The sequence below is a fragment of the Solea senegalensis genome, linkage group LG21, assembly GCF_019176455.1.
Source record: "Solea senegalensis isolate Sse05_10M linkage group LG21, IFAPA_SoseM_1, whole genome shotgun sequence".
In the NCBI taxonomy this organism is placed as follows: domain Eukaryota; kingdom Metazoa; phylum Chordata; class Actinopteri; order Pleuronectiformes; family Soleidae; genus Solea; species Solea senegalensis.
In genome coordinates, this window is record NC_058040.1 from 14,897,923 (window position 1) to 15,020,029 (window position 122,107).

Here is a 122,107-nt window from a genome sequence, read left to right on the forward strand (position 1 = left end):
CAACTCTTCTAATTATTCTATGGACTCCTCTGTCAGTAATCTTGCGAGGAGCACCTGGTCGCGGTCGGTTAATGGTGTAAAGATGTTCTTTCCACTTCCGAATAATAGCTTCAACAGTGCTCACTGGAACATTCAGAAGTTTAGATATACATCTGTAACCAATGCCATCCGTATGTTTGTCTACAATAAGCTTGTGAAGGTCTTGGGACAGCTTTTTGCTTTTACCCATCTTGAAATGATTCTTGAGTGTCACCTTAGTAAAGAGAAACCTTTATAGGCCACCAATTAGGACTTATCCACCTGATATTAATTTGCACTGATACGGGGCAGGATTGCTTCCTAAATACTGGCTTCCTGTGCCTTCTTACACCTTTTTTTTCTTCATGTGTTCAATACTTTTTCCCTGTGTCATTTCACTTACTTACACATAACTTTTGTCATGGACATTAATGTTCTTATTTCTTTGTATGTGTGGATAAATTGGGTTGTTACTGACATCTGATGAAAATTTCATCCCAATAGCCCCATCAGAAATATATTTACTGAGAAAAATGTTGACGCGTTCAATACTTATTTTCTCCGCTGTACAAACATACAACCCTTTTGCAGTGAAGCACCAGTGCTAACCACCACACCACCATGCTCCTCCTGCTCCTCCTCCTTCTCACTGTTCCCTGATTCTCGTCTGTCCTGTTTTCTTTCCGGATGTAAAAGAAAAATTCCCATTAAAGCGATCAATCACTTTTATTGATCTCTGAACGACGCCGCTTGTTAATGAACATCATCACTTCTGCTCTGCTCACTATTTTTAATGCTTATCTGTGTGTGACAGCATCTTTCAGCACACACACACACACACACACACGCACACACGCACACACACAAAAGGACGTGTAGATTCTGACAGTTGTGGATGAGAAGCAGACAACATAAATTAGATGTTTCTAAATGAAGCAGATTCTTTTAGAATTCCCTCGTCTCACCTTGGATTTCTTTCACACACACACACACAGATCGACAACAAAGAGCCTCACACACTCATTAAAACCTGAAACTGCGTCATGAAAACAAAAGGCTTAAAGGGACAGTTCAGAAAAGCATGAAAACATGGCCAAGAATGTGAATCTGTGTCGCTCTGTAAAGCACTCACTCTCCCACACCAAACTCCATAGAGAAAATCCACGTTTTAAGCTCACAGTGACACAGGAGCTGCTGGCCCGCTGCTGCCTCGTGTGGTCAGTTTGTGTCACTGCGGTAAATCTGAACAGAGGGTTTCAAACACAGAAGTGGCAAAATAACACTTCTTTAACTTACTGATGGAGGCAGCAGTGGATCAACGACTGCTGTGTGCTGTGGTGTAAAATCGCTAGTTTTCTCCATGGGATTTGGTGTGGGAGAGTGTTTGTTTTTACAAAGTTTGTCCAAGGGCAAAATAAAGCCGTTTAAGCTATTGTAGATGTAAGATAATGTAGATGTTGTTAGGTGAATAATCATTAGGTGTCTCTTTGCTGGTTCTCAGCACTAGGGGCCGCTCTCATCTCCGGTCAGTACCTCAAACAACCACACGTTTCAAAGACGTGAGACACACTTTAACTTTACTATTATGTTATTTTATTCAGGGAGCGAGGGACATGAAGACAAGGCCATGTTTGTGTGTTTAATGAGGCCTGTCCTCTGGGACTCACTGTTTCAGGCACTAATGACTTTATTGTTCAGAGATAGAGATGAATGGACGGATGGTGGAAGATATGTTTAATCTCACTGCTGCACATGACAACACACACACACACACACACACACACAGGGAGAGCTAGAGTAAACCTCTCTGTGGGAGGACGGTCACAGGGACAGAGGTCACACACTGAGGTCAAAGAACTCTCTTTGTTACTACCAAACAAAATCATTCAAAAATTGAATAGTTTTGTCTTTGACTTTGTTTCTACATCCATAATCATCCATAATGTGAGTCCACAAAGCGTTCGGACCTAAAGAGTTGTTTTTTTTAACGACTTGGAATTACAAACTTCGGGAGGCGCCACACTTGAGAATTCATGAAATCTGAATCTAGAAACTGGGAAAACAACGTCCTCTGAGGCCTTTATCTGAGAGAAGAAACGAGGTCTGAGCCGTTTCTCGGTTTTTAATGAGATCGTTTTCTCGTTGTGACGAGAAACCGCTCAGATTTCTGTTTTTTCCGGTGTCATTTTCTACACTTCCATCATTTCTGTCACTCACCCCTCACTCAGTAATGAGTCAATAAACGCGACTTTAATGTCGTTATAACTTAACGAGAGACTGTCTCGTTATAACGAGGAAACCCACTCGTTAAAAACCGACAACGTTCTCGTTATAGCATGAAAACTACGTCCTCTGTCCTCATCTGTGTCAGCTCTACACTTCTGACAGAAACAGAACTCATCATGTTCTTTCTCCTCCTCCTCCTCCTCCTCCTCCTCTTCAATAATCACAGCATCAGGCTTTCACTGACACTTTCCGTGCCTCAGCGCAGCGGTGATTAAAAGAGAAGATGCTGATTTAACCAGAAAGTTGGACACAACCTCCCACCATCGTGACAGTGCTAATTATCTCCCTGACAAACAAAGCTCTTCCTGTGTGACACACGTCAGCCTGACCTGTGCTGAGGAGAGCACATTTTCACTCGTTCACAAACTTTAAAGGGACAGTTACGGTGGCCTGGAAGTGGAAAACCGTCATTACAATCATGTGAAAGACTTTTTACAAAGCTCGAGACAAAAGGGAATGTACGTCATATTCTTTTATTTCCTCTTTTGACACGAAGACACATAACAATTATCTAACACAATATTTAACAAACAAGCCTGTGAAATGACATTAAAACCTTTATTTTATTTTATTTCATACAGTGAACAGTATGACAAACGTTTGATATAAGAAGCCGCAAAAAGAAGACAGTCAGTGGCTCTTATTTTGAAAAGCCATCTGTGCAGTGACACACACGTGTGTCCAACCTGAGGCTCGTGGGCCACATCCGGCCCGAGATACAATTATATCCGGGTCGTGAGATTATTTTATTTGTCTGTTATTAATGGTACGGAAAGTAGATTTGTGTCAATATGTGTGTGTGTACCTGGTATTCCTTATGTTGTGGGGACATGAATCTGTTCACACAGTCACATTATGGGGACTAGAGCTGTGATGTTCACGAACGAACCAAATCTATTGAACGGCTCTTGTTGAGTTTCTTTTTGAAATCGCTGTGGCGCACAGAGCATGCACACACAAGCTCCTCCTGCTACTCCACTGAGGAGGAGAGCACACGAGTGTCAGACTGTAGCTATGAACCAAAGGAAGCGCAAGTGTTTCTCTATTAATATATTTTTAGTTTACTATAGTTTTGCATGGAAGTTTATTGTAGCCTGCTTAGTTTTTTATTGTGCCACAAATAAAAAGTTGTTACCATGATAAACAATCAAAAGAGCTTTATTTACACTTTTGAAAGGAACGGCTCCTCAAGATCCGACATAACTCATAATCTCTAATGGGGACAAAAATCAAGCCGCCTTAAACATAAATGACTAGATTTTAAGGTGAAGTCATGTTTTGTCATGTCATGTTGTTTGGTTAAAGTTAAATTTAGGATTAGGATTAGGTCAGCAGTAGTTATGGTTAAGGTTAGACTTAGTCTCCAGGAAATGAATGCAAGTCAATGTAACGTCCTCTGAAGTAATGGAAACCAGTGTGTGTGTGTGTGAGCGGTGATTGACAGGCGTTTGGAGATGAGCAGTAAACACTTTATGGATTTTTTTCATGAATTTCTCACAGTGCGGTCGATGGTGAGGTAGTTAGAAAAAAAACAACATAACGATCATTTAACGTTTAGATTTTTAGATTTTATACATATATATAAATATACAGGAAACCTCTGAGACATGTGATTTATATGTTATATTATTTATATACTAATAATAATAAGAGATAAGGTGGGTGTTTTCAGTGTACCGGCTTTGACTGGTTTGTCGTTTTTTGCTAAAATAACATTTTTAACGTTTGATTTGGCAGATTGTGCACGTGAATATTGAGCTTCAAATGATCCTAGAGTCAAACTCACTGTAGCAATGATGTGACGGACACACATGAGTGAATACTGACATTTCACTCTGATCTATAGACTCTTATTGTACAGAGTAATTACGTTAAAGTGGTTCTTATTATGTGTGTGTGTGTGTGTGTGTGTGCGCGCGTCAAATCCTTCATATTTCATCAATAACTGATTGATCTCTCGTTGCCGGAGGCCGATCTGATCGTTATGAGTCTCTTTATGACTCGGTGCAGATTGGTTCATTGGTTTTTTTGCTTTGTCCCCGGAGCTGAATCCAGGGGTCAAAGTTCACCAGTCATCAGCAACATTAATGTCACAGAGACGGACAGATGGAGCGCAGAGGGAGAGAGTTTATGTTTTGGTTTTTTTTCTGCCACATTTTGCCGCACAGGGGAATTAAAATGATCACATATATGAAGATAGAGTGATGTTTTGTCTGGAGATAAATGTGTTTTATTGCTTTGATTTTAAGGGTTTTTGTTCGCTGACATTAGGTAACATTAGTCACCATCTTTTTCTCTATTTCTTTTGTGCAGAATGCTGCTATTTCATTTACTGTATAGGAATGTGTGTTTAGTGATGTAATCTGAACTGTTCCTTTAAACTGCCTTTAAGGTAAAGAGATAAGTGGAATGTGTCCCTGAATAAGAATAACACACTGTTACCGTGATTCTGGAACAATCCATTACAAGACAAGACATGTAACAAAGAAAACATCATTTCTTTCTACCTGAGGAAAACACAGTGTTACATAATCTCCATTATTGTCCACCATTACACCTCAGGCCTGTGATCAGCGCCACCATCAGGATGCCTCAGGTATGAGGCAAATTTGTTGTTGTTTTTGTGGGGTTTGTGGTTTCTGGAGTTTCCCAGAATACATTGCATCGCAGTTAAGTTATAGTCCTGTTAAATGTTCTGAACTCCATTGTTAATCTCTGTTTATTGTGTGTGTGGGCTTTACAATCTCTGTTATAATGGACGTATGTTGTCTACCATATTAGTGACTTGGATTTTTTTAGATTATTTTAACCATTCGAACACTATTATGTGAACATTACTATGTTAAAAACGTATATACAGAGGCTATAAGAAATATAGAGTGTCTAATATCCTTCTTTTTCAGCACAATCTTTAGGCAATCTGATTAAAGTATTGTATTTTTTTCATTTTCACCAACTCTATAAACACACCTGAGCAAAAGGTACTTCATTTCTTTTAAAAAAAACAAATTGAAGCTGTGACATTTGGAAAATACGTCACCGTTCAATGTTCACTTGGTTCGTTTTATGAACAAAAATGTGACTTTTTTGTGACTTTTACACAGTTATCGATACTAGCGGATTTTTTTCTTTAAAATATGTGATACAAAATCAATCACTTTAACTCAATAACACAGAAGACGATTTATTAATGCATTTTATAAAGCCTGATAAGATAAACACACACACACAGGATGTCGTGGAAACATGTTAGTTGCCTTTTCTCACTTCTTAAATCTCACATTTTCAAACAGGAAATGTACCAGTGCTTTATCTCACTGTCATCAAGTCTTTTTCAAACAGGAAATGTAAGTTTGTGTCACTTTTGTAAAACCGCTCACACTCCCACACCAAAGTCCATAGAGAAAATCAGCCATTTCACATCAGGGCACTTGGGAGTTGTTGACCCACCGTCAGTAAGTTTAAATGGTATTTTGTGGCTTTAGTGTGGAAATTGTGTCTTTTATATTTTACTTTAGTGACACATAATCACCAATAGAGGCAGCAATGGACCAGCGCCCCCTGTGTCCCCTTGAGCTAAAAACGCTGATTTTTTTCAATGGACTTTGGTGTGGGAGCGTGAGCGGGTCACAAAACAACAGGAACTTAAATTTCCTGTGGAAAAATGCTTAATAACAGTGAGATAAAGCAATACAGATGCTCTTAAAATATGGTAGATTATATTAGGTGAGGTTAACTCAGGGTCAAAGGTCAACAGAGGTCAGATTGTGGCTTTACATCCATACACATGTACTGGATTAGAGTTTCTTATTTAAAAAAAATACCTGACTCTTGCGCACATAAACAAACGTGTTGTGTATCATTTAACTGTCAAGCTTTAAGCTGATTATGTGCAGGTCTGAACTAGGTCACATCGGCGTGTGATGTTTCTCGCCACGAGGGAGCTACATTTATGTCTATTTCAGTTTAGTTTAGTTTATTTATTTTTAAGTGAACATTTGATGTGAACGAAACAAACCAACCCAGCGAGCACATGCGAGGCCACCCCTGCAGAGTTCAGAGACATCACGTCAGCTGACAGCGAGGTAAAAGGTTTGTGATGCAGCCGGGAGCCAGGCCCCGGCCGGACCTCAACTGTGACAAATGCAATTTTAAACTGCTGCTCAAAATAACCGGGGGAGCAGCGGCGCAAACACATCGGCGCTTAGATTGCCCCGATGCAGCTCGTTAATGTGAATATGAATAATGTGTCCTCTTGTTCTGGTTCAGGGTTTTAATTAGCCCGCGTTAGGACGAGTCAGTAGCTCCTCTAATGAACTGAGGCTGCTCTGTCCTGGTCGACTCACGGACCTTCAGGCTGCGCACGGCCATAAAACAACCCAATCAACCCAATGTACAGCAGGGGGGAGAAAAGGAGGATTCTGACAAATCTGAAGCCTCTGAGACTTTGTCCACCAGAGGGCGACTCCACTAGGAGATACTCATGAAGTCAACAGGCTGCTCACACACACACATGCCCACACTATTTCATTCATAATGAGTGGGTGACGAGATTTACATCTCAGAGACCTCGGCGGACTCTTATGAAACAGTTAATTGGCCGTTAAAACGTCCTTTTCCAACAGGAAACTCAAGTATGTGTCACATTGTAAACTCCCTCGCTCTCCCTGCACCAAAGCCCATAGAGAAAATCAACGATTTTTACGTCTCAGCACACAAGAGTTATTGATCCACTGCTGCCTCCGTCACTAACTTCAAACATGTTAGTTTGTGACTTCAGGGTTTGAAAACCTTTGTTCAGATTTACCTCAGTGACAAAAATGTACCGAAACCAGGCAGCAGTAGACCAGCAGTTATGTGTCCCCGCGAGCTAAAAACGCTGATTTTCTCAATGGACTTTGGTGTGGGAGAGTGAGAGGTTTTACCCGAGAGACACAAGGGTTGAAAAAGGGCTGATTAAGAGTGAGATAAAGCAGTGGACACACAGAGAGACAGAGACACGTGGACACAGAGAGACAAGTGGCTAAAATTGATTTGTGTGTCAAAAAAACTAAAAAACTATTCCTTTAATTTACCGTTAAAGTCAGATAACAGACATTTCTCTCTGTGTGTGTGTGTGTGTGTGTGTGTGTGTGTGTGTGTGTGTAAGGTCACCTATTGTTGTGCACTTGTCAGACGTGATCAAATCGTGACAGTGGTGGGGAAAATGGCAGAGAATGTTCTCGGGGCTGTAAACACCAGCAGCAGCTCTGAGTAATTTGTTTTGGCGAAGCAGAGCAGCGGCGACCATTTGTCGTTTGCTACCATTCTGTGCTGCTGCACACAGCCCGCAGCCCGGCACGCCGCTGTGACACGTTTCCCTGCGCCGCGTCACTTCCAGCCGAGCGGCGAGACGAGAGCGAGCCTGAGCGAGGAGGCAAAGGGGGCAAGGGGGCAAGGAGACAAGGAGACACGGAGGAAATCAGGACTGAGGTCAGAGGTTGGCGGAAACAGGACCTCATCAGGACACCAGGTCTGAGTTAAGAGACGAGGAGACAAGGAATTGAAGACTGAAGGCTTGAGTTATGAGACAAGTTCATGAGGAGATAAAACAATACGTCATCTGAGGAGGCAAGGAAGAAAAGGAGGGAAGGAGACTAGAAAATGAGGACTGATATTAAATGAAACAGGACCTCATCAGGACACCAGGTCTGAGTTAAGAGACGAGGAGACAAGGAATTGAAGACTGAAGTCTTGAGTTATGAGACAAGTTCATGAGGAGATAAAACAATACGTCATCTGAGGAGGCAAGGAAGAAAAGGAGGGAAGGAGACAAGAAAATGAGGACTGATATTAAATGAAACAGGACCTCATCAGGACACCAGGTCTGAGCTATGAGACAAGTTCATGAGGAGATAAGACAAGACGTCATCAGGACGCGATAGGTCTGAGTGACCGGGAGCTTTGGGGAGCTTAGAAACGATGGACCATTATCTGAGGAAATTAGGTGTGGAGAGGAGATGAGGATTGTGTTCAGAGGAAACAGGACATCATCAGGACTCTATAGGTCTGAGTGAGGAGATGAGATGAAGATGATGTCTGTCCAACAGAAACACAGCAGGACCAGTGACTGAGTCTGTGTCTGAAAACACAACAGTGGTAATAAAGTGGTCATCGTGATGTCATGAGCCACAGTAAGGAATGGGACAGCTCGTCCTCTCACGTCCTACAGGTCTTACTCAACAAGAGCAGCACTGGATTCTGGGAAGATTCCTGCTGAGTCATGATGGACACGCGCTGCAAACTCCCTGTTCCTCCATTTTGGGACCTTTTTATGTGTTTGACTCTCACAGGGTTAAAACCATTTCACGGTGGCTGCTGCTGCTGCTGCTGCTGCTGCTGCTGCTGCTGCTGCTGCTGCTGCTGCTGCTGCTGCTGCTGCTGCTGCTGCTGCTGCTGCTGCTGCTGTGGAGTGGAGACATTGTGGCCTGTGGACATGAAGCTCAGGGCACGTTTGCTGTGGACTGTCAGGTTTTATATTCCAGATTATATACAGATTAGTTCTGCTTCTGTTCTTTGCCTAAAAATATAATTAATTTGAGGCAGAAATGTCCTGACGTGAGTTCCTTCCCCTTTACCTCAGAATCAACAACAACTCACACACACAGGGGGACAGACAGAGACATGTGGACACAGGGGGACAGACGGAGACATGTGGACACAGAGAGAGAGAGAGAGACACATGGACACAGGAAGACAGAGAGAGACGCGTGGACACAAGAAGACAGAGACACATGGACAGACCTTGTATCTTTTGATGTCTGTTTATGTCTTTGTGTCTCTTTTCTGTCTCTCTTGTCCATCTGTCCTTAAGGTTAACAGTTTTCACAAAACAACTCACACATGGGCTGCGTGGACACAGGGAGACAGACAGAGACACATGGACAGAGAGAGAGAGACAGGCTGATGGAAACAAACCTGGTCTGTTTATGTCTTTGTGTCTCTCTTCTGTCTCTCTTGTCCACCTCTCCTGAAGGTAACATCTCTGTGGTAGCACATACACCGGTATGGACATGGATGCTTGTCTCTGACATCCCCACTGTCATGGCGACCTTGATGTTTCCCAAGAGACAATGAGTCGTGATGTCGTCGCCCGTAAGAATCTGAACTCCAGTTCTGAAGCCGCGTGACACGTGATTTGTCCAGCGTTCGCCTGTAACCGGGCTCCTGTTGGACGATACCAGCTGTCAATCACACTGGTGTCCACTCTTATGTCCCACACTTAGAAGATCTGAAACTAGTGATGGAGACATGATGTCCTCAGAAGCTGACGTTATAATAGTTGTTTTTTGTAACCAGTGGAGTCGCCCCCTGGTGGCTGTCCAATATATTCTAACTTCCTGATTAGCTTCACCAAGCAAACTGGAAGATTACGTCCACGTTTATATCCGACATATGCATTCCTGAGCGTCATCTGTTGACAGACGAGGACACAGGAGGACATTAAAGTTGGAGGACCTGTTTGGAGCAGATCATTTCCTCTTGTTAGCGTTGTCCTCATCGATCGTCCTCTTCTCCCTGTGGACTACAATCTCCTCCACCTGATAAGAGTCCACGGGGACCAGCTGTGTCGTCACCCCCCCCACACACACACACGCACACACACACACTCAGTCATCATTCTGTCTCATGTGTCCCTCTTTGCTTGTGCGTTGTGTCTCTGAGTCAAACACAATAATATTTGATATATGAAAAAGAATCTTCCTGGTTTTTCATCTGTCTCCAAGTGTCCTCCATCACTTACTTTTACTCTGTGTGTCCTCTCTCTGTCTCTCTCCGTGTCTCACTAGGGTTAAATGTGGACAAAAATGCTGACTTTCTTCTTCACATTCATCTCCTGAAGAGACTTTACTGTTGTCCTCTCCATCATTCTGAACCAGTCTGGTCGCTCTCCTCTAACCTCTGGCATTAACACGACATTTCCACTGCTGCTCGCTGGATATTTCCTCTGATATTATATTTTTTATTTTCTGTCTCTGTAAACACTTGAGTGAAAATCCCGACATAGCATTTCTGAAATACTCCAGTCCAGTAACAACACCTCACTCAAAGTCACCTTTCCTCCTCACTGTGGTGCTCAATTTGAATATCAAATCGGCCATCTTGTTCATGTTCACATGAGTTAACTGCCATGTGATTTTTACTGAGTAAATTGAACAAGTGTACCTAATAAAGTGGCAGTTTAATCATGTATATTTATATGAATGTGGTGTTTGCATTGTACTCCACAGCTCACTGATGCACCTGATCATTTACTGCCCCCTTGAGGACGACATGTGTCACCGTACTGCATACATGTGTTGTAGAAAGATATACATGTATATAAAGACACTGCAATGGATGTGAAGTGAAGGTAATGAAACCAAGAGTCTCTTTAAATGTTTCATTTCATTTCAGTCTGAATTAATTTACTTTACTTAAAAAATGTGAATAAAATGGAGCTGAAGATCTATTTAAAAACATATTGATATCGTTATCATCATCGTTACGTTTTCTGTTGGAGCAAAAAAGAAAAATAACATGAAAATGATTTTCCAGGTGTTTTTCATGTGAATTTAACTGAGGATGAATCTCTTTCATTCTCAAGTGTTTGCTGCCATCCAGTGGCTGTCAAGTGTATCTGTTATTTATAGAATAGAATAGATATTCTTTATTGATCCCAAACTGGGAATTAGAGTGTATCAGCAGCAAGACACACAATATGCATAGAATAAAAATAAATATAATACATAGAATAAAAACATGCTGTTAAAAACTGTAAACTGGATCACTGTATGCTTTTGGACAGAACCAGAACAACAGACGGGTTTGTATATGTGCATTATTTCATAATTAGACTACTTAATTCCTGGATTATAATAGTGAATTACTTCAGTAATGTACTGTTTTAGTCCTGATTAATGTACTGGATTATATCACCCATTATCATGGATGACTGTAGTTCTACCACACAGGAATAAATTACTTCAGTATTGGATGATTCAGTACTGTAATAGTCATGATGACAGGGTGTCACAATGCTGGATTAAATCAGTCCTGGATTACTACAATCCTAGATAACTGCTGCTCTGCATTATTTCAACCCTGGATTACAATTCTGAAAAGTTCAGTACTGTATTGTTTTAGTCCTGGATTACAGCACTGGATTGTAGTCCTAGATCACTTCAATCATGTCTGACAGAATTACTTCATTATAAGATTATTCAGGTCCCTCCATGTAAACATGATGCAAACTTGCTTTGGTGTGGAATGAATGGGCAGCTGTTCACGTGGCCTCCGCGGGGGGCGCTGTTGTCGCTGTCCATACCCATAAGCGGGGGAGTGAGAGGTGCATGAAATGGAGAAAAATGGCGGATCATGTGCAGGTAAGTGGAGGATTCATGTTTTTGTGACCGACAGTTTCTCCGGGAACGCGAGGAGGAGTGTGAGCGCGTATTCTGGCGCTGTGCTGCCGCCACGGGGGCCGTGTGCGGCAGTTGCGTGCGGGAGTCGGCCGTGTTGCTGCTGCTGTGCGGCGTTAAAAGAAAGGATGTGGCCGCCTGTGTGTGTTGACTTGTGGCCTGCTGTCATTGCTGAGGCTGCCTGTGGATGCTGGGGGTTAGCTCGTGGTAGCTGCGATCACAGAGAATGATTTGAGGCTGTGAAATTGGACGAGAAGCCACAAACGCGGTGCCTTAGAGTCTGCGCGGTTCCCGACGTTTGTGTTGGTTGGAGGCACGGAACCGGCGGGCTAACCGTGCGAGGGAGCGGCGTGTTTTATTGAAGTAAACAATAAAAGAGCATCGGTTGTCCGCGGACGGCTAGCTGTTGTCAGGCTAACTATGCCTGGTTACTGGGAGTTTGGCGCCAGTGAGCAGCGAAATGTAAACATTAATCAAATAAACCCACTTTGACTCGCCCCGTTTTCGCATTTAAACCATAACCGTGTTTGTGCACTTGTTGTCCCGCTGGGCTAAAGCTAGCTGACCACATAGCATGCTAGGCTAATGTTAGCTCCAGCCTCCAGACGTCAACTTCTCCCGCCCGAGCCCGTTTGAAAACATGGTTCGGTTTATCGGAGTGTTCATCTCCGGATCTGACCTCGTGTGTCCGCCGCTGCTGGGGTTATGGAGGGACACGGGTCTAGGTTTGACACCTCGGGGATTTTGTTTATGTGTATAACAGAGCAGTGCAGCTGTGTTGAGTTAGCCTGGCTGGAGATAGCCGCTCCACACCGACACATGTCTGGGAAGCAGAGGAGGAGCAGGAGAAGCAGAAGCAGGGCAAACCCCTGGATCTGCCCGTCACTTCTCCTCCATGATGATGGAGAGGAGGATGCTCGGCTGCCTCCTCATCCCAGAAGCCAGCAGAGTGGATGCTGGTGCGGACTGAGAGGCTGTGACAGCGGTTAGTGTGGACGCGCAGCTCCAAGAGGAGCCGCTTCCCTGGAAACAAGGGCTCAAGGGTTGCCAGATATGCGAGACTAAAACCACCTTTAAAAATAAAACTGCTCGATACCATTAGTCAAGATATACACACTGCTACACTATATGTCAAGTCGCACAGCATAGGTGTCACTTCCCAAGTTGTTGAAAAAGTTAAAATATCATATTCTCGTCACACTTGGCTGCAGGAAACTATGGAAATATTTGTCACATGTCATAACATTGTTGAATATTATAGTGAGATATGATTTGAATAAATAAACAAATACTTGGTGTTACAGTGTTACCGCCTTCTTCTCTTTGCATATCAGTGAAAGCAGTGAATGTCATTATTTACTTTCCTAAAAGATTATTTTGTATAAAAATAATTCATTTATTTTTAAATAAATGCAATAGGGCTACAACGATAATTCAATTTAATCAGTTTCAGTGTTTTTTTGTTTTTTTTTCACTATTTAAAACCAGTTTTTCTGATTTTTCAGCTGCTTAAATGTGAATATCTTATGGTTTCTTTGCTCCATATAACAAAGATATCGTTAAAACGGAATCATTTTTGTTTTTTTGGACAAAACAAGACATTCGAGAACATCGTCATATCCAGATTTGGAAAACACCAATTGACCTTTTTCTGACATTTTACACGTGCACGTAGATATCAAAATGGCGTTAAATTTACATATGTTGTGCAGCCCTTGATAACACCATGGTAACTAGACCAACAGTAACATAGTAATTGTGGTATTGTAATGGTAATGTTATTATTTATCGTGTGTCTCTATGGAAAGTGCTTGCGTTTGACTACATTTTGTCCGAGTGAAGATGTTATACGTTTGTTTATACTCCAGAGTGTAAATAAAACCTTCTGAATCCTTCCTTGTCCGCGACAGAAAATTTGCCGTAGAGGTTTTGGCTTATTTATTCACAGACACATCGTGTGAGCTCTGGCTTTGCTGTGGTTGAAGTGTGTAAACACTTTTCTTTGGCTGGATTTTGTCTTTCCTCGCATCTTCTCACAGTTTTACAGGGTGATGATTTACCAAGTTGCTTCTCGTATTACTCTTAATTCCCCAACGTGTAGGTCACTGCAGACTGGCAGCGTCTGCATATTCATTTTTTGTTTGTCCGTCACCGTTTTTTCTTCTCTAATTTCCTGACACAAGGACATCATAGTGCTTCCACACGTCTGATTTAGAAGCCTCTGAAGCCTTCTCTCTCTCCACGCTCTGATGATCATCGTCTTTGCTTTACTAGATCTGTAGAGGCGGCGGTCAGGGTGTAAAGGTTGCTGCCGGGCACATGTGGGATAATGATCCTGTAAGTTCTCATTTCCCAACACTCTGTTGAACTGCAGCTGAAACAAAAGTAGAGGTTTTGCCAAGAGTAGCTAATGTTTCTTATCGTCACAAATAATGTTTGTGTAGAAACACTTTTGGTTTCACAGTATCATGGAACTATTAATATTCTTACATCTCTATAAACGTGTAAGGTCTACAGCAGGGGTCACCAACCTTTTTGAGACCGAGAGCTACCTGAAGGTTAGAGAATAATATGGAGGGCTACCATATTAACATTTTATGCAGTTTACCATTTAAATGATAAATATTATGCATTCAATTGCATACACATTAATTCCATTGCTTACTCCTAATGATTATCACAGTTTTTATAAACAATATCAAGGACATTTTACTCAGTGATCAAATGGATACATACAAGTGAGGTGAAGTGAAATGAGCCCGCGGGCACCTCGTTGGCTGCTCGCGGGCTACCAGGTGCCCGCGGGCACCACGTTGGTGACCACTGGTCTACAGAAACAACATTTAAGATTGTGTCACTCTGGGTCAAACTGAGAAATCACAATAAAACACGAACATGTTTTATAATTGATTAATCTGATGATTCTTTTTTACTTGCTCAGTCCACAAAATGTTTAATTGTTGATCAGTGATCATTTAAATGTTGTTTTTCACAAACAAAATTATTAATTTTTAAAGATTTATTTGTCATATGGAGCAAAGAAACCAGAAAATATTCACCTTTTTACAAGCTGAAAACTTGAACTGAAGTGAAACCAATTGAATCGTTAATAGTTGCAGTTAATTAAGTAAAGATTATTGATCTTGTTGTAGACCTGTTCTTTTTTTCTTGTCTCCTCTGGCAGCCGTGTGATCCCTGGGAGCTTTGTGTGTCGCTCAGTCCATCGTACAACTTCAGAAAACTCTAACTTTAATATAAATCACTGAATAGTTGAGTCTCGAGCAGCTGCTGTATCTGTAGTGTTGGACACTTTATTTACAGTATTTGTCGTCAACACTTTTCATTTGAGTTCACTTCCCGTTGATAGTAGAGCTGCAGCTAACGATTATTTTCATAATCGATTAATCTGTCGATTATTTTCTCGATTAATTGTTTGGTCCATAAAATATCAGAAAACCTTAAAAAATGTTGATCGGTGTTTGTCAAACCTGGAAAGGATAATGTTCTCAAATATCTTGTTTTGTCCACAAACCAAAATGATTAACTTTTAATGATTTCTTTGTTATCCAGAGCAAAGAAATGAAGAAAATATTCATATCTAAGAAGTTTAAACAATTGAAAATCTTGTTTTAATCAGGAAAAAAAGCTTCAAACCGGTTCATCGATTATCAAAATAGTTGTCGATTACTTTAGTAATTGATTAATAATCGATTCATCGTTTCAGCTCTAGTTGATAGTTTCAATGAAGACTCCCGACTTTGACGTTGCCTATAAATATGTTTTGGTCCTCCGCAGTCGTCCCTGTCACATGACTGTCACATGACCACCTGTCTGTTTATGTGCCGTGACATCGTCTGGAGTGAAAAGTCGTATCAGTGTTAATGATGAAGTGAAGTATTCACAGTCTGAGCTCTTATCTGACACAGCAGAGTTTTTTTTTCTCCCTCACACACACACACACACACACACACACACACACACACATGAAACACGACCCCTGCACCCCCAAACCCAGACCTCCATCACCAGTAACTTTGTTTTGTAACCTGCCGGCTCCACCATTTTAAATTTATTTATGAGTAACTGGCATCTTGCTGTCACTGTGTGCATGACTCAGCAGTTTTCGTCAATGGAACAAAACATCATGAAAATCAAGAATGTGAGCTAATTTTTTGGTTATTTGGCAAGAAAATGTTTTTGTATTTTTAGGATTTAATTTGTACGTTTGGGCTGAAACTGATTATTTTCACTCCAGGCTCATCTGGCAATTATTTTCTGATTAATTATCATTGTTTGGTTCATAAAAATGTCAGGAAATGATTAGTTCTGTGTTCCGTAAACCTCAGAAATGATGACAGACGAACAGTGTTATTGAGTTTACCAGGGCTGCGACAACAATCAATTGATTGTTGACCAGAAAAACAAGCACAGAAAATAATTGACGGATTAATCGATAACCAAACTAATAGCTGCTACTGTCATGGACGAGCAAAGGAACATATTTATGTTTAAAAAGCTTAAAAAGAGATTCGTTCTTTATCAAAGTAGGAATTGGTTTGTTTGTTACAGGCCTGTTGCAAACTATAATATTAAAGGGTGAACATGTTAGTTGTTAATTATTAGGAGAGATTCATCATAGATTGCATGGTAAGTTTAATATTGTTAAAGCAGAATTGATGTCCAACAGAAAACAATGATATTGAATGTTTTGTTCACAAAACAAGACTTCTGTGACACTTTTACTTGTCATTTATTCTTTCCATTGATCAGTTTTCTCCACTGTGTTTTGTTGAAATGAAGTCATGTCCAACCAGCCTGAGGGGGAAATGGTTTAAGCGTTGAAGCCGTGTTGTTGGAAGAGGAACACGCTGTTCTCTCTCTTTCACTGATGATGCTGATGAAGATTCAGAGGATCTTGTCTGTGGCACGCGTGTGTGTCTGTCGCTCACTGATAAGTCCGTTGTCTTCCACGTGTCTCTCTCTTTATCAGGGCCTTGCCCAGCTGGAGATCCTGTGTAAGCAGCTGTACGAGACCACCGACACCGCCGTCCGACTCCAGGCAGAGAAAGCTCTGGTCGAGTTCACCAACAGCCCCGACTGTCTCAGCAAGTGTCAGCTGCTGCTGGAGAGAGGGAGCGTGAGTGTCCACTGTGTCCATCTCACTGTCACCTACATGCTCTACAACACACACATTTAAAAAAACAAGACGAATTCTTACCTAACTTCAATGTTTTGCTGCAGAATAGAGCTGCTCAGTACATCATTTAAGCATTATCGTCAATTGAGGTTGACTGATAACTCATTTATACGTAATAACAACAATATTTGCAATTTTTATCACTAATTCTGCCTATTTTTTTTACTCAGAAACTTGGTACTTGGTCACTAAAACTTAACTTTCTCATCCAAAAGTATCTTTTTGTATTAGTTTTTTAGGTTACTTGTGTCATGTAGTTAATGTTTTTAATATTACTAAATAAAAATACCGTGCATAATTGCACCGCAATGCAGATTTAAAATTTAGATTGAAGATACAGACTGTTAGTGTTGCAGAGTAACTTCAATAACAATTTAAAATTGGCTTAATTTATGAGTCAAAGAAAAAAATTGCATCCATTACCGACCATTGGCTGCCCTCTTTCTGAAAAATAAAATGGCATCAGCTGTGGTCATAGAAAAACCCACATCAATCGACCTTCAGATCAAGCACTCGCTTTTGTTGCCTCATTCAAAACAAAGCTGGCACAGTTTCCACTTCTGTAACTAATCTACAGAATAAGTCTCTCTGATATAAAAAAAGGTCCTGTTGCACTCACACACTCATTCATCACAGTTGCTCTTGATTAGTCGCACTTCATCGTGAGAGCTAACGGAGACAAAAACCCTGAACATTAACATGTTTATAAGTCACTCTTGTTGATTCCATCGTGTGATAATTAAAGCTTATTTGGTTTCATGCTCTGCTGCCGTTAAGTTACCAAAAACATGTTACTAATGTTGCTAAACAACATTACTCCGCTCGCAGAAAATCTGAACTTGTTGGCAACTTGTAGTGTGTTTTTTTTGGGGTGGAGCTTTGGCCTGAGGGGCTGACGGCCGGACAGGGATGAGTGTAACTGTTAATGTTGCTGTGGATTTCCCACACTTAACTAAACTCCAGTGCTCTTTTTATGCTCAACATTTAAATTGGCTGTACTCTTGAAAATGTTCTGACAAAATGTTGCTAAAGTATGTTACTACCATTAAAAAAATACATGACTTTCAATGTTTTCGTTGGACCTTTAATTAAAGGTCAGGCAGGATGTATTAGTTGCATTTTGTCACTTGCTTTAGTTTCTTTCTGATTTATTCTAACACGGTTTGTTTTGGTCTCGTCGCAGTCGTCATATTCTCAGCTGCTTGCGGCCACATGTTTGTCTAAACTGGTGTCTCGGACCAGTAACCCTCTGCCTCTGGAGCAACGCATCGACATCCGTGAGTGAACTCCTCCTTCTGTCTGAACAATGACACTGCTTTGTTAGCGTGCTCCTGTCCTGAGCTCGCTCACCTATGGTTAATGTGTCTGTAATGTTCAGGGAACTATGTACTGAATTATCTGGCGACGCGGCCGAAGTTGGCGGCGTTCGTCACCCAGGCGTTGATCCAACTGTACGCGCGGATCACCAAACTGGGCTGGTTCGACTGTCAGAAAGATGACTACGTCTTCAGGAACGTCATCGCTGACGTGACCCGCTTTCTACAGGTGTGTGTGTGTGGTCATGTGATCGACCTGCAGACATGTCAGGGTTTTGTGTCAGAGCTGCTTAGTTAATGCGTCGCTGTTCCGTGTTTGTTTACAGGATAGTGTTGAACACTGCATCATCGGTGTGACCATTCTGTCCCAGCTCACCAATGAGATCAACCAGGTACACTCTCATTTCTCTATGTTCCATTTACGTCGGAGGTTGGAAGTCGGAACTGGGAGTGACGTCACCATCAGGCTGATCGTGTCCTAGTTGTGAAGTCGGGGGGGGGGACATGGATTTCAAGATAAACTTAATTGTCCAAGAGGGAAATTTGTCTTGGTCATCAGTGACACTTCAGGCGATGTTCAATTTAAAAACAACATCATTTAATTGAACACATAATTTGGCAGGAAAGCCTTTGTTATTCCTGCTCTTTTTCAGTAGAGACAACTTTTAACAATTAAGACGGAATCAACTGAGAAAGAAGAGTCTTTGCTTTAGACTTAAGTGGCAGCTATCTTGGAATCCTATGTTCTGGTTTGTGGTTTTTGCTCCAACTTTCCAACTTGGAACCTGAGAGGGTTTTCCAGTCCTAACTTCCAACTTCAACTGGACCTCACCATTCTTCCGTTGACTCTGTGTCGATAAACATCGTATGTTTTCTCCGCAGGCCGACACAACACATCCTCTCACTAAACACAGGAAGATCGCGTCGTCGTTCAGAGACTCGTCCCTCTTTGATATCTTCACTCTTTCCTGTAACCTCCTCAAACAGGTATGTCGTCTCAAACGTATGTTTGTGTGTGCATTTCTTGGGTCATCAAAGGTCACGTTTTTGGCCGTTGAAGGGCAAGTTCAATTTACTGGAACGGAGATGAATGAATCTGCCACGAGAGACATTCAAGGAACACCGTAACTCAACACTCTGTTTGTCTACCTGATTTGTACTGGAAACCAGTACAAAGGTTCTTCCTTTTATAAAAGCTGTTACAGGGGTTTGAGTTTTGACAGGAAGTGGTTTCCCTTTGCACATGTGTAGAACCCATCAGGATCCCAGTATGGATCAAGTGTTTGACACTCTACTCCAAACAAAGGTCTGCAGATAACCTGATAAAAGTCTGGGAATTGCGATCACAAATTTCCCTGGAATATTTAGGTTTAGTTTCAAGCTTTTATTTTTCACCTCTAATAAGTATAATGACAATAAAAGCATTCAATTCAATTCAAAAATGGAATATTATGAGTCTAAAGCTGGAAAAACTGTTGGTCAGAAGAGGTCAAATATCCACTGGTCGGCCACCGATCATAGTCTCTGCGTTTCTGTGTCTTCAGGCTTCGGGGAAGAACTTAAATCTGAACGATGAGTCTCAGCACGGTCTCCTGATGCAGCTGCTCAAACTCAGCTACAACTGCCTCAACTACGACTTCATAGGAACTTCCACAGACGAGTCGTCGGACGACCTCTGCACTGTACAGATCCCCACGTCATGGAGATCAGGTGAGTGTGTCTGTAGTTCAAAGCTCCAGTGGGTAAATGTTAATGAATATGCAAACGAATGGTGATGTTTATGGGACGATTTAGTTTATATCCACGTGTACGTGAATGTACATACATGTGAACACATACTACACGACGACTAACTCTCCGGTGTATTCCTCTCCTGCAGCGTTTCTCGATTCCTCCACCCTGCAGCTCTTCTTCAATTTATATCATTCCATCCCTCCATCACTTTCTCCACTGGTGAGTGACGGGGGGGAAAAACAAACAGGAAGAACACATGCTGCCTTGTTTTTGGTGTGAACACATCTTTTACTTTGACAGATCACGATCATCACCAGGCTTGAGTGTTTTGTGTCATGCTCATGTGTTTGTGTCTGTGTGTTTGTGCAGGTTTTGTCGTGTCTAGTTCAGATCGCCTCCGTCAGAAGATCCCTCTTCAACAACGCGGAGCGAGCAAAGTTTCTGTCACACCTGGTGGACGGAGTCAAGAGGATACTGGCCAACCCACAGGTGAGTGACTCACCTTCTCAGCTACAGTTTCATGTTCTGCTCCTATGACACTAGAATATGTGAAAATATGAGGGTTTTTTTTAGACATCAGTGCAACTGATGGTGATTTTTCTTTTCGGCCCTTATGTTGAGTAGATTTTTCCTCCATCTGATAAAGTGTAAATGTTTAATGACAAAAAATGTTTAACTTCACTAACCAGTTATTGACAGTAACGGTATTTTCAAGAGAAATAATGTGTAAACTAAACATTAACCCTTTAACACCGCACAAGTGCACCGTAGCTACGCCATGGTTTGTGCTATCGGAAAAGTTTCCAGCGGTTTCTGAAAGCTGAGCAGTTGCACGTCAAAGCCAACGTGTGGTTATTACGGTAATTTAATTAAATAATAAAATCAGCACCTTTGTCATCAGAGAGGAGAGAGTAGGGAAAAACGCCTGGAAGCCTTTTTGTTTTTCTGCATTTCAAATTGTTTTCAAACAGTATTTCAACATGCAGTAAACTGCTAAATAGATATATATAATAAATAAATATATATAATAGATATTGGAAGTTATTGGCAGAAGCACTTAGTTACAGGACATTCTCGGGTCCTGTTTTATGGTTAAAACAAGCAAAGTGAAACTAATCTATCCAATTTGAAAAATGAAGCTTCGTTTAGCAGCATTTATCAGGTTTGTGAGAACAAAAATGACTATTTTCCAATAAATGGCCGTTTTAAAAAGTGTCAAATGTCTACGTCGTTAATATACACAGTATATATCTCGTGTTCCAGTGTTTACCTGATCCCAACAACTACCACGAGTTCTGCCGCCTGCTGGCGAGGCTGAAGAGCAACTACCAGCTGGGTGAACTGGTCAAAGTAGAAAACTACCCCGAGGTGATTCGGCTCATTGCCAACTTCACCGTCACCAGTCTGCAGGTGCGTGTGTGTGTAGCTGTTTTCCTCACATAAAGCGATGTATTCAGTGTTAAACCACTCGGTGGTTCACTCTTATGTGTGTGTGTGTGTGTGTGTGTGTCACAGCACTGGGAGTTTGCTCCCAACAGCGTCCACTACCTGCTGAGTCTGTGGCAGCGCCTGGCTGCGTCCGTTCCTTACGTCAAAGCCACAGAGCCTCACCTGCTGGAGACGTACACGCCGGAGGTCACCAAGGCCTACATCACGTCACGGCTGGAGTCGGTCCACGTCATCCTCAGGTAACATCACACACACACACACACACACACACATACACACAGTCAAAAACACAGTCTGCTTTTATGCACGGCTCATTATTTTATTTTCTTAATCAGTTTTCTTCTTCATTTTCTCAATGAATTAGTTGTTTGGTCCAGAAAATGTCAGAACATTTTTTGGTCTTTTTTTTTTTTTTGTCCAAAAGGCAAAAATTTTAATGATTTCAGAAAGAAATCAGAAAGTGTGCCAGTATAAGAGGCTGAAAGGTCAGAGAGTTGGTATGTTATTAAAAACACTCAAACTGATTAATTGATTAACAAAATATTAATTAAAGAATTGATTTATAATGTATTCATAGTCACTGTCCCATATTTCCAATTTCAACTGAATCCAAACTCAGAAAATCTGAAAAAGACTTGAAATGTCACACCAAAGTTTTTCAAAATTGGCTAATGGATCAAAGGCAGATGGAAACGACTGTGATGGAAACAGTTTCTGGGAATTGAAGAAGAAAGAGAGAAATCATGTGTTTTTGCTTCACTAGAAAATAGCAGAAACAGTGGGTGAGCGAATGAACGTGTGAACTGATGAGCAAACCCCGACCTTCCCTACGTTTTTTTGCACAATAAACCAAATATTACAACAATACTGAAGCTATTGATGCCATATGCAGCTTATTTCAGTAAACTAATGCTAAATTATATTTAGTCAATACTATTGGCTTTACAGCAGTTTGTGAAAATGGTTAAATGCATATTTTCTTTCAGTGAATTTTTGAAAATGTGGTTAAAATCTGTGAAACAGGCAATCTAGATACAGACAGGAGTTTTTACCGTGATTTTAATGTTGTTTACATTTGAGTTTAACTCTTAAATCAGTGTTTGGAGTCATGAGAGTCATGATAAATGGAGTTTTTACTTTTCACTCTGAATCAGATGTTTAAAGCTCACTGTTTGTCTCGTAGCGACTTCTGAAAGTGGGCGGAGTCACTTGTACACTCACTGATCCGTGTGTGTGTGTTTCTGCACAGAGACGGGTTAGAAGACCCTCTGGACGACGCGGGCCTCGTCCAGCAGCAGTTGGACCAGTTGTCCACCATCGGCAGATGCGAGTACGAGAAGACGTGCGCTCTGCTCGTCCAGCTCTTCGACCAGGCGGCTCAGTCGTACCAGGAGCTGCTGCAGTCCACCAACTCCAGCGCCGCCGACATCACCGTGCAGGAGGGTACGCGCTGCCAACGCCTGACCAACACCGTTCACCGCGTTGTTTGTTTTTGTTTGAATCTCTGATCATCTTAAAACCTCCCGATTGTTTTTATTCAGGTCGGTTAACATGGTTGGTTTATATAATCGGAGCGGTGATCGGCGGGCGGGTGTCATTTGCGAGTACGGACGAGCAGGACGCCATGGACGGAGAGTTAGTCTGTCGGTAAGTGAACAGTTGTCATGTTGAACGTTAATGCATTGAATTACATTATACTTTGTTAAGATAAAGTATTTTTCTAGTTTTAACATAGTTAAATAAAAACGTAACATAGTATGTTTTGGTCCCAAACTGTATTTTTGTAAGGTGCATCCATTTCATTAAATATCAGCTTTTTAAAGTGCAGGTAACTCTGTTTAAACAAGACACGAGAATTTGTTTGTTTATTTTCTGACTCCACCACAACTGACTTCCTGTGCAGCGTTGATCTGCCTTACCTACACTCTTATTTAATACACTACAAAATTTAACACGATAATATTATTATACAATATTTTTAATGGACCAGTTCCATCTCACAAAAAATAGATCTTTCTTCTATATTTGAAGATATATCGTTGCTTCTTTTAAGAAATGTAAGTGGCGGGCCAAATGAAACTCTGGTGTGGGCCAACTTTGGGCTGCAGGCCCCATTTTGAGCAGCAAGCTCTTTTTTGATATTTAAAAAAAAATTGGAATTTAAGCTGAAATAGCCTGACTTTAGTCGATATGTAATTGATACAGAATTTATTCATTCTAATTTTCTCTGATCTAAATATCAAAGTTTTCAACTCCTGTGAATGTCGAGAGAGTAAGAGAGAGTTCTTTGGTACAGTGTTTAAATGTGGGAGGCCAAAGGTCAAACATATTTTCTTCTCTGAACGCGTCAGAGTGCTGCAGCTGATGAATCTGACCGACTCGCGGCTCGCTCAGGCGGGAAACGAGCGGCTGGAGCTCGCCATGCTCAGCTTCTTCGAACAGTTCAGGAAGATCTACATCGGTGACCAGGTGCAGAAATCATCCAAGGTGAGCAACCGCTGCTTTTATTAACCCCGTCCTGACTTTACACTCCCATTAACTCTGTATGTCTGCAGGGGGGGGGCGGGGCTTAAGTCTTTTATCCTGTGTGTGTGTGTGTTTTCACGCTGACGACAGCAGTTTGGCTCCTGTTGTTTTTTCGAGTTGTCGCTTCGTGATCACGGACTCTTTGTTCGGGGCAAAGAAAGATGTTGGTTAGTTAGCCCCTCCCCCTGAATTGTCATCACAGAGTTAAACCCTGAGAAAACACACTTCAAACAATCCGTGGGCGTCACGGAGACCAGATGTCCCGCTTAGTTCCGGATTGTCCCGGTCTGTCCCAGTGTGTCCAGGATTAGCCTGGTTTCCAGGGTCCTGAGTCTAAAGAGTGTGAAACCCGACAACGTCCCAGTTTTCCACTTTTATGATGTGTCACAATAATGACATTTAATGCTATTTTAATATTAAACAGGATTATTTGTTGGATATTCTTAACACCACTGATAGATTAATAACTGATTAGTAGTTGCAGTTAATCTGTTACCAAATGTATTGCCAACTACTTCTATTGTGGTATTGTTTTTTCTGGTTAGACTTAGAGATTTTGATTCACCAACAAAACATGTGAGAGCATCATCATTTTTGAGGTTTGGGAAACACCGATCATCATTTTCTGACATTTTGTAGAACAAACAAGTCATCGATTGCCAGATAAATCGATGATGAAAATGATTGTTAGTTTCAGCCCTAAATTCTACTATAAGCTGAATTTAAGTTAGCTTGTTTTTTAAAATACACCATCTTATGAAGAAGAGAAGCATTTAGAAAATCAGCTGTTCATGTTAAAGGTGCAGAAGAATGTAAAGATGATATATAACAAATATTGATGTCATATTGGCAAAAGGAAAATGTTTAATGTGCTGGAATAATTAACGATGATGAATGGATGAATGTTAGTACTTCAGGGTGTCACATGTTTGTTCACCTGCAGCTTTATCGACGACTATCAGAAGTTCTGGGTTTGAACGACGAGACGATGGTTCTCAGCGTTTTTATAGGGAAAATGTGAGTAACTCATTTTTAATCTATACAATTTATGATTTGTGTTCATTTAGCGGTGACATTTTTAAGATTTGAAGGGTTGTTTTTGTTGTGTTTGGTAGATGTTGGTTGTTGTAGTGAGAATTCTTTGTCAAAGGCAGACATCTTGGATTAGCAGGAAATGATGTTTTTTGTCTCTTGCAGCATCACTAACTTGAAGTATTGGGGCCAGTGTGAACCAATCACCTCCAAGACACTGCAGCTACTCAACGACCTCTCTCTAGGATATCCTTCACTAGGGTGTGTCTGTGTGTATAGTATATACTCGTGTGTATTTGTCACCTGCATATTAAATAGTAAATGTACATAAATGTTTCGACGCTCAGTCTCGTCCTGGTTCTGTTTCCTCCTTGACTTCCTGTTTGTTCACGTACAGCAGCGTGAGAAAGTTGGTAAAGCTCAGCGCGGTCCAGTTCATGTTAAATAACCACACAGTGAGTACACCGTTACACAGCAGCCGCAGCTGTTTATCACAAACATGCTTGTGTTTTATTTGTTGTTAAATTCAATTGTTGTCTGTGTGTGTGTGTGTGTCGCTGCATCAGAGTGAACACTTCTCTTTCCTCGGAGTGAATAATCAGTCTAATCTGAGCGACATGAGGTGTCGGACCACTTTTTATACTGCGCTGGGACGCCTCCTAATGGTTGATCTGGGTAAGTACACACAGCGGACGTTCACACAGTCTTTATTTCTACAAAATTAATGAAAGATTCATCCAAAGTGATCAGAAAATGGCGATTTTAGCCACATAATAAAGTTTACAGCAGTTTATGTTATCTTAAGATATCTTAAGAATACTGTATTTTTACTGCTTGATCTCACATTTAGAAATCATTTTCCAACAAGAAACTGAAGTTTGTGTTGCTTTGTGAAGTTTTTTACTCAACACCAAAGTCCATAGAGAAAATCAGCGTTTTTAGCTCACAGAGACACAAAGAGCTGCTGTGTGCTGCTGCCTTGTTTGATAAGTTTGTATCACTGAGGTGAATATGAATGAATGATTTTCAAGTTTACAGTCATATAATAACACATTTGTACTTGGTGATGAATGCAGCAGTGGATCAACAGCTCCTGAGTGCTGTGGTGTAAAATCGCTGATTTTCTCTATGGGCTTTGGTGCATGAAAATTAACCCTTAACAAAGTGACACAAACTTGAGTTGGAGATTAATTTAGCAATGAATTACTGATTCATTGTTGCAGCAGTACGTCTGAGAGCGTGTTAGAATTATGGATAAATATAAAAGATGTTTGTTTGTTTGTTTGTTTGTTTGTTTGTTTGCAGGTGAGGACGAGGACCAGTTTGAACAGTTCATGTTGCCTTTGACGGCTGCGTTTGAAACTGTCGCTCAGATGTTGAGTACGAACACTTTCAACGAGCAGGAAGCTAAGGTGACACGCATGCACACGCACACACACATATATATATAAATATAAATGATCATCCTAATATAAACCCCTAATTGTCATCGTCGTCCTCCTCTGTTGTCTCCTGTAGAGGACGCTAGTGGGTTTGGTCCGAGACCTGCGAGGCATCGCGTACGCCTTCAACGCAAAGACGAGCTTCATGATGTTGTTCGACTGGATGTATCCTCTCATGTCTCACTCACACACACACACACACACAGGGTTCCCACAGGTCCTTGAAAGTTTGTGAGTTTGAAGTCAGAAATTGTCCTAAATTGACATAGGAGATTGAAAGTGTTTGCATTTTGTGTAGGAAAGAAGTGAAGTTGATATTTCGGTAAATGTCTCCCTTGTTTGTTACGCCACCTACTGTTGGATGGACAAACGTGCGGTCATAATTCCTCGTGGTGTTGTGGACACTGTCCACTGCCTTTGACGTGAGATTCCACGCAGAACAATAAGCAAGAGAGAAAATGATGACGTGATGTCTGGGAAATTAAAATTCCACGAGATCTCTGTCTCACCAAAGGAAAATGACAAAGACTGACTTTGACCATGATTTCTAGGACAATCACTTGTCCAGATGCAGAGCAAATGAATTGAAGTGGACAAAGCCATTGTCCTCCAATCTTAAGCTGTGTCAGCACATTCAGTCCTTGAATTTGAGGGAATTGGTGCTGGATAAGTCCTTGAATTTGTGGGAACCCTGCGCACACTGTAATTGTTTTCACCCTGTCATAGCTGAGCAGTTTCCTGAACACACCCACCTGCAGATACCCCGCCTACATGCCCATCCTACAGCGCGCCATTGAGCTGTGGTACCACGACCCAGCATGCACCACGCCTGTCCTCAAACTCATGGCCGAGCTCGTCCACAACAGGTGAAGACACTCGGCGACGCTCGGTCGGATCACGTGATCAGACTCTCTGCTCATGAACTGGACGTAACTCTTCGCTCTTTCTTCTTCTTCAGGTCTCAGAGGCTTCAGTTCGACGTGTCGTCACCAAACGGCATCTTACTGTTCAGAGAAACCAGCAAGATGATCACCACCTACGGTCAGTTCACCAAAATAACAGTAACAATAATTCACTGGATTATGACGGAACTATTTACACTTTAATGACAGCATCTATTCATCAATGCCTCATATTTTTTAATCTGATCTTTGATTCATTTATATAAATAACTTTTGTTGGTTCCATATAAATGTATTGCTAAATCTTTGTGTCCATGAAATCAGCCATTATATGGGCGAGTTTCCATGGAAACCAAGACCTTTCCCCGATTATGATGTTGTTGAACTATATTCACTCTTTGAAGGCTGCAACTAAGGATTTTTTTGATAATTGATGAGTCTGTCAATTCTTTATTTTGTTATTTGGTCCATAAAATCAAAGAAAAAACAAAACGTTTGAAATGATGTTCTCAAATGTCCAAAGTTATATAGATTTAATGATTTCTTTGTCACATGGAGCAAAGAAAGCAGAAAATATTCACTTTTAAGAAGCTGAACAATCAGAAAACTAGTTTTAATTATTTAAAAAAACTCGCTGACGATTAATTCAGTAGTTGATCAATAATCGATCCGTCTTTGCAGTCATTTATATGACTATGATTTGTACGACACTTTTAGTTGTATAGATTATTATCGTGTTGTCATCGTTTTCTGATCAGACGTCATGAAAAGAATAATCTCAGTTTCTTCATCTGTTCGTCCTCGTCTTCCTCAGGGAATCGCATCTTGACGCTGGGCGAGGTCCCGAAGGACCAGGTGTACGGCGTGAAGCTGAAGGGCGTCAGCGTGTGCTTCACGATGCTGAAGGCGGTGCTCAGCGGGAACTACGTCAACTTTGGCGTCTTCCGTCTCTACGGAGACGACGCCCTGGACAACGCCCTGCAGACCTTCATCAAACTGCTGCTGTCCATCCCTCACAGCGACCTGCTCGTACGTTACAACATCGCACTCGTGTGCGCCGTTAAAACACGTTTAAACAAAGTTAAACAGCTGCTGACTCTCTGTCGCCCCCTGCAGGATTACCCTAAGCTCAGCCAGTCATTCTACTCGCTGCTCGAGGTGTTGACGCAGGACCACATGAACTTCATCGCCAGTCTGGAGCCGCACGTCGTCATGTACATCCTGTCGTCCATATCAGAGGGGCTCACGGCGCTCGGTGAGACGCCTGCTGGTCAAACGTGATATTACAGCGTGTGTGTGCGTTACGTGTGTGTAAAGTGTGAGTGTGTGTTTGTCAGATACGATGGTGTGCACGGGCTGCTGCTCCAGTCTGGACCACATCGTGACGTACCTGTTCAAGCAGCTGTCACGCTCCACCAAGAAACGCCCGGCGCCCATGGCAACGGACGATCGCTTCCTGCACATCATGCAGCAGCATCCGGAGATGATCCAACAGGTGAGAGGGAATTTATGACTACATTTTGGTTTATTATCTTAATTAAAGATCTTAATGGTTAATGTAATTAAATTATTGTTTTCGATCAGGGGTCACGGGCCACATAGTTGATCTCTGTGGCCCTGTGGCAAGAGACAAATTATTTTAAAATTACAATGAAAACTAAATTATATTATTCTTATTTTTCCGTGTTTTTGAGGCCTTTCCCATGCCCCAAAACGCACAGATTTTTGCGACCGCATCAGACGTGGTGAAAATTTAAATCTAAAGTGGTTCAATTTCACCCTGAACAGCACAAATCGGTACATGTGTTGAAGGTCGGGAAGAAGGAAAAATTACATCATGACCATGATCCAAACCCAACAGGAAGGCCGCCATCTTGGGTTAAACTGCCACTTTTTGGCGATTTTACACCCATGATATTTGAATGAAATTGTCCTAATTTAAATTTTCACTTGAGCTCGCCGATAATGAAATGATTATGATTTTATGGACAGTTTTTATCCATATTTACTGTGAGAATAGGAACAAAAAACTACAACTGTTGTTTGTTTTTGCATATAAATGTTTGTAATTATTCACTTTTATTCTTTTGGTGTGTTTAAATGAAGATGAGAAGGGTGGGAAATCTCTGGTTTAGACTGATCCAGTAATAGTTACACAACTCATCCACCTTCACAATAAAAGTCTTCAACTTGTAATGCTTTTATTGTGACGCATGTAATAAACTGATCATGTGACTGTGTTGCAGATGTTGTCCACCGTTCTGAACATCATCATCTTTGAGGACTGTAGAAACCAGTGGTCGATGTCACGGCCACTGTTAGGCCTCATCCTGCTCAACGAGAAGGTAAAACAAACACACACACACACATCATCATCATCTACATGTACATGTACATGTACACACGTGTGTGTGTTAACATGTGTGTTTGTGTGTTGTCGTCCCGCAGTACTTTGCTGACCTGAGGAACAGCATCGTCAACAGTCAGCCTCCAGAGAAGCAGCAGGCCATGCACTTATGTTTCGAGAACCTGATGGAGGGAATCGAGAGAAACCTTCTGACCAAGAATCGAGACAGGTCAAAAAAATTCAAATAAACAAATAAAAAAAGTCATGAAATGGTTTTATCGCTGCACTCACATGCACGCGTCACTTTGCAATAGGGCTACCACAAACGATGATTTTGATAATCGGCTTGTCAACGATTATTTTTGCGATTAGTCGACTAATCGGATCGTACGTACATTGCAGCTTATCGCATTAGCATGCAGCTGCATCTGTATAACCATCATTAGCTTCCAGCTTGAAGTGTTTAAGGTGTGTGCTAACTAAAAATAAAGACAATTACGATGATAGTTCATTCAACTTTTAATGAACTTTGCAACTTGTAGCAGCATTTCTGACATTTTTTAATGTGATTAAAAAAAACTCCTTTTACATTTTTTAGCTGTAAATGTTTAGTGCTTTGTAAAATGGAACCAAAAACAATGAATAAATATTATAAAACACATTTCCTATTCAAACATGACATCGCTCTTATAACGTTACAGCGAACACATAGCGTGTGTGTGCGCTAAGGCTAATCGTCATCGACAGCTATAAGTTAGTACCTCGACGTAATTGCGACGAGTCGACTAATCTCGGCAGCCCTACTTTGCAAGTTTGGTCACTGTTTTTGTACGGAGCGCCCCCTGCTGTTTCAGAGTACATATTATTACAACACCATCGTAAACGTCCGTCTGTCTGTCCATCATCTACCTCGTCGACGCATCCCCTCTCTTGGCCATGTTCCTCTACAGACGCAGCCAACGTGTTTTTACAATAGCGCGCAATGGTCAAACTAGCGGTCAGGGCCGAGCGATTCATCGAAATTTTATCTATATTATATTACGGCCTCCTGCAATTCTCAAATCGCAGCAGGCGCCATATTTAAAGCCAAACTGTGTCAAAATATCATCTTTGTTTCTCACAGATTTGCACAAATAATCCCACAAAATATGTGTTTCGAATGAAAACCTGAATAATTATGTTAAGATAACCACTCCCTCTGATACGGCAAATATCGCAATTCCTGTCAAAATTTGATATTTATTCAAAATTGTTCAGCCCTTCTTTGGCCGTGGGGAAAAATGTGGATACAGGAAGTATTGGGATATTTTGTGTGGGCTTATTATATCGCTTTAGAAACACCAAGATTTTTTTAGTCCACTAGATGGAGCCAAGTGCTCACTCTCACTAAAGCTGTTGTGTGAGTATATGATTCACAAATACTCAGTAAATCATATCGTATTGAGGTGTCTCAAACTAAGCATATTTTGAGTTTTGATACTTAAAATACTTGAGAAATTAATTTAAAAAATTGTTTTTTTTGTTTATTTGACTTGTTTGTGTGTTTGTGTGTGTGTGCGCGCAGGTTCACTCAGAACTTGTCGGTGTTCCGACGGGAAGTCAACGACAGCATGAAGAACTCGACGTACGGCGTCAACAGCAATGACATGATGAGCTGACATTCCACACCGCAGAGTCGCCCCACGCCGCAGACAGAGCCCCGCCCACTCCCTCACCCCACCGCCTCTGCATCAGCCTGGCCCCGCCTACCTCCTTCCCTCCCTCCCCCCCTCGGGCCCGGATGCCCAGGGATCACCTCCTCCTCACCTGGACACACGACGTACGGGAGCGTTGGTCACATTCAGCGAGTTGCCCCGCCCCCCCTGCCCCGGCCCCACCCTCTCACTCTCCTCATCCTTTTTGATATAAGCATATATAAATATATACAGATCTATTTTAAAGCCAGTCTGACTGTCTGACAGAAGGGGGCGCATGTGTGAGGTGAGCGTTCACAGAGGAGGGGGAGGGGGGCGTGGTCAGGCGGGGAACGCCGGTAACCGTAGTAATCTGCTTCTGCCCGCCTTGTATAGACGAACACAGAAGAAGAAAAAACAAACAAGAAACACGTGTACATTTTTTTTCGTAACATTTTGAACAATGTTTATAAAAATGATCGAGTTTAAAAACAAAAGACGAGTTGAGGAAAAAGAAAAAAAAACAACAAAAACGTGTGATTGAGCTTTTTACAGTGTAGTGAGTTAGTGCAGCTGTCTGTCTGCGAGGGGCGTGGCAAGGGGGTGTGGCCACAGGTTCACATACACACTAACACAAAGGGAGAGTCAGAGCAGCCATGTTGTACATTTTTCTCAGTCTCTGGTTTATAGTGATGTAAATAGTCACGTGACCCCGCCCACAGCAGCAGGTGGGCGGGGCTGATTTAAAGGGACAGTTCTGTTATTTATCACCCGACGTCCTCTCCTCATCGCGTCCGTGTTTCTGACGCGTTTGTCTCCGCCTCGACTCACGTCACGTAGAATTTGATTTATTAAAATTTCAATACATTTAAATCATTTCAATATATTGTTTTTTTTGTTTTGGGACCATAACAGCTGATCACTGTTAGTGATCAGATCAAACATCAATAGCAGGAGGAAAAAAAACCAATACATTTTTCATGTTTTTCTCAAAAAAATTGCCCAAACTATTAAAGTAATAGTTTTAAGTTTTTAAAGTGTAGCTGTATGAGGTACTGACACGTCGTCGACACAGGGGGGCGCTCACAGTTCCTTATACAACCACACTTCAAAAAACATGAACTATCCCTTTTTTAAGGACTTGTTTCCAACAGTTATTTATTGAGTAATTTGAGAATGACACTTCTTTTTTTTTTTTACACCACCAGCGTCACACTCTCACCGATTCACGAGCCCTGATTTCTTCTGTTCCCGGTGTGGCGTGCAGCTACTTCCTGTCAAAACTCCTAATCCACAGGAAGTAGCTGCACTTCGTCACATGCATAGAACAGATCTGAGTTTCTGGTACAAACCGGTTTGCCACACTCTGTATTCTCACTCACCTGGAGCCAGCATGGACACAATGACATCATTTTCCTTTTTCTGACCTCCCGTCCGTCCGTCCGTCCGTGTGTCTTGTCTCTTTCAATCAAAAAGCAACACGCTTGCTTGTCTCCCTGCGGCGATTGACGTGTAAACAACATGGTCACGGCTACATCTTCCCCTCTGGTAGGCTGGCGTGCAGTTCCTGCCATTTTGTTTACACTCTGGATTCCTCGGACCAGGTTTTGGGACGGCCCCGCCCCCTTTTAGGTCCTGTGGTGGAGTCCTTTTGGTGTGTGCGTGTGTGTGTGTGTGTGTGTGTGTGCGCGTGTGTTTGTTTGTGTGATGTGGCGTCTCATGGTGCTTGTGATGAAGCTCAAACAGTCCAAGTCTGTGAACTCTGATGATGATGATGGCGGTGGTGGCGTCCTACTTCCTGGTCGTTTGAGCTCCTCTGAAGGAAATCGCCTGGAGATTATTGATTGATTGATTTATCAGTTGATTGTCAGAAGCAGGAGACGAGTGTATTAGCAACACGTGTTACTCTCTCTCTCTCTGGAGACGATGTCGCTGCTAACTGTTTGTGACAACTAGCTCATCTCTAACGTGTCTGCGCTCGTGGACGCCGCGTCCCCGAGTCCCTGATGTTTGTGTTCTGATGTGAATGTGTCGGGTCCATAGAGTGAGTAGCTGTTTGAGTTGTTTGGATGTCTGCTACATTATAGTGTCAGCATTGTGACTGCAAATAAACCTCATTGATTTTTAAAGCTGCCGCTTCTCTCCCGCTTCCTTCCTGTCACATGACACACACGCACGCACACACACACGCCACCTGACTGTTAAAACTAGGCCAGACTAGGCCAGATGTGCAACAGTTACTTATTGATCCTTTATTTCGCCAGAAAGGTCCCATTCAAGGTTATAATAGTTTAGGATTTTTCATTGGTTTTAGTTTTTATTTCGCTTTGAACTTTTGTTTGAGTTTGTTTTAATTCGTTTTTAGAGCACCTTTAATACTTTTTTCTTTCGGTCCATAAAATGCCTTTGAATGTGAAGACGGTGAAACTACTGTATGTTTTGCAGCTCATTTCATGTCCATGGTCCAGAGAAGGAGAAAGGAGCAGTTTTAGATCTACTTGCTAGACAATACAGCAACAATACAAAGGTTAAATGGTATATAGTGTGTACGACTGACTTCATATGAAACAAGACAGAATTTAAAGTCGTAGTATCTTGAAAGTCTTGAAATCCTACGTCCGATGTTCCAAGTTGGAAATCCGTGGAGTCAGTTTTTAACTGGACTTCCGACTACAACAGGAACGTACCACTGTGCTGCTGTCACATGATCACATGGTGCGGTGAGTCCATGTGAACGTTATCTCCACGACATCCTAAGTATTAAGTTGTGACCTTTTCACAGACATAAATTTTGAAAAGGACCAAGTCCTTGAAACATCATTTATTTTGTGGATGTTGAAGGCGACATAGACCGGAAGCTCCAATTTGAGGAGATATTGTGATCAGCTCGTTTGCAGCGATTAGGAGGTTTTTAATCATGAAAACAAGTTAATATATGTAAGTAGACCTCCATAGCTAACATATATGTGTGATACAAGCATTCCATGTCGCCTTTAATATGTTGTAGTTTTAATTTAGATGTTTGGAATGTTTTGATTGGTCACCTTTTTTATGAGATTTTTCCCCAAAGTAATTCCCTAAGAGAGAAAATTGTGAACTTCATTTTAGTAAAGGTTTCCAAGTTTTTTTTTGGTGTAGCATTTAAGTGTTTTCATTTTATTATTATCTTCCAAATGGGCATATTTAGATGGGGGTTTTTTTCTACCTGAGCACTACCATGTGGCAATGTTGCCTAGCAACTGTTTTCCCAACTTTACCATTTGAACAAAGGTGTACTGTTCAGAAAATCTAATATTCACAAGTTTTCTTTGATCACAACAACATTGCATAATATTCTTCAAATACAGTAGCAGGTGACGTTAGTTTTATTTAAACGCACATTGTTTCAAACAATATTAATGGATGTTCGTCTATGCTAAACGCTAACGTAATCTCTACAGTTCTACTTTTCGAAATGTGAAATAAGAGTTATTTATTTTCAGAGGTTTAAAATGGTTTAGTTTGTACTAAGAAAATGATATTGTCATGATAAAATGGTGCTTTTCTACAACTCAGTTCCAGCACAACTCAGCTCTACTACTCTTTTTGTTTTTCCATCAGCAATCATACCTAGTAACAAGCAACCAGAGGCTCCAAATGAGTGAGGACTCTGTCTCCATCTAGTGGACGTTAGGAAAAGTGGTGCATCCTTCCAAGTCATCATACTGTAATAAGATGTGAGGTGAACACTGATGATCAGGTAAAATCGGACTCTTTATTTGTTTTCAAACACATAAATTCGGTTAAGACATGAAAAAAAAAAACCTTGGCACAAAAACGAACTGCAGAGATGATGATGTTCAAGAAAGACAAAATAAAAAAAACTTTAACAAATGTTTTTTATGAAATTTAAATACTAATGTTCATCAGTTCATATTTCTGTTGTTCCAGCAGGGGGCGCTGCTGTGTGTGTTGGATCATCGCTGGTTCACTTGACCGTTAACTCTTCCCACTTTTGGACTTGAACACAACGTCGTTGTGACCTTCTCTGTTTCGGGCGATCTCCACGGCGAAGAACTGGATCCTGGTGGCTGCGATCGGAAATATACGAAAAGTTGAGCAACGAGTAAAAGACTTATCTTAAGTTAAAAGACTTGAGGTAAGCAGTATTTTTCTTAGAAAAACATCGACACGTTGTAACTTACCAAACATGGTATTTTCCTCTGTGTAATCTTTCTCGCAGTCCAGACGCAGTAACGTGCCATAGTTAAAATCCTGGACCACGCCTTCAAACTGGTTACAGAACGGACGCCACCTCTGCACACACACAAGAAACAAAAGATGTTAGCATTGAGCAAAGGGACACTGTACAAATGTATCCCATGTTGCAATAACAGAGCTCTCGGAATATGTTGATCATGGTGAATTTACATTATAATTATTATAATGAATTAGTTTTTGACACGATAATTGAAAATGCTGTCTGACTCACAAACCTACAGTTCCTTGCGATTTATTTTAAGCGCCACAAAGGAGTGCTGCATCTTTGCAGTCATTCCCGACCCTGTGATTAGTAAAATGTCGGAAAAATTACGACCAATCTGCGATGTTTCTGACCAAAGTATAAAGCATTTCTTTAAAATTATATCTCAAAATTTTGGTCAGGATTATCATGACAGGAAACTTGCATTTTTTTCAGCCCATGTCTTCACAGTCTACAGGGGGCGCTAAAATCTAAATCTTATACTTTATGAATCACCTTAGGGAAATAATTTCTCTGCATTTGACCCATCCTAGAATTAGGAGCAGTGGGCTGCCACACTGAGTATTGCCCAGGGAGCAATGGGGGTTGGGTACCTTGCTCAGGAGTACCCTAGCCCTTTTGACCTGGTGGGGACTTGAACCGGCAACCCAACAGTTACAAGCCAAGTTTCCCTTCCTCTTGGTCACGGGCTGCTCAAAATGCCAACAATTAAAAAAAAAATGAAATACCTTTTTTTTTTTCAATACCTTCCAAGTAATTGACTCCAAACTAATGCTAAAGTGAATTAGCACACCAGATTAGACCTCTGTTTATGCTTATGTTTTAAAGGTGACATAGAATATATATGTTAGTTATGGAGGTCTACTTACATATATGAACTTGTTTTCATGATTAAAAACCTCCTAATCGCTGCAAACGAGCCGATCAAAATATCTCCTCACTGACGCTCTCGTCAGCCGCGCTGTTTCAGACCAAAGCCACACCCCCAGAACGTGGACTGTGTTGTGATTGGCCAGCCAACGAGAGCTTTCCCACTGTCCTGTGATTGGCCAGGTACCTGGAAGTGACGTAATAGATAGGCCAGCTCTCAGATACACAGCTCCCCCTCTGGCACGGTGGATGCTCTGCATCTCAGCAGCTACAACGAGAGTAGTTCTTCTTCTTCTGCGGTTAAATGTACGCAACCGGATGTGCCCGGACTAGTGCCCGCACCAGGAGGCACTACAGTGGTGAGAGGAGTGGTGAGGATTTTTGATGACATCATCAACCTACGAAAGTGCCGATCCGCTTCGCAGAGCCCAGGAAAACAATACAACACTATTTTCTCAGCAGTGGCTGAACTGTTGTTCTGAAACTTTAGGGTTTCATAAACGAGGTAATGACGCAGATACACACACAAACGCAGCGTTAATTGGAGCTTCCGGTCTATGTCGCCTTTAAATGAATATTGTTGACCTTGCTGCACAGACAGAATCACACCACTGGGGGGTGGCAGTGAGCTCCCTCACCTCTTTGGCTTCATTAGATTTCAGATCGTCCTGGTTCAGCACTTTTATGTCGAGCTCTTTGAAGGTCTCTCTGAAGGACGAGTAGATTTTGTCGTCGACCTTCGTCAGTTTCAGGAACTTTGGGTCCACAGATGAAATAAGCTGCAGACACGAGACGAGATCATCGTTACTGCAGATTCAGGTCGAGCTGATACATCGTTATTAACAGTCTTAAGTCAATAATGTGTTGGTGAAACGTAAATGGTAAATGGATGATAAAGATCAAAAAGGGTGATTTTCTTACATTGAAGTAAACCTCTGCGTGATTGTACGCCTTCATCGCCCACATGGCTTCCACTCGAGACTGGAAATAAAACGTAAAAACACAATATATCTTACATTTATCATTAATCGCAACAGAGTAACTGGCTAAATCGATTTTATTTATTTATTTATTTATTTATGTAACGGGTGCATTATGCTAGGTTCATCAATATTTGGTAGCAAATCATAACTTTCTGGTTGGGATGACCCAACAGTGAGAACAGGCTGTGCCCAGGGTGTGAGCTGTCACAGGTGATGCTGGTGGCTCTGCACAAACACCTGGTGTCGTAGATGTCTGACAGAGAGGACAGCTGCACTCCTATGGTGCCCTGTGCTGACTTTCTGACCCTTTCCAGAGCCTTCTTGTCAGCCTGAGAGCTGCTCCTGAACCACACCAAGATGTTGTGGGTGAGGATGCTCTCCACAGAGCACCTGTAGGAGGACAGCAGGTTCTCAGTGACCTCAAAAAGTACAGGCGCTGCTGTGCCTTTTTCAGGAGGGCATTGGTGTTAGTCCCCCATGTGAGGTCCTGAGAGATGTGCGTTCCCAGAAACCTGAAGTCACTGACCCTCTCTACCAGGTCTCCCCCAATGAGAAGAGGAGCAAGAACCTCCTTCCCTCTCCTGAAGTCCAGCACCAACGCCTTTGTTTTTGAGGAGTTGAGTGCCAGGTTATTGAGGGAGCACCAGGCAGCGAGGTTCAGGACCTCCTCCCTGTAGGCCGTCTCGTCACCGTTTTCAATCAGCCCCACCACAGTGGTGTCATCCGCAAATTTCACGAGGACGTTGCTGCTGTGTATTGGTGCGCAGTCATGGGTATACAGGGTGTACAGCATTGGACTGAGCACACAGCCCTGAGGAGCCCCAGTGCTCACAGACAGGATTGAGGACTGGTGGTCCCCCAGCCTGACTGACAACAGGCGGTCAGTGAGAAAGTCTCTGATCCATCTGCAGGCGTGCTCGCCGATTCTCAGACCGCGCAACTTGGACAGCACTCTGCTCGGAACAAGTGTGTTGAAAGCAGAACTGAAGTCCACAAACAACATCCTTGCGTAACTGCCAGAGTGTTCAAGGTGTTTACACACTGTGTGGAGGGCTGTGTTGATGGCGTCCCCTGTGGACCTGTTGGCTCTGTACGTGAATTGATGCTGATCGAGGCTGGGAGGCAACAGGGATTTTATGTACCTCAGAACCAGTCTCTCAAAGCACTTCATCGCAGTTGAAGTGAGAGCCACAGGTCTGTAGCCTTTTCACTGACCGACGGCCCCTTGGGGATGGGTACAATGGTGGTGGTTTTCAGGTAGCTGGGGACTGTGCAGGCAGCCAGCGAGAGGTTAAAAATGTTGGTAAAATAATACTTACTTACGCTAAAAAGGTGAGGTTTGTCGGTCGGACTATAAAAAGTAATGGATAGATGTGAATAGAATTTCCTTGAGTCGTACAAAAACGTTAAATTCTGATGATGATCAGGTTCCGACATTTACAATAAAAACAACTGTTGACATTGCGAGTTAGAGCAGATAAACAAGTGGATGTCACTTACGTCATTTCCGTAGGCTTCTGCGGGCAGAGAGAGCGCATGCGCAGCTGAAGTTGCGCCTTCCACCCCCTGAAAACATAAACACATTTACATTTACAACAGTGGGTGTGTTTTAATGAACACATGAATTGACGACTATGTTCATGCCCTGACTGTTTCAACGTGTGTTTTCGCGACAACAGTGACGTCACAGCTGAGCTGACAGTCTCATCCACACATGCTTCCTTCTCGGCTAATGAGCGTTAGCAGAGTTCGCTTAAATGTCGTACTTCCGTGTTAGTTTCACTCGGTTGTTTTCGCTTTTGAGTGTTTGTTAAAAGCAAATGTGTTGAATTAATGTAAAAACTCGTCACTTTAACAGTCACGGCTCATGTTTTCGGTTCTCACCAGAGAAGCCAGCATGTCCTCCGTCGCCATTTTCTCAAGCAAAGATCGTCTCAGTCAAGATGAGTCACTCCTCCTCGGTTTTAGCTATTAACGCATGCGCTCTGACGTCCTACTTTGACGAGGTGGTTAAATATCAAACTATCTGTGTATTACGATTTGTTTCACGTTTGTGTTCCACAATACCACGTGAACAGTGTAGAAATAAGCTTATAAATACTGAAACCACTTCTCAACAACAGTTTGACTCACTGACGCGCCCCCTAGTGGTTCATTACATTAAAAAAAACATTCATCTTCAAACTGGAGTGAACGGTCTTTTCTCATTTGAGGGAAAAGTCTTTGTGCCCAAATGTGACGTCATGATTTAAAGGGCCATCGGAAGTTTTTTTTAATGTTTATTTTATGTCATTTGTTGCGTTATTTCAAACGTAGATGTACGAAACAGACATATTTTAAACAAACTATTTTTTTATTTAATCATGTTATGTTAGTTTTAAATGGTATTTAAATAGTTTTTAACGTTATAAAAAAAAAAAATTGTCATGGTCGCAAGTTCAACTCCATCCCTGGCTGATTGTACTCAATTCCCTTGTAAGTCGCTTTGGATAAAAGCGTCTGCTAAATGTAATGAATTAACTGTTTTCATAGCTATAAAATGACCTTCTTTTTTTCTTTTGGTCAAACTGTGAAGTCACCAAAATAATAATATATGAATTACTACAATAATAATAATGAATTACAGTTGCAGCCATTCTTCTAATATTTCAATATGTTCTATTTTTTCTTTATTTCACAGCTCAATTTTAAACAAAAATGTTCTGTCACATGTTTGACTTATATAAAATCGGATATAGCAAAGGTTTTAAAGGGGTTTTAGTAAAAAAAAAAAAAACAAAGAAACACAACATTTATTCTGTAATTGAAATGACAAACAAAATTCAAATTCAAATAACCTCTTACATAAATGTGTGATTTGTATGATTTGTCTGGGTGAGAAATATTATGCAATGTCATATTTCATAGAAACATCACAGCGGGTGGTTCCTCCTCCTCCTCCTCTTCTTCTTCTCTCTGGTGGGTTGTGGGCTGGTCACAGCAGCACCAGTCACATCACACAGCTCCTCCTCCTCCTCCTCCTTCAGGCGTCACCGTCTCTCTCGTGGATGTAGATCCGTGCAGCGGGAGCTCTCCTCGGCTGCTGCCTGTCATCCATCCATCCTTCGCTGTGTGGAGGTAAGAAGACATTTTTCGCTGTTCCATTGACATCGACGAGGCACAAAAATGACGGCATTTCACGGGATTTCTGGGGCGGTGTTTGTTTTTTATGGGGTTGTTTTTATTTATTTTTTAAAAATCGTGCGGCCGAAGACGCACTTCACCTTCGTCTGTGATCGTGGAGGCCACATGATGATGGTGATGCTTCACCATCATCTCTTCATCTTTAGACTGAAAACATGATCAACACAGTTTTATTCTCGTCTCTGTTCATGTTCATGTGCCAAAATATCAACGGAGAAAAGCAACTAATCATCACGTCTACACAGAAAAACAACATTTAGGGCAATTCATCTAGTTATTACATGTCAGAAAATGTACCTACATGTACTAAATAACTAAACATGTGAAAAAGACATCATTTAAGATTTAAAAACAAACATATTATAAATATGTGCACATGAATCATCTCCTAATCTGCTTATTAATCAATTTTATTTACATTAGAGGTAGAGAGATTAATCGGGCACAATTTTTCCCAATAAAACAATTTATTCATGTACATTTACATTAAAACGTTATTATTTCCATGACAAAAGTTGTTTTTTTAATTCCGGTTTCATTCATTCATTTATTTAAAGGTCCAGTGTTTAACATTTTTATTTACTAGCAGAAATTGAAGTATGTTTGTATACATTTATAATAACTTTAAATTTTAAATAATGTGGTTGTTTTTAGCCTTAAAATGAGCCTTTTATATGTACTTTGGTCGAGGGTCTTGCTTTTCGGAGGCTGCCATCTTAGACCGCCCTGTTTCTATGGTAGCCTGGATGGACAAAATGGTCTGTGAAGGCCACCGTAGTTCTGTGATGTGCTTTGGAAAAGCAAAGGATTCTTTTCTCACACACTGGACCATTTTATGTCTAATTTGTACATTACATTACATTCAAAATATTTATGTTCACTGCAGTACAGACTGGACAGACTAATGAATGTTTATTTAAGTCAGAACATTGTGTGAATCATGTGTAGATTAAACTGGGGGAAAAGAAAACAGACCAAACATCGTCAGCCAAAATAAATCTGCATCACATGTCTGACATCTGCCAAGCCGATTTCTGAACGTTCCTTTAAAGCTGCAGCTCTGTGGTGCTAAAAAGAACTTTACCAAAGGATCTCCTACTGTAGCATTTATTTATGTTTCCTTTGCAGCTTTTCTTATTTGATTCTGGACTAAAACACTAAAAGCAAAAAGACAAACGTCTAAAGAAATCAATAAAAAGTTGAAAAAATACAATTTGTTAAAAAGAGCATTAATGTTAAGGATGGAGACGAATATAGAGAAAGGGGATTACTATAAAATAAGTGAAATAATAACATGCTGTTTTCTAGTGTGGTACAAGTATAGCACTAAAATCATTCATCATACTGAACTGAAATGATGAGTCAGTTTGTTTTGATAACTGATTAATTATTTATTATTGAAAGTTTAGCTTCCATTGCATCTGAGATGTGATGTTTTTCTTTTCTCTGCTTTAACATCAGGCTGAAGGTGATGTGTTTATGTTTTGATGTGAATGTTAAATTTTTTTTTAATAATAATCCACCATTATATTTAACTTTTCACATTTTTGTTGTAAAAAATGAATGGTTAGGTAAAAACTAAATCCCGTCAAACATGTTTACAACAGGCCTTAAAATTGATGAAGCAGAAAATTGCGAACAAAAACACACAGTAACAGATGAAATCAAGGTTTTCAAACTCAATTTGAATCAATACATCACACAACAATTTCATTAGCTGAAAACAAATAAAGAAAATGTCCTGTATGATTGTGCACATGTGCTCCATCACTGTCAGCTGTATTTAAACCCTGTGTGTGTGTGTGTACTGGTGCTAATGGACCACACACACACACACACACACACTGAGCTCAGCTCATTGTCGTTAAAAGCTCTAAAGTGATGAGACTCGAGGAGCAGAGCACTCAGACTGCCGGTCACATGACCAGTTGCTCCTCAGACGCTCAAACAGCTGCTGGACAAAAGTAACTTGTACTTTTACTCGACTACACGACATTCTGCGACGTCTACGTCCTCCTATACTGCAACAACGTTTTTCTACATCGCAGTGTTTCCACGTCACACTCTTCCTTTTTTTCACTACGGTTATCCGACAGATTCTGTCACTGTTACTTTGCTTAAGAAGAAAAGCTGATAAAGGATCAATAAAGTGTCTTTAAGAAAACGTCTGATGGCCTGAGAAGCCTCATGGATCAATATTTGAATCAATACCTGACTGATACTTGGTGGCGCCAAGTCATGTCAGACGAGTTACTTTGAAGGTCTGACACTTTGAAGGTCTTTTTTCCACTAACTCGTCTTAATGAAAACCCTAATATCTAATATATATATTTATATACATATATATATATATATATATATATATATATATATATATTTATTTTTTTTTTAAATTGTGATTTAAATAATAAAAGTATAACTTTTATGTTTAGCGTCATACTTAATTTACTCACCAAATTCTGTGTTCAGAATTTATATAAGTGAAGCTAATGTTGAAATCTCTGAAAACTGTATTCTCTCGAGTGTCCATCAGGGGGCGAGTTTGTATACATGTGTTGATGAAAACTCAAAAACGAATATTGTCATTTAAATAATAAAAGTCCTGTATACAGTACATGTCAGTTTTTGCTTTTGCTACGTAGCTAACATTTATAGAAAACGATGTGAGTTTAGCCAATGTTGAATTCTCGAAAAACTGTATTCTTTTGAGTGTCCTTCATGGGGCGACTCCTCTAGTTTATATACACGCATTGATGAAATATTGTCATTTAAATAATTAAAATATGATATACACTAAATGTCAGTCTTTGCTATTGCTACATAGCTAATGTTTGCAGCAAGTGATTGAGCAAGTTGTGTTCAAAAATACTGACTATATAAGTGACTATATAGCTACTGTTAGCATTAGCAGCTATTTATGTGCAATGATGTGAGTTTAGCATCAAACTTTGTTTACTTCATTTTGTTACTTTAGTTAAAATGATGTGTAAATGAAGCCAATGTTGAATTCTTTGAAAACTGTATTGATCCGAGTGTCCATCAGGGGGCAACTCCACTGTTTTTTTTAATGCAATACTACATATAAAAGGAGTCTAAATTACTTGATTAAGTTGACATTTTCCTGGAGAGTTCATGGTCTGAATCACTAGTTTCTATGAGGTTGGGGTGAAACTAGGACGTGCTAGCGACTTTGTTATCACGTAGCTGGGTTTTTTGTAACTATGTGAGGATGTTTTTGCTTAAAGGAACACAAGACATTACACAAAACACTTAAAGAAAAAGTTGAGAAAGTTTAAGGGCCTGGGGGCAAAGACAAAAACTTAAGTTTCTCCCATGGGCCCAGATCAGAACCTTGAAGTTCCCCACTGGTTAAATCAGGCTAAAACAGACTGTCTTGAGTGAAACGAGGACAGAGAAGATGGTAATAAGCAGCTATCGCAGCTTATCAGCACCATCCAGCTTTATCACGATGACTGGAAAGTGAAGCTGTTAGCTTTGTTTTCTGAAGAAAACACTTAGCAGCACTAATAGTATTAGAGGTTTTCTCCTCAGAGAATCGTGAACAGGTTCCTAACGTGTGTACATTAACTTCTCAGTGGACCTCAGTGGATTTGCAGACGCAGAGATATTGGACTCAGACGCATTAATCTGACAGCTTCAGGTGGATAAGCTAAGCTAATGTTTTTTTCTTCTTGTGTTACCAGGCAGTAAGCTAAGCTACACTAAGGAGCTGTTGGCTCATTATGTAGCCAGGAACTACAAGAATTCAGGATATTATTTCAATTAAAGTGACTTTGGAGGACATTGTCCATGTGACAGGTCTGTACTGTGGGTGATGTTGAGGACAATGTTTGGCAGAGACAGCGTCTCTTACTCGTCTGGTTTTGGGGGAGTTAGACATGATGATATGTGATGTTAGAAATGGACAATGGAGAGAGGGAGAGAGGGAGAGAGGGAGAGGAAGGTGAGGAGCTCCTGTCTGTGTTTTGTTGATTCTCTGGAGGGAGGAGTGTAACCACAGCAGTAACCGTCGACGACTGGCTGGGCGTCGGCCCGGCTGGGCGAGCTGATAAACAGGAGAGGGAGGGGAGAGGAAGACGAAGGGTGGGATAAAGGAGGGAGAGGAGGGAGGGCGAAGCAGATGAAAGATGTTGGAGGAGGTACAAAGGAAGTGGAGATCTTTTTGGTGGAGGATATCCTTGACTGAGCCTCTAATGTTGTTTAGGTACAAGGTACCTTTCCTGTGACCTCGCCATACACACACACACACACACACACCTCCACCATCCGCTCCCTGAGGAGACTCTGGTAACAGCCAGGTCTGAATCTGATTCTCAGGCTTGTTTTACACTCAGTCTCCTTTTCCCCATCCCACGGGAGATGAACGTCTCTGTGTCTGAAAAACAATCGTATATTCAGACCAGAGATTTTTTTTTAGCTCCTAAAAAAGAAAACCCAGCTCTGATTTCATTTCATTTTACTGGAAAAACATTATGGAAAGTAAGTGCTGTGTCATACTTTCGCAGAGAAATACTGTCATACTGTAGCCTACATTTTACTGCGTCTGACAGCTTTATAATTAAATTACAATATTAAAACATGATATAAGAGTTGGGGGTTTTTACATATAAAAACGAGGGGGCGCTACAGAGCTGATAGTAAAATATATAGAATGTAAATAAAGAGTTGGGGGGAAATTGAGACAGTGAAATATTGGGGTATTTTGCATGGCGATATTATAACACAATCGATTTTCTTTTCTTGCAACTTTTTGTGGATTAGCATTTAAACGTCAATTAACATTTCACTCCACTAAATGGTGCTCACTCTCACTAGAGTATATCACAATATATGATTTAGCAAATACTGAGTATTATTGCAATATTGTGATAAAATTGTATTGTGACTTAAATATCGTGATAACGTTGTATCGTGGTGTCTTTGTTGATTCTCACCCCAAATATAAAGCAAAACTCAATACTTACAAGCCCTGATCCTGTTTTCCAGAAACATTATGGTCATAATGTGATTCTACGACAACATATCTAATATCTAATGCATTACTCCCGCTCTCTCTTCCTCTTTATTTCCTTCCAGCTGGTTAAAAACTGAAAAGAGAGAAGTTTCTCTCCAGCCATGCACAAGGTAATCAATACTCCAATCATGCAGATGTTATTAATGACTGTTGGGGGAAGGGAAAAGTATATATAAAAACACTTAACAGGTGCAGGAACAGTGTGTTTTTATCGCACAGAGGATCTAGAAACATGAGTCATCAGATTCAACACAATCAGAACGAACTGATACAGTAAAACAGCATGTTTGCTAATACCAAACACCAACAATGACACTGATTCACAACTATCTATGTTAAAGTCATTTTAGTTAGTGTCTAAACTGACTGATTCTACAGTGGAAACATTATTTTCAACAACATCCCATTCAGAGAAGTTCATTATTTTCTTACATCAGGCAGATTTTTAACAGTACCCATGTTAGCTTACATAAAAACTAAATCAAACTAAATTTGATATAAAATGATGGCAAAATCCTGTTTTTTTTAATGATGCTATGTAGCAAGCTTTAATTTTAAACAGCACATGAGCTAAACTAGCTTAAACTGTGTTCAGCAAGCTAACCTGTTTAAAATGCTAGCTTAAAAAGTCATGTTACAAGTTTTCTTTTTTTTTCAAACATACACAAACATTTTTATTTCATCTCTGTATAACACTTTCTTGGCAACGAACACAAAATCAAAAGCTAATCTTACATTAGCTCAGTTAGTGCTAATCGGGTTAATCAGGTTTGTCAGGTCAATCGGGTTGAGCCACAGGTTTTGTTTCACAACTTAATGAGGGTTAATTTAACAAGGATTACCAATTTGGCTACTTAGCATAGTCCCAGTAGCATATTTTACAGCCTACTTTGAGGTTTAGGTGAAATTATTTTTTAATTACAAGCAAAAAAAAGTATGTGACATTTAGTTTCTGTTTCAAATAAATAATTTACTTATCACCCACAGTTAACTGTTGTTATTGCTTTAATAAAACCTGAATTCTAATTATTTGTACAACTCTCCCACAGGTGGAGGGACGGGTAACCCCGGTTAACCTGCCGTCCTCCAGGGGCCCAAGTGCCCCGGGGTCGCCTGCTACTGGCATTGTGGTAAACTTACACCTATACTGAATAGCCTTATGTTATAAGTCCCTACATACACTAACCTGTCAGCCTGTGTGTGTGTGTGTGTGTTTTCAGGCCAGAGTTAATGACGAGGTAGTGGGCTACAGAGACCTGGCAGCTCTCCCCAAAGATAAAGCCATCCTGCAGGTAGAGCGACCTGACCTGATGACCTATCAACCACACCTGACCTTCTCACCGCTCGACCCTCCGCGCAGAGAGGTACACGTTTATACACACACTCACAGTTATAAACAAAGGATTACTTATCTTCCTGGAGTTTGAATTTCAGCTATGTGTGCAAAGTTTCTATATTTGACAAAGTCATTCTGAAAGTGATTTTCTTTTTAATTTTATAAAAATCTATGTCAACTTAAGTCTATAATGTTTAGAATATGCTTTAAGTTTAAGGTTTTCTTGTCACTGCGTAAACTACTCGCTCCCCTGCACCAAATTCCATATAGAAAATGACTGATTGCATCAGCACACACAGGAGTTGTTCATCCACCGCTGCCTCCGTCACTAAGTTGAAAAGTGTTATTATGTGACTTTGGTGTTTCACATTCTTGGTTCAGATTAACCTCAGTGATACAAACCTGTCACACACGGCAGCAGTAGACCAGCAGCTCCTGTGTCTCTGTGAGATAAACTCGCTGAGTTTCTCTATGGACTTTGGTGTGGGAGAATTTACAGGAACAAACTTCAAATTCCTGTCAGAAAAACATCGTCAAAGAGCGAGATAAAGTCATGAACTGACCAATTATCCTGAAAACCTTATCGCTGTTTTTGTTGATGCAGTTATTGATCGATGCCTTTACACAGCAGAGTGATTCTAATGCCTTTTCCTTTTTTTTTTATGTGTTTATGTGTCGTGCAGCGATCCCTCTCTCCTCCCTCCATGTCTCCGACCATGTCTCCCGAGGTAAGAGTCTCCGTGAACTGCCTCACATCTCTGATCGTAGATGAACTCATCAGCTTTTATTGATCTCACTCCGCAGGTTTCATTACAGTCTTTGTCACACTGGTCCTCTGCAGACGCTTTAGAGACAATCAACAGCACAGTAGATGAATCTTTGGTGACCCATTTTAAAATCTTTATTGCATCATTCCAACTGAGTCACATCCTAAGATTCAAAACAAAACAACAACAATTTGACTGATGTCTTCATGCCATCATCTCAGGCTGCTGGGTTTTCAGTCGCAGCTTTGTCTCGCGAAGACATTTGACATTTACTGATGCAGCTCTGAGAACAGAACGTGTCTCTGTTTGTGATGCAGTAACATCACTGACGTCGTCTGTTGAGGAGCCTTTTTTTAGTCTGGGACAGATTCAGATTCACCAAAAGTCCTTCAAGGGAAGTTCATTCCCTCTGTAGATTTAATTTACTTGATTTACTACGACTTCCTCTCTCACCAAAACATTGAAATTCACTGTTTGGCGCTCGGTTTTCATGCCTGATTAAAAACTTTATACGAGTATCTTGACAGAAAAGGGCTTTGTTAGAAGTTGAAGTCACTTTTTTATAATATTACTTTAAAAAAAGGTAATTTTCCAATATGGTATCATGGTGGCTCAGTGGTAGGGCAAGTTGTCATTCAGCTGGAAGGTTGTGGGTCAATTCCTGGCTCTGCTTGTCTATATGTATCCTTGAGCAAGACACTTAACCCCATTGCAGCATGTGACTGGGTGAAAACTGTAGTGTAAAGCAGCTCATCGAGACTAGAAAAGCTCTATATAAATACAGACCATAATACCAACTTTTCGTCTGGTGTGTGTGTGTGTGTGTTGCAGGTGAAAGGTCGCAGAGCAGAGAGTGACAGTGGTTCACCTGGAGGATCTTCACTGCAGCTTAACGCAGGACGCAAGATCAGCACCAGCCTGCAGCATTTTCACCGACCAGGTCATTTACACACACACACATTTTTAAATTGTTATAATCATGTGCTCACATGACACTTATTTTCTCCCAGAAAATGGAACCAACATCTACAGGAAACCTCCCATCTACAAACACGGTGAGATTTTCACCTGTGGTTTATATTACTGTTTTGTGCTGTGTCATCGCGGAAGGTCATCGCTGACGTCACTTCCTGTTGTATGTCTCTGCAGATGCAGGCAAACAGCCGGAAGGGGGTGGAGTCATCAGCTCGGCAAAGTTTCCCGCAGCACAGCCGCCGGATCCGAATCAGCCATCCAAGATAGAGACAGAGTACTGGCCCTGCCCGCCGTCACTGGCTGCCATGGGTAACACACACGCACACACACGTACACACGCACACACACAGTATAGTGTACTGTAGTGACTTCACGTCTGATCTCACAGAGATCGAGTGGAGGAAGAAGAAGCTGCAGGAGGAAGATGAGTTTGAGGATCTGACAGAAGAAGCCAAGACGTTGCAGGAGCAGGAGCTAGAGAAGGTGAGTGACTCTGATCTCACACACACACACACACACACACACACCTGTGTCACCTGTCGGACAAGACATTACCTATATATATGTATCATATGTAACACCTGTGTCACCCCTAACATCTGACACACCTGTAATACTTGAAAAACCTAAATTACCTGAAACTCCCATAAAAAAAACACTATCAACTGATATAACATCTTTATGATCTTTATCACCTGACAAACATGTAAAACCAAATCAAACAACTGTATCACCTGTAAAACCAAACATCTGTATCACCTGTAAAACCAAACATCTGTATCACCTGTAAAAACAAACCAAACACCTGTATCACCTGTAAAACCAAACATCTGTATCACCTGTATCACCTGTAAAACAAACCAAACACCTGTATCACCTGTAAAACAAACCAAACATCTGTATCACCTGTTAAAACAAACCAAACACCTGTATCACCTGTAAAACCAAACATCTGTATCACCTGTAAAACAAACACCTGTATCACCTGTAAAACCAACATCTGTATCACCTGTAAAACAAACCAAACATCTGTATCACCTGTAAACAAACCAAACATCTGTATCACAAAAAACCAAACATCTGTATCACCTGTAAAAAACAAACCAGACATCTGTATCACCTGTTAAAACAAACAAACATCTGTATCACTTGTAAAAATCTGTATCACCTGTTAAAACAAACCAAACATCTGTATCACCTGTAAAACAAACACACATCTGTATCACTTGTAAAACATCCAAACATCTGTATCAAAACATCTGTATCACCTGTTAAACATCTGTAAAACAAACATCTGTATCACCTGTTAAAACAAACCAAACATCTGTATCACCTGTAAAAACAAACCAAACATCTGTACCACCTGTTAAAACAAACCAAACATCTGTATCACCTGTAATAACAAAACAAACATCTGTATCACTTGTAATAACAAAACAAACATCTGTATCACCTGTAAAACAAAACAAACATCTGTATCACTTGTAAAACAAACCAAACATCTGTATCACCTGTAATAACAAAACAAACATCTGTATCACTTGTAAAAACAAACCAAACATCTGTACCACCTGTAAAAACAAAACAAACATCTGTATCACCTGTAAAAACAAAACAAACATCTGTATCACTTGTAAAAACAAACCAAACATCTGTACCACCTGTAATAACAAAACAAACATCTGTATCACTTGTAAAAACAAACCAAACATCTGTACCACCTGTAAAACAAAAAACATCTGTATCACTTGTAAAACAAACCAAACATCTGTATCACCTGTTAAACAAACCACATCTGTATCACCCTGTTAAAACAAACCAAACACCTGTATCACCTGTAAAAACAAACCAAACATCTGTATCGCCTGTTAAAACAAACCAAACATCTGTATCGCCTGTAATAACAGACATCTGTGTCTTGGCTCCAGATCAAGTCAAACCTGGGTCGTCTGATCCTGAAGGAGGAAAAGGAAAAAGCCGTTCACTTCAGGAGGAAGACACAGTCGCTGCCCGACAGAACACACATGCATACGAGTGAGATCACGCGCCGCGTCACCGCGTCACCGCGTCACGTCTCAGGTGTTGACTTAAACAGAACGATCATTTTTCCTTCTCACCCGCAGGTTTGTCGGCGAGTGCGTCCAAGTCTCCGACTCACTCAGGCCCGGGTTTGACCAGAGTAAGTGATGAATCGGCCAGTGCAGGGATTTCTGACGTGTCAGTAGAAATGTTTGAAAATGACGAGGTCATGTTTTTGTAGATGCAGTCTGCAGAGTTTTCTACAGAAGCAGAGAAAGTTCGTGCAGGTGAGAGATTTCCCATCATCCTCTAGTTTTAACCAGTGGCTAATAATGAGTGGGTATTTACTAGTTAAGGCTGGTAACTTTTCAAAGTAAAAGCCTCCATCTTGTTTATTTCTTCTTCCTGTTCCTGTTGTGACATCATCGCCTCACCTTCCTGTCATCATGGTTTCACAGCTGCCCAGGTAAGCACACTGTGAGTGGAGCATGTTTCTGCTACGTGTCAGCATGTGTGTGTGTCTCTGTCTCCGCCCACTTCCTGTGGCATGTCTTCATGTTTGTTTGTGTTGTTTGTGTAGAACGGAGACACTCGCAGAGAGAGGATGGACAGAGGGAACTCTCTGCCCAGTATTCTGGAGCAAAAGGTATCTGCATCAGATCAATAATATTAATGATTAATGATTAGGAGGATGATTAGTTAATGGCTTGTTGTTTTTCTCTCTCTCTCTCTCTCTCAGATTTATCCCTATGAAGCGCTGATTGTGACCCACAGGGGGCGCTGTAAGCTGCCGCCCGGAGTCGACCGCACTCGTCTGGAGGTGAGTGTCAGAGGAGGTCAGCGTGGTGTTGTTGGTAAATCGCTCATAAATAACACGTGGGTCAGAGATTGTGGTAAAACAGTGATGTCTCACTCTGACCCACATTCTCACACTCAATTTAGAGAAAAAAACTCAATCTCTTTTTCCTCCTCCTCCTTTTTCTATTTGTCTTTCTCCTCTTCCTGTTCCTCCTCTTATTTCTTTTTGTATTCGTTCTCCTCTTTTTTGTCTTCCTCCTCTTCTTCTACTCTTTCTCTTTTTTCCTCCATCTCTTTCTTATTGTCTTCCTTCTCCTGCTCCTCCACTCCCTCTTCTCCTTCTCATCCTCTTTGCCTTACCCCTCCCTCTCCTCCTCCTCTTTCTTATTGTCTTCCTCCATTTCCTCCTCTCATTGTTTCTCCTCCTCCTTCTCCTCATCTATCTCTTTTTCCTCTTCCTCCTCTTTCTCTTCTTCCTCCTTCCCTTTCTCCTCCTCTCATTCTTGCTCCTCTTCCTCCTTGTCTTCCCCCTCCTCTCTCTTATTGTCTTCTTCCTCCTCCCTCTCCTCTTCTTCCTCCCTTTCTTCTACCCTCATTCCTGCTCCTCTTCCTCTTTCTTCTCCTCATCTTCCTCTTTGTCTTTTACTCATCTTCCTCCTCCTCCTCTTTCTTATTCTCTTCTTCCTCCTGCTCCTCCTCTCAGAGACACCTGGCTCCTGAGGACTTCGAGCAGCTCTTCGGGATGAAGATGGCTGAGTTCGACCGTCTCTCTCTGTGGAAACGAAATGAACTGAAGAAGAAAGTCTCACTTTTCTAACAGAAAGTGACGTCATCAACCGTGGATACTTGACAAACGTCAGAGGAAGAAGAAGAATGAGGCCATAACAGCAGAAATCAACATTACTAACCAATCACATCCATGGATGTGAGCTGGCTCCGCCCCCAGAGGATCAGAGTGTTTCCTCTTGTTAGCGAAGAAAGAAAGTGTAGCTCTGACTAACACACACACACACACACACACACATGCTGTGCTGCACTTATAATCACCACTGCTTCAGTCACTCGTGTCACATGACGTCATCATCATTATCATCATCATCATCATCATCATCATCATCATCATCATCATCATCTGTGTCAGTCAAACCTGCGACGTGATGATGCAAGTAGCTGTTCAGTTGTCATGGAGATGGTTCACAAGCGACCAATCAGATCACAGGAAATTGCAGCGTGACGGAGAACAAGCCAAGAATGGAGCCCTCTCATTGGTTCACGCGACGTATTGAACTGTGACATCATCACGGGACGACACAGCGTGGACCGAGCACGCTGAGATTTTACTTCAGAATTATTATTATTAGCGCTACACTGATCTTCCGCTGCGTCGCTGCCCCTAGAGGTCATGTGGTGAGCTGCACGCCTGATTTATCAAACCACACCCATAACGTTTACAGGCCACGCCCACCTTTAACCAACGGACTTGGGAAATGCGACTTATAATTATTCAAACGCTCATCGGGACTGTAAAAAACGTACTGTAAAAGTACGTGTTAAACATACGTCGTAAATACATTTACAATAAAGTCATCGTATACTCAGGACACTTTGGACGCCTAAGTATACGATGACTTTTTGCGACATTTTGGACACCTCACTATTCTATAATTTTTTTGCAACATTTTGGAATCCTACTGCTCTATGACTTTTTTGCGACATTTTTACACTTATCTACTGTATGACTTTTTTGCGACATTTTGGACGCTTAACTACTCTATTTGAAAGTAAACAAAATTTAAACAAAGACAATCTAAATAAAAACTTTATTTAAATGTCAACATTATTTGAACGATATATTTGATATATTGATGTGACCAAAAAACAATATTTAAATTTTAGTGATATTCAAACACTGACATTTAAAAAAACTTTTTTTAAACAAAATAAATTGGTTGAAATGTTACAGCATTACTCAAACGTGTGTGTGATTAAACTTTGACAACAAACATGATCTAAACATAATTTATCATTTTAAAAGTAACATAAATTATATTTGAATGCAATTTGAATATGATTTACATATTAACATTAATTAAATGTTAAACTGATTTATTGCACATGTCACTATTTAAACAAAAACATGATTTAAACATTGACTTGGTTCAAATGTCAGCGTTATTCAAACATTCATGTGATTTATATGAGAAAAAAAACTTTATTTTGGAGTTTAAATACAGAAAAAAAAAATTATTTCAACCTTTAATGTGAAATTAACACATCAGTAAACCAACTCCATGACACCAGATGTGATGATGTCACCTATTAATCAAACGTATTGATCACGTGAAGCCATTTTATTTATTTGATTGTAATTTTTTGCTGACTCATGTTTGTCTGCTGCTCTGAGCTGTGCTCTTGTTCTGAAAATAATGTTACTGCTGTACAGTTGTTGTTGTTGTTTATTTTTTATTTAATGACCTCACTGATGACATCTTCCCTCTCGTTAACTCACCACCACTAACATCATGCAGACGTTAAAGGAGTAGTTTTTACTAATCGACATGGTAATATTTGTATCTGCTTTGTTCTGGTGACGCCTTCAAGCCATTGCTCCACTTTCTGTTTCTGTCACACAATGGAAGGAAAATAAACCAGAAAATATCAAGTCTTGTGTTTTCTCTTCATCTTTTGTTGTGAGACATTCACTGCGGTCCAGTCACACGGAACACACATACAGTATACAGTCAACTTTTAGACGATATAAGAAAATATTACTTTTTGTCAACTTTTAGACGACATAAGAAAATAGTCATTTTTTGTCAAATACTAACGTGTGACTTTTTTGTCACATTTTGGAAGACATACTAAAGTATGACTTTTTAAAAGAATTTTGGACGACATACTAACCTATGACTTTTTTGTCAAATTTTGGACGACATACTAAAGTATGACTTTTTTTGACAAAAAAGTCTTAGGTTAGTATGTTGTACAAAACTTGACAAAAAAGTCATACTTTTGTATGTTGTCAAAATATTTCACAAAATAGTCATACTATAGTATATCATCCAAAATTTGTCAAAAAAGTCATACTTTAGTATGACTTTTTTTTCATACTAAGACGTCCGAAATGTGACAAAAAGGTCATAGTATACTAAGACATCCAAAATGTCACAAAAGTCATAGTTTAGTAAGGCATCCAAAATGTGAAAGAAAAAGGTCATAGTATACTGACATTATGTGAATCATTATTATAAATATATGTATAAGTTTGTTTAATAAGTTAACTCTAACTTAACTGTAGAAATTCAAATGGAATTAGGTTTGGTTTCTGTTACATCTGCAGATCATCATCAAGTCAGAGCCCAGCACATGTAACAACCATCTGTAACAGCAGGGGGCGCTGCTGCACCACAAAAGTTACTACACTGCTTTGATTTGGCTCTATTTTTTTTATGTACACATACATGTAGCACGTTCCTCTGTGACTACTCTCATATTAATTATATAAATAAAACATTTAATATCATGAGTAAATATAAATATTACAGTACACAAGTCTGATAAATGATATGAAATGATAGAAAATTGTGACTTTTATCTCAAAAATGAGAATTTTTCCGATAAAAGGGGCCAATGTGGGACCTTTATCTTGAAATGTCTCTAAAACTTTACATTAGAAATGTTTAATTTACAGTATACTAGTAGTCAAGAATATCCTGAACACAACTTAGTCAGTCTTGTGTAAAACGCATGGAACATTTTGATTTTATTACATCTCAAAGTTAAGGTTTTTCGATAAAAGAAATTGCCAACGTGGGACTTTTAACTTGAAATTTCTCTGAAACTGTACAGTAAAAATGTGTGATTCTGTGACACAGTATGAATTTTGTTTAAATCAATAACAACAAATTTGATCTTTCCCTGTACTTTTTACTGGAGCTGCATTTTCCACAGAACCATGAACACAGAGTATTTTCTCTTCACACTCTTGTTATATTAATTTTATAAGGTTTTTAACTCTGAAGCTGAATTATTATTATTCCACTAGAACAGGAAGTTTATTGAAACTAAGTAAATTGAATGATAACCTTGTTTGTTACACGGTGCCTTCACTGACCTACGTTTTTGTTTGTTTTTTTCTCTCCCCGACACTCACACCTCCGCTCTGGTGTTCTCACCTCTCTCCTCATTGTCTTTTACACCTGTTGTCGTGACAACGATGCCCCCGCCGCTGCTGCTGTAGTGTGGCCTTGGTGCGTTTAAAACGCCCCCGCTCCCAAACTGCAGGTAATTCTGTTGCTAAGAAACATACGGGAGCGACACATGAGAGTGAGGAGCTGGCAACAATTCAATGCCACTCATCACAAAGCAACGCGTCCCCACACCGGCCTCTGATTGGCCGGCAGCGTCCTTGAGCCCTGAAAGCAGCAGTGAGTGATTAAAGAGACGACGACGACGTCACTTCTCCGTTTTTATTTGAATGGAGTGAAAACATCGACATAAATGAGGCCGCGCGTACAGGAAGTCAACAAAAACAAAAAAAAGAAAAAGTTTCTGTACATTCTGTGATATGTTCAAAGACCCAGACAGAAGTCAGAAATTACAGACTCCCCCCCCACCTCCACCCAAAAGAAACCAATCATTACATAAAACCAACCAGGGTTCCTCCTCTACCTCCTTCTCCTCATCATCATCATCATCATCAGGTTAAAGGACGATTCCTCTTTGGTGAAACTGACTGATCGTGAACGTACCAGTAAACACTGAGGACACACCTGAGGACAGTGGACATGAACCGGATTCATTTTCACAAATGAAATGAAAAATCAAATTCAATGGGATTAAACAACGATTTCCCGAGGATTATCGGGAAACAAAACAAGTGCTGGGACTTTTAATTTGTCTCGACTGGAGACGTGCAGACTGTGGGGGGAGCGGAGGACAGGCAGGAATCTGATTAAATCTGATCTGGATTCGTGATTGATGTGAACAGGATTCATTTTCACTCTCTGTGATGGTGTCCAAAAACAGCACAGAGTGAAATTAAACTGGATTTCTGTCGATTATTGGGACGAAACAAGTGCTAAGAAGACAAGGACACACGGTAATCTGATTAAATCTGATCTGGATTCATGGATGACATGACCATTCAGCTCTCTCTCTCTCTCTCTCTCTGATGGCGTACGAACACAAAACAAGTCAAATTTAACACGATTAAACAACAATTTTTGTTAATTATCGGGACGAAACAAGTGCTGGGACTTTTACTTTGTCCTCTTGTCTTCTCAACTGGAGATGATCAGAGTGTGGGAGGAGCTGACGGCGGTCAAGTAAAGATGTCTTCTCGCCTTTAGTCACAATGAGGAGATACGCAGCCTAAACATGAGCAGACAGGAAGCGTGCCATACTTTTCCCTTTATAATCTGATTATTAATAATAATAATAATAATAATAATAATAATAATCATCATCATCATCATCATCATCATCAACAATCACTGTCCTCACCGCGCCTCTTGGACGTTTCTCTGGTGAGTTCACTGACTCGTACAAAAAACGGAAAAAGTCAACTCAAGAGTCAGTGACTGCCGAAGTTGAGATTCCTGCTCTTCCAACAAACCTTACAGTAAAGCGGAATGACCCTTTAACTTCCCCCCGATCTTTACATCTAAATCTATGTTTGTAAAAAAAAAAGAAAGAAAGAAAAAGAGATCACATTGAAAAGATGGAACAAGTCAAATGTACAGATAAATGTCAATACTCTCATTCACACTGTCATTGGCATAAGAAAGGACGTGTGTTTGATTGTGTGTGAGTGTGTGAGTGTGTGTGTGTGTGTGTGCGCATGTACGTGTGTGTGTTTCAGTGAGCGTCACTTCCTCTTTCTCAAAAACAAACAAATAAACCAAAAAAAAATGGATCCGTGTGCGATGAGATTTAGATCCTGTTCAGTCTGATCGATGATTTTCTTTCTCTTTTAAATCGATGAGGAAATAAATTAATGGCGACGAGTCGCTCGGACTGAACGGCGTCTTCTCCTGCTCTTAAAGGAGAGTAGAGGGAGGAAGAGGAGGAGGAAGGAAGAGGAGAAGAAGGAGGAGGAGGAGGAAGAGGGGGGAGGTAAAGGGGGTGGAGCATCTAGGCCTGGGCGTTGGTGCCGTTCTTGTCTGGGGGTCCGGTGCTGGCGGGCAGGTTGTTGAGGGAGGGGGTGGAGTCTTGCTGCTTGCTGTCGCGGCGCGGTGGCATCCGCTCGTTGATGCGGTCGAGGCCTCGAGCCTCCTCGAAGCTCTGGATCTTGTGCTGAGGTTTGAAACCTTGAATCGCTGCGAGGAGTGGGAGAGAGAGAGAGAGGGGTTAATTAGAGCAAGATAACACACAGAGGCAGAGGTTAAAGGTCAAACAGCAGCTGTTATATCTGAGTTTTAACGTAAGCGTTACTAAAGACCTAGTACGTGATATCTGAATGCATTGAAGGGTTTACACGTAACACTGTTAGATATTGGGGTGGAGTGGCTCAGTGGTTAAGACCGGTACCCTGTGTGCGAAAGACATCATGGTTGCAATGGTCGCAAGTTTGACTCCACCCCTGGCTGATTGTACTCAAGTGGCTTTGGATAAAAGCGACTGCTAAATGACATGTAATGTAATATTTTAGACCAAGTGTGAACTATTTGAACATACATACAATTATTTCATTTTTATGTATGTATGTAATATTTCGACAGATTTAAAGGCATCGTACGCAACATTTGACCACATTTACAACCTATTGCATAATAATGCTTTTTGTATTAAACAACTCGTATGACATTGAGCTAAATATTTCAAAGCAATCAAGACAACAGTGTCATATTTGAACCCATTTAAGATGTGGTGTGTAATATTTCAACATATTAAAGGTGTAGCACGCAACATTTTAACACATTTAGAACTTGTTGCGTAATAGCCTTTCACATACTTTACTCATCGTATGAAGCACAAAATATTTCAATGCTTTTAACACCTAATTTGTCATATTTAAACACATTTAAGACCGGTTTTGGACACTTGTAACATATTAATGTGTAATAGACAACATTGGAGCACTTTAAATGTGTTTTACACTGAAATGAAAAATCCTACAATTTTTAATTTTCACTACTTTTCAGAAAAAGTAAAAGTAAAGTTAAAAACTGTAAAAGTATAATTAAATATAATAATATGAATTAAACTACTTCAAAATATCATTAAAAACAAATAAAACCAACTGAAATAATGAATAATCTTAATATTGTAATGAAGAAAATACAAACCAAACTTTAATATGAATATAAATAAAGAAAAAAAACACAAATAAAAGGTTTGAAAGGGTCACATTTCTGTTCCTAATAAAGTGACAGTGAACACTTTGACCTTTGACCCTGCTCTACTCTGAATACTACTGAGCTCTGATTGGTCGAGAGGAGGCGAAGGAAACTTACTTTGATCACAGGCAGAGGAAGAGGACGGCATGCGGACAAAGAGACAGCGTTAGATTAAATTATTGATTATCGATCGACAGAGAAAACAAAATACTGTTAAAACTGTTTTATGTGCAAATCAACAAAGTGGAGACAGAGACGTAAACACAGGGACGCAGACACGGACGGACAGAGAGGGGGACAGATGGAGAGAGACAGTGTCGTACCTCGAGCCTCCTCTGCCTCTACGGTGGCTGTGTAAGCGTGATAGAGAGTCATGCCCAAAACCAATGGAGAGAGAGAGAGAGAGAGAGAGGCATTCAGTCAGTCAGTTAACATGTCAATCATCATACAACAGCCCCGCCCACATCCCCAGAGACACAGGTTAGACAGTCACATGACACAAATCTTCATCATCATCATCATCATCAGAGCAGTGATCACATGTTCAGGTTGAATGTTTGTGTCACTTATTTAGAAAACAACGTACGTGTGTTACACCCGAGTTTTAACGTAAGCGTTACTAAAGACCTAGTATGTGATATCTGAATGCATTTAAGACGTACAATTAAGACTTTACACGTAACATTGTTGGATATTTTAGACCAAGTGTGAACTATTTTAACATACATACGACCTAATAAATAATAATTTGACTTATTTAAGAAGTAGTACAATGTACATTTTGTAAAAATTTTAAAGAAATTTAACATTTTTAAGACCCAGTATGTAATATTTCGACAGATTTAAGGCATCGTACGCAACATTTGACCACATTTACAAACTATTGCATAATAATGCTTATTGTATTAAACAACTCGTATGACATTGAGATAGTTTTCTTGAAAAAGCTAAATGTTTCAAAGCATTCAAGACCACAGCGTCATATTTTAATTGAAGACGTGGTATGTAATATTTCAACATATTAAAAGGCGTAGCACGCAACATTTTAACACATTTAGAACCTGTTGTGTAATAGTCTTTCACATACTTTACTCATCGTATGAAGCACAAAATATTTCAATGCTTTTAAGACCTAATTTGTCATATTTAAACACATTTAAGACCGGTTTTGGACACTTATAACATATTAATGTGTAATAGACAACATTGGAACACATTAAAAACCTAGTTTGTAATAATAGTTAACTTATTAAACAACTCCTTTGACAAATGTAGATTTTTTTCATTTACAAAGACACAAACTAGACGTTCTAGACGAAATTTGTCATATTTGAACACATTTAGGACCTGGTATGTAATAATTTGACACTATTAAGGTCTAGTATGAAACATTAAGACATTAAAACCTTGTACAAAATAATGTTTCAATATTATTTTGCAACTAACGATTATTTTCATAATCGATTCATCTGTTGATTATTTTCTCGATGAATCATTTGGTCCATAAAATGTCAGAAAACCTTACAAAATATTGATCAGTGTTCATCAAACCTGGAAATGTCTTGTCCTCAAATGTCTTGTTTTGTCCACAAACCAAAAAGATTCACTTTTAATGATTGCTTTGTTATCCAGAGCAAAGAAATTAAGAAAATATTCACATTTAAGAAATGAAAATCAGAAATCTTTTTCTTCGATTAATTGTTTCAGTTCTACTTGTATTATTCAAGAGGAAAGCTGAAATCGGTTCATAAACATTAAAATATTAAGCTAATGTCAGTTGAGTGTCAGTGTGTTCTAACAGTTGAATATTTCTGCACTAAAAAATATAAGGATTTAATGTAATAACGTATTTGAAAATAACATCCAAAATGTTTATATCCAAGTCGTTACTTTTACGTACAAGTTACTCAGACATGAAACTACTGCGATAAGCGTTAGAGAAAACTAACTAAAAAACATCCCTATCTTTTTTAAATTAAACACATGTAAACAGACATGTGACACATAATATTAGCAGATGCTTCTACCTCACTGCGTGTATGGGTGTGTGTGTGTTGCGTTCAGGGACGTTAGTCTCTCGCGTGAGTAGTGCAGGCACAGGAAGTTAGTGTCAGCTCGACTCTGTGTTAGTGTTCGCTGGGAAACAACACTCACCGCTTTGCAGAGTTTGTCGACCTCCGGACAAAACTCCCATAGGCAGCGTTCCTGTCGGGGTCAAACCCTTCAGCTGTAACACACACTCATTCTCCTCTCTGTCAAAACACACACACAAACACATTAAATGTTTGTTAGCATCATCATCAACAGCAGTGGAAATCATTCTCAATATTGCTTTTCTGGTGTTCCTCAAGGCTCAACCCATGGCCCCCTGTGTTTCTTTCACACAAGCTCCTGGATCTTTTCCTTCAATGCAGACGACACAGAGCTGTTGTCTATAAGTTCACTGAACCAATTCCAATCTTAAAAGCTGCCGTCAGTGATTTATTTGAGTTAAATCTTTGTTAATTCGCTCTGTATTGTGCTGTTTATACTTAAACACTCGTACAATTCAATCTAGTGTGTGTCACTGATGTGTAGATAAAGAGCGGTTGAAGGGCACTACACACCAAGGAGCGTGAAGAAATAGAAAAATAGCAGAACTAATGAAAACATACTCACCCACACCCACACCCACACCCACACACACACACAGATAAATCAGTGTTGGAGGAAGTGTCGACGCCGTGTCAGTGGGTTTGAAAACAGCACAGAGGTTTTTTGTGATCAGCAGTCGTCATTAACGCCTGTGACACACTTCCACAGGATTAAAAGGAGGACGAGTGTAAATCAAGGAAAAGCCATTAACCTTAAACTAAAGTGGAGCGACAGCTTCTGTCTGATAACCTTCATTTAAAATTAAGATTCTAAATAATTTCTCCTCCTTTTTCTTTTTTTACACTCGGCATGAAAACACACAGGCGACGTGAGGAAGAAGAAAAAACAACACACACCTGAGCACAGAGAAGACACGCGCCATCTTTCCAATCGCCCGGATTTTATTCCTGATCACCTCCTTCCTGACAGCAGGAGTGCCACCTGGAAAACAACAAAATACAGTCAGCAAACATGACACCAACATAGCGACACCTATGTGTTTATTTAGTTCTCTTATATACAAACATTTACTTTTAATTACTTTCATTTCTACATTTAACTCACTTCACACACACTCACGATATTGTGTATCGTCTGCGGAGCTACACACACTGAAGTTTGTTGATTTGTCAGCAGAGAATCATCGTTTAGGTGCAAAGGGAGGGAAAAACGCCGGTAACAACACAGCTTTAGTGGAAACTTGGATTCTATCAGTCACTCAAGTGCTCATATATCACTCTACTAAATTCATTATTTATCGTGTTGAGCGACAAAACTCATTAAGGAAGTAAATATTTTCAAGTTAATGGATGGCAGGAAGTCATTGAATGTCTCTCCGCGCGCTAACAAGTAGCTGGTCTGTGATGCAATAGCTCAACTGGAGAACATCTAATACTGACAAGCTAAAAAAGGAATGGTATCACCTCCACACACAGCAGCAATTGATCGATTACTATATTAACCGGCAGTTATTTTGATTAGGGACTCACAATATTGGATTCTTGCCAGTATCTCATAGCGAAACATATGGTGAGTGCTCAAGCTGATAAGTGACATCTACATACTGTATATATGGTTCTGTATTAAGATACTGATATCAGAGTGTGTAGAGTGGGACAAGGACAACAGGGCAATAAAATGGTGCCGTTAACTGGATGCAGTAACTGTTGGAATATTGGATCAGATAAAAATGTAAAATCCAGTAATCCTATATATTACATGCTTCACTATGAACAGACTATAAAAATGTAAATACAAATCAGCAAAAGCATTTTTTTGGGCTGTTTTGGGCTCTTTTTGGGGGAGGACAATATTTGTTACACAGTTGGAGAATTTTCTTTGAAATGACTCGGCACAAATATGTGTTAACAGTTTCATACGTTCATGAATGGTCTAATCTGATGTCGGTATCAGTTGATACTTTTTGTGATATCGGTCACAAAGAAGTGGTATCAAGTCATCCGTGAGTGAGTGAGTGAGTGACCTTTAAAATGGAAACATCCAAACGTGTCTCATCCTCTCACCTTCACACGTGTCGTCTCCCTCTGACATCAGCTCGTCGTCAGAGCAGATGTTTAACACGTTCACCAGCATCTCAGTCACTGTGAAAGAAAAACACACAGTTCAATTTACAACTTTAACACGTTAACGATATCTGAAGAAGACGTCACAGATAAATAATTAGCATGTTTTTGACACACACACACACACACACACACACAGAGGATCTGTGACGTGCTGGGACACTCCTCTCTGGTGTTTATTCTTATTTCTGCGTTGGATTTTAGCCAACGTGTAAACACTTAAACACAAAGAAAGAGAGTTTGCAGAGACGCTGTTTTGACTGACAGTGTTGACAAAGTGTCAATGTGTGTGAGTGTATAATTAAACAGTGTAAACGTGTTCATTCAGTTTAACACAAATATGTTACTCGACTAAATAAATACACCTTGGACAAACATTCCGATGTATAAAGATAACAGGGCTGCAAAGAGGAACCAATTAAATCCATCATTTTTAAATCCAGCTTGGCTTCTTATATGTGAATATTTTCGGGGGAAGAGTGAAATATTGCGATATTTTGTGAAACATAGGCGTTATAAATAAATAAATAAATAAATATAAAATCAATCGTTTTGTAAATTAGGATAAAAAATAAATATATTGACATTTCAGTCCACTAGATGGTGCCAAAAGCTCACTCATGCTGACTATAGCCGTTGTGCGAGTATATCGCAATTATCATGATAATATCGCAGATGTAAATAAATGTGTGTGTGTGTGTGTGTGTTGTGTTGAACACTAGGGGGCAGAGTGTGGTAACTGCAGACACAAAAGAGAACAAACAGAACTAAGTTTTTGTTCAGAACAGGAGCTGGTTTAAAGTTTTTAATTTTATTTGTTGGATGAAGTTCTCTCACACACACACACACACACACACTCTGACCTTTCTCTCCGACGAAGGGCAGGGACCAGGTGAAGACGTCCATGAAGTTGGGCAGCCAGTAGGGGTGAGGTGAGCAGTTAAACTGTCGGATGTTCATCACATTATTCTCATACTTGAGCACCGCCGCTGAGGACAACACACACACACACACACGCACGCACATTAACATCTCTTCATCATTCACTTCCTCTCTGCAGTTGCTAAGGCTTCAAGGTTCCCCAGCCTGTTGCCATGGTTTCTATCGTTGCTGCTCTTACCTTTGTTATTGTACACGTCCAGATAGTTAGGAGCTGAAAAGATGGTGATTAAAGACGGGAAACCCGTCGTCTGACTCTTCCTGTACATTCGATATCTGGAGATGGAGACGAGACACCGTTAGTTACACACACACACACACACACACAGATATGTATCGATCCATCAGGACCAGCTTTAAGAGACGAGACGTTTTTGTGTTGTTTACGATATGAGATACGATAACATGTGATGTTTGGACTCACCCCGCGTCCTGGGCCTCATGTGCTCGTATTACAGACAGCAGGTTGTTGTTCATCAGGAAGTCACACACTGCTTGATAACTGCGAGACAAACACACACACAAGAGCTATATATGACCCACAAACAAATGTACTGTGATAAATCAGATAAGTATACAAATGACGAGTGTTTGGATTCCTGTGAACGGCCGCGCGCGTCTCTACCATGGAACCGGGGGCGTTCAGAGCGGCGCGTTGCTGTGACGGTAAAAAGAAGGCCACAGAAACTGGAGTAAAACATGAGTGCAACAACTGCGCTAAATTTAGGGATTAATTAGGGTCAAGGATTTTTTTTCTGATTATCTGATCCTCACGGAGCTGCTAATTCACTTCAGAACATCTACACACGAAATATGACACGTGAAGCTGTGAGTCACAGTGTTTCCTGCACACATGGACGATGAGGAAAGATATCTGTGATACTGCAGAAAATACTAAACCTGGAATCAGAGAGTAAGTCTGTTTAATGTTAAATAGTTTCACAAAAATCTTGTTTAAAAATACTCGACATTTAATCAAGCAAAAAACTGATTATTTTGTAGACTGTTACAGCACAGCTTGTGGAGTTATACATTGTTTAAGATGTATTTTAGTTTTTTTTAAACTGTCACTTTGCTCTTTGAAAGTTTACAGTCAGCTCAGGTTATTTTTATTGTTGTTTTGGTGTCTAATAAGATAAGATCTAAAGTCAGGCTGCAATAATAAATCTATTACTAAATGAATTGCCAACTAATTTGATTATTGCCTTTACTCGATGTTTGAGTTTTTAGCCTCTTAAATGTAAATATTTGGCTTCTTTGCTCCACAAAGAAATTATTAAAACTGATTAATTTTGGTTTGATGACACAATAGGACGTTTGAGAACACCATCATGTCATGTTTTGTGGACATTTTGTGGACCAAACAAGTACTTCTAATTGATTATGAAAATAATCATTAGTTGCAGCCCAAGCCTATATCTATAAAAGCAGAAAAGACATTGTTTTAATTGCACTAGTATCAGATATAAAGTCTTATAAAGTGATAAAGTTCAGATATCTGCTCTAATCTCAATGACTCTCTCCATTTTGGTGCATGTGAACATGAAACTGCAGACGTGAACTTCCTGTTCCAAGTGTTTGTTTGTCAGCCCGTGACATAAACTGACTGGTACTCAGCGCATTAAACCAGCTGTGAAGAATAAACCACGAACACATGTGTCACAAGTGCAACGCCGTGAATTAATAAAAGCATTAAATGTCTGTTGTGCAGGATAAAGAGGCTTTTCAGCAGCAGCAGCTTTCACCTCCGTGACCTCCGTGTGGCGCCGACGCGGCACATTCAGCACGGACGTGAAGACAGAGCAGAGAATGCTAATATTTGTTTTCATTATCTGTGCGACAGCGGATTTAAACAGCACTCATTTATCCACAGATAAGCCTTTGTTTAGAGTAGCTTGAAACAGATTATCACAGCAGCGAGAGGCTCTTTGTTTTCCCGTCCTGACAGCTTCGTACCTGTAGAAGTAAGAGCAGCCTCTCACACTGTTGTGGCAGAAATGTTCCTGGGTCTTTTCCGAGCCGTAGTCCTCACCCGGGTCCGACCACAGGAGGTCACACATCGGCCCGAACGCAGGTGGCTCCTTAAACCGGTCGAGCTGCACAAAATCACAGTTCACACCAGTCACAAACACGCCGACACTGAAAATGAAAAATGATAACGACACCTGACAGCGGTGGAAAACTGACAACAACACTCATCTTTGAACCGAGTTGGTTTTTGACAGAAAATACCAACATTCAGTTTAGTGTGAACGCTGAGTCATCATCTGCTCAGCTGTTTTCCTGTTCTGTATAAGTGTGGATGCTGAATGAGGATCCACACAATTGTTTTCCTGTTCTTTCTTTAGTGTGAACACCAAGTCTGTATTAAAAGGAATGCTGAGTCAGCATCCACACCTTTATTTTCCTATTCTTCATTAGTGTAAATGCCAAGTCAGCATCAACACTAGTGTTATAATTTTCTTCGTTAGGCTGAATCCCACAATTATCATCCACCCTAAAAAAACATGAAAACGATAGTGTGGATGATAATTCAGAGTTCACACCGAGTTGAGTCAGAATCCACGCTATTGTTTTCCCGTTCTTTTACACACTCACTTTTACATGTTCTTTGTTCGTGTGAACGCCAAATTCTAGCTACTCACCCATTCACACTGCATTTTCATGCAACCAAGATTAATACAAACTTTTGATAACAACTCAGTTTTCAGTATTTTCAGCATTTTAAAGATAAAACATCAAATCAATCAAAATCTTCTGCGGATGGCAGAGTGAACTGGAACCTGGCAACTTCCTGACGACTCATGTAAACCAAAGCGGGTCAGATTGAGTTGGGCTAGCGTTGGTTACCTTCCGAATGTCGTCCAGGCAGGTGATTTCAGGGCTCAGGCCGCCGTGTACACACAGGAACTGCTGGTTGAGCAGAGCAGCCAGAGGGAGGCAGTCAAACGCCTCCATACAGGCGTCATACACCTGCTCAGAGTACTTTATTTTACCTGGAACACACACACAAACAAGCATTCCATTAACGTTTGCCTATGGTGGAATGTTGAAAGTAAAATATGTGGGCGGGGCATTGGGACTTACACTCCTGTTTGAAGGTGAAATACTCTGTGAGGTGTCGGCACTCGTGGTTTCCTCTGAGGAGGAAGAGGGTGTTGGGATGGTTGATCTTCAGAGCCCAGAGGTACAGGACACACTGTGACACACACACACACACACGAGGAGGTGGTCAATTCTATGTCAACTATGATCAAACAAACTTCTCTCGTCTTTCATTCACAGAGTTAACGTCTCTAAAAATCAACCCCCTTGTTCTTAGAGACCTCTGGAAAATAACCGATGCCCGGGGCCACATGTGATTCACAACCTCATCAATAGAAGCACATGAATCACCTCTGCCTGATAAAAAAAAAAAAGGCTGATCTTAGTCAGACCTGCATCTGAAGGTCTCCGTCCTCGACCAGTCTCACAGAAAGGTAAATTCCCGCTGAGAATTGAAAGTAGGTTCTTCTTAAAGTCAAGGACGGATCCTCAAACGGCTGAATTTTAAGGATGGTTCATCACCGAGCGCTGCACAATCCTTTGCACATTCATGTTTTGCCAAGCTTTTTTAAATGGCAAGAGAAGGCGGTCGCACGAGACTGAAAGGTCAACATAAATTTACCGTAAATTTGTCATAAAGTTAATGACAATAATATAAATAATAATATATTACAACAAAACGAGCAGTATCTTCTCCACTCTACACGGTTCTTCCCACTTCCAATATCAATGAAACACAACAAGTTAACCTCCAATGGCTGTAATTAGCTGACATTGCTTACTACAGGGTTCCCACACCTTGGTTGGCATCAAATTCAAGAACTTTTGAATGACTTTCCAGGACCAATTCCCTCAAATTCAAGGACTAGAATGAGGTGACACAGCTTAAGATGGTAGAGCAACTTGTAAGAGCGTCTTCGTCCATTTTTATTGATTAGCAGGACATTCTGCATATGGAAAACCAGAGATCTTGGAATGTTCATTTCCCGGGCACCATCACGTCATCATTTGCTCTTTTGCTTAACGTTACTCACTCATTGTTCTGCATGGAATCTCACATCAACAGAAGAGCGAGAGACAGTGGACAGTGTACACAACACCTGCCAGTCATTATGACCATTTGTCCTGCGTAGGCCTCGTCTACCTCCATCAAGCAACGCAGGGCATGAAACAGTAGGTGGCATCGTAACAAACAAGGGAGCCATTTACCTAAAGATCAACTTGTTTCCTACACCAAATGCAAACTCGTTCAATGACCTTTGTCTACGTAGAGTGAATGTTCAGTTTTCAAATTTTGTTTAGATTCAAATTCACAAACTTTCAAAGATTTCAAGGACCCGTGGGAACCTTGTAATTAGCATAAACAACAGGCAATAAGTAAGAAAATGCATACATTTAATGCACTAACAACAAACGCTTCACACACAGTGCAGCTTCTCTTGTGTTCCATGCTGGTCATTGGTCAACAATGTCACAAACACTTGCTATTGTATTGTATACTTTCCAACAACACTAGGAAGGAGTCTCGTCTTTGTAGACACCGACTTCTAAGGATGACTTTGAGAAGCACGTTCTTTACCAGTGTCACAAAGTCACTGAACCAGAGATGCTAATGCAGGATGAGACGAAACTACAGAGAGAGTCTAGATTTCCTGAGGAGACATGCCTGTTGCCGTGGCAACTGTACAGTGCAATGTGGAGCAAAATCAAATGTCCAGAAACAAACTTGTGACTTAGGCAGGAAGTTCCAGCCTCCAGGATCCACTGATCCCAACCAGGAACTACGACAGCAGCCAATACAAACGAGTCACACTCATTCTTTCCCATTGACTGTTCTGGAAATGGGACACGGCCCAAGTCTGGAGGCAACGTGTGAGGCGTGTGTGTGCACGTATGCTCTCTGTGTGTGTGTGTGTGTGTGTGTGTGTGTGTGTGTGTGTGTGTGTGTGAGGGCGGGGTGCTGAGAGTAGCAGTCAGGACAGCGAGGAGACAGGAGTCGACACGACGCCGCTCGAAATGTTTGACACACAAACGTGACGGGGGTGGAGCCTACCTCGATACTGAAGTACCCTCGGTCCACGTAGTCCCCGAGGAACAAGTAGCGGGTGGTGCTGGGAGACCCGCCCACCTCGAAGAGCTTCATCAGGTCAAAGAACTGTCCGTGGACATCACCACATACTGGACACACAAAACATGATCAACAATCACAATATTTACCGGTTCAGTTATAAGTCTTCGTCAAAACACAACACACACACACACACACACCTGTGATGGGAGCCTCCACTTCCAGCATGCATTTCTCCTGGCGCAGGATGGCGGCGCCCTCGTTGATGATCCGCAGAGCCGACTCCTCCTCCAGCCGACCCTCCTTCACCAGGTGAGCCTTCAGTATCTCCACACTGGGTCGTCCATCCACGTACAGGTCCTTGACCGTCAGGCGAGTCCCTGGAGGATATGGCACCGCTGCAGACACAACGAGACGCGCGGATGAAACACAGAGGGAAATCAAAACACTTCATTCCTTATACAGAGGATTGTTTTGATCGAAAAACAGCAGCTAAAAACCCTGAGATTCAGTTTGACCGTGATTATGTAATAGAGCATGAGGAAGCTGAAATCAAAACGCCATTTTGCCAGGCAACTCATCTCTTCACCGGCTGTATTCATAAAAAGTGATGATGGTGATTAGCTGCTGTGTCCTCGAAGGCCTAAACAGTCGGGGACAAGCAAAGAGGAGACAATTTTGCCGGATCACCAAAGATCCCGAGAAGGCAGATGTCGATCACTGCCATAAAACACACTCTGAGTGAGGAGGAGAAGAAGAAGAAGAAGAAGAAGAAGAAGAAGAAGAGGAGGAGGTAATCCACAGGAAATTGATTCCACTTGTGTCACTTCACATTAGGCACATAATCCAATGCTAACTTGTTTATTTTATATGCTTTTATTGCTAATTCTAGGCGTTGTTCAAGTTGTTGAGCAAGACAAGTAAAAAAGTTTGTCAGAGAGTTGAAGAGGTCAGAAATGTCACAGCAGAGGAAGTCCAGTAAAGTGGGAGCGTGGACAGACGCACCGGCACGTCCTGCTAACTGCTTCTGTTTGCTTCTTATCAAAGCTCCGCCCTCAAAACACACACCAAAAAATAACCCAAAAAACACGCAAAGCCTGAAGCAGAGCAGAGACAACAGTTTTGTTGATACTGGCAACATAATGTCATGAATGAAAACATTAAATATTATCATAATGAACCGTTACAGACAGTGAGTGACAGATTCACCCGCCAATCAAACTGTTTAATCCTAAAGAAATGATTACATCAGATTTCTGTCTTTTTCGGCCTAAAAATTATAAAAATGTTGTATAACATTCTACAGCTTTGATAAACCAACAGCTGCAGAGTTTTCATCAGAGATTTATCTTCAGATAACAAGTCCTTCAACCCGTGTGTGTCTGTATCTGATACTCTATGAAGGACAACATGTTGAAACTGGCAGCACGCGCGCACACACACACACGTTCATGCAGCCATCCTTTTAAGGTCTCTGCATTGAATTTATTCAGACAGCAGAACCAAAGCATGTTATCCCTACATTCGCAATAACCAGTTAATAAGCAATTTTAACTTGATCATGGTTCAAATCTTAGCCGTTCTGCCTCATTAGGACCCGGTTTTGGTCCTCATGAGGACTACTGTTCCTGACAAGGTCAGTGTTTATGCCAGAAAAGAAGGTCCTCTGTGTGTGTGTCGTGTGTGTGTGTGTGTGTGTGTGTGTGTGTGTGTGTGTGTGTGACAGGGACAGAGACATTTCTTAATCTCTGTCCCCTGTTAAGTCAGTGTGACACATGTTCAGCCAGTCACAGCTCACAAAAAAACCACAGGTGTGAAAAGGAGGTGCCACAGGAAGTGGTATTCAAATAATCAGTGAGAGAGAGACAGCGTTCCTGCCAGAGTGCACACACACACACACACTCACACACACTCACACACACTCACACACACACTCACACACACACTTATTTAGAAACTTTGAGCAACCAAAAAAAAGGTGTAAAACATACGGATGTTACAACTTCACCCAGAACGAGACGTGGACACAGAATGGGGCCCAGGGCAGAGCTCCATCGTGGGGCCCACACAGACATCTTTGTCGACAACTGACTAATTATCTTTCATGAAAGTCTAATAAATAAATAAACTTATTTCTCCATCTGTGTGTGTTTACTTTTATTTGTCATCTCATTTAGGACTAAGGTTTAAAATTGTGGTTAGGTCAATGGTTAAAGTTAGGTGTTAGCTGGTTACGGTTAACATTGTCCAGATAAATGGAAGTCAATGCAGCGTCCTAAGAAGTATGTGTGTGTAAATGATTTGCAGCTTTTCTCTCCTGATCCCATGGAGCTATTCAGGAGGGAAGCACCAGGTGAGGTCAAAGGTCAAGTGGCGTAACACATAATTCCTCCAGAGCTCCGCGTCCGTTTGCAAGGTAACGGGAAGTGGATTCATTCCTATGGCAACCACTGTGAAATTAGCTGCTATGTTCACTGGAACAATTAAGCGGTTGATTTCACAGACAGGGACAGTTAATTAGATACAAGGCTATTTAGTACAGCGAGATTTTAAACGTGTTACTTTGCTGCACAAACCAGTTTTAATGACGGTTTACAGTGTACGAGGCTTCCACTGATATGCTACTCATCTACTTTGTGGCACCATCGTGTTTTCTGAGCTGAATTCTGGATGTGTTGCTTCTTTCTGCTCACGCTGCTGCACACAGCTGGAGTTGAGAAATGTTTAACTTTCCAAGTGGCAGCACTAGCACCTGCCAATTTAATCATGTTATGTAAATATTCCAGCAGTAGTGCTAGCAAATCAGACCACTTGTATGTGTTTAGGCTCAAACTGTACAGGATGCGAGTGGAGTCCTGGGACATAGATGTTTACACCCGATGCTGGCATGTGTTACCACGGCTAAATATGGTTTGGTACAGTACGGTACTTTTTTGTGTTTCCATTCGGAACAGTACCAAAATAACCAGCCCCTACCGTGACATTTTTGGCACTCACAACAGTCAGCCGATGACACGACAGGAAGACGTCACTATTATGTGACGGGTGTTTCTTCGACGCCCGCAGTCTGTTCTCATACAGAGTTTGGTACGACAGATCACACCCGCCTACCAAGTAAAGGTACTGTTCTCAGTCGAAGTCTGACCCATTCCAAAGGGTACCATACTGTACCAAACCAAACCATGATGGGAAAACAGCAGTAGATTTCCAGCACCAGGGGTCAGACACTCCCACATGTTTCCATCATGGTATTTCAGCTTGGTAAAAAACGGAACGGTTTGGAACGGTAGAACCCTGGGTCAGGCTTGCATTTCGACTGAGAACAGTGCCTTTACTTGGTAGGCCAGGTTTGGGCTGTGCCTGGTGGCCACGTCAGTGAGATACATACCCTCCAGCAGCTCTTTTTTCCTGCTCAGATTGTGACTGTTTGTCTCAAAAGACTGCAGGCATTCAAGGAGCTTTTATTTTGCCCAATCAGCTCACCTGTACTGTACCATTACTCTGGTAGGAAGGGTATCGATAAATGGAATGGTGGGGACCGGTTATTTTTCTACTATTCCTACTGGAATAGACACAGGAAAAATACATTCCATACTGAACCGCTCCCTTGGTGGAAACATGGTTATACTGGTGAGTGTACGATGTTAGGATGAGTAGGCCTTACGATTAGTGCTCCAAGGTCAGCAGAGCAGTGTCTATCATGGCTCACTATGTAGCAAGAGTTAATATCATGACAGTGATGTAATCTTTGCCATTTCTGCCAACGTTGGGTGCACTTAGTCCAACAAGAAACTTTGGTAATGGGGATAACAACCTTGTCTGAGTGTTTGAGCTATAACATGATTTGATTAGCTAGCACCTTCCATAGCATGCTATGATTGGCCAATAGCTTGTAAAGTTGAGCATTTCTCAACTTCTGCCACGTGCAACGCGAGCAAAGCGACAGACCCAGAATGCAGTTCAGCAATGTGACGCCTCCACATTCAAAGTGACAGAGCAGTGTTTGAGCTGAGGCCTCCACTGTGTGTGTGTGTGTGTGAGAGAGTGCAGTGTAAACACAGTGTTAGTGACCTTCAAACAAACAGTTGTACAGCTACAGCATGTGTGACCCGCTCTGTGGCCACATGTCTGTGGCGATGTCAACTAATGAGGTCACAGAAATTGTTTCGCCACCACACACTCACAAAGCTCATTTAGAATTTTTAAAAATAAACTGCTAAATAAAGGAGGAGGCTGTGGGCGATTCGTCTGTAAACACACACGGTGAAAAACACCTGTAACGCGGTCATCCAACACACGGACATGACACAACTCAAGAGAAACCTGAACTGAGGGCGGTACATTGTATACAGACTGAAAACTGATTTGTATATTTGGACTCTCAAATAAAATAGTTGTGTTTAAAACAGAGTGTCATTTCATCGAGGAATTCATTTAAATGATCAGTAAAGTAAGACCACACGTCTTCATGAGGTGAAAATCTCTATATTTTGGAATTACTCAACCTACATTAACACAAGTTTTATTGCTTTGATTATTAGACTCGTCCTTCTGTAGATTTCCTTGCAGCAGTGCCAGTTAGCTGTGTGGTAAAAGTGGCATTTACGCTGAAAGGTCGCAAACTAGTAGAACAGCCAATAGGAAGCTCAAATCTTTCTCTCTGAACTGACTAATGATGGGTCAAAGCCTGTCACTGGTTGATTTTATTCAAGGCCAGAAACAATTATTGATCAAAAACCAAATATACATATTGCCTACCCCAGCTTTAGTTTGGAAAGAACTAAAGTGATGGATGCTTTGATTCTTTTAACCAATAGTCTTGTAAATTGATTGACTTATAACAATCTGAACATCATGAGTCTGTGAAAACAATAATTTATACAAGATTTCAACAGACCAATCAAACCACAATTAAAGTAAAATTAATTTCAGTATTGGAATCAAAGTACTTCACTGTTAAGATAGGCTAGAACAGTGAGGTACATGTGTCCTCCGTCATTTCAGCATTAGGAAAGACAAAAACATCTTGTTGTTAGATTTCAGAATACATTTAACTACATTGTCGTTTTGTGCAATATAAGCTCTACTGTACTGTGAAGGTGTCTTCATTAAGCCGAAATCTAGTGTAAGCCAGCTGATTGGCTAAAATGTCATAATCGTTCGTTTTGCTGCCAAATTAAATTATATGCACACAAGTGCATACTAAATCAATACATTTCTCAGTTGAGTTAGGCAGAAAGTCTGACTCAGTGTGGAACAGGGTTTGCTAAGAATGAACCACTGATTGTATAGTCTGTGGTGAACTGATTATAAATGATTAAACACTGATATTTAAGAATTATAATTATATTAAATGAAAGAGTAAGTGTTACAGCTCGTATCCTAACATATGCAGGGAACACACACACACACACACATACAAACACTGCAGCGTCTCTTCTACAGTGTGATAGTGTTTCCTAACCTGCTCAACTCATTATCATCACAGGTGTTTGTTAAGGTGTGTTACATAGCTACGTTAACATCCACATTCCACATAAACATTACATTCCCCCCAATTAAGGAGTCCAGACTCCGGCCCGCTGGACGGACTCGTCCCCGGACTCTGAGCTTTGAATGTGGGCAAACATAAACGCTGGATGTCAGTGGCTCCGGGCAGCTAAGATACAGCCCTAATTAATTAGCGGTAGTCGATGAACCTGTGGCGGGTAAAGGTAGCAGTGAAGCACCATGATCCACCGAGGGCTCCACGTCGAATCAAACCTCGCTAAATGAAGTGTCACCCGGGCTGGGTCGTCCTCCAGCGGCCGGTGAGCTGCTCGCATTTAGCAACTAACTAGCTCCGTTAACTTCCTGCAGCAAGAAACGAAAAGAGAGAAAAACAAAAAAACAAGAACGCACCTTTAATGGGTCTTTCGACGGTGGAGAGTTTGTTCTGGTCCTTCGCTGACATTCTGCTTCCCGCTGCGCTGCGATTAAATCAATCGATCCCAAATAAACTTGATCGATTCCGGACTAACTAGCTAGCTAGCTGGTCTGAGCTAGCCGCACTAGCTAGTTGAGTTCGAGCGGCGGCAGCACTGCTTCGATCCGCAAACAGGACAGCCGAGCCGAGCCAAGCCGGGCCGGGGCTGGACCTAAACCTAGCGGGGGAAGGGAGAAGGAGGAGGGACGTCTTCAACCAGCGGGTTAAATCTCCGCGGTGCCGTGATGCCAAGCCGCTGTCAGAGCACGGACAGTCCAGGAAACGGCCCGGGCACAGCCGATCACAGGCTGCGGGAACACCGAGCAGGGCGGCGGGTCATATCCCAACTTTAGCCCTCTACTGTCGGACGAGCCGCATCTGTTACAGGCCGCTGGGCTGCTTTTTTTTCCCTCCGTGATCCGATGTGTCGTCCAAACCCTCTGTCGGATTACAATAATCCGCCGCAAGCGGATTTCCTACAACATGTCCCGACGCGGGGGGGTGTGGGTAGTGTAGTATTAATGTGGTGTTAATGCGATGCGTTCACGGCCCGCCGAGCCCCGGAAAACACACAGTTCAACTGCTGCGTTTCAGTAAAATCCCCGATTTAATGAAACATTCAATCTCAACTCTATAACTCAAGTAAAAATATATAATAATGTATTATATTGAAAGCAAGTTGTGTCGTTTTTAATGATGCACGGTAGTCCAGTGGGGAAGCTATGGTGCGTTCTTGGTCTGCAATGACCGGTAAACCAACTGTTACCTGATGTTGTCTCGATTACAAAATAATAAAATCAGTATTTAACAGTGCTTTCATTTGGCTACAGTTAAACCGAACCTTAGGGTAAAGTCAGACGATTGGTACACTTTTCAAAGTTGGTCGTTTGTTAATAAATAATTTGATCTGCACACAAATTAAATCAACAGATTTCTCTTCGGAGTCTGGCAGAAGGACCCTCTCGGTATGGCACAGGGTTTGCTGAGAATAAAAACCCAACGTCATTACCCGAATTCAATGAAACTGATCATCTAGTTTCTCTCTGATAATTATTGATCACCAATATTTCATAATCGTCTTTATCTCGTCAAATTGTCTACCACTGAATGCCACACAATGCAGATAAGAATGAGTGTGGCGCCCCCTTGTGGACACTGATAAACACATTTATTTGGTGTTTGACACCAAAAAATAATGGATTTTAATTATTAACTATTTAAAAATGTATGGACCTCAGAATGAAGCAGAAACATCTAAAACAAGACCGTTAAAGGGGTTTCAATAAGGTGATGAGTGGAATATTTTGCATTGTTGCATGAAGAATTTCAAAAATGGTGCTGGCGAGATTATGTGTTCTTAATGAGCTAAACGTGTTGACTCTTGGAAGGAATGTGGGAGGAGTTAACTTCCTAAAAGGGACTGGATTTAAGAGAATGAAAAAACAATAGTGTAGATGCTGTTTCGCTGTTTCATGGAAATCAACAGTGTGGATACTGACACAGGGTTTACACTAATGCAGAATTGAAAACAATAGTTTGGATGCTGACTCAGGGTTCACACTAATACTGAATCTAATACTGAATGGAAAACAACAGTGTGGATGCTGACACAGGGTTCCAACTGATAAAAAAAAATAGAAAACAACAGTGTGGATGCTGACTCTGGGTTCTGAATGATAAAGAATGGAAAACAGCAGTGTGGATGCTGACACAGGGTTAACACTAATACAGAATTGAAAACAATAGTTTGGATGCTGACTCAGGGTTCACACTAATACTGAATCTAATACTGAATGGAAAACAACAGTGTGGATGTTGACACAGGGTTCCAACTGATAAAAAAAAATAGAAAACAACAGTGTGGATGCTGACTCTGGGTTCTGACTGATAAATAATAGAAAACAACAGAGTGGATGCTGACTCAGGGTTCACATTAATACTGACTGGAAAACAACAGTGTAGATACTGACTCAGGGTTCTGACTGATGAAGAATGGAAAACAATAAAGTGGGTACTGAAATAAAAACCTGAAAAAAACGCAAATAATGACCCAGATGTAAGGTTGTGCCGATGATCATGAAGAAGATGAAGATGAGTGTGATGTTATCATGTGACCTCTCAGTGACCTCTCCACAGTGACCCTCTGTAAATAGAAACTCTGTAAAAGGTTTTGATCATCATCATCAGCAGCAGCAGCAGTAGTAGCAGTTGTTTCTGAGGGGCCTCGAGAGAACCAGGGTTTTACCACACATGCTGACCATGTAAGGGGAAGTGTATGAGAGCAGAGGGTCCCTGAATGCACCGCTCCATTTAGACCATCATCACATCCTCCTCATCGTCACAGCTGCTCAGCTTAAATATGAAGCCACTGCTGCTGAAGACTCATCAAAGAGGACAAGACAACCACACATGGTACGTACAAAACTTTGTTTAAGCCTTAATTGTTTTTTTGTTTTAATCTTAAATTTTGCACAGCTGCATTTTATCTCACCAATGAAGATTAAGAAGAAAACTGAAACAAGAGTTCTCAAATTTACTTTTTTGTCTGTGAATCTGTGTAATGACTGGTTGAAAATGTAAGTGTGGGAAATTAAGCTGTTTCTAAAATATACATGTGAAAAGATATGTAACATACTTTAAATTATACATGTATGTAACTATAATACATTTAATAAACTGTACAATTAATGTAACAATGGTTTACATGTAAAGTAAAATGTCTTATTTATGAAAGATATATTGAATATAATCACATATGCAGGAGATGTACATGAATTAAAATGAGTAGTAAATTATGCTTAATTCCTAAAAACACAAATCACCTACAATGATTTGACAGGGTAAGTTTTTTTGTTACATATCTTCATAAATTAAAGCTAAAAAAATGTTTGCTGGTTTGAGTGGAGCATTTTATTTTGAACAGTGTAAGTCTTATGCATGTATATAGTGTGTGTGTGTGTGTTTTCATCACACATATACATTAATGTTTGTTCAGGCGAGCAGAAAGACAAAGAAGAAGGAGGGAGGAGCCAAACGGGCTCAGAGAGCCTCGTCCAACGTCTTCTCCATGTTTGAACAAACTCAGATCCAAGAGTTTAAAGAGGTGACTCCATCAGATTCGTTCAATTCACTTATTGATTTATTTTTATTTAAATCTCATTTCATAATTTCTGTTTCAGGCATTCACTCTGATTGACCAGAACCGGGATGGATTTATTGACAAGGAGGATCTGAAGGACACATACGCCTCTCTGGGTTTGTAGCTACAGCAATGCAACATACAGGTTTTTAAAGGGATAGTTATAATCACTTACAGTCGGCACTGACTGGGCTGTGAGCAAACCCTGCTGCTGAGAATCAACCTGACATGCAATATATAATATATTTAATATTAAAATAATATATTATAAAATATTATATTTGAACTTACTGATTGAAGCAGCAGTGGATCAACAACTGATGACTCATTTGTTAGGGATCTAAGGCGTGTGTGTGTGTGTGTGTGTGTGTTCCTCAGGTAAACTCAATGTGCTGGACAATGAGTTGGAGGACATGCTGAGAGAAGCCACTGGTCCCATCAACTTCACCATGTTCCTGACCCTATTTGGAGGAAAACTGCATGGTGAGAATGATGCGACGACAACATTTAACAATCAATCGATAAACTAGTTTTCTGTTTCTCAGAACTAAATTGGGGATATTTCTTTCTGGTGTTTTACAAAATGTATAGTATGAATTAATCCATAGTTAAAGTGGTGAGATTTTATTAAGACTACATGGAAGTTCTTCACTCTAACTCCGGTTTAACTGACAAAGCGTCACAGGCCAACATCAACAATCATCCCCATGTTTATCCTGTATTTGCAGGCACAGACCCTGAGGAAACCATTTTAAATGCTTTCAAAATGTTTGACCCTGACGCCAAAGGCTTCATTCACAAAGATGAGTAAGTGGTTTTTGTTCAATAATGTCTCATATTAGGGTCAACAGATCTCTGATCTTTTTTTTTTTTGCTTCAGATTACAGAATCTACTGATGACGCAAGCGGACAAGTTTTCATCTGAGGAGGTGAACAATGCGTCTCCTTTGTTAGATTCTATAAAGTTACATTTTAAATAAACAGTATTACAACTGGTACTGTGGTTTCAGGTGAAGCAGATGTTCCAGTCGTCGGACATCGACGTGACAGGAAACCTGGACTACAAATCTCTGTGTTACATCATCACACATGGCGAACAGCAGGAGGAATAAACGAGTCAACGACATGAAAACATGACTTTTTGATAAATGTTCTAAAACTAAGAATTGACAGAAACTCTGATCTATATTTGACCACTTTATTCATTTAGATTGACACATGTCATGTACTCAACGTCTTAATAAAACATTATGTACTTTGTTCATCTTTTCCAGAGGATTCATTTCTGAAAAAGAACTCACAAGCCTACACTGAGCTAAAAGCTAGCTCTCTTAGCTAACAGCTAACTCTCTGAATTAACATTTAACTATTTGAGCCAGCAGCTAACTCTGAGCTAAGAGCTGATTCTGCTCTCTGAGCTAATACGCTTCAGCTAATGGCTAATGTAGCTTTCTTCGAACTAATGGTTACCTAAAGATCGTCTTCTCCCTGAGCTAACAGCTAAATCTGGTACCTGAGCCTACAGCTGACTCTGTGCCCTGAGTTAACACTGCTATCTAAGCTAACACCCAGGCCCCTGAGTTAACAACTAACTTTGCTCATTTGAGCTAACAGCTAACACTGATCTAAGAGCTGTATTTGTCCTCTGATTTAACAGCTAACGGATCAACTTTGTTTTCTACGCCACCTGCTAACACTTCACTCTGAGCTACAAGCTCTTCAAGCCGAGCTAATGGTTAACTTAAGATTGCCTTCACCCTGAGCTAACAACGAACTGCTCTTTGAGCTCACACGTGACTGTGCTGTCCTAAGCTAACCCTGCTATCTAAGCTAATCTAAATCTAACTCTGCGCGGCTGCACCCAGGCCCCCTAAGCTAACAGCTCTGTGTCGTGAGTTACTTCAGATTCGCTCGTAAAAAGAAGTTTAATGTTAACCCTATGTGAACCCATGTCACTGATGTCACACTGACACACCTGTAAACATTTGATAGTCTATGTACAGCATCATTTTACAGTGTTAAACTTAAAACAAACCTACTAGCTAACGTGGTTAAGGCCACACATGTCACTGTCTGTGTGGAACAGAGCCAGAAAAAACAATATTGTCTACAGTGTCTTTTACGGTAAAACGTCAAACCATTTTACTTTTGAGTACCAGTGTTTTAGTCCAGTGATGAACATCTCTGAGGTCATGAGGTCATCTAAGGGGCACAGGGTCAAGACAGGCTGCAGCCTGAGCATCTGTGAAGACGAAGAATGCCAGAGAGAAGGCAGGAAGCTTCAGGTGAACAGACGGAGGAAGACTATTCGCTGTGAGGTCGGGAAGAGTTTTATCATCCGTCATCTTCAGCACGACTCCATTCAGAGTCACAGACCTGAGAAATCAAACAGACAGACAAGTTATTGTCCAGGTTCTCACACACACATGTTACAGCCACAGCAATAACTTCCTCATGCAAAAAAGGAGTCGTCAGTCCACTGCTGTCTCTGTTCCCTAGATCAAATGTGGTATTATGAGACATCTGTGTGTTAAATCCTTTATTCAGATTTACCTCAGTAACACAAACTTACCAAATGAGGCAGCAGTATATTAACAAACTCTGTCTGCTGTGATGTAAAATCGCTGATTTTCTCAATGGACTTTGGTGCAGGGACAAAATGGTTTATAAAACCACTCAGACTTTATTTTTCCCATTTAAAAATGCTGTCCAACAGTATTTGAGTTAAGATATCATGGCTTTAAGGTGACACAGGGGGCGCTCATGTGTCTGTGCCTCACACACGCACACTTAAACACCTCAACGATCCCTTTAAGACTAACTTAAACAGCGTGATGTTCCTCATGACCAGTGCAGAGATAAATGGTTTCATTGAAGGAGGCACCTGGAGTAGAGTCCCTCCTCCCCCGGCTGGTCAGACTGCAGGACAAAAGCGTCCACTGTGCTGGAGGAGACGATCGCTGGCACCGAGACCCTGGCCGTCTTCTTACTCAAGTTCAGAGCCATCAGTGTGACGGCGCCGCGTCTGTAGCTGCAGGGACGTGAGGTCAGAGTCAGGTTAAAAAAGACGAAAAAGGAGAAAAATGTGACGTGTTACAGAAGCAGCACCTGTTTGTGCTGGAGCAGTGCAGGTACAGCCTCACTCTCCGACTCCGCCCAGATTTTGACCACGCTGAAATTTTCAAAACCTCAGGGCCGACGAGTCGCTTATAGAGAACGGACAGCCAGTAATCCTACAGGAGGTGACACGAGGCGACAGATTCAGAAACGTCCACACTACACCTGAGATCTGGAGACGTTTGTCATTCTTACACCTCCTTTAAGTTTCAAAGAAATACCTCCTCTGACTTTTCTCTATTTGTGTTTCTGAAACTATGCAAAGAAAAGCTGCTTCCTGTTCACACTGACACACACACACACACACACGTGTGATGTAAACCAGTGGTTGTCAAACGTTTTATACCAAGTAGCACCTGAGAAAATATTGAGCTCTCTCAGTAACACCATGATCACCACTGTTAAAGTAAAGTAGTGTAAATAGGTCGAGCTAAGTCATCTACAGACTTTTCACAGGAGGCAGATTTATTCCAAATAACATCATTAGCTCTCTCCTCCTCCTCCTCTTCCTCACTCTAATTATTATTATTTGTTTCATTTTCTACACACTAGAATTTCTGATGTTAGCATGGACACACTGTTACTGCTGAAGCGCTTTTACGCTCAATCGTTAGTGAAGAAGAAGACGACGATGTCGTCGACGTACAGGAAGTGGATCCAGGTTTTCGTCAACCAGGTGGTAACTCCCAGAACCGACGAGCACCTGCCGCATCACCACATCCACGCCGAGCCTGGCGCCCAGGCCCAGTTTATCCAGCCACCTACACACACACAAATGTGTCATGTCATGTGACCAAAAGGTCAAAGTTGATTGAAAGTTTGATTGTTCAGATTGAGACCACAGGAAGTGAAATCCAAATAAAAGTGGCATTAGAAAAGGCATAGGACTTTTTTTAGCGTGAACTCACATAAACCCTGCGACAAACGTGTCCGACAGTCCGGCCGCTCCTCCCCCGTATGCCGAGCTCGTCTCACCGAGCCAGACCGCCTTCCCTGGAGACGTCTGCTGGACTCTCTGACCACGACACACACATGGATTAACATCTACACGTCACACTCGTCAAACGCTGAGGCGTCCACTGTCGCCATCTTTACCTGCAGCACTTCGTTGATCTTCAGGGCCAGCGAGTCCAGAATCTGAGGATCGATGAAGTCCTCCAGAGACGTGTCTCTGCCGTTCACGTAGTAACTGCAGCGGGGGAGACGTTAAGACATCATGGTTGACCGAGTAACTCTTAACACGTGACTCATATAACAGGTGAACTCACTGGTGCCAGGTGCAGGCGTCAACGGCCGCGCCGCCGCTCTGCAGGAACCTGCGGCAGGACAGTGAACGACAGTGAAGTAACCAGCTGAATGAGAGACATGGTGTCTTACACCTGTCCAACAGGTGGACACTTAAAAGGACAGTATCAGCTACTTAAACATACAAACAGGTGACAGGAAGTTTCTGTTGTGTCACTTTGTTAACTGCTCTCTTTCTCACACCAAAGTCCATCGAGAAAACCTGCGATTTAACATCACAGCACACAGGAGTTGTTGATCCACCGCTGCGTCAATCAGTAAGTTCACATTAGCTATTTTGAGAATTCTGTGTTTGAAATCTGTTGTTCATATTAACCTCAGGGACACAAACTTAACAAGGCAGCGGTTGACCAGCAGCTCCTGTGTTCACATGCACTAAAACACTGACTTTCTCTATGGACTTTGGTGTGAAATGAAAAACGGTTAAAAAAGTGACACAAACTTCAGTTTTTTGTTGGTAAATGTTGTCTAACAACGAGATAAAGAAGTAAACTGATATCACAGACTAAAGTGGACGTGGATTTTAGAGGATGAGATGTTTGCTATGTGTCTAAAAAGCCATGTTTTTACTTAGCTAGTGTCTACACTACCACAGTTCCAGCCTGTATGTACAGTAACACACTGACTATATTAAAGTAACTTCTAGAACCCTACTTTAAAAATCCTAAAAAGTTCCCTTTAACATGCTTCCCTAAGTGATTCAGTCCCAGCATCAGAATGTCGCAAATAACCAGTGGAGTTAAAGTGAAGTCACATGAGGCTCAGTAACTCAGTTAGAGGACAGAGCTCAGCGTTTTCTCTCTTCTTCAGCAGATTACACCAGCGTGACCTCTCACCCCTCCAGGATGTCGATCCTGTGGTCTCGCGGTTGGCCCACGTCCGGCCCGTACAGCGCAGCGTCGTGGTAAAGTTTCGATCGCGCCATGATCTCTCTGAGTTTGGTGAAGTCTTGTCCAAGCTGAAATCCGTCCACGCGGATCCCGGCCTTCTTCTCGAAGCTATTTGGTTCTGGGGACAAAAAAAACACACAAAATTGTGATGATCGCGTGACGACCCAAAAAACAACTGACCCATTTTTAGATATAAGCTGGAGGATGTGTGGCGAACCGTTTCCCAGCTCCCAGGACATGTGATACTGTTTAGACTCGCAGTACTGCAGCAGAGAGCGAGCGTTGCTGCTGTTCCACGAGTTCTGAGCCGTTCTGAGCAGCGCGTTCAGCCCGAAGATCAGATCCAAACCGGAGCAGCTGGCGAAGGCGTGCAGCACGTCGACCGTGTACTCTGTGACAGAAGGAGGGTCAGAGTGAGAGGTCGCTCAGTCAGAGAGCAGCTCTGTTTTACATGTGTTCACACCTGTGAACTTGACCCGTCTGTATTTCCTCTGCACGTCCTCTCTCATCAGCATCATCTGCTGCTCAGGCCACTCCCCCTTCAGCTTCTCTTCCAACCATGAGGGCAGCTCCAGTTTGTCACATGACTCATCTACAGATGAGGGAGGAGCTTAATTTACACGTAAATACAGAAAATAATTTACAGTATAATGTTTCCACGCTGCTAAAACAAAGCATTAGACATTAACAAGTTTCCAGAAGCATCTCTCATCTTAGTATATATAGATTATATGTATATATAATCACATATTTCATTTGCTGCTGACTTGCTGTTACCTGCGGTGAAGGCGGTGTTTGAGTGGCGAGGCTTCTGAGGCGTGAACACCATGAAGTCCTGTCTGGTTCCACCAAACCTCAGAAAAGCTGGAGTCAGAGCTTTAGTCAACGTCCGTAACTTTGGAGATCTGGACACAACAACAACAAAAAAACACAAAATATTAATCAAAATAATTTAATCTGCTAGGATTTTAACAAAAATAATGAAATGTTAAAGTCTGAACTTGACAACAATGTATTTAAAAATGAAAATAATCAGAGTTTGTAATATATTTTTTCAATTAGAGTTAAACTATTTTAACATTTGGTCTTTTCAAACAAAAAGACCGCAAACAATATTTAAGTTTTTCTTTTATGTCCTTATAAACTGAACATATTTGACTGAATCAGCTCCTGGTAGATCATTACAAAATGTATTTAATCCATCTCTCAAATAAAAGAAAACTAAAATTCAACTGAAAAAAACTCAAAATTAATATTTCAATTTCTATCATTCAGAAAACTGGAAATGACATGTAACCTTTCCTTATTTTCTTTTATATTTCTGTGAAAAAAATAATGAAGTCTGTTCCTGAAAACAACAAGATGAGACAAGAGAGATGTAAATATTCAAACAGATCGGATTAAGTTACAGGAAAATAAAGTGAACAAACTGGTTTTGTGGTCCGTGAACGTCTCTCTCACACACACACACACGGTGACAACTGACCCCAGCAGGGACATGAACTTCTCCTCTGAGGCCAGACTGGCGTCGATGGTGACGGACAGAAACCGCGGGTCCACGCGGTGGACGACTGCGGATAAATCCATATCCACGCCCACGGACGGAGTCAGAGAGCCGGGCACGATGGTCAGGTTGTTTTCCGTGAAGAGTCCTCGGATGCGGACTCCGTCACAGAGAGGAGAGAGGAGGCAGAGCAGCAGGACGAGCTTCATGACTGAAGAAAAACTTCCACTCTGTCTAAAGAAACATCATTAAATCATTGAATCAATAACTCATAAACTTCTTCGTCCTCTGGCTCGAGGCGCGGGCGCGTTCACACCGGAACAGAGTCAGATCTGAACCACTGTATTAAAAACATGTGTATGAATCGCATCAAGAGTGTGGGCGGAGACTCAGGGGTACAACAGAGATTTGAGAGGCGGGGCCATATTTAGACCACACCCCTCCCTCCAACTGAAGGAGGAAACTGAATCTGTGCACTGTGTTCCACTTACCTGGATGTTAAACAGAGAATGATGCCACACCCAAGCTAAAGATCTAGTTTGTCAGTTTTACGAGGGTTTATTGGCACAAATTTAATATGGTTGTAAAAGTTTATCACTTTTACTTGTTTGTCGTCTTAAAATAAGCCTTTTGTATGTGCTTTATTCAAGGGCCTTGCTTAACAGAAGCCACCATCTTGCGCTGCCACGTTACTACAGCAACCTGAATAAACAAACTAGAGTTACTAGATATTTTGAACTTCAAAGCAGAAATTTGCTAAGTAAATAGTGAAATAGTGAATGAGGTTCATTCTGGTATGCTAAGGTCACAGTGGTTACCTGACAAGCATGGTAAAGGTAGTAGGTAGGAGTCTGTAATCTGCAGTCTCACCAGTAGGTGTCACTATTCCTTTTAGTGTGTTTCCATTTCCACAGAAAGTTATTTGGTAGCTAGCATTACAGCTAGCTAACCAGCGAGCTAATCTCGTCCTTTCGATAAACATTTTGCGGTCAGACCCAAAGAGGGAGTAGAAAAAAATATATTAACTTCTTACTGCCAACTTACAAGTATGGCTAGAATGCACTGTCATTGTGGCTAGCTAGTAAGCGCATTCACTGTTTTTAGTAAGAACAAACAGCTAACAGCCAGTTTGTTGAAGGCAGGTCATTGAGGCTAGCTAGCTAATATCCTCACTTTTTCTTTTAATGGACAACTGCATGTTTAAGGCGAGCCAGGTGTTTCAGAATAAAAGTCCTGTTGATCTTGCGTTGGTAATTGCAAAAACAATGCAACTTGTGAACAAGTCACAAATGCACTTAATGACTCACCTTTCTGTGATGTCAAAGTACATTTTTGCTTCAGTGACACACAGCTCCTCCCTTCTTATTGTGGCCTCACCCCCTCTAATCACACACCTGTAGGAGTCTAGCTGCAGTTACATGTTTGTTCATGTTGTGATTCTGACAGAAGACTCAGTGAAGTGAGAGTCACAGTCAGAGGACAAACACACGCTTGTTGTTCTATAGTATTTTAATATGATATGATATGCATTCCAAAAATGAAAAAAGAATAAAGAATAAAAAACAGAGAGAGTAAAGTTGTGTGTAATAAATAGAGTCAGACGTGTTGCTCATTAGGTAGATCTGTGGGAGTGGTCAGCAGCTCGTCCACTTCCTCCTGAAGAGCTGCCGCCTTCTCATTCAGAAGCATCTGGAACACAGAGACGTGTCATCTGTGCACATGTTAAATCATTTAAATCATCATGAACTAGCACCAGAGACACAACAACAACAACACAACACAACTCTCACCTTAGCTGATGCTACAATCTGATTGGCCTGTTTCTTGTGCAGGTTTTCTATCGTCTTGGACAGAACTGCAGGGTCAGCGTTTGCCAGGTGAGTCAGCGTCTTGTAGCCGGCGTTATACAGCTGCTTCGCTCTGGACTGAACATAAACAACAACTGCAATAAGAATGAAATGGTTTGTCAGGAAAGATGAGCGTCACGGTCACTGACCTCCATGACCCCCACCACCTCCATCAGAGGGATAAGCTCCGCCTTCACGCAGTAACTCAGTCTCCGTGTGAGCTCTGTTAGCAGAGCTTTGAACGGCCAAAACTCCTCCAGCTCCTGATAAGAATGAGACGTGTAAACGTTAAACAGCAGATGCTCTGCGTGCAGACGCAGCGTTGGTGGTGCGCTGACGTCAGGTGATGGTGAGGGCGTTACCTCGGCGAAGTGCAGCACACAGGAGCAGAAGGCGGAGGAGGAGCTGAGCAGCGTCTGAACGAAGCCTCGGCTCAGCTGAAACCTGTCGGCCACACTCCACACGTTGGTTTCCCTCAGTAAAGAAAGCAGCACCAGAGCCAGGTACATCCGCTGCACCACCGCCGTGTTCGCGCTCTGACACACAAACAAAAACAACAACAACAACAGTGTGAAAAACAAACAGCTACGAAAGGAGCTGCTGCTTCATACCAGGAGAAACAAAGCTGTTCTTACATTCTTCACCGTCTGTCCCGCGGCTTTCCTCGCAACGAAACTCTCCGGGACGCCGACGACAGCCGACATCTTCTGCTCGGCGGCCGACAGCAGCGTGAACTGTGAGACAGGACTCAGTGACTCATACTGTACATTTCCACACCGTGTAATTGGACTAACGTCCTTGTCCCAGTATACAAGGGCAGCCCATGGGCAAGTGGAAGGGAACTGGGCGCGTAACTGGGAGGTCACCGGGACAGGTCAAGGACACACACCAGAAGTAAACACACAACACACAGAGGGAGGGAATCTGGAAAGCTGCTTTAAAAATAAAACGTTAATGTTTTTCACATGTTCAGATTAAGCCGACACAAACTGAAAACAACAGTGAGAGGTGTCGGCTTCATGTAATCATGGTGGTCGAACGTCAACATAACTATCAACGTCACGTGTGAAAAATAGGCGAGACTCCTGAGCTCAAAAATAGCATCAGACATCAGTGTGAACGCTCATTTCATTTGTTAAAACTGGTGCTGAAATGAAAAAAGCAGTGGCGACGATGCATCCAGTGTAAACCCTGGTATTCCCTGGTTAAAGTATTATATTACATGTCTTGATAATAGCATGTTGAGCATCATTCAGTGTCTTTCTACTGTCCATTAACTTCAAAAATATTAAATTATTTGAAGCTGATGAATATAAATTCCGTCTCTTCTGGATTTTGTCTTCTTCTATTATTTCTGAGTCAGAGCTTTGGGACAGGAAACATGGACGATTCATGCTTACGTCAGCGGTGGTTGCAGGTCTTTGAAACAGCAGAGTTAGAGGAAGCTGAGCTTCCTTTGCGGTCTTGGAGCAATCACCACTGATGCAACTGTAATTTGACTCTCAACTGCATTATCTGCATGTTCTAAAACATTCAATCAGCACCAAATTAAGTTTTCACTTGCTACTGATTCTGCATCATCTGCATGTTTACATGTATTACATAAGGGCAATTTTAGTTGGACCAACACAATAAATCAGTTTTCTCTGACGTCATGAAAACACACTGGCAGACATTTAGACATGAGACTGCTCACCTGTCTGAAGTAAATCATCCAGTCCGGTTTGCACTGAGTGATCATGTCGTACGGCGTCACCAGGTAGACCAGGTGCAGGTAACTGTTGAGCAGCAGGCCCTCCAGGCCCAGGGACAGGTCTTTGTACAGGAGGTCACTGAAGGTCAGATCCACTGAGCCTGAGGGCGAGAGACAATGACGGTGAGGTCACCGAGCCGTGACTACAAAGAGACCGCGGTAAAACGGCCACGAAACAGGAAAAACAGAGTTTTAACAGAAGACTCAAAACAATGAAGCACGAGGAATGTGAAAAGAATCACTTCCTGTTTACCAGAAGAACGTCAACATGTTTGTAAAATATCACAGATTTAAGCTGATGCAGATTTTATTTGGTGAGCGTTTTTTTGTTTGTGGACTTTGGTGCAGTAAAAACTTCCATTTGATTTTCCTGTTCCTTCAGTTTCCTGTGATAAAAGAGTGTTGAGTGAGATAAAGATTACGCTTTATTACGTGAGCCTTTAGTTAAGTGGCTACAATCTTGTTTTCCCAGGTGTATAAGTACTGAATAAGTACAGTACACTGTACTTTACTAATACAATACTTCAAAAATTCTGAACTGTCCCTTTAAAAAAAGGCAATCGTTTATTTGTTGCCATGACTCCTGCAAACCGGTGACATCATCACTGTTATTTACCTTTAAACGTCGCTCTCCCGAGCTTGGTGACCTGCAGCTCTTGACTCTTGTCCCGGTGTGACGTCGTCACGGTGACGAGCTCCTTCTCACGCAGCAGGTCGACGCACTGGCGCACCGCGTCCCACAGACTCCGCCCCACACACAGCTGCTCCTGCTGCACGTGGAGCAGCGTCCCGCGCAGGAACTCCTCCACGCGCTGCACCGAGGTGGTGATCTGCAGAACAGTGACGCGCGCACACGTTTAACTCGACTCGATCTGGGCTCACGTTCATGACAACGTGCATACGGGGAAGGGATTTACGTCGAGTCCGATGAGCGACAGGATGAGACTCAGGATTCCTTTCCCGTCCTCGTGCATCAGGTTGCTGTAGCAGTTCTCCATCGGAGCGCACACAAGCGTTTTAGCCTGAAACACAAATGACGACAAACCATTTTAAGTCCAGTGAAGTCCAAAAACGTGAAAAAAAGAGCCGGAGACAGGGACACTCAACCACTCGCTTGCTGTGAATTATCCAGAGATATTTTCTGCTGTGTTCTAAGATGAGCTCAAAATGTGTCCAGAGAGCTGGCAGGAAACGTTCTGGAAAAACGTCTGGAGTGACTTTTCAAAGACATTTGCACACAGATTGTCTTCTCACCATGTTGCGGTCTTTGTCCTGCAGGATGAGGACGCTCTCTCCCACCGTGTCGATGCCCGCTCGCCCGGCCCGGCCCACCATCTGTTTGTACTGACTCCTCTTCAGGAAGTCTGTGGCAATGTACGGCGAGCGCAGGATCACTCTGCTCGTGGACATGAGACAGGGAAGAGACAGGTGAGACATCAGTGGACTCTTAACTCCTGTTCTTAACATCTGTGACACTTTTCTTTCCCTCCTCTGTTAAAGTTATAGTTCAGGGTTTGGAGCAGGGTTGTATGAGGAACTCACAGATAATCAGAGAGTTACAAAGAGCTGACGGCACTGTGAGTGTCTCCTGAGCTGAGAGCCAATGGGAGGACAGACAGAGAGGACAGGCTTAACCAATGACTCACCTAACAAAATCTAAGTTTTGTCTTTTAAGATTATGTTCCGCTATGTTATCTCGCTGTTAGTCGGCGATTTCCAGGAGGAAAAGATAGTTCATGTCACTTTGTGAACAGCTCCCACTCCCACACCAAAGCCCATGGAGAAAATTGGTGTTTTTAGCTTGCGGGGACACAGGAGCTGCTGGTCCTCTGCTGCCTCATTTGGTGAGTTTGTGTCACGAGGTAAATCTAAACAAACGACTTCAAACTCCAAAATCACGATTCATTCTGACAGAAGCAGTGGATCGACACCTTCTGTGTGACTTGATGTAAAATTACACATTTTCTTAATGGACTTTGGTGTGGGACAGAGGGGTTTACATAATAACACAAATTTCACTTCCAGCCATGCTTTCAGGGATTGGTCGTCTGTGTGTCAGGATGGTTTGAGGCGCTCACAGCACCGTGAGCTCCTTAAACAACCCTTAAATATTCCCTTAACTCGTAGTGAACGGTTTTGTCAGCGTCTCACCTGCGGGCAGGCAGGTTGATGCCAGCAGCCAGGGTGGAGGTACAGGCGAGGAGACAGAGGACGCCGTTGGAGTACGCCTCCTCCACCAGCTTCCTCTCCTCGGTGGTCAGTCCGCTGTGGTGGTACGCCAACCCGTACGGCACCGTCCTCTTCAGGACGGGACACACGACCCCGTCGCTGCTGTCCCTCAGCTCGCGGAGGAGCACGGACTTCTCTGCTTCTCTGTGCTTCAGAAACTCCCTGCACAGAATGGCGGGGGGGGGTTTACGGTTCGTGCCACTAATAAATAAAAAAAGCCCGGCAGACATTGTGTGTCCGGTTCACTCACCCTTTCAGGTATTTGCAGATCATGACAGCGACGTTCTCACAGTTTTTCTTGGTGGGACAGAAGACGAGACAAGAGTGTGTGGGGATGACTTCTGTCACCAGAGCGATGATGTGGTCGGGGTCCACCTTCTGCATCGCACTGGAGTACTGAGGGGGAGGGAAACGCGCCATCATCAACAGACACACAGGACGCTATTAGTTCATATAACCTGGAAATATCAACATATATACACACATATACATACATATGTATGTGTGTATATATACACACATACATATACATATATATACACATATGTATGTGTATATATATGTATATGTGTGTGTATATATACACACACACACACACACATATACATATATATGTATATACACATATGTATGTGTATATATGTATATGTGTGTATATATATATATACACACACATATACGTGTGTGTATATATATACACATACATATATACACACACATATACATATATGTTTATACACATATGTATGTGTATATATATATATAAACACATACATATATAACTTTTACAGTTTTAAAGGTTTAAAGGTACAGTGCATAAAATTAAGCAGCATTTATTGGTGAAGTTGCTGCAGAATATCCCTCATCTCAAAACTGAAAATATGATTAGTTTGTCCCTTGTGGGCTACTGTAAAAACATGGTGTTCCAAAAAAAGAGCAGAACCAGCTCCTGATACACATAGGAAGAGAAAATATATTGAATAGCCACTAGGGGGCAAATACGCTGGTTGTAAATGTAAGAGTTAATGATCTCAATCACTAGTTTCAGCTCTTTAATATAACATGATGTCAAGTTCATGAATTACTTTCCCATTTAAAGAATAAAAGTCCAATAGTAGCTAGAAGCAGGTCACGCATGTAAAGCTGTAGTTGTAAAATGTCAACATGGAGTTTGGATTCTTTTTGTTGACATCACGACCGGTGACCACTTAGTTAGAACTTAACCAAAACCCATGATATAAAGTAACTTCTGAAAGCATCGTCTAGCATAACACAAAATGAACTTGACGACAACAACAGAACCTTGAAGTTGAGGTGACGTGAGAACTTGAAACAGTCCTCTTCCTTTGGGTCCACTTCATAGATGGTGTCCCTCAGTTTTACATATTCTTTGAGCTGAACCTGAGAACACAGAGGACAGATGAACCCGTCAGTCACACACGCTGTTGTGTATTCGTCATATATAACTGTCCTCGTCATTGCACTGCACACTCATAAGAGGGGGAGGAGCTAAAGTGACTCACAGGTCTGAAGTCGTTAGTGTAATTCTCAGCCTTTAAAAATGTCTGCAGATCTCCGATGTTTCCCAGTGTTGCGCTCATTCCGATAATCTGAGTCTGACCTGGATAAGAAAAAAAACTGTTTGTTTATTAACCTAACATGAAGATTTGTAAAAAAAAAACCCATTGAAATCAGAGACACTTACTGTTCACATACAGAAGTTTAGCCAGAGTCATTTCAATGACGGCTCCTCGACTGCCGTCCCCTAACATGTGGAGCTGAAGAAAAAACAGCAGCTTCCATTAAAAAAGGCCGTCTCTTTTACTCACACAGCCGCGATATTTTCAGAGTGTGCGCGCACCTCGTCGACCACCACCAGTCCCAGCTGATCCAGTCGACCGTTCTCTATCAGAGAGTTTACCAGACTGTGAGCTTTCTCTATCGTAGCCACGTACAGCGACATCTTATTCCTCCGCTTCACTGGAGGAAATCTGCCCTTACTGCCGGCGTACTCCTCCACCATGAAGTCCAGCTCCAGGCCGAAGCTCGCCAAGCCACGCACCTGGAACAAACCAAGCAGTGCTTTCAAAAAAAGAGGCGTCCCACAGGGATCCATCCGGGTTCCTCTGCTAATCCCATCATTTCCACAAAATTGTGACGTACATTGTGATGCAGACAACACCACTCTTTATGTTAGAGGTCCTCCACTCATCTGGACGTGTGGACACTGACCTTCTCCTGCACCAGTGATATGTAGGGTAAGATGAACAGACAGTCTTTCTTCCTGCACAGCAGCTCTCGCAGGATCAGGATCTCAGCCACCAGAGTTTTCCCTCCACTCGTGGGCAGCGAGTAAATGAGGTTCTTCCTCTGCTGGACACAGTCCAGGTTCAGACACGTCTCCTGCCAGTCTGAAAACACACATTAGAAGGGACAGTTCAGGTTTTATGACACGTGGTTGTATGAAGTGTCATAAAACATGTACATCCCTAGCTGGCACAGTTACAACTCTGTGTGTCAGTACTTTATACAACCACATTTTTTTTAAAAACACAACCATCACGACGTGCACTCAAGATGAAAACGTTTGTCTCTGTTGGTTAAACAAAAACAAACTTTTTAAATCTTCACCATCATCTCCAGGAGCCTGATACATTTAGACAAACGACTAATTGAAATCTGCAGATTGATCATTAAAAAACATGAAAGAGTGAGTCACCATATAAACTCTTGATTCCTCTCAGTTTGTGCATCAGGTCTTTTACTTTGGAGGGGAGTCCAAAGAAAGGCCCAAGGTCAGTCGTTTCCGTGGAAACCGTCTCCATGGCCTGCATGGCGACGGTGATCTCCTCAGAAACCACCGCTTCCTTTAACGCGGCAGTGCGAGAGACGTTTGATGGCACCGCACCGTTACAGACCATTGTCCTCTTCAGCTGATCAGTCACACTCCTCCTCGCTCTGCTTCGTCTCTTCGTTTTGTCTTCTGTGTGTCTGTCTCTTGCATCATCCCCTATTCTGTCCGGCGTGGACGCTCTGTCGCCGCCCTGCAGCCTGCTCCTCTTCACGACCTCGACCTGCTCTTCAAACTGGATCTGACTGGGCGGTAAGTCCTCGAAGGGCTCATCCACAAGGCTGTCCAAGATGGAGTCAGTGAGGATGTCTCCGCAGGACTGTCCATGGACATCATTCTTTGACGTTTTGCGATCCTGCCTCTCACATTGTTCAGCATCGTCCAGCTTCGCCAACAGAGAGCTGTCCTCGAGGAGGCTGTCATAGTCCCCAAATAAGTCCTCAGCATCACTACAGTACTGCAACAGAACACAGGGCGGATCAGTTATGGTGTAAAGGAGGAAGTTATTCTACCAGCTTACTTCTAAAAATGTGTTTGTCTCACAGTGTAATTGTACCTTTACAATGACCTCGGACTAGATATTTGGGATTTAAAGAAACAACTTTACAGATACATCAAATAAAGGACAATGCTGTGCTTGTTTTTTTTCTTTCACTGGGTTATGGAAGTGTCAAGATTAGTCAATTATTGAAGTAGTCCCTGGCTGTTTTTGTGGTTTGACTTTATTGCTAAGATCAATTATCAGATGGTACCACAGACTGTGCGTGTGTGACAGTGAGACACCTCAGCAGGTTGAGTTTGAGCCATGACGCTGCTGAGCCTCCTGTTTGTGGGACATCTCTGTGAACAGCTGTCTGCTCCTCCTCCTGCTCCTTCGCCCCCTCTTCTCTTCCGGGCAGGTGTCAGGTGTGTCGGTGGTCCGTCCCTTGGCCTCTTCTTGCATGAAACTCTTCTAATTTTGAGTTCCCGCGGTGCAGCAGCATTCATTACTGTCTCGGCTGCTACATGTGTTAGCTTTACATAAACACAGGAGGAGCTGACATTCTGCTACACATTCTTACAGCTGTTAGCAACATGGCTAAACGTGTTTGAGGTTACCAAATGAAGCCGCTCCATTATTCAGCTTCATATCGTGTCCATAAACATTACGGTTTCTTCATAATCGTCAAAACATTTAAAAGGCACAGACTGCTCGTTTGCGTGTAGCTTTAGTTGAAGACACAAACGGAAACAGAGAGCGCGTCACATTTAAAATTGTCAACAACAACGTTAGCTCAAGAGAAAAATCCTACCCGCACTTCCGTTTTGGCGAGCTAACAGATTTGATGACATATTTGTTGATATTTGTCAGTACTAGTGGTAATATCGCTAATAATTTGTTACCAAAAATCATTTCTTTCGGCTAGTTACAAACATCAAACTTGAATGACACAGCACCGTTCCCACCTGTTTGTTTCGCTAACATCGTTTAATTAGCGTTTTAAATGCTTTTAAATACTTTAAACGCGAAAAAAGATATCGATTTGAGTCATATATATTACTATTCAATGACTGTAATACAACGCAACGTTGACATATTTTATTTAATAAATAATTGTTTAAATAACGTGAAGCAACTTCCGTAAATACCGTCAGATTTATGATTTGTCTTCTCGTTTCTTTGACGCGAGTAACATTTAATCGTTTCCGAAACCCAAGGCGGAACCAATGGTATCCACATAAATAACACAACAGTAAACCTGAAGCAACAATACATTCAAGTAAAATTGAATAAAACACTACTTGAAAACACAGCTTCAATTTACGCTGCTATATTTCTGGCAACAAAACAGCGATGAGAACGTATTTTTTTAGAACGAACAAAGTCAGAGACGGACGTTCTCAAGTGTCGGACCGCTTCCTGTCCTGTGTCAGGTCAAAAATGTTTTCTCTGCGGATGTCGCAGCGGTTAAAATCTATTTTATTCCAACAGGGAATGAAAGGTAAGACTAAATAAACACACCAGAATCTGTGTTACTGCGTCACACAATAATCCGTCGTTTCCTTGTTTAAATACATATTGACATTCACTCGTGACATCAGCTGGTAATGCTAACTTTAGCCAGCATGTGAAAATGCAGAAAATGTCACGAAGAAAAAACATTTGTTTTGTTGTAGGTTCTAGAAGTTTTACGTCGACCGTCTTCCAACGCAAAGATGACGTGGTGGGTAAAATAACTACAGTAACCTGCCTTTTTAATGTCAGTTATTAATGAGTTATTTAAATCATGTGATGTCGTTTGTCTCGTCGTGTTAAAGCTCGTTAAGATGGACAACCCGTTCAAAGAGCCACCGAAGGGATGTGCCCTCTGTAACGTGGAGGTAGACTTTAAAAATACACAGGTGAGTGTGTGATGGACACCTGAACACGTGTGTCTCAGATCACAGTTATAAAGTGACCTCACTTCAGGTCTGTGTGATCACTGTTGATGTTCTCACTGTTCATCACTTCCTGTCTCACCTGTTCTCGTCACAGCTGCTGTCCCAGTTCGTCTCACCTCACACTGGCAGGATTTACAGCCGACACATCACAGGTGAGCAGAGCTGTGTTTTTATCTGCATGAAGTCATGGATTGTATTTAAACCGGACATAGTCTTTATGTTTGCAAAACATTCACACTTGGTCCTACTGGACGATACTAGCTCTCGGGCCACACTGCCATCACTTTGTATATCGTCTATTTCCCTCTAAATTTGGACACAATTTACAAAATTGACACCATGTTCTAGTGGAGAAGACATAAAACAAGTGATTAAAACCATTAATTCCTCAGGGAAATCGTTTACTGATGTTATAAATTAAATAAAGTTAGAGGCTAATTTTCCTGTGGACCTCTATAATAATAATTTAAGTTGTGAGAATATCACAAGGGCCTCACAACAGACTAGTGGCTACTAGAGCTGTAACCTTGTAGCAAGAGGTCACAGGTTAGGATTGATAGTGAGAGATACGAATAAGGACAAGGGATGAGAAGAAATAAAGACAGAATATGATGGATGCTTTCTAACTCTAAGAAGAGGGCAGATATGCAACATCATGGACCTCAGAAGAAGAATCGTAAACTGCTCGGCCTCCGACTCGAGCTGTGCTAAAGCTTGAGGTTTAAAGCGACAACAAACTGAGCCGTGGCAGGGTTTCTGTATCTGACCCTAATAGTTACCATCAGGTGGTCTCTTGTGTTTGCCAACTGCAGGGATGAGCAGACCGGTAATTGAAGTGAATGCATAGATAAACTGTAAGATAAAAAGGAATAGGGAATGTGACAGAACCTGGCTCAAAACAGGCTGATACACAGGAACAGTGTAGCTTAATTAAATCATCAAATGGGCAACAGCTTACGGAGCAATACATTAAATAAAGAAATAAGCATGAAGGAGCAGTTTGCATTGCAGCTCCCTCTGTCCTTTGTTGCTGTTACCACAATAAGGGTATAAAGTACACGAAATGGCTCTGGTACCATCTCTACTGTGTTGTTTTTCAGGCCTGTGTGGAATAAAACAGAAACAAGTGTCCAAAGCCATAAAGAAAGCTCAGTCGATGGGTAAATATGTTTCTGCTGCTGGAAAAAAAAAGTTTTTTCACTAAAATGGACATTTGATTTGTAACATGAGACACATTTAACTCTGACCATGTCATTTCCTCCTCCAGGTTTCATGTCCGTGACTCACAAACACCCACAGTTCATGAGGGACCCGACTATCTTCAACGTCAAACACCTGAGTTAATGTGTGTGTATTTAATGTGTAATCATGTGTAGTAAAGTTCTTACGTGTAATGTTGTGCCAGGCTTCACTTCCTGTTTACACACCGAGCAGAAATAGAAACATTAAAACTGATGCGTCTCTGAAGAGTATCTGAGGAGACTGGATATTTAAACAAAACTCTGGTTACATCAACATCCTGGCCTTGCTGGAGCTCACCGCAGCCTTAGACACCGTTTCCCACTCCATTCTGCTGAAGCACCTTTCCACTCACCTTGGACTCAACGGTACTGCCCTGTCCTGGTTTCACTCCTACCTCTCTGACAGGAAAGAGTTCATCTCCATTCATGGTTCATGCTCCCACCCCGCCCCAGTCAACCACGGTGTTCCACAAGGTTCTGTCCTCGGACCTCTCCTCTTCTCCATATACATGCTCCTGCTCTGACATTGTTATTCGCCACTTCACTTCCACTGCTATGCTGATGATACTCAACTCTACCTCAGCACATCTCCGTCCACTCAGCTCCCTCCACAACCACTAATCAACTTTTTACAGGAAATTAAAATATCTCCCGACTCCGGCCATCGCTCACTGATTCTGTCGCTGAAACCATTATCCATTCCTTCATTACATCACGCCTGGACTACTGTAATGCCGTCCTGTTTGGGATCCTGAAGAAAACCCTGGATAGTCTCCAACATGTCCAGAACTCTACTGCAGACCAAACCATGGCAACACATCACCCCCACACTGAAACAACTGCACTGCCTCCCTGTTTAGTTCCGGGTCACCTTCAAGCTTCTCCTCCTTTGCTACAAGTCTCTCTATTCACTTGCTCCACAATATCTCTCCGACCTCCATGTGCACCATCCCTCCCGGAACCTGCAGTCTACTGACCTAGGTCTCCTCTCCATTCCCTGGACCTGCAGGCAAAGCTTTGGTAACAGGGCTTTCAGTGTCACTGCTCCAACCCTCTGGAACTCACTCCCTCTGGCTGTTCGCCGGGCACCAACTCTGGAGTCATTTAGTCGTTTTTTCTGGTTTTCTTCTCTGTTATCAACTGTACAGCGACCTTGGGTTTCGTGAAAGGCGCTTTATAAATCTAAGTCATTAAAAGAAAAAAAAATTTATTTCTTAAAAGTGGTTGACCGGTTTTCAAAATAACATTAACTGGTTTGTAAAAGTTTGTATCTGAACAGTTTTCGACCTGAAGGTTTGATGACATCATGTCTTCGTAGACTTGACAAGTGAAAATAGAGTCTGTGTTATTACAGTGTTACTCCCGTGTGTCAGCAAACGCATCGTCGTGTCACGACTCGGTGTTCCACCGTTTCCTCTTCCTCCTCGCCAACGTTTGCCTCAGCTGACAGTTCGTCGTTGCCGTGCTCGAGTTTGGCACGTCAGACTTGGTCTGCGCCGCCATGGAAACGTGTCCGTTGCTCCCAGAGCTGCAGCAGCCGTCCGGAATGGGAAATGCATCAAGGGTTACAGTTTGAGTGTGAAACAGTGGCGAGCAGGAGAAGAGCGCTTTAACGGCGTCGCACAACAGGACGTTGTTTTTCTCTTCTGAGGGAACGGCGACAGTTTCTGGAACAAAACACACAAAATCAATAATGAATCAATACCAAACCGATTAGAAACACCAGTGAGATAAGATGTATGTCACATCTGCAGGCCACACCCACCCTTTCCAGCTTTGCCTCGCTTCTTTTCTTCAATTATTTTCCTTAGAGCCGAAACTTCAGCCTGCAGTGTTTCCACCTGACGCTCGGTCTCTTCCACGTCTGCACACGCTTTCTGTCCAACACACACACACAGGACTGTGCATTAAGACAGTCTAACAAAGCATTATCCCTAATCTTAACCATAATTCAAATCTTAGTCCTTAACAGAAAAAGGTCCTAAAGAGGTAACAACTACAGTGGCAAATTCCATCACAATAATCACATTATTCATTGACCTCAAACTGAAATTTTCTGCAACAGCCGCAGCAAGAAGTTTTAAACGTGATCATTAAAAACTGCCAGTTGTGGTGACAGTGTTCACTCCTCCACTCACCTGAAGCTCCGTCTGCAGTGACTCATTCATCTTGTTCATTTCGTTGACTTCTTTCAGGAGCCCGTTAGTCGAGAAGAACCTTGACCTGGAAGCGACAGAATGACAGGATTGGTCTCTTTGCAGTGGGCAAAAAAATAATCACAGGTGTAAATGATCAAATTCAGGGTTCAAACAAGTTTACTAAGGTCAAATTTAAACAACCTTTCAACCACAGTCAAGTTTTCATGCTCTTCAGTACTTCACCTTGTGTGGTGAAGTTGTGAATTCAGACATTCAAACTCAAAATGATTATTTCTCTCTTACAATAGTAATAGTGATGGTATCACATTTTTAAAATAGTCATGGTCACACATTAAGCAAAGGTCCAGGTCGACTATTTCTAGCATTTTCAAGCATTTGATCGAAAATTCAAGCACCTTGAACACCACATTAAAATCCGGACACTTTCAAGGATTTCAAACAACCACATGAATCCTGCAAATTAACAGTGGCTGAGTTCCTCTTAGCTTCCCAAGTTTCAGAGTGCATGCTGGTTCACTGTCACACAGTCCAGTGATGGGTGACAACAGTTAAAACATGTCAAAATGGTTGCATCCACCATACCCGTGTTTCTTCATGGCGAGGTTATAGCCTGTGGCCGAAAAGGGAGCCGACGTTTTCCAGTACGCCAGCTGATCCAGTAAACCCAGGTTAGTGACGAGCACAGGGACGCGCAGGAAGTGACTTCAACAGAGAACAGACAACGACAAGACAAAGTTAAAACACAATCATCAACATGTGGTTCAAACACGGAAAAAAATCAGGAACGTATTAGCCTTGAATATACAGTACAAAAAACTAAAGTACATCTGTATCAGAGTAGCAAGGTCATCACCTGCTGAGGGAGATGAAGGCGGCGTACTCCATCCTGTGGGTGGAGCCTATTGATGTCACCTGAGTGGATGTGAGCAGCACAAACACCAGATGAGGGTTGGACAGAGACGTCCTCAGCTTCTCATGGACAATCTTTTCTCTGAAGGTCATCTGCTGCTCCGTGTTCCTCCTCTGTCTGTACCAGCCAATCACACTCTGCTGCAAGTGTGGAACATTATGTCATCATCATCATCGTCGAACCATACAAGGAAGGTTTATGTTTTTTTACCTGCTTGTCATCTGCGAGGATTTTCTTTACTGCCTCCATGTCCACGTCTCCTACACTGTTGTAAAGGCTTCACAGACACAAATACGTCAAATTACTCTATTATTTTATTTTACTATTATTTTTTTTCTTTTTAAACTCTGCATAAAAAAAGACAACTTACTGGTTTGGTTCATGGAATGCAACATATTTCTGAACATCTGTGGAAGAAAAAGTATTATTATTATTGTTATTATTACTATTAATAAAAGGACAGAAGACAAAAATCAGGTTCTTCATTGACATAAGTTGAGTCCTCGTCCACACCAAAGTCCATAGAGAAAATCAGCCGTTTTACATCACAGCAGATAGGAGTTTTTGATCCACTACCGCTTTCCTCATAAGTGTCTGTTATTTTGTCATTTCTGTGTTCGAAAGCCTTTGTTCAGATTAACTTTTGTGACACAAACTTAAAAAACAAGGCAGCAGCAGACCCCTCTGCTCCTGTGTCCCTGACTGCTAAAAATGCTGATTTTCTCTATGGACTTTGGACTGAGTAAGTTGTTTACAAAGTGACACAAACATCAGATTTCTGTCGGGAATTACTGCCTAAGAAATCTTAACCTCAAGAACATAAGTATCATCTTTGAGTCTCATAATAGAAGTACACGTGTAAGTCACTTATACTTGTAATTTCTGCTCAGGGAATGTAGTGCAGTAAAAAAGTTATTATGCAGCCTAAACTTGACGTCATGTGACTGAGACAAACTCACTGTAAACCTCCTCAATGTGAATGTGATCAGCCTGAGAGTCACTGATGGTGATCTGCTCGTCGACCCTGCTCTGTCCAAGGACCAGACCCTCCTGCAGCAGGACAAGAGGACACAGTCATTGTCATTCACTCACATCTTTACTTAGAATTACGTTTTTTAAATTTAATATTTGGGGGATTTTAAAGTTTATATTATACTCTCATTACTTCATGATTAATTCAGGTGTTCATTGTCAACAAAGTCTGATCTATGCCACTATACAATCATTCATTTTGTCTGTGTTAATATTTTAATACATCATTAATAAACAAAAATAAAAGTATTTCACTTCAGTTTTTTGTCATGTAGTCATAAATACAGATTGTACTTAAACGCACCACTGTATTGCTAACTGCTGTGTTTTCCAGTTTTACCTCAACTCTGATGTTTGGAGAACTTGGCGCCTCATCTTAAACACGATACTTATACAAATTTTTATCGTAAAATGTTCAAATGTACATTTGCCGAATTAATCAGCAGACACAGACTACCTTAAATATGGGTTCAATCGTCAATCAAATCGTATCGACTGTAACTTTAAATGTGAGTATTTTAGAATGTAGTCTGGTGCACGAGAGCGATTGTTTACGTTTTGCTGAGCTAAAAAGTTGCGGAAACGCCGTTGTGTTGTCTTTTATCTACACCGAGAACACGAGCATTTCTTGACATCATAATATAAAACCTTTACAACAAAATTTCACTCTGTAATTGAAGTTAATTAAACTTAATTGACGCTGGGACGCGTATGTCCTCTTTGCTAGTTTGGCTAACAGTTAAAGCTAACCCCACAGGACGCGCTACTAAAAACAGACTTTTTAAAACAGTAACAAAAATGTCACTTACCACGTCAGTGTTGCTGTTAACATGCTGGAACATGAGAGAAGCTAAAACAATCCCGGACATTTGAACAGACGGCTCCGCCATGCTGCTTCCTCACAACAAACATCATTGTTCCAAATGTCACCGCTGCGCCACATAACCGCACGGGAAATCTGCGTTTCTCCTGCGCGACGCGTCAGCAGGAGGCAGCGATAGGGGCGTGTCTTAAAGAGCTAATTGACAGTCCGTGAAGGGGGGCGTGTCTTCAGTGAGACAGGTCATCAGACTGAGCAGGACGTTCACACTGAAGGAACCGTTATTCACCGCAGGTATTTAAATTTAACTCAATGTTTATGTCGAGTTAAGTTCAGTTTAACTTTAACTTTTTAACTTAGAGTAGTTTAATTTAGATGTAAAGAGCCCAGTGACACTGGTCATCAGATTGCTGGTCAGGAAAAAGGACTGCTCACACGACGAGAATCCGCTCCAGGTATTTAACGTAACACTAGTTTGGTTTTAGTGAACTTACTGTAGATTTCAGTGAGTTCCTCAGCCTTAGTTTAAGTCAGGTTTAGTTTTGGGTAACTTCAGTCTAGATCAGTTTAAAGAAAATATGTGCAATTTCAAGTGGTTTAGTTTAACTTAGGTTTAGGTTAGTTTAATTTTAATTCTGTCAATGATTAAATTTGGTTTAGTTCAGGTGTAAGTTTAATTAAACTAAACTAAGTTTAGTTTTGTATCGTTAAAGTTTGATTTACTTTTACTTTATATTAATGTCAAGTTTATATTATTCACAGTTCCAATTTAAGTTTAAATTATATTTATTTCAGTGATAGATAAAGTTTGGATTTAGTCCAAATGTATCTTAATGGTAGTTTACATAAAACGTTTAAGTTTGGTTCCACTTTAGTTCAGTTTGGTATATTTAGTACTACAGTCAAATTTAATTCTCTAGTATTTGTACATTTACCTGTGTACTTTTACTTAAAGCACAAATACAATGTAATACAATATGATATTTGTAATTTACGGTAGGGTTTCATCTGTTGAACTCATGCACAGACATGATTATGTTGTAAAATAATCGTATCACTCCTGATACGATTAGTTAGTCCTGCAGATGATGGCGTGACCTCTCGGTGACCTCTCAGTGAGATGGAGGACGTGTGGAGTGTGGCGGTGAGTGTTTTCCAGGTGTGGATGTTCGTGGTGGTGTTCCTCATCATGCTGCCTGCCATGTTCGGTCTCTCTCTGGGCGTCACCAGTGTCTACATCCAGGTCCTGGTCAAAATCCTCAAGGTAACACAGGTCATTAATGACATTACATGTGCAGCAGGGTCAGAGGTTAAGTTCATGACAACAGTGTAACTGTTTCCTAGTGGGCGACAGTGCGAATCCAGAGAGGACGCGAGGAGCAGCCCAGTGTTCCTGTTCCTCTGCCCAATGGTGAGTCAATGTCAGATGACCTCTGACCTTTGATTAGAGAATATCGAATGTTAAAATCAGTAAAGATTCCTATAAGAAGTGTGTGTGGTCAGTACATCATGAGAACTCAACTGCACACAGATCATGTGATGCTGATCCTTGTGTGTGTGTGTGTGTGTGTGTGTGTGTGTGATGCTGGTGTGCTCGGCAGCGTGGAACAGCACATGTTTGTCTCAGGATGATGATGCAACAGCAGATTACACAAGTTTAGTTTCAGCAGCGACTGGTGGAGTTTTGTTGAGAAACACTGGAGCCACTCTCTCACCTCATTATATATATCTGTCATATGTGTTTATTCTTATCTACGGTTGTTTATTATTGTGGCAGATTTAACCCTTTACACCCCGTACACTTCACCGTATTAACATTCAGCTTCTTATGTTTTTTGAGTTGTGCTTGTATTACATACTAACACTTACTTAGTCAGTGAGTGCACTCTGTTCACCCCCCTGAATTGAAACGCAGCCAAGGACATTCTGGCAAAAGTTCCTGGAAAACATGGACAACAGATTTTAACCACTCAACAAAAGACATAAAATAAAATACACATATGTTAACATATACATATGTTAGGAATATGTTAGACAAACCTTTTCAACAGGACCTTTGTAAACCGCTCACGCCTTCACACCAGACTCCATAGAGAAAATCAGTGATTTTACATCCTGGCACAGAGGAGTTGTTGGTCCACTGTTCTCTGCCATCAGCAGGTTCACATGTGTTATTTTGTGACTTCAGTGTTTGAAATCCTTTAGTCAGATTCACCTCAGTGACACAAATGTAGCAAATGAGGCAGCAGTAGACAGCAGCTGCTGTGTCCTCATGGGCTAAAAACGCTGATTTTTGCAATGGGCTTTGGTGTGGGAGAGAAGTGTTTACAAACTGTGTGTTTATGTCCAATAAATCAGAATACAGTGAGAGGTCTTGTCTTTTGAGGATCTCACATCACATACATTGTTGTCCTCAGGCTTATGAATGATGTTACCGTGACAACACACCTTAATCACATGGTCCACCACCTGTCTTCCGACCTACCTGCAGTGTAGTTTTCTGTTGTGTGTCGTTCAGGCATCATTGAGCGAGTGGGCGGCTCCATGGAGGAGGAAATGACGCTGACGCAGCGCCACTCTGGGTCCGACATCGCGGGGGCGGAGTTCTCCCTGAGCGACGCCCTCTACTTCTATAAGAAGGGCTTGGAGAGCATCGCGGACGACCAGGTGACTCAGCGCTTCTCCTCTGAGGAGCTCGCCTCCTGGAACCTCCTCACACGCACCAACCAGAACTTCCACTACATCAGCCTCCGGCTCACCGTCATCTGGGGCCTCGGCGTCTTCGTGCGATATGGCATCCTCTTCCCTTTCAGGTCAGTGAGTGACACACACACACACACACCGTCACAGGACGTAGGTCGTGATGATGTAATAACGTAAACATGAGCATTTCCTGTTCCTGCAGGATCACGCTCGCCATCATCGGCCTCTCGTGGCTCATCATCGGAACGACTCTGATTGGATATTTACCTGAGAGCAGGTGTGATGATGCTGTGTTTATAAACCACATGTATGTACTGTATGTACTGTATGTATACGTGTATGTTTGCTCTGTGTGTGTCAGTGTGAAGTCGTGGCTCAGTGAACTCATCCACCTGACCTGCTACAGAATCTGTGCCAGAGGTTTGTCAGCCACCATCAACTACCACCACAGGTGATGACATCACCACCTCACTAAAACTACTTCCTGCACTTCCTGTCAAAACAACTTACAGCAGTTTTGGGGATTTTTAAGTAAATTATTTGGCAAATTGTGATTCAGTAGTTGATCTTATGTTGACTTTCGTCCTCCTTTTCTTTGGTTTTATGTTCGTTGGCAGCCACAACTGCAATAATGTATACTATATCCGTGGTTCTCAAACTATGGTACATGTACCATCAGTGGTACGCAAGCTTCCTCTGGCTGAAAATCAGAAACACTGTTCTACTGTAGATATGGGTATGTGATCACTCAGGAAGTTTGACCAGAGTTAATTAAAATTAAATCATACTAATTAAAAAAAGAAAATCCATCTTAATCTAATCTTAAAACGGATGATGAGAGAGCAAATTAACTAATTGGTACTAAAATCTGCCTCCTGTGAAAAGTGTGTAGCTGACTTTGCTCTGCCTGTAAGATTAAAAGTAAACAACTATCAGCTGATATGTGACAATCTTAGTTCTATTAGTATTAGTTCTTGTATTGGAGTATTTGTGGTGTTTGTACTTCATGTGTTTTCATCTGCAGAGAAAACAAACCTCAGAAAGGCGGGATCTGTGTGGCCAATCACACCACGCCCATCGACATTGTGATTTTGGCCAACGACGGCTGTTATGCAATGGTGAGTAACGCGAGGCGTGGTGTTTGGGCGTATAGGTGACGCACCGTGACGTTTCCGCGCCGCTGTTGTCCTCAGGTGGGCCAGATTCACGGCGGCCTGATGGGCGTCATGCAGAAGTCGATGGTGAGGTCGTGTCCTCACGTTTGGTTCGAGCGGTCGGAGATGAAGGACCGTCACGCCGTGACCAGCAGGTGAGACGCAGACCTCGCCGTCACAGCTCTGACACAAAGGTTGTTAAGTCTCTTCACCGTGACGACAGGCGCGTTCTGTCCCCGCAGGCTCCGAGATCACGTCGCAGCCAAGACCAAACTTCCCATCCTGATATTTCCTGAAGGTCAGTGATATTTCCTCTGGTCATGTGAGCGGCTGATCCGTGATGACGTCATCACGCGTCTGTGTTTCAAACAGGAACCTGCATCAACAACACGTCCGTCATGATGTTCAAGAAAGGAAGCTTCGAGATCGGGGGCACCATCCACCCCGTCACTATCAAGGTTAAAGGTCACGACACGCATCACATGGAGGGAGGGAATGAAGGGAGCGAGGAAGAAGAGGGAAAGACAGTGATGAGGGAAGGAATGAATTAGGAGGGTAGGAAAGAAGCAGATCGGAAAGGAAGAATGGAGGGAGCAAGGAATAGAAGAGGGAAAGAGTGAGGAGGGAAGGAAGGAAAGCAGAGAGGAAAGGAAAGAAGGAAAAGAGGATTGGAGGGAGCAGGGAATAGAAGAGGGAAAGAGTGAGGAGGGAAGGAAGGAATTAGGAGGGTAGGAAAGAAGGCAGAGTAGAAAGGAAGAATGGAGAGAGTTAGTAATAGAAGAGGGAAAGACAGCGAGGAGGGAAGGAAGGAAGGCAGAGTAGAAAGGAAGAATGGAGGGAAGAAGGAAATAGCGGAGGGAGATAGGAAGGAGGGAAGAGAGGAGAAAGGAACAAATGGACAGAGCAAGGAAACAAGAGCGAAAGACAGTAAGGCAGAGAGTAAAGAAGAAAGGAAGTGAGAAAAAGGGGGAGGTAGAAAGGAGGAAGGGATGAATAGAGGAAAGAGAGCAGGTAGAGAGGAAAGAGGGAAGGGTTTGAAAGAGGAGGAAAGGGAGGGAACAAGGTAGGAAATATGTCTGTATGGTGTTTGACCTACGACTCCGCCCCCTCTGTTCTGACTCCTCCTCCTCTGTGTCTCAGTATGACCCTCGTTTTGGCGACGCATTCTGGAACAGTGGGAAATACAACATGGTGAGTTACCTGCTGCGAATGATGACGAGCTGGGCCATCGTCGTCAACGTGTGGTACCTCCCCCCGATGACCATACAGGTGAGGCCACGCCCACAAACACATGGAATGAATCTGTGTAAATATGACAACATGAATAACTTATGTTATGTGATGTGTGTTTCTATGGCGATGGCGCAGGACGGCGAGGATGCAGCACAGTTTGCCAACAGAGTGAAATCTGCCATCGCTCAACAGGGAGGATTACTGGACCTGGACTGGTGAGTAATCTGATTACTCAATCTGATTACAGTGGTGGAAAGAAACTAAACTTTGTTTATGACTGACAATTAAAACTAAAATATTATTTAAAAAATGTATAATTCAATTGAAACATGATACTGGAGATACCAGAGAAAGATTTCAGGTACTTGTAGCTGCAGGATCTCCCCACACCAAAGTCCAGAGGGAAAACCATTGTTTTAAGTTCACAGTAACACAGGAGCTGCTCGTCCACTGCTGCCTCGTGTGGTCACTTTGTGTCACTGAGGTAAATCTGAATGAAGGATTTCAAACTGAGAAATCACAAAATAGCACATTTGAACTGAGTGATGGAGGCAGCAGTGGATTAACAACTCCTGTGTGCTATGAGAGTGAGTGCTTTACAAAGTGATAAAAACTTAAGTTTCCAGGCAGAAATCGCTGTGTAACACTGAGATACAGGTGTTACTACATACATATGTATATTTATAAAAGATATATAGACTTAAGCAGATGTAGATTTTATTCAGTGAGTCTTTTATTAAGTGGATATAGACTGTTTATTCCTGGTTTCTTCAATTTACTGAGAGCTTTCATTTGCAAACTTTACTGTTTCTTACCTGCTTTGTTCTTGCTGATGGTTGCCGTGGTGATTATTGTCCTCCTTGTTGTCTCAGGGATGGAGGACTGAAGAGAGGGAAGGTGAAGGACTCACTGAAGGAGGAGCAGCAGAAGAAATACAGCAGCTTCATCACTGGACACAATAACAGAGACACTGAGGACTGAGACAAACCTTTTTTTGGTCTTCAGCTCAGAGAGCCTGCACGCAGTTGTGTGTTTTCACCAGCAGGTGGCAGCGTCTGACAGCGGTTCACTCTGTGAACTCTGTGAAAATCAAAATGATGGATGATTGAAGCGCTTCAGACGAACCTCATGAAAACATCCCAACACAACCGTCAGTCATCATCAAGACAACAACTCAGGAGAGACAAGAAGAGAAGGAAAGTAGTTGAGAAAAAAGGAGGAAAAGTTAAATAAGAACATTAAAACAAGTTCAAAAACAATATAGCAAAAAACATATAAAACAAATCAAACTGGTCTGGTGTCGTTTTCTGTCTCAATGTTTTTCTAGGAGGCTTGGGGACAAAATCAAAGAGATGCGACATGATGAATTACATTATAATATTTACATCTAAACGTTTCACAGTGGACAAATGAAATACTGTGTTCTGTTCAAATTTAAAGCAACAATCAAAAATGAGAAATTGCTGCTTAAGTCTTATTTAATTAATAAATAAATGTATTTTTCCCCGCTGCATATAATAAATATGCACCACGTGTGTGTTTATATATGAACATGTGTTGATTTGTCTTGGTGTTTTTGTTATTATTTATTTGTGTAAAACCTGATCCTCTGTGTTTTAATTTCACTTTATTTTGTTAAACGCTGTTTTATTTTGATCTGAATGTGACTGAACATCTGAATTATGTTGTAATTTAAGGTTTAAAGATTAAAGAAGTCACATGATCAGCAAACTTTTTACAAACCAAACACAAATAAAATGATTCATTCATTTATCCACTCTCTTCTTAAGATAATGCAATATTTAAAATTGTGTTCAGTAATAATAATTACATTAGTAATATCATTTGTTTTGACCAGGTAAAAATCTATTGAGATTATAATCTCGTAGCCACAAGAGGGCAGTATAACAATGTTACAACAGACAAATCACAGCTGTCACACAATATAAAAGAAATAAACACAATGTTGAGATAATACACAATAAAATGTCAAGGTTGGTTAAAAACAAGAAAAACAATTATCAGAGAACAGGACTAATTTATCTTCTCTACATTTTTCTCCAGCATCTTAGTTTTATTATTTATTCTAACATAATACAATAAATAAATAATAAAGGTAAACCACAGGTTCCATTATTACAGATTTGATGTATTTTAGAAGAAGTACTTCTACTTCTAATAACAATAACAATAATAATAATAATAATGATATAAGTAATAATAAAACTAAGACCTCTGCTGCATCTGGAGAAAAATAAAATAAAGAGTTCTTTAAAAACTCATCAACAACCAAATCTGTCAAACGCGACGCAGCAAGAAAACAATGAAGCAGCTTCATAAAGAATAAATCCATCAATCTCTGCATTCATCACAGCAGAGATGAATTCATGTGGAGCCATAGTTTGATCCTCATCACTGACCCTTTCATGTTATATATTATATCATAGACACTAAACTGTTCAGTTAATTCTGCTTTTCCTTCCTTGAACGTCTGAATATAAACTATAATAATCAAACCAGTTATTGGAACATGTTTTTGTGCATTAATTGATCCTTAAACTTCATGAAAATCTGAAAACAAGGTCAAATAATTTGCCTCTTTGCTGTGAGTCATTCATGACGTGTCTGTACTTGTGTTATGTAATGAACTGTATTCATGTCTGTTTTTTGTGTGACATTATAAATGTGAAATGCATTAGAATATAGTCAAATATTAACTTTAACTTATTCTCTTTTCTTTTAGTTTCAAGTGAAGTTTTGTTTTCTTTCTTCTCTTTAAATCTGCAGCTTCATATTAAACTGAATCTGATGTTTTAGTGTCAAAAGTTAATACTTTAATGCTTTTTACCCTATTTTCTAATCTAGTAACTGTAATTCTTCTTTTCTAATCCCATGGACATGTGTTGGAAATAAGCATTTTTGCTTTTAAACACTCAGAGTACTTTACAAGCTGTACAAAACAATAAAAGTCAAAAGCCAAATCTACTCAGATCTGTCCAGGTTTTATGACTTAATGACATAAAAACTAAATAACTAAATCAAAATTAAATACAATTATAAATACAAAAGAAAACAGACTAAAGAATAATAGAAAGAGACAAAAAACAAAAAGTTGGATAGAAACTAATTTCACTCATTCAAATTATTAGTAATCCAATTGTAGCTTTAAAAGAACTCCTTTCATAAGAATATGTTAATAGATATTTATTTATCAGACAGGACAGTATTTAAAAGTAAATGATACATTTTACAAATCCAGTGTATCTCTCATGTTTACATCAAATAAAGACATAGACGTTTATGATGTAACAATGTTATAGAGTTAAAGACAATCTTATGATTGTGACTGTTGATGTCAAAATGTCTGGTTGATATTGCTGCTCACTACAGGCCTCGAACATCTAAGGATGTAGATTATGGCTCAAAAAAGTAGGGACTATTAGATTAAATGGTACATTTGTGTTGTGTCAGTGTTTGTTTTACTTTAGAAGAAACTAGAAAAAAAAACTCTACAGTAATGAATCAATTAGTAATCGATAATTAAAAGACTGTGCAGGTTAAATGGTAACTCATGGTTCGTCAGAGCAGGTGAACAGAGCAGGGATTATCTCGTCTGATATTAAATTATCTTTATTAGCTTTATATTATTAAATTGAACAGACAAGTTTGATAAGATAAAATAATCTCACTGATGTGTCACATGTCACCTGTTGGAGGTCAGAGCCAGGGTCACATGACTCACACATCATCTTTAGTTTTAAAGACTCTGCAGTGACGTCCATTCATTTGGACTTAAACAGTTCCTCAGAAATGAGGTTCTGCCTCATTAGGAACAGGTTGTGGTCTGCATGAGGACTTCTGGTCCTGACAAGGTCAGTGTTTATGACAGAAAAATGTCCCAAAGAGGTAACAATAAGATGATTACTCGTCGATTCTTTGGATAATAGATGATTCTGTTCCTGTGAATTCCGCTTCTTAAAGGTGCAATGTGGAAATAAATAGTGACACCTAGTGGTGAGACTGCACATTGTAACAGAGAACTCCTCTCTGCTCAACTCTGTCTGGGATCTACGGTGGCCTTCACGTACCAAAAATTATTCTTTCATTCTTCTTCATTTGCAAAGTAACCTCCCACTTCAAAACATGGGCTGTCAGTTCGGATTGCTATAGAAACACAGTGGCACAAGATGGCGTCCTCCGTACTGCAAAGACCCTTCTCTGAAATGACAGAAAACTACAAAACAAAATATGATTAAACACTTAAATATATAAACAAACTCCAGTAGCAAAAGCCTCCAGTAAAGTTACGCACTGGCCCTTTAAATGATTCACCACAGGTAAGTTAGTGATTAAAGACTGACACGTTTTCATCAGGTCTCACATGTGAACGGTCACACATCGATTAATGGCAGAAATAATTGACACATGAACGAGTGGATGAGACCGTGTGTGTGTGTTCTTGTATTGGCCGTCTGCGAGGACCAACAAATGGTATAAACCATCGTAGTGAGGACATTTTGGCAAAGTGAGGACATTTTGTCTGGTCTTTACTTCTTTAAAGGGCTTTTTGTGGGTTGAGACCTGATTTTAAAGTTAGGCACTTAGTTGCGATGGTTATAGTAAGGGTAAGGGGCTAAAGGGATGCATTATGTCTATAAGGGTCCTCACTATGACTGAAGCACAAACGTGTGTGTGTGTGTGTGTGTGTGCAGTGATTGTGGCTTACAGCTGCAGCTCACGCCTTTAATACCACTCGTGCGGCTGAACAGAAATGTTTGTTCTGCACTAACAGGATTGTGAATTATTAATCGGATTCTATAACCCGATTGTTGAGGTGGGATTCTTGGCGAGCGCCACTGCGCCACCGTTTACCGTGATGTATGTGTCTGCACGTCTTTAGCTCCACTTTAATGTGATTCAGATAGATTTCGGAGGGACATCATAAAAGGCCTGGCAGTGACCTCCATACGACCACATACGCTGCCTCCATTTCCCCGTGATGTGTACAAACGCAGGTGGACTCAGTAAATATGAATACATTTACAAAGTGAATGGCGGTGAATGGAGTCACAGACGACATCATAGTAAATGACGCTGTGCTGGGAAGCGAGCGCCGCGACCACTCACGGCCCTAAATGACTGAGGCTCCGCCATTAGCTGCGGCGTAATGTCTCTAAATACATTGTTGTGTGTCCCTCTGTGATGTATGTGAAGCTGACCAGGATCAATACGCATCTCAGTACCCAGCATGCACCTCTTCCTCTGCTTGTGCTGCTTCTTTGTCTGATGTGAGTGGAATCATCTGAATCACTTTATTCTCCTGTGGTCACTCGTTTCATCCGACTGTCACTGAAACACAAGAGAAATATTACAAACACGATGTCAACGCGACAACAAGACAACGGAAATGTGAAAACTACAACGTCGCAAAACTACAACACAAACATGAGTGTAAATGCAACAAAACTAAAACATAACATGAGTATATACGTCACAAATGTATAGCATAAAGAAGAGTATGTATGTCACAAAACTACAGTTAGTGAGTATATACGTCACAAAACTACAACGTTAATATGAGTATGTACGTCACAAAATTACATTACTACGAGTATATAGGTCACAAAACTACAACGTAAACATGAGAATACACGTCACAAAACTACAACATAAACATGATTATATACATCACAAAACTACAAAGTAACATGAGTATATACGTCACAAAACTACAACATTAATATGAGAGTATATATGTCACAAAAATACAACGTTAATATATATATATGTCACAAAACTACGTTAATATGAGTATAAATGTCACAAAACTACAACGTAAACATGAGTATATACGTCACAAAACTACAATGTTAATATGAGTATGTATGTCACAAAATTACATTACTATGAGTATATGTCACAAAATTACAACGTAAACATGATTATATACATCACAAAACTACAAAGTAACATGAGTTTATACGTCATTAACTACAACGTTAATGTGAGAGTATATGTCACAAAAATACAACGTTAATTTATACGTCACAAAACTATGTTAATTAGAGAGTATATACGTCACAAAACTACAACGTAAACATGAGAATATACATCACAAAACCACAATGTAACGATGAGTATAAATGTCACAGAACTACAACGTAAACATGAGTGTATATTTCACAAAAATACATTGATATGAGAGTTTATATGTCAAAAAACTATGCTAACAGTTTATGTATTGTAGTTTATGTAGTTGTGTTGCTTGTTTAGTTTATGTAGGTCATGTAGTTTGTTACGCATATTGTATTGTGTAGTTTGTCTAGTTTAAATATGTAGTTTAATGTGTTGTTTATGTACATTATGTATTTTATGCACGTTATCGTACTTAAGCAAAGCTAATTGTGTCGTTTATTGTTTACTTCATAAAACCTATTGTTCAGTTTATCATGTAGCTCATGTAGTTTATATATATATATATATATAAATATACATATGACTGTATTTCATTTTGTAGTTTGTTATGGCAAATATGTAGTTCATGAAGTTTATGTAGAGTAATGTGTAGTTTATTATGTCGTTCATTATGTAATTAATGAAATTAAAGACATTTTTGAGGAACTGTGTCTTCTGTGTGTACCAGTGATACAGTTATGTACATATATACAGTAAGTACAGTATGAATGGATATGTCAGTCCACCATTAGGGGGAAACCTGACACCAGGTCTTTTCCTGAACGCGTCTCATTAGCATACGCTAATGAAAGCAGCTATAATTGGTCAGAATTGATTTTTTTCCCCCCTCCGCTGTGATTGAGTCTGAAGTTCTTCATAAGGAGAACTGATTGATCTGTGGTTAAATTCCAGTTTATTTAGTTTAGAAAATAATTATGTGCTGCTGTGATTGAACGAGTAGAACAGAGAAGAGTCACTGACCTCCCCGTTTTTTTGTTTTGTTTAGTTTTTTCCCTCCTCTGGTTGATATGAGAGGAATCATATTTATTGTGTTTTACTGAGTGGAGGTGAAACCCATGAAAAATGTCCTGTGTGCAGGTACATGAAGGTGCGAGGCCCCGCGCCTCACAGGCTATTTCTGCTTTTATTGACAGAGCGGCTGGATCCCAGCCTGATGGCGGTGGCGGTGGCTGGTGGCCCCGCTGCTCTTGACATCCTCCTGTAGCCTTGATTGCTTTTGTTTCCAGGTCACCTCCTATCTATTGCTGCAACTTTTCCAATTTCTCACAGCTTGTTGTATAAAGGCAGAAGGCGGCGGCGGCGGAGACGAACATAAACCTCCACAGAGACACGAAACAAAAGAAACACACTGAAAGCTTCTCACTGACAACCTCATCAAATGAATGATCCAATCAATGTCTCGGTTCATTAATATGAAATTATCACTGCACGCGGTTAATTTGATTAAACTATTGCTGACGTGTTTAAGTGTCCATTAATGGTGTCACTAAACTCATTTGTTACTAATGTCTTTACAAGACATAGAGATCCAACAATAGCCGGAATAAAACCATTTACTGTCTTAAAATGCTTAACAATACTGAAGAAAAAAATTGTATTTACTGGCAGATATTTTATATTTATGTTACAAAAAATGACTTGCTAAAATTATGAGTTACAACTCAAAGAATAATTTTGTTTCAGACATGGAGACAAAATAATAAAGATTAGAGGAGAAGCTAAGTACGCTAAAGCTACATACTGTATGTACATATGTATGCGAATCTAACATTAGCAACTCAACTCGTCAAGTACATGTTTTTGTAAACTTGTCATGCTGGAATTTTACTGGCTACGTTAACTAAAGTAAATGAAAATGTTAGCAACCTAACTTGTCACAGTAATTATTCTTTCTTTTCTTTTTTTTCACTTATCAAGCTAGTATTTTACAGGCTAATAGCTAAGCAGGATATATATGCTTAACAAGTTAAGTTGCAATATATGTATCTTACCTATTAGCCTTTAAAATACTAGCATGACATGTAAAAAAAATAGCTTGATAAGTTAAGTTGCTAACATTAGCTAAATATCTACCTTAGTAAACTTAGCTAATAAATGATAAGGAGTAAGTTTTACTGGTCGCATTACAAACTAACTAACAAAGCTAACAAAAATAGAGGTGAATAATGGTGTTTATGTGATGTTAGCAATACATTACAAGCTTAACAGGCTATGGCAGCTAAAGTAGCTAGGTCAGGATAATTAACATTATCACAAGATTTAAGAGTTGTTAGTGGATGACTTACTAAGTTAGGTCAGGGACAGTCGGTGATCGAGGTAAATGAACTCTGGTTTACATATTGTTGATGTCTGTCCATTTTAAATGTTTTCTTTCATTTCTAAAAAAGTTAATTCAGCTCTTTTGTTCTTTTAGGGATTATGTTTTTTAACATAACAACTTTTTTTCATAATTAACAACTGGAAACAACTATGAAGATTGATTTCTAGGTTTTTTATTGATTTATTGATTTATTTTTAACACTGCCATGTGTCAAAATCAGCCCACGGTTACAGATGATCAAACGGGTATGAAGCTAGCGGCTGGCGCGGCTCCAGCGAAACAGCCTCTGTTCTAAATGATGTCACCATCTGTGAGATTACAACAGTTGGAGAATGAAGACGAGGATCTCTATCAATCTCATATTCTTCGTCTGTCGTCCTGCAGCTGCAGTTTATACAAACTTTCTCTCTGTGCTATTATTATCCATCATTAAATTACATTTCAATCTACTCTGTGCAAGTGAAATATAAACGATGTTCTGTTCTTTATCTCTGCGTCTATGGCTGTTCCACCATTTTACTTCTGTATTTATTACTTCTGGACCAGGAGATAAAATGGTTTTAAAACACATTCAAAACATCTAAATGTTAATAAAAGACTAAAGTAATCAGATTACTGTAAGATTTTGCAGACTGATCAGGTTTCACAACTTAGGTAGGTTAATGAAAAACCTGCCAGCAATGACTCATGGGAGGAGTAGTTTTCAGTGCTGTTTTTTTTTTTTTAAAGGTTTATTACACAAAAAAGTTTTATGTGTTCCAGCTGCTTCAGAAGGCTTAGTCTGAACTGATAAAGATATCACACTGGAATACTGTGTTCCATTTTCCACAGAACTTCACAAGTCAAGTTATTTGGTATTTGGGGGTTAATGTTAGCATTATTTCAAGGTTATGTACTAGAAATTTTGACAGGTGGAGGTTGACAACTTGGACTACAACTACAGGGGGCGCTCCAATTAAAATTTCCTACACTCAAGAGAGAAATTATTACCCATACGTACAAATAAAATGCACTAAAAATGTAATTAATGCTGCCACTTCCGGCCACATTTTGTGATTACGCCGTTCCAAAAAAATAACATATAAGTCTAAAATTACGTAATGACTGAAGAAAACGTAACTTTACTAGCCTCAATCACACAAGAACATGGGAAACACCAAGGTTTTAATCGTACAATTGTTCGTTTTGAAATGTTGTGCTTCAAGAAAGATGGAAAAGAAAGATACATAAACTAAATTTAATGCTAAACAAAACTAAAACTACACTGAATTCCATTGAAGTATTGCAATACGTTATTTACAGTTCATAATTTGATGATTTGTATTGAATGTTAAAGGTCATTAACACGTGTGTGTGTGTGTGTGTGTGTGTGTGTGATCAGCGAACACAGCGTGTCCTCAGTATTTAGTTTGCTCGATTCTTAAACTGTGACACAACTCGCCGCAGAAAACACTTTCAAAGAAAATTACGCTGCCTGATTTTATTCCAACTTCATATTTGGCAACTCCATGTTGACTGTCATCCATCATGGCTGCCGTGTGTGATCACCGTCTCCAGGGAGACGAGGTTCATCTCTCCCTCTTCCACCAACCAGAGCAAAAAGCAGCGCTGGCAGCCGAGCCCACGTCTCCAATTTCACTCTGAGCAGCTCTGGAAAGGAGAAGAAAAAAGAAAAAAAAAACACCCCAGCATCAGTTCAGTGGAGCGTCGCGCTGTAGCGGCGACTTCTCTGCAGAATGAATACTTTTTAATTTCTGAGCCTGGGATGGCCCCGGGCCCCAGGACAATGTTGATGGATGATGTTTTAATGCTGCTGAATGTTATTTTTACTGAACAGGGAAAACTATAAATTTTTACTTCATTGGCAATGATTGTGCCCTATGCATAAAAGCGCTGCGGCGGCTGAGCGTTGCCCATGAATAATCGCCGCTCGCAGCAGATGTTACTTTGCAGAAACCAATTCCTCGGATAAGATTTGCAGAAGATTAATTGTCTACAGCTGTTTCATGGCCCGCTGCGATCTTAATACATTTATGATAAGTTTAAAAGCTCAGCAGAGGCGGCGGCAGCGCCTCCCGAGTGAGAAAGAGACGCTTTATTCTTACATCTGGATTCATATCCTCTGTCAGATTCATCATTAGCCTTTATGCTCGACGACTGAGGGGCCGGTCGTCATTACCACACGACATGCAACAGTGTCTCCCTGCTCGTCCTTTATCCTCTCCCGCTCATATTTCCATCTCTGCTCTTCCTGAGTGACTGAATTATTCAGATTTGTGCAAATGACTTGTTTTCATTTTTCTCTGCTGGAAGTGGAAATTGAAAGTGACCCAGCGTGACCTCCGTCTATTACTCAAGCTAAATTGCAGTGAATGTGCAGTCTGGATCATTTTAACCATGCAGGGCTTTGTTAAGCGGCGAGCTGTGACCTCACCCTCGCACACCGCATCTGTACCAGTGTGGAAGAATCGCCGTGTTACGACCTGCACTCCACGCCTTTTATAAAGCGCCATTTAAATATTCGCGGCAGAACAAAAGCAATCATGTTCACAGAGCGGTGCGGGGTCAGGGGCCGGCGCCCGGCAGGGCCCGGGTTTAAGGCCACTTTCTGAGGAACCATGGGGTGTTTAAAAGTTCCTGACACAGACATGAATGCTGGGAGCATTTAGTCGTCGTCCTCCTCCTCCTCCTCCTCCTCCTCCTCGCTCTTTGTGAGCTCAGCTCATTTAACGCCGCAGAGCTTCTCTCAGGATCGACCACATCTATTATTTATCACGAGAATCGTCTCAGTGATTGAAAACTGCAGCCGCTGCCGAGATCTGACACGATGAAAAATTAATAACTCTCAAACACTTATCGCCTCTTTATATATAAGATTATACTGGATAAATAAAACACTTAGTGGCTCTTTATGTACAATTACCCCCGATAAACACGTTTCACCTCTTAATACATCATTATATAAGAAACATATACTATGTCCTTAAACCACTTTAAACATTTTTTACTGAAGATTACTAAAAACATATTTATATACAATTAAACTAATATTATTACCCTTTATTCCAATTATATGGACAATTACAGAAATAAATAAAGCAGTTGTTACAAGTTTATATGCAATTATTATGTCTTTAACAATTTATTTGTCTTTTTTTCCCTTTGGCTCCTCCCGTTCTAGGGGGCGCTATAGCAGATGATTTATAGTTGATAGATTTTTATGCCTTCCATTTATCCAGACTTGGGACCAGAACAAGGAGGACACTGGACGTAGAACCCCTGATTCAAAGCGGCAACCCTCCGCTTACAAGCCCAATTATTAGGGGCAGGAATCTCAGGAGACAAAGCGATATGATATTATCATGATATCTGAGTATTTTCCCAAATCATACATTGCGATATACTCACACAACAGCTCTAGTGAGCGTGAGCACTTGGCACCATCTAGTGGACTGAAAAAGCAATTTTATTTTTTATGCTAATGACCAAAATGTTTAATGTTTATTTGTAACATTAGTTAAAAATTCTATGCCGAAAAAACATACTTGGTGTCTCAAACGCGATATAATATATAAAATATCGCAATATTTTACTCGTTCCACCCCACACCTCTATTAGTCACCTTGCTCAGGGACACTCCAGCCCTGAGCAAGGGATTTGAACCAGCAACCAAATGACGTTTTTTTACCAATTAACATGTTTTTTAAATATAATAATAATGATGAACAATAATTACATCTTAAAGTACAATCATCACAACTTAATTCCGTGGTTACGAACAATTGCACGATTAAAAAAAAAATGTTATGACATCTTTACGTAGAACCATGAAGATCAAAAATGTGTTATTTCTATTTTTGTATGCTTGTACCTGTAAATAAACAGGTTATTACATAATCAATTAACCACTTATTGTCTTTACAAATGATCACAGGGATCATTACGACTTATCACGTAGTTACGTACAATTGAACAATTCAAGAAAAGTGATTATATCTTCACGTACGACCAACTATTTATGTACGATCACCCAGGTAACGTTTGTAAAATATAGAGCTTGTATTGTGTAAAATCTGTTATTACGTCTTTATGAACCATTATTGTCTATATATATAATCCTATGTATAACCAAATTAACTACAATTCTAAAATATAATTAAACAGAAAAATTAAAAATGAATTCCCTCTTTACACTTTTATAACTAAAGAAATACTTTAGTATTTCCTGTTGTTGTTGTTTACACGTGACACGTTTAAATCACTTGTTAATTGGACAATGAAGCTAAAGTCCGACAACATCTGCTCAGTGTCAAACATCTGTTACACACACACACAGGAAGTGGCCATAAATAACGGTGATGAGCTCGGCCTTTACCTTCGCTCAGACACTGAACATGACATAAACGCTCTGTAATAAAACAAAAGCTTCACTTCATGAATTTGCATGATTTATCTGAAGGTATGGAGCGAGTTCAGCCTCATAAATATGCAGCAACATCAGAGCATCCTCTCATTTATTTCCCCGCGTGATGGCGGCTCTTAATTTCTAATTGGTTTCTCTCTGAGCTCATTAACAAATTTGTGTTAATGAAGTGAGCGCGGTGCGTTTATGTCTTTATACTGGGTTTAAAGTGGAGAGCTGCAGTCACTGTGTGTGTGTGTGTGTGTGTGTGGAAGTGTGAAAGAGGGGGTAAAACGATGCGTTTAATGTCTGGGAAATGAGAGTCCTCTCACGTCCTCCTCACACACCTTCTCAGCTTTGTGCAAACAGATACCTGTCACATATGAAGAATAGCAGCACTCCCGACAAATGCCTCATTCTCTGCAGATTATTTACTTTTAATGGGCGGGGCGGAGACGAGGGAAGGCACTAAATATGTGCTCGCACAAGGTGTGATGTATGGGGTCATCGTAGCAGCGGTGGCACACCCCCCCTCCCCCCAGTGGCTCGCTGGAGATAAATCTGAGCCATGCTACAGTAACTGTGACGGTGGATACTTCAAGTGCCGCAGGAATTTACAGGCCTGGACATCAGGAGACATCAGGGGACAACAGGAGTCCAGAAACTCCAACATATCATGATTTCATGTACATGTGAAAGTCGACTAAATGAATAAACGGTGAAAAGAAAAATCGGTGCAAATGTTTAACAGGTGCAATCTACCTGTGACCTGATGGTGGCGCCAGATTGAACGTGTGAAGTGTTTACCACATGAAAAATGAATTCCCCGACCAAGAAGTTCTTATGGAAAGTAATCACATGATTGGATTTTGACCAATGAGGGAGAATATGACATAATTATATGATCTGTTTGTCCACACTAAAACACAACCCTATAACTTTCCAAATCAACCTTACCTTCTATTTATCCACACAAATACACCCCCTAACAGTTTTTTAAAATAAACTCCCAGTTTGAAGTTCTGTTTGTCCACACTAAAAGGCAACCCCGCAGGTTTCAAAAGAAAAGTCTGTTCTTCACTAACAACCAACACAGAAGTTTTCAAAACAAGTCTCAGTTTTAGCTCGCCCACACAAAAACACAACATTGCAGCTTTCAAAGTAAAGGTTTCTATTTCTGTGCATCAATCCACGCTAAAACACAACTCTGCAGTTTTCAAAAATGTATTTCTGAGGTTTCTGTTTGTCCACACTAAAACACAAATGAGCAGTTTATAAAAATAAAAGTGATATTTTACGTCTGTCCACACTTAATAACCCTGTGCTTTTCCAAATTAAGACCCTCAAGTTATGTTAATTCTGTTTGTCCACACTAAAACATATAGCTATGTATTCAAAACTTTCTGTTTTACATTCTGAAACTTTTTTCACACAAAAAGGTTTTCAAAATAGAGGTCACAATTAGGTCCATCCACACAAAAGAACCCTGCAGTTTTCAAAATAAGTCCCAGGTTATGTTCATTCTATTCTATGCTTTTTCAGCATGACCCCAAAGTTTTCAAAATAAAAGTCTCAGTTTCTCACTGACCACACTAAACCACCACATTGTCCACACTGAAACAAAACCTTGAAGTTGTCAAAGTAAAAGTCTCTCACTTTCTCAGAGTCCATGCTGAAACAAAACCTCAGTTCTCAAACTCACCAACAGTGACTGAGTGGAGTGTGGACACTGAAAGGACACAGTTTATGGACAGACGGTGGTGGGGACAGCTTCCTGGAGAAGGACATATTGTCTCTAGCGGACAGCGTGATGCCCCCTGCTGGAGTGTTTTTTTCATTAATATTCATGATCAATCATCAGTAATGAGAGCCACTATGGCTCGGTGTTTGATGATGGTTATTAATGACGACCTGAGTGTGTTCCTCTCCCATTCTCACCACTCTGAGCTCTTAATG

At 41.0% G+C, this 122,107-nt stretch overlaps 10 protein-coding genes across 20 annotated transcripts; 5 read left to right on the top strand and 5 right to left on the bottom strand.

Moving 5' to 3' along the window:
- The first annotated feature begins 11,656 nt into the window (after positions 1-11,656).
- On the top strand, positions 11,657-33,491 carry xpo7 (exportin 7). Of its 4 annotated transcripts, none has more exons than XM_044012361.1 (28): positions 11,657-11,708; positions 16,735-16,881; positions 18,125-18,218; positions 18,320-18,486; positions 18,584-18,649; positions 19,140-19,244; positions 19,802-19,967; positions 20,137-20,264; positions 20,361-20,480; positions 21,255-21,401; positions 21,507-21,679; positions 22,690-22,883; positions 22,982-23,087; positions 23,792-23,927; positions 24,910-24,983; positions 25,164-25,244; positions 25,390-25,453; positions 25,565-25,673; positions 26,304-26,410; positions 26,517-26,605; positions 27,199-27,306; positions 27,399-27,481; positions 28,157-28,371; positions 28,459-28,597; positions 28,680-28,837; positions 29,589-29,687; positions 29,791-29,918; positions 31,254-33,491. In XM_044012361.1, the coding sequence occupies exons 1-28, from the start codon at positions 11,676-11,678 to the stop codon at positions 31,345-31,347; spliced, it is 3,330 nt and encodes a 1,109-aa protein (XP_043868296.1). In that variant the 5' UTR covers positions 11,657-11,675; the 3' UTR covers positions 31,348-33,491. The 4 variants fall into 4 exon arrangements, with proteins under 4 accessions (XP_043868296.1, XP_043868297.1, XP_043868294.1 ...); XM_044012362.1 differs by having other exon boundaries at positions 20,137-20,210; XM_044012359.1 differs by lacking the exon at positions 11,657-11,708 and having other exon boundaries at positions 16,311-16,881.
- A 1,603-nt stretch (positions 33,492-35,094) lies between these two features.
- Positions 35,095-39,542, bottom strand: pbdc1 (polysaccharide biosynthesis domain containing 1). Its single transcript, XM_044053652.1, has 6 exons — positions 39,343-39,542; positions 38,959-39,024; positions 37,397-37,456; positions 37,114-37,254; positions 35,547-35,658; positions 35,095-35,432 (listed from the first exon to the last, which is right to left on the bottom strand). Exons 1-6 carry the CDS (start codon positions 39,370-39,372, stop codon positions 35,341-35,343), a joined length of 501 nt encoding a protein of 166 aa, XP_043909587.1. The 5' UTR covers positions 39,373-39,542; the 3' UTR covers positions 35,095-35,340.
- An 881-nt stretch (positions 39,543-40,423) lies between these two features.
- dmtn (dematin actin binding protein) lies at positions 40,424-54,233 on the top strand. The gene is made up of 16 exons (XM_044012776.1): positions 40,424-40,575; positions 45,739-45,786; positions 46,726-46,806; positions 46,897-47,040; positions 47,696-47,740; positions 48,611-48,719; positions 48,790-48,834; positions 48,929-49,063; positions 49,143-49,237; positions 50,683-50,788; positions 50,878-50,933; positions 51,015-51,060; positions 51,232-51,239; positions 51,354-51,419; positions 51,513-51,593; positions 52,275-54,233. The coding sequence occupies exons 2-16, from the start codon at positions 45,778-45,780 to the stop codon at positions 52,386-52,388; spliced, it is 1,140 nt and encodes a 379-aa protein (XP_043868711.1). The 5' UTR covers positions 40,424-40,575; positions 45,739-45,777; the 3' UTR covers positions 52,389-54,233.
- A 1,793-nt stretch (positions 54,234-56,026) lies between these two features.
- ppp3ccb (protein phosphatase 3, catalytic subunit, gamma isozyme, b) lies at positions 56,027-75,637 on the bottom strand. Of its 3 annotated transcripts, none has more exons than XM_044012450.1 (14): positions 75,082-75,637; positions 69,381-69,578; positions 69,166-69,290; positions 67,155-67,266; positions 66,918-67,063; positions 66,024-66,163; positions 64,492-64,569; positions 64,249-64,343; positions 63,992-64,117; positions 63,069-63,146; positions 61,902-61,986; positions 61,066-61,163; positions 59,235-59,261; positions 56,027-57,891 (listed from the first exon to the last, which is right to left on the bottom strand). In XM_044012450.1, the coding sequence occupies exons 1-14, from the start codon at positions 75,131-75,133 to the stop codon at positions 57,707-57,709; spliced, it is 1,545 nt and encodes a 514-aa protein (XP_043868385.1). In that variant the 5' UTR covers positions 75,134-75,637; the 3' UTR covers positions 56,027-57,706. The 3 variants fall into 3 exon arrangements, with proteins under 3 accessions (XP_043868385.1, XP_043868386.1, XP_043868387.1); XM_044012451.1 differs by having other exon boundaries at positions 56,027-57,882; positions 75,082-75,636; XM_044012452.1 differs by lacking the exon at positions 59,235-59,261.
- Positions 75,638-77,376: 1,739 nt separating this feature from the next.
- Positions 77,377-79,544, top strand: LOC122787044 (myosin light chain 5-like). The gene is made up of 7 exons (XM_044053594.1): positions 77,377-77,557; positions 78,141-78,248; positions 78,325-78,400; positions 78,663-78,767; positions 79,013-79,091; positions 79,165-79,213; positions 79,295-79,544. The coding sequence occupies exons 1-7, from the start codon at positions 77,555-77,557 to the stop codon at positions 79,394-79,396; spliced, it is 522 nt and encodes a 173-aa protein (XP_043909529.1). The 5' UTR covers positions 77,377-77,554; the 3' UTR covers positions 79,397-79,544.
- Positions 79,469-85,493, bottom strand: hpse (heparanase). Its single transcript, XM_044053586.1, has 12 exons — positions 85,083-85,493; positions 84,374-84,501; positions 84,060-84,188; positions 83,814-83,987; positions 83,543-83,714; positions 82,670-82,717; positions 82,497-82,590; positions 82,310-82,416; positions 82,048-82,162; positions 81,393-81,517; positions 81,169-81,315; positions 79,469-80,660 (listed from the first exon to the last, which is right to left on the bottom strand). Exons 1-12 carry the CDS (start codon positions 85,307-85,309, stop codon positions 80,483-80,485), a joined length of 1,644 nt encoding a protein of 547 aa, XP_043909521.1. The 5' UTR covers positions 85,310-85,493; the 3' UTR covers positions 79,469-80,482.
- A 1,122-nt stretch (positions 85,494-86,615) lies between these two features.
- On the bottom strand, positions 86,616-95,103 carry helq (helicase, POLQ like). 2 transcript variants are annotated; one of them, XM_044053584.1, is made up of 18 exons: positions 94,564-95,099; positions 93,649-94,237; positions 93,162-93,340; positions 92,791-92,991; positions 92,635-92,707; positions 92,453-92,550; positions 92,232-92,330; positions 91,180-91,325; positions 90,852-91,091; positions 89,955-90,096; positions 89,618-89,722; positions 89,317-89,530; positions 88,644-88,801; positions 87,583-87,681; positions 87,310-87,483; positions 87,097-87,210; positions 86,891-87,025; positions 86,616-86,789 (listed from the first exon to the last, which is right to left on the bottom strand). In XM_044053584.1, the coding sequence occupies exons 1-18, from the start codon at positions 94,765-94,767 to the stop codon at positions 86,697-86,699; spliced, it is 3,063 nt and encodes a 1,020-aa protein (XP_043909519.1). In that variant the 5' UTR covers positions 94,768-95,099; the 3' UTR covers positions 86,616-86,696. The 2 variants fall into 2 exon arrangements, with proteins under 2 accessions (XP_043909519.1, XP_043909520.1); XM_044053585.1 differs by having other exon boundaries at positions 86,700-86,811; positions 94,564-95,103.
- A 538-nt stretch (positions 95,104-95,641) lies between these two features.
- Positions 95,642-97,595, top strand: mrps18c (mitochondrial ribosomal protein S18C). Its single transcript, XM_044053595.1, has 6 exons — positions 95,642-95,762; positions 95,938-95,984; positions 96,079-96,162; positions 96,296-96,353; positions 97,302-97,361; positions 97,469-97,595. Exons 1-6 carry the CDS (start codon positions 95,702-95,704, stop codon positions 97,543-97,545), a joined length of 387 nt encoding a protein of 128 aa, XP_043909530.1. The 5' UTR covers positions 95,642-95,701; the 3' UTR covers positions 97,546-97,595.
- A 1,043-nt stretch (positions 97,596-98,638) lies between these two features.
- Positions 98,639-102,500, bottom strand: abraxas1 (abraxas 1, BRCA1 A complex subunit). Its single transcript, XM_044053593.1, has 9 exons — positions 102,353-102,500; positions 101,471-101,561; positions 100,882-100,918; positions 100,722-100,788; positions 100,455-100,651; positions 100,184-100,303; positions 99,581-99,665; positions 99,208-99,319; positions 98,639-99,109 (listed from the first exon to the last, which is right to left on the bottom strand). Exons 1-9 carry the CDS (start codon positions 102,431-102,433, stop codon positions 98,832-98,834), a joined length of 1,068 nt encoding a protein of 355 aa, XP_043909528.1. The 5' UTR covers positions 102,434-102,500; the 3' UTR covers positions 98,639-98,831.
- Positions 102,501-102,515: 15 nt separating this feature from the next.
- gpat3 (glycerol-3-phosphate acyltransferase 3) lies at positions 102,516-109,004 on the top strand. 5 transcript variants are annotated; one of them, XM_044053590.1, is made up of 14 exons: positions 102,516-102,657; positions 102,739-102,818; positions 103,437-103,627; positions 103,708-103,774; positions 104,882-105,176; positions 105,269-105,343; positions 105,428-105,517; positions 106,091-106,184; positions 106,260-106,375; positions 106,463-106,518; positions 106,593-106,678; positions 107,361-107,489; positions 107,589-107,668; positions 108,326-109,004. In XM_044053590.1, exons 3-14 carry the CDS (start codon positions 103,484-103,486, stop codon positions 108,432-108,434), a joined length of 1,341 nt encoding a protein of 446 aa, XP_043909525.1. In that variant the 5' UTR covers positions 102,516-102,657; positions 102,739-102,818; positions 103,437-103,483; the 3' UTR covers positions 108,435-109,004. The 5 variants fall into 5 exon arrangements, with proteins under 5 accessions (XP_043909525.1, XP_043909523.1, XP_043909527.1 ...); XM_044053588.1 differs by lacking the exon at positions 102,739-102,818; XM_044053592.1 differs by lacking the exon at positions 102,739-102,818 and having other exon boundaries at positions 103,441-103,627.
- The last annotated feature ends 13,103 nt before the right edge of the window (positions 109,005-122,107 follow it).

Coding starts and splice junctions, on each gene's coding strand:
- mrps18c (XM_044053595.1), top strand. CDS start 95,702: ATGTTTTCTCTGCGGATGTCGCAGCGGTTAAAATCTATTTTATTCCAA. Junction 95,985..96,078: donor TCCAACGCAAAGATGACGTG/GTGGGTAAAATA, acceptor GTCGTGTTAAAG/CTCGTTAAGATGGACAACCC. Junction 96,354..97,301: donor TTACAGCCGACACATCACAG/GTGAGCAGAGCT, acceptor GTTGTTTTTCAG/GCCTGTGTGGAATAAAACAG.
- abraxas1 (XM_044053593.1), bottom strand. CDS start 102,433: ATGGCGGAGCCGTCTGTTCAAATGTCCGGGATTGTTTTAGCTTCTCTC. Junction 101,562..102,352: donor TTAACAGCAACACTGACGTG/GTAAGTGACATT, acceptor GTCCTGCTGCAG/GAGGGTCTGGTCCTTGGACA. Junction 100,304..100,454: donor GCCTTCATCTCCCTCAGCAG/GTGATGACCTTG, acceptor TCTCTGTTGAAG/TCACTTCCTGCGCGTCCCTG.
- xpo7 (XM_044012359.1), top strand. CDS start 16,633: ATGATGCTGATGAAGATTCAGAGGATCTTGTCTGTGGCACGCGTGTGT. Junction 28,838..29,588: donor ATCCGGAGATGATCCAACAG/GTGAGAGGGAAT, acceptor ACTGTGTTGCAG/ATGTTGTCCACCGTTCTGAA. Junction 29,688..29,790: donor TCATCCTGCTCAACGAGAAG/GTAAAACAAACA, acceptor GTCGTCCCGCAG/TACTTTGCTGACCTGAGGAA.
- gpat3 (XM_044053590.1), top strand. CDS start 103,484: ATGGAGGACGTGTGGAGTGTGGCGGTGAGTGTTTTCCAGGTGTGGATG. Junction 103,775..104,881: donor TCCTGTTCCTCTGCCCAATG/GTGAGTCAATGT, acceptor TGTGTCGTTCAG/GCATCATTGAGCGAGTGGGC. Junction 105,344..105,427: donor GGATATTTACCTGAGAGCAG/GTGTGATGATGC, acceptor TGTGTGTGTCAG/TGTGAAGTCGTGGCTCAGTG.
- hpse (XM_044053586.1), bottom strand. CDS start 85,309: ATGAAGCTCGTCCTGCTGCTCTGCCTCCTCTCTCCTCTCTGTGACGGA. Junction 83,715..83,813: donor GTCCTGGGAGCTGGGAAACG/GTTCGCCACACA, acceptor TTTTGTCCCCAG/AACCAAATAGCTTCGAGAAG. Junction 81,518..82,047: donor AAAACCTGGATCCACTTCCT/GTACGTCGACGA, acceptor CACCTCCTGTAG/GATTACTGGCTGTCCGTTCT.
- helq (XM_044053584.1), bottom strand. CDS start 94,767: ATGAATGCTGCTGCACCGCGGGAACTCAAAATTAGAAGAGTTTCATGC. Junction 91,092..91,179: donor ATCTGCAAATACCTGAAAGG/GTGAGTGAACCG, acceptor CATTCTGTGCAG/GGAGTTTCTGAAGCACAGAG. Junction 89,723..89,954: donor AGGACAAAGACCGCAACATG/GTGAGAAGACAA, acceptor TTTGTGTTTCAG/GCTAAAACGCTTGTGTGCGC.
- LOC122787044 (XM_044053594.1), top strand. Junction 78,768..79,012: donor ATTTGGAGGAAAACTGCATG/GTGAGAATGATG, acceptor CTGTATTTGCAG/GCACAGACCCTGAGGAAACC. Junction 79,214..79,294: donor ACAAGTTTTCATCTGAGGAG/GTGAACAATGCG, acceptor CTGTGGTTTCAG/GTGAAGCAGATGTTCCAGTC.
- ppp3ccb (XM_044012450.1), bottom strand. CDS start 75,133: ATGTCAGCGAAGGACCAGAACAAACTCTCCACCGTCGAAAGACCCATT. Junction 64,118..64,248: donor GGACGTGTACAATAACAAAG/GTAAGAGCAGCA, acceptor TGTTGTCCTCAG/CGGCGGTGCTCAAGTATGAG. Junction 61,987..63,068: donor GGGAGACGACACGTGTGAAG/GTGAGAGGATGA, acceptor GTTGTTTTCCAG/GTGGCACTCCTGCTGTCAGG.
- dmtn (XM_044012776.1), top strand. Junction 46,807..46,896: donor CGCCTGCTACTGGCATTGTG/GTAAACTTACAC, acceptor GTGTGTTTTCAG/GCCAGAGTTAATGACGAGGT. Junction 51,420..51,512: donor CCAGTATTCTGGAGCAAAAG/GTATCTGCATCA, acceptor TCTCTCTCTCAG/ATTTATCCCTATGAAGCGCT.
- pbdc1 (XM_044053652.1), bottom strand. CDS start 39,372: ATGGCGACGGAGGACATGCTGGCTTCTCTG. Junction 39,025..39,342: donor AGGACATGCTGGCTTCTCTG/GTGAGAACCGAA, acceptor TTATGTTTTCAG/GGGGTGGAAGGCGCAACTTC. Junction 35,659..37,113: donor AATCTAATGAAGCCAAAGAG/GTGAGGGAGCTC, acceptor GTGTGTGTGCAG/AGGTGGCGTCCGTTCTGTAA.